Here is a 124,798-nt window from a genome sequence, read left to right as displayed (position 1 = left end):
CCCTGAAAAGTGGTTTATTTCATTATCGGGATTTGATCGATTCAGTCCAAAAACATTTGTAAAGTCTACAAGAGCCACATGATTAAATCATTTTATGTTAGCCGAAGTCTCTGGGACACTGGTGCATGTATATCTGGTAGTAAGGTCTCCTTTATACACGCCTTGTGAGTAATTTAGTAAAACAAAAAAGATAAATCAACAGAATAGAAGCTTTAACCAGACTATGATTTCCAACTCCAGTGAATAATTTATTCCCCTGTCAGATTTAGAGGTAGCTAAAAACAAAATGCTAAAGAAGGTTGAAATATGACAAAAAATGAATTACACGCCACCGCCTGATTAACTTTGCATCCACAACACACAGAGGAGATCGCCATCATTCATTGTTTACCTCTAATCAATATTCCCCCTCTGTCCCTGTCCGTCTGATTGAGAGGGATGAGAAGGTTTCGTGTGATTGCGTCAGTTAATCAGTATCATTACAACCAGTCCGGCTGCTGCGTATCAACCTCTCCTCCACTATCACAGCCTCCACTTGCCAGTCTACCATTTGCTTAAATTTACATACCTCTACTTTCCCTCTTTACCATACCTGTCTCAGTCCACCTTGGGCACTCTCTTTTCTTCACTGACACTGACCTTACACTTCGCCCTCGAGTGTAAGAAGACATCAAAATCAAACCTTTTTAATGTCATCTTGAGTCTTTAATCTTGATTTAAAGGATCTAGTTTGTAATATATCGAGGGATCTATTGGCAGAAATTCAACATAATTTTCATAATTATGTTTTCATGAGTGTATAATCAAAATAAGAATTGTTGTGTTTTTCTTACCTTAAAATATATCTACAGACGCCATAGGTCACCTTCCATTGGAGGCCCCAACGCAAGATCAGACATAACATGATGTAATATCAGTGGCGGATTAAAGAAGTGAACGCATGCAGCTTTGAAATGACCAGTTACAGCAAGATGCACTGCACTCTGGACACCTAAATTAAATGAAAATAGATACCCGTGTTATAGAAGATGATTCGTAATAGTCGTAATACCAAGGCTAAGACATCGATAGACTAGCCTGTTTGACCAAGCCGGTGTCAGAGCACCATAATAGATAAAAACACACCTTCACACATATAAAAATGATTTGTATGTATCAAGTGTGAGACGGAGGCACCCTGTAGTAAGTCAGCGACCTTAGCTCTGTAGAACTCTGTAGAACAATAAACTACCAGCAGCAGCCTGGTGCTTTCTTTAATAATAAGAGGATCAACCTCAATCAAATAAGACAGATTAAACACATATTACTTGCTGCTTTTAGGTTTCGATAAGAGACTCTAGACATTAGTTTTTACTGCTGCACCTTTGGATGTGTTTTCTCATTGAAAAGTTCATAATAATTTAAAAGAAGAACTTGAACTTGGGTGTGTCGTGCATAAAGAGAAGTTGACCTTTGTGTTCGCGCAGAGTTGCACGTCTGTATAAAGATCCAGCTCTAAATGCCATGTTGTAATTTGAAGACTGGCGACGTCTTCATTCCTTGCGTCTTTTTCCTGCTTCATCCCCAATGCGCCAAGCAAACCGTCTTTTTCCCATCATGTGGTTAAACGCTGGGTGTCAACAAGCAAATTCTTCCTCGTGCAAATTCTTCCTTGTGCAAATTCTTCCACGTGCAAATTCTTCCTCGTGCAAATTCTTCCTTGTGTATTGATCTGATTTCATTACAGCAGGCTGCTGTTTGGCATGAGGAGCCAAAGAGCTGCTGCTGTTGTCTGAAGCATGAATCCAAGTGACAGCAAGTAGAATACAAATGTACCTGGTCAGATAAACACTTACCCTCATGTGGCAGAGGAAGATAAAAGTGGCTAATACATGCTCAAAAACTACCTGTATAGTCCTCACATACACACACACACACACACACATACATATATATTTATATTTCTTACATATCCCTGTGAAATAATTTCTGTTATTTATTTCTACATTATGCCACTACCTGCTTCTGTAACCTGTGCAATGTTATAATTTAACTTTGAGTCACACATCTGTATAAACATGCTGTATATAGTTTGTACATACAACCCAAATTTTTATTTTTTTTTGTCTTGATATCTTGTATTTTTTCTATTTTATTTTGTTAATTAATGTGTTTTTGCTGTCTGCAGTGTTACACATCTGGAGCTGCTGTAACAAGTGAGGGATCAATAAAGTGTTATCTTAAAAAGCATCATATTTTTCATGCTTTTTTGTACTTACTTTGTACTATACATATAAAAATGTGTTACTTGCATTTGTGTCATGCACAATATTTGAGAAATGTTTAGTATCTGTGGAAGATAATGCACGGACCACCAGAGAGAACAAAGATAAAAAATCAAGCTTGGGCTTTGATATATTGTATCAGACACTGGACATCATGTAAAATCCTTTCATAAAAACATGAATGAACATAAGTTGAGAGCTCCTCTCCTCTTGTTCTTCAGGGCACTCACAGCATGAGGAATATGCTGCCAACAACTGCTGCTTTTTCACACTAAATTAAATATTGATTTTAACTGTGTCACATTGCATGATTGAGTGCCAGGCACTAGTCCTAAAGCTTTGAATAGGTGTATTTGAAATGTGTTTAGAAGATATGTGGGTGTGTTTGCCCTCTCTCTCTCTCTCTCTCTTTAAGGTACAGGGGGCAGAAAGATGAGATTCTTGGCCGACACGTCCTTGTGCAATCCAGTAAACAAGTGACGTCATGCACCTGCTCACATGGCTGGAGGGTGACACGTAAGGTATTGAGAAAAAACATTTAAAAGCCTTGTCTTGTTCTAGTGTGATTGGTTTTGAAGACTTTCTTGTGACTTTTGGGAAACTCTGGGTGACTTTATGTTTGACTAAGCTGGCTTTCTTTCACAATTATAAAATATTGAGGTGTTTCCACTTATTCTGGTGGATTATACTTACAGAAGTCAATCTCTCCAACGGTCTAGAGTCAAAAACGAGGTCCAGGTGTAAAAACTGGATTAAGTTGAAACAGTTAACAATTAAACATCCTGTATTATTAGTTACCACCAATGTAAGTGACTAAATGTCATTCCAGGAAACAAATATTTGTATACTTGTACCAAAATCTGCATACAAAATAAGTGGTTTTTCCCAATAAAAGATTTTAAGGAGTGGCTTTGTGATTTGTCTGAGCATTATAAGGTCACTGTGCTAGATAAACTTGTAAGATATGAGGCCTGTGGGACTGAAATCTCAAAGAAAACAGCCATGTACAATGTCTGATTCAGTTCTTTTAAAGCAGGAAAGAGGAAATACAGATCAACACAAGACAAACATGTTTGACTTGATGCTCATCCGGAGCTTCTTAAACCTTGAGTTATGGTAGGTGGAGAGGTCGGTCAAAGGCAGAAGTAATTATGATGGTTTAATGGAAGGAATTTAACTCTGGGTGGAGCTAAGTACTGAGAAATAAGGTATTTAAACTTGAGAACGAAGTGAACGAGGCGCAGGTTAAAATGGCTCTCTACCAGTTTCTGTGTGGTTTAACTGTGGTGATCATTCTTTCATCCAAAGGTAAGATAACAAATGTTTCTTATTACTTGGCTCATATCGAAGGTGGAGGAAGCACAAGACGGACAAAAAAGGGTCAAAGCAATCCTCCCGACTGGGTTGAAACAGCAGAAATTGTAGGGTTATCTTTATTTTCTTACCTTTTTAAATCACAGAGCAAATATTTCATCTTTTAGAAAAATTATAATGCAATCAAAAACGCTTGTGCGTGTAAAAGCTAATCAATTAATGTCACTAAAGAGTGCCTGTAATCAGTTGCTTCATGTGAAATACCCTCTTTTTTTTTTACCAATAATTTAGATTCCTGTCTTCTCTATTTTAAACAAAAATTAATTAAGGACAATAATTTACAAAGACGGGAACTTCCTCCTCGCCCTCAAAGCACACTGGGTGTCCAACAGGTTCTTAACTATTTATGTACTGATCACAAAAAGGGATAGTTCATGTTGGAGTGAAAGCATATTTGCACAAAAGGTTGCTCAGTTCTACCGAAATAAAACCAGTTGAGGCAGTTTTCGTGTCAACTTTGGACTACAGGGATGTGATTTATACACAATGTCCTCAACTCTTAAACTTCTAGATTCACTTATTTCCGCTGATGTCTGCTCTACACATTGTGTTTTATATGATAGGGGTTTGATTGGGTGGTCTTATCTCCAAAAGAGATATAATAGAATTGCTTCGTCACTCAGATCAGACCTGCTCTGCTCACTGACTCTTGCTTCCACTAGATAGGTCTGAAAGTGGAAAGACTGCTTTTAATTTTAGTACAGGTGACTTGTAATTGTTTACAATTTAATTATCTTAATTTATTAAATTATCTCCCCTAATTGGAAACTTTTAAACTTTTAACTTATTATTGGTTTATTGTGGTATAGTCTTTTGTTACTGCCGTTTTTTTTAATTTACTCAATGTCTGTAAATGAGGATCACCCCTCATTGATCTCTGGAGTATAAATATTTACTTACTTACTTGTCTTATTTGGATCCCCATTGGCCACTAGGCTACCAAGGTAACAACTAGTCTTCCAGGGGTCAAAATAAAGGTTGAATGAATGTATTTTACTTTTTCTCATAGTGTCCGTTTGTGTAATTGTCCTATTTTTTCATGAAAGTGTTGAATTCTTTTGTTTTATTTGCTGAGAACAATTAGAAGTGAGGTATTTTATGAGACATACAGAGGTGAAGATGTAACATTAAAAGTGAAACAGAAGTGGATCTGAGTGGGGTTTAATGGAGATTTTAGGACGTAAACTCTATAATTAACTTCAGCCTTTTAAGTTTGGTTCTGTGTGCTATCAAATGTTTGTTATCACCTGAAGATGTTCTGTGCTCTACATTTCAGATTGTCACTCACAGCAGCCAAGTAAGAACCCAAGTTTTTCAACTTTTGCTCCCTTCTGTCATCTATAAAAAGAGTTTATATATATATATATATATATATATATATATATATATATATAGAGAGAGAGAGAGAGAGAGAGAGAGAGAGAGAGAGAGAGAGATAGTACTGACCTCATGCATTTCAGCAACAAGGAAGCACTCCTGTCTGTCATCTGTCACCACAGACCTCGGCACATACAGTACAATGCAATAATAAATCTGCATTTAGGTGAAAACATTTGATGTTGAATTCACTTCTACCAGCTGAAATTATAAAACTGACAAACTGTTGTATGGTAAAGAATTCCTATTTTCTAGTAATATAAAAACTCCCATACATGCATATTTTTATATTTATAGAGCAAAATGTAAAGTTCAAGGTGTGCTCAGCTCCAAAACTGACTTTGAAGACTGTCTGACTGGAAAAACTGAGAAAAGTTTGTTCAAACGTTTGATGACTGGAGGGCACATCATCCTGACAAGCAAACTCTCTAAAGGAGGAAGTAGTGTGACGTTCTTGTGCTGCATTCCCGTCATATGGGAGTTAACTTAATGACCAGTTTCCTTGTAGACACCGTTCACATCAACATCAAAGTCGTACAGTCCAACTGGGAAACTGGGCATCATCTGAAACCTCCAATACGTCCGAGCTAAAAACCAACATCAAACTTGCTATTTTGTCAATGGACAGTTTTTTTAACCCCAAAACACAACCAACTCTGAAGTGAACAGTAAACAATCACGATGGGCTTTTCTCTAATCTTAAGCAAGTCATTTTCACATCTTAACTACAATTTTAAAAGGCAGACGTGACATATTTGGTCGTTTTATGTATTTTGTGGCATATTCTCCATCTTTAACCCTCCTTTCTTCTGCTAGAATGTGGCGTTGCTTCGAGTAACACCAGAATTGTGGGAGGTCAAGATGCACCTCCAGGAAGTTGGCCCTGGCAAGTCAGTTTAGACTCTGGTCAATGCGGAGGATCCCTAATTACCGACCAGTGGGTGCTGACAGCTGCTCACTGCATAACAGAGTAAGTACTTTCACCTACTTTTAAAGGAAGGATTTCACCTCCTCCCATCCTCGATGATCAAAAATGTGTCATTCGTGTTTACTCACTTTGGACCCACTTATTACAGCAGGTCTGATTTAATTTCAACAAACTGATCAAAATGATAAAGAAATAACTAACTAAAAAGTCTGAATTCATACTTTGTCAGGTCTGTCCGCGAGACAACAAGCTTACAACTTTTAAAATGCTTGTTTTCTTGTCTGATTATCCGGATAAATATGTTACTACCAGGTGAAAATGGGGGTCAAAAACTCACTCATTTGTAAATCAGTGTATTCTGTGGAAGTTCTCTGGACATTGAAAATTTAACTATTTCACTTCTTTCTCATCAAAAAGTGACAACATAGAGGTTCATCTGGGACGCCAAAGCCAGTCAGGTCCAAACCCCAATGAAGTGTCTCTGGAAGTCGTTCAGACCACGTGCCATCCTGCATACGATTTACTGAGCAGCAACAACGACATATGTCTTCTGAAGTTGTCGGCCCCTGTGAACTTAACCGACAACATATATCCGATCTGCTTGGCCTCAGCAAACAGCACCTTCCACACCGGGGTCAACAGCTGGGTCACTGGTTGGGGTCAAACTGGTAACGGTAAGCTCAAAGATGATCAAAGCAAGAGTTTGTAGTAGTAGTACCTTGATGAAATACAATTAATACAGATTGAAATATCTCCAATTAGGTTCCTTGTCTGACATCCTTCAGGAGGTGAATGTACCGATAGTGGGAAACAATGAGTGCGAATGCGCCTATTATGATATCACAGAGAACATGATCTGTGCCGGGCTCAGAGCTGGAGGGAAGGATGCATGTCAGGTGACCCTCCACTTTTTGTATGTTTGTTATGTAATGCCTTGTTGACTCCCCGGGGGAGAAATGTACTTTACGAGGAGGTGTGAGAGGTAAGCGGCAGAAGAGTGTCCTAGGAGTGTGTACTTATATGTCTTCCAGTTTCAGTTACATGGCAGATTTTATGTCGAGAGGGCTGGTTGCCGAAGATAAGACAAAATGAAAAAATCTTACTTCACATCCCAGAAATGTGCCTGCAGATGATGCACAAAATGTTTACTAGCTTGTCTTTGTCTCCCAGAAACCATTGTCAATTTTGGCATCACTAGTTTTAGTCACAGTTGAGTTATTCCTAGTTTCAGATAGTTATCTTAATATTAACTTACCTTAGTTTTCATGGTTTCTCCCAGTTGTTTTGCTGCTGGTTCTTTGTTTAAAAAACTGTTAAAATTACATTAAAAAATTCTGGAAGTGATTGATGCAACAGATCAACTGAGCTAAATCAACTTCTGAAGAATATATATTTTTGGGATTCTGTTTTACAAATCAACATATGAAGGTTGTTAAATAAGACAGTAATTGGTTCATATGTTCCTTTATGCTTGAGCAGGGTGGATGCTTCCTCTAAAAGATATATCTTGTCCTATCCCAACAACTATCATCTGTTTCTCGCCACAGGGAGACTCAGGAGGGCCGCTGGTGACCAAGAACGGTCCTATCTGGGTCCAGAGTGGAGTTGTGAGTTTTGGTGAGGGCTGTGCCAAACCCATGACTCCAGGAGTTTACACCCGTGTGTCCCAGTACCAGGACTGGATCAGCAACATCACTGGCAGCAGCAAACCCGGCTTTGTTACCTTCACCTCCACAGGAGTCGACAGCGACCTAAACTTTACCTGTCCAACATCGCCACCCAGAACCACCACAACTACCAGCACCCAATCATCTCCGTCGACAACTCCCATCACTGTCGTCACTGTCACAGACGACGACGGCAGTATCTTCGGCAGTGGTGAAAGCGTGATCCACTTCTCCTACTTCACTCACTTCGTCTCACTCTGCGTTCTTGTTCTTTCGCTCTATGTGCTGGTTGGTGACGCGTAACTGTTGTCTCTCCCGAAGAGTGTCGTTCCCTGTGTTTTCTTTTAATGTAGAAAACAAAGTAAAAATACCGAATTTGAAAAAACTGGGATTGTCAACGACAAAACAAATCCTTTTTATGATTTTATATTAGGGGTGTTGAGTTACTCTTTAAATATTATGTTGAATCGTGGAAAGTTAATTTTTTAGATGGTTGGGTTGACACACTAAGATAATTGTTAATAATCTACAATAAACTTTGATTCAAATTTGGTATTGTCTTGTGAAGAAATGTTGTAATGTTTTATAATGAAAATTCAATTTTATTCAATGAACATAGGTATTTATTTTCCTAATTTTTGGCCTCTTGGGGGCAGCAGGCTGAAAGGACAACAAGCTGTAAATGCACTGACGAACTGTGTCCTAATGAAGATGTAACAAACCCATTAGAAACAATTGCCTATTTACACACTGAGCAGAGCAAGATTAACTTCTGTAGTTACTAGTTATATTACAGATTGTCCATTAAAAAGAAAATATAATATTAAAAGTTACAGTTCAAAACCTTTTTGGCTTGTGACTCTGTGACTATGAGAAGTTAGCATTTCCACCAAAGAGATTTCCTTTCTAAACTACCCATAGTTTCATTTAAACTTAGATTAACTGATATGTTTTGGGATTTTTTAGGCCACTTGGGAGCAGCGGAAACAAGTTGTGAACATTGACATGTGGCAAAGTTGCTTACTTACATATCCAGCAGTTACAGAACAACATTATCATTCATTTGGAGTCGTGTTTCTGGCCTTCACCTGATGAATGTAAGTCTAATATTCTCTCTTTTTAGCTCTTTTTGGTCTTACCAACTCAGTAAGGGTACATTTTCACTAGCTTGTCTTTAATTTTGTCTGTCTGCTGTTTGGTGTTGGTACAGTTGCTTCATTAGAGCTTTATTAAGCTTTAAACAGCTGTATCTGGTTGTGTGGTTGTTGACAGCAATGAGACCAAAACAGTTAATTTGAAGGCTATCAAAATCAAAACAATGAGCTGAAAGATGCTAAAACGCTCTGTAGTGCTGAGGGGAACTGCAGAGTCGCTGCTAAATTTCTGTGGGTTCATCACATCAAGAAACTCCTTTTATTTATTACTGCAGCTTTGAACTAAGATTTAAAGAAATGAACGCTTGATAACTTACATTTTGCCAAAAGGTGTGCAGCACTACACAGAAAATGTGGCACGATCTCTATGATAGTTTGAAAATTCCCACATAAACTGGCTGCCTATATCTGGTTTGTTTTCCTACTCTATTATTTCCCCTGGAGTTCCTCAGAGGATTGTACGCGGTCTCAAACACACACACACACACACACACATATACCTGTTAACCTGGCAGAGAAGTGCAACTCATCTCCCCGGGCCAGCAGGATCAATCAGGTGAGAAATTACATGCACTGATTCCAAGTGTGTTTGGTGTGTGCATATGTATTGTCCCCCGCTCTGATTGTGTGTGTAGACATGTGACTTTGGGTATTTGTAGATCAGATTGCACTTAAATGCCTTTTAAGGTTCACAAACTTCCTCTGAAATTAAGCTTAATTGGTTCAAATGTACCATTATTTTTCATTTCCTTTCACTGTTTTAATTTTAATTTTCAAATATCCACACATGAATGCAACCACTGTCCCCAACAGGCCACTGTACATAATTTGTGACAAACCTGCACTCCAATATGTTCTGGGTGGCTGATCAGAAAACTAACTAGCAAGCAGCCTGAAGCAACAGAAACAGTCTCATTGTTATTCTGTGGCTGTGATGGTGTATTATTATTTTAGTCTCAGTGGGGTAAATTGTGTGTTTATGGACTTTTCTCACACTGTAGCTCACTGAGAACAACACAAAGATGACAAAAAGCAAATCTGACTCAGGGGAGATAAATATCCTCCTGAAAATAAATTTGATTTCTTGCTCTGATGTACTCCCTTTTGCTTCTTTCTTCATGAGCAATATTACTCATTTTCATGACACTGAAACTTCTTTTTTACCAGTATCTTTTTCTATCTGTCCAGAGGCTTTGCAGTGAAACATTACAATTGTGTCCCTGTTGTCCATTTTCATTGCTTTTGAGTGCTCCTTTTTAAATGCTTTCTTACATAATGGGCCTCTTTTGAAAATTAAAGAGAAAAACGAAGCTCAAAGAAGAGAAAATTGGACAAAAAAAGAATATGTACCTGCAATATATCTTAAACAAAGCTTGTTGAACATTTTCTTTTCATCACATTAGTGCAAAGAGCAGAGCCAGAAGAAGAAAAGAAGAAAAACAATGACCCTGTAAGAAAGTCAGGCACGAAAAGCCAATTAAGAGAGAGAACACTGTGCCTCTTAAGTGGCATTTATCAAGAAAAATACAGTGAAATGTTTTACTACTGACATTACTTGACATAATGCATCTGACAAAAACATTGGATATAATTTGATCAAACAAGAGAAGGATGGATAATGGAGAACTGTAGGAGTTTGGTACCTCTTAAGTTCATCTTTTTTATGAAAAATTAGCATAAATGTCTGGACATAATTACATACTGTCCATCCTACGTTCGCCACAGTAGAAAATACCCACACAATTAACCTGTGCAGCGTTTATATTGCTCAAATCAGAATGTCAGGAACTTGTGAAAAGATCCTTTAATGGAAGAAGTCCAAAATATAGAATAAGAGAGAAGTAGTGTTTCAAATAACAAAAACAAATGAAGTATGTGGAAAATCACTGCAGCAGTGAATGACATCAGTTCAGAGGTTGCATAAAATAGTGGTCACACCAGGAAAATTAGGCAGATTTGTGCACACAAAGACTAAAACACCAGTGAACAATTAATTAAAGCCAGGGTTAAAACAGCTAACAAATATTAAACCAAAACAGAGCTAAAACACCAGTAAACATTCCCTAAAGCAGGAGTAAAGATACAGTGAGCAGTGGACCAAACCAGCATTGAATATTGCACAAAAACACCAGTGAATATTGGGGCAAAAATGGGGCAAAGACATAAGTGAATAATGGTCTAAAACTGGACTGAAACATCACTGAAAATTGGACCGAAACAGGGCTGAAACAGCAATACAACCGCAGAACACCGGACTATAACGAAACGTGAATAATAGACTGAAAGAGGACTGAAGCATTGGTGAATTTTACACCAAACCAGAGCTAAAACACCAGTAAACATAGCCTAAAACAGGGTTAAAGAGAGTGAATAACTGGACTAAAACATGACTGAAACATTGGTGAATATTAAACTGAACCAGGGCTAAAACACCGGTAAACATTGGACTTATAACTGTCCAATTACCATTGCAAAAGCAGGATAAACAGACACCAATGACACCTCACTTTTACAACACTATAAACAGCAGCACACTGCGGAGCTTGTTGCAGTTCTGTATCAGTGCTGACTCACTGTTTATGTGTAATGACTCATGGTGAAGTTAAGATGCTGCCATTGTTAGTGAGCTTCTGTTGCACCTCTGCACCTCATTGCTGTTACACAACCTAATGTCAGTCTTTGTGGATTGTTACACTTAAATAGGTATAAATGGCGTTATGATTTCCAGGAGTTGTAATAATAGTAATGGTAGTAGGAAACCCTGAAATATTCTGTTGAGTAATATAAAAATAATTTGATGATGCAGAGTTATCCTTTATGAGGATAAAAATAGGGCTTAATGGCTGCTCAATGCACATTTTCATTGAAATTTCTTACATATTTTACTTGAAATTGTGAACATTTAGTAGTAGAAGTAGTTGTAGTAGTAGTAGAAGGTGCCATTGTTCTATAGCAGCCATTACACTGTGCAATCAAGACTTACTTCATGATAAGTAATAGGAAAAGATTGGTCTTTCATACTTTGGTTTACCTTCGCAGCTCTTGTGTTGGAAGATCCCGAGTCAGAGCAGGTAACTATTAACAGTGACGGGTGCAGCAGTTGTATAACTTGCACTTGCGGGACTATTAGTCTTAGTAGTAGCTGTAACAGCCACAGTAGTGACTGAATCATACAGTTCACTTCCTATTCCCTAAACTCATCCTCCAGAAACGTCTCATGAACTCTGAATATAATGTAGGCAGCTGTGTTGTCGCGGTTTCCTACATTTCCTCTGGGTAGAAAATCCTCAGAGCCGTATCTGACTCAGCACTTAGTCACTATCCATTGGATGTGTGTGTGTGTGTGTGTGCGTGTGTTTGCACTTATAAATGTGGAAGGGAGTTTGTATGTGTGAGATTCAACTGGCTGTCTTCCTTCTTTTCACCCTCCCACCTAAACTTTATTCTCCATCTTTGGTTGCCTTCTTTTATTTCTCTATAAGCGTGGACAGTGTGGTCTTGTTTATCTGTATTTGTGGGGTCCTGACCTCAGGGGACACTCACGGCGTTTAGGGTCCAACAACTTTGTGGGGACCAGCACTTTGGTGAAACACTTAATGGCTGTTGAAGCAAAAAAAAAGCCAGTTAAGGACTGTAGCTGAGGCAGCAAAGAGGAAGATTAAAACAATTTACTCTTGTGTCTCTCAAACACAACTCCACACACATTTTACACCATCCAAAGCCTTAAATTAACTCCAGTACATTGAGAACTCTGCTGCTCGTCTGCTCACACACACCCGCACCCATGACCACATCACCCCTGTCCTCCAGAACCTCCACTGGCTCCCGGTCCCACAACGAACTGGTTTGATGTTGATTGGTTAGCTAGTTTTTTGCTAACATTAGTTAACTTAAGATGTGGAATAAATATATATGTGGTTCTCCTTTCAACACGAGTCTGGCAAGTACAGTGTGTACAGGAAATCAGGTTTCTGATTGAGGCTTGCTCGACTCTTATTGGACCACATAACAAAAAAGGGGCGGGACTTTGGTTTATGACCAAATACCTGCACAACAACTGACATTCCCATCAGCTTCAGCTGGACTTAACTAGTGATAATTAGTGCCATTTTTAGCATACTAACATTTAAATAAGTTGTGACCTTCATATAAGAAGGGATCATTTGAAGCTTCCCTTCTGCTCAGCTAGATATTGATAAGGTCTGTCATAAGGGAAGGAAGGGAAGGGTGGAGGAAAATGTAAAATAAATATATTTTGAAATTATATGTTTTTGCCCTTGAAGGAAGTTGGAGGAGAGTTAGTGTGAAAGTAGAATAAATCCTCTGTGGGTTTTTTTCCTCTTCCTTTAATCTGGTAATCTTTCTCTTTTTTTTTTTTTTTTGGTTTCTCTTGCAATCATTTTTTGATATTTCAAACCTCATTTTATTCTCTCACCCACTTTTCCTTTATTCTTAATTCCTCCTCTACTCTTTATCATTTTATCTTACTATCAAATTTCCCTCCTCCCACAAATTTAATTTTTTTTAAATCTTGGCTCTATTTCTTTCCCATATTTCTCATTCCTTAGCTTTACTTTATCACTTCTACCCCGGTTCGGTTAAAACAATTTGACACTACGTGGGTCATCCAAGTGGGAATTGGATTATCTTCACTGTAAAATGAAGCTGCATCAGTTGGGGGAAAGGAAACCTCCCAGAGGGTCGGTTTCAATTTAGCACGAACAAAGCTGAGATGAGTATCATTTATTCCAGATTTATGTGGAATTTGTGTCATGTTCCTAAATTGTATTTCATGTGAGATAAGACTGCTAGAGGGAGGCTTCAGAAGAAATTGGCTTATGTGGATATTTCATCCAAATCTGATCTGTAAAACAGTCCACAATGCAGATAAGTGGCTGCAACAGTGGATGTTCTTTGAACCCCACGTGGTTCCCATTGAGTAGACTGATAGGAGGTTTCACTGCATTAACAGAGAGAGAGAGGCTGATATAGACTGTACGGTAGGTGTGACTTCCCTTATGATGAACAGACGCCCCAAACAAACATTTACATTCACCTCAATTCAGAAAGTCGTCCTCATTTTGTATCAGAAACCATATACTGTATTTTTATATGTCCAGGTTTTAACACATTGATGTTAATGTGTTGTCCACCTTTAATGTTTATGTTATGTTCTTGATTAAATTTGTTTTCCTATTTAAAAAGCTACAAAAACAGTATCTTATTGCTTTTTGTGACACACATTTGTGCGCTTGTAAACTATGTACAATACAAACACACAAGTTTTTATTGTTGTTTTATAGGGTTGAATTTAAAACATTTGTTGTTATTAAAGTTTTCAAACTGTTTTTTATAAATGTTTTACCCTTTGGCCACTTGGGGGCAGCAGAACAAGCTGTGAACTTTATTCCAGCAGTGTGACTCCCAGCAGACACCTGACAACACTACTCTACCATATTGCTATATAGATAATGTTTCGATTAATTGTGCAGCCCTATTTAATTTGTACAAAAATGAAAGTGTAAGAAAGACACTTTGCAGATTTATGAATAATTATGAGCTGGAATATTTCCTGGAGGGGAGCAGTGACTTTCTGGAGTGTAGTTTTAGACTTTGTTTTTGCTGGTAGGCAGATTTGTTAACTTTGGACTGAGTGTTTTTCCTTGTTTGCAGTCTTTGTGCCAAGCTAATTGGCTGACAGTGGTATAACTTCTCATCTCTTGGAACTATTCCTTTAGGTATCCAAAAATATTGTTGTTGTTGAAGCTTCCAAAGAAGGAAAAAGACACAAACAAAAACTATTCAAACAGTGGAAGGAGAGTGTTTTCAGTGATTCATTTTATGTTGTGTAGTTTCCTTTTAGGTTGTATGAATATCTGCATAAAAAACATTTCTTATTTTAACATAATACATAGTACAATGCCAGAAGTCTGAATTATATTAAAAGTTTTTTTTCATTTCAATGAATCTTATGCATGACCAAAATTAGTTCAGGATATCAGTTTTGTTTACCTAAAAATGTATATCTGTTAAGAAATGACCCCATTTATTCTCTATATATTATTTATGTATGTTTGCCCTTTTAGTAAATGTTACCCGTAGATGAAAAACTTATATTTTCTCTAAAAGAGAGACAAATATGATGGATGTAATGACAATGTGCTGTGATGAATAGCAAATGTTTGTACAAAGAAGGGTTTTATTTGTCCAAGCAGTGAGAACATTTGCTTTAGCCTCTACTTTGCATCAAAAGTGGCTTGTGTTTATTGGCATTAGAGTGAAAAGTATCAAAATATTGTACGTATTTTAAATCTCTTTTAAGACAACCATTCCTGTTTTGATATCTTATTCATTCTGTATTGTTGTGTTGTATTCATAAACTCTCATTTGTTAACATGTTATGCTCTTTTTCTCATCTATACTTGTTGTATGATGGTGTACTTACATTTGACACTGTTTTGTTTTGTCCATTTTGCCCGCTTTGGGTTGTTTCCAATTCAACATCGACCATCTCTAAATTATTGAGGATACTATTTTTCTTTGCACCACATGCAGGAAACCTCTCTTAAATGTGGTTTTAACATTGGTTGGGACCACGGTTTGGTTAGTTTAGCAATATCTTGGTTTGGTCTTTGTCAGTGTCGCCAATATTTCACCAATGTACCATGTACACCGATCAGCCATGACATTATGAGGGCTGACAGGTGAAGGGAATGACACTGATTATCTGGTTATCATAGCTCCTTTCACTGGGTCGGATATATAAGGCAGCAAATGAACATTATGTAACCAAAGTTGAAGCAGGAAAAATGGGCAGCGTGAAGATTTGAGCAACTTTGACAAGTCCCAAACTGTGATGGTTAGACGACTGGGTCAGAACATCTCCAAACCTGCAGCTCTTGTGGGGTGTTCCCAGTCTGCCGTTGTCAGTACCTATCAAAGGTGGTCCAAGGAAGGAACAACGGTGAACCATAGACAGGGTCATGGGGGGCCAAGGCTCACTGATGCACACTGGGAGTGAAGGCTGGCCCGTGTGGTCCGATCCAACAGACAAGCAACTGTAGCTCAAACTGCTGAAACAGTTCATGTTGGTTCTCCAATGTCACCAATAACAAAAAAAGGAAACAGATATTGTGGTTTGGGTTAAAGTTATTTCTTTGTTAAGTTTAGGGGACATTTGTCATCATGGTTACAATAATAACCACTTGGTTAAAGGCAGGAGAAAGACTGGTCATGCTTAAATTAAATGAACATTGACTCATTGAAATGTGAAACTAACATTAGTCTATTGTGTTAAAGTACAATGTTTTGTTAAAAAAACATCCACCTTGACCTCCTCCCTATGCAGACTGTCACCTGAATTCCTCCTTTGTTTCTGATAGACAAGAGTCATAACTACTTTAATAGAGTTTGTCAATTGAAGGTTAATATAACAGACCTGATGCTGATTGCAGTGCTGTTAGCCCGAACAATGTTTCTACTTCAACAGTTTCAAAATCAGTTCTAGTCTAGTGCAGAAATACCAGATGACACAATATTCAGATACTCAGTAGATCTTTATTGTTTGCAAGCAAGAGCCATCATCAGAATCACACAGATATGACTGAGGAGAGGCAGTCTCCCCTCAGTTTTTATACTACTTAGACATAACACATATAGCCAACTACAGGATGTACATTATTTCACTCAAGATGTTATTCAACCTTACTTTACTTGTTCTTGACATTTTCTTGGCTTTAAGCACATATATCTATGTATTTAGTTTCCCAACAACATAAAACATTGTAATGTAATGGTGGACTATGCTAGCGAAAGCAGAACAATTTTGGAAAAACTTGATTATAAGAATTTCCCTCACACACAGTCGATGGCATCTGAGATCAGTGAAGTGGAGTCATTGAATTCTCACATTCCACTGACTAGAAAACCACTGAAGGTGGTTGTGCAGCCGGACGCCCACATACGATTTTCTGGACTCAGGCGCACAAACACCTGATCGTTTTCCTTCAGCTGCAGGAATGCTGCATTTCCTGCGTTATCAGCACTGCCTGGGTTCTTATCAAAGGCCTCGACAATGCAGCTGTCACTCTTCATCAGTTTCAGGGCTGATTTAGAATTTGCTCCAGCGTGGTAAAAGAAGGTAAAATAATAATAACCTGCAACAGGAGCTTTGAAGATACCTGAGGAAACAAAAGAGTATTGATCACATTCAAAGGTTTCTGGAAAGCTTTGAGAAAACTAGTGGGGAAAAAAACTTATTTTACCTTTTACCAAGGTTTGAGTGGATCGAATTGAAAGTACAAAGTTAGGGGTGTAACTGAATAGAAATACTATTATTATTGTAAGCATTGGGACAGACATAGATAATGTACTCTGAACAGATAAGAAAAAGTAATATTTTATCAGGTACATGGTTTAAATATTAGATTATTTTGTTACCAATAGGGTGTTGTACCGTTCCTTAGACCTCACTCTTACCATTTGAATTACATGAATCGCTACTCGGTATAAAAATAATAAGGTGGAAGTTCATTAACCAACCCTAGTTTGCAGTTGAACTTGAACGGTTTAATAAATGTTATAGATAGTGAGAAGTTACACCCCTAAAACACAGACCACAGAGAATACTCTCAAACATGTTAAATGAACTGAAATTAAATGGAATAAAATTTAAATTAAAATACATTCAAATCTGCATTTAAGATTGAGACGATTCTCCTGATTGTTTAAACAACAGGTAAGTAAAAGGCAAACAATATAAAGTCATAAAGACATAAATACTAAATATAATTAGAAAATATTGGTTATTGGAGTTTTATTGCTCTGGTATTGAACTGGTAATCAATAGGTAGATTACTGATATGATTTATGGTACACAGATACAGTATATTTATTTAGTATGTAAAATGTGTCAACATAACTCAAACCAAACAGATAGATGATTGTAAGTGTGGCTGCAGGTGATGTATTTACCTGAAGTGCCGTCGTAGGCATTACCAATGTTGGTAATCACTTTGTTGTAAACCACAGTTGTGTCTGCTTCAAAGGGTCCGAAGTTACCACCTTTATCTGCCACTGCAGTGAACATGATCTTTTTACCTATATTTAAAAAAAAGAAAACTTTATATTATGTAATATCTATCAGCAGATAATCAAACAACAGGAGACATTGGAGAGGATGTAGTTTTGAGCTTTAATTCACTTTTTGCAGCCTTTGAGTTTACAGCACAGATCAATAAATACTTATTTGTCTGAATCTTAGTATCAAATGTGTCTCTCTCAACAATCAAAATTTATTAAAAAGTGAAATCAGAGTTTAAATCTCCATTAACTGCAGCTGTTTGATTATCAGCTGAAAGAGATTCAACATCATACCTGTAGAGTTGGCAGAAGTACACACATTCCTTATTTAAGTAGAAGTACAGATAGTTGTGTAAAAAAAGACTTTGGTGAAGTAGAAGTACTCAAAGTATAAAAGAAAAAAGTAGTGTTTGTGTGAAGGACATTTCTATCGGCTGTTTCTGTGCAAAGCAAACTGAAACTTCAAATAGGGAGTCTCTTTCTCTTTCTTTTGTCTGTTTCGACGTGTTACGTCGTTTTCAACATTTTCATTGTGACATCTGTCGTGCGCGATATGCACCGGTCTTTGTGATGTAAAGGCGTGTAATAATGAAAACAAACAAAATGAAAACATTTCGTAGTTCGCCTCATATGTCAGTTAAGTGAGGCCACCAACCTAAAAGTGAATCTGTAATTAATTCTTCATTTGTCTTTAAAGATAAAGTTTCACTCTACCTGCCATCTCTGTTGGTTGGTCACTTCTGTTGGGATGGTCGACAGACTGTTTCTCTCTCGTCCTTGCTGCTTCTCTGAAGCTGTGAATCATAAGATCGCTGATGCTGCTTTTATGCTGTTTTCAAGCACCTCCTTTACCCAGTTCCAGAGAATCTGTAGTGTTGGGAAATGCTTATGGATATATAGATTTCTAACGTATTTAAAACGTGCACCTACTTGTTTGCTGATTTGCAGAAGTTTCACAAGACTATTACTATTATACCATGCATCAACATGAAGTGGAATGATGGAAATATCTTGGTCCACTATCGTTATCCTTCAAATAAACTTGTGTATAAGGTTTTTTTTTTACAGTTTCTGTTTTTGCTGAAATACTGACCCAACTATGAAAAGTAAAAGTATTCATTCTGCAGTAAGATGGTTCTCTGTCACTGTTATACACACCAGACACTGACAGTCAAATACACGACTCAAAACAGGTTTAAGAGGTAAATCAGTTATTTTTCACTGAAGCAAGGTTCGATGTGTAATCTACAAAAAGGCAAACAAGTCCATAAGGGGAAAGGAAAAAAGGCTAATCAAAAGACAGGCAAAAATACAGACAACCAAAGTACATTAACAGGAGAAATACTGCTGTTACTAATAATTAATTTTTAAGATTATATTATTAATAATAATTAATAGTCTGTGGCACACATAGATTTACTTGGGCGGGCCACCGGTATATTAACAGTCAGGGACCCGTTTCAGCATTTTGCAAAGAAACAGAGAGAGAAGTGTTATCTGGTGGATTTGTTTTACAAGCACGGAGCAGGTAAAGCAACAGTTTCGTTAATGCACGGCTCACCTGCCCATTTTTCCTGCTTCTAACACATCAGCTGTGAAGACAAAATGTTCACCTGCTGCCTGATATATCCCACCCACTGACAGGAGACATGATAACCAGATAATCAGTGTTATTCACTTCAGTCAGTGCTCATAATGTAATTGCTAATCGGTGTACATTATTTATGTGTGTTTGCCCTTTTAGAAAGTGTTACTGGGAGATGAAAAAAGTATATTTTCTCTAAAAGAGAGACAAATATGATGGATGTAATGACAATGTGCTGTGATGAATAGCAAATGTTTGTACAAAGAGAGGTTTTATTTGTCCAAGCAGTGAGAACATTTGCTTTAGCTTCAACTTTGCATCCAGATCAATGATAGAAAATAATGGAATAATTCAAATAAAGTTAAAATCAAAGATGAGGCTGTTCTTGGGGAGAAGATGAATTCATTTGAAACTGACCAAAAATAATTCAACAAATCTTAACATCTGATTGGACCTCTGGATTGTGGCTTGTGTTTATTGGCATTAGAGTCAAAAGTATCAAATTATTGTACATATTTTAAGTCTCTTTTAAGAAAACCATTCCTGTTTTGATATCTTATTAATTCTGAACTGAGAAATATTTGAAGATATTACTCAATGTCTGGTGGCACATCTGCAAACCGGTGAACAAGTTAGTGCAGCCCCCATCTCCTTGAGAAATGTATTCTTGTCAGGAATACATTTCTCATTTCTTATGTCATTTGCTGGTGTCACACCTAAATGGAGCCCAGCCTATGGCAACTGCCCCGACTCACTAACGCCTACAATTGCTCGTTGCTGTGGAGTAATCCACCGGTTTATTGTGTGTGACATAATCTGATATATTGGAATATAATATTCATAAGCATGTTTTCATTAGTAATAATAATCCAAACACATCCCCCCCCGAAAAATGTATATAACAGTGACAGAGAACCATTTTTCAGCACAATGAATACTTTACTTTTCATAGTTGGGTCAGTATTTCAGCAAAAACAAAGACAGGGAAAAAAAACATATCAATCAGTACACTTAATGTTGATGCACTTTAAAAAAAGCTACGTAAAATGACTGCCTTATTCCTCAAAAAGCTGTTTGCTGCTGTTGATTTTTAAAATAGTCTGGCGAAACTTCTGTTTCAGCAAACAAGTAGGTGTGCGTTTAAAATACGTTAGAAATCTATTCAGCCATTGAGATTTTCCACACCACAGATTCTCTGGAACTGGGTAAATGAGGCATGTGACAATACAGTATAAGATTCAGACTGATATGTCTTTATTTAACTGTTCTTAACAACATTGTATATCAAGTGTTAAAACTCAAACAATTAACGAATCATGAATTGACAAGTTTACATATTGGCCGGCACCATTTGCAACATATTCCCCTTCTCTACCTTATTTTTGTTGTTTTAGTGTTTAGTCACACAATACTTGCTCTTTTTTTCCACCATGTGTCAAACAGACTGTATGTGTCTGATCTGTTACTTTGTTGATCAGCAGTACGTTTTTTGTTGTTTTTTTAAAGTTTTTTGGGGGGCTTTTATTGCGTTTATGATACTGACAGCTGAAGACAGACAGGAAAGGGGGGCAGAGAGAGGGGATGACACGCAGCAAAGGGCCATAGGTTGGATTCTAACCCTGGGCCGCTGCAGCAAGGACTCAGCCTCAGTACACGGGTCGCCAGCTCTACCCACTGAGCTAACCGGGCGCCACCAGCAGTATGTTTTATAAATTCACCCAAGAATTTTTTCAGGTGAGCCGTGCTTTAACGAAACTGTTGCTTTACCTGCTCCGTGCTTGTAAAACAAATCCACCAGATAACACCTCTCTCTCTGGTTCTTTGCAAAATGCTGAAACGGGTCCCTGACTGTTAATATACCGGCGGCCCGCCCAAGTAAATCTATGTGTGTCACAGACTATTAATTATTATTAAAAATATAATCTTAATAATTAATTATTATTAACAGCAGTATTTCTCCTGTTAATGTACTTTGGTTGTCTGTATTTTTGCCTGTCTTTTGATTAGCCTTTTTTCCTTTCCCCTTATGGACTTGTTTGCCTTTTTGTAGATTACACATGTATCGAACCTTGCTTCAGTGAGAAAGAACTGATTTACCACTAAAACCTGTTTTGAGTCGTGTATTTGACTGTCAGTGTCTGGTGTGTATAACAGTGACAGAGAACCATCTTACCGCAGAATGAATACTTTTACTTTTCATAGGTGGGTCAGTATTTCAGCAAAAACAGAAACTGTAAAAAAAAAACTTATACACAAGTTTATTTGAAGGATAACGATAGTGGCCCAAGATATTTCCATCATTCCACTTAATGTTGATGCATAGCATAATAGTAATAGTCTTGTGAAACTTCTGCATGTCAGCAAACAAGTAGGTGCACGTTTAAAATATGTTAGAAATCTATATAGCCATAAACATTTCCCAACACCACAGATTCTCTGGAACTGGGTAAAGGAGGTGATTGACAACAGCATAAAAGCAATCACCGATCACTGATGTAACAGTTTGAAACTATACAAACAGCTTGTGACACTTTAAATAAAACCATTAAATAAAAAGATGATCTCTTCTGAAGCGTTGATATCAGTTATATTCTTTCTTAACAGCAGATTTTTGTCTCATTACAAGCTGCTCACATCATCCCACGTTACAAAGGCTTGACATTTACGCTTCATTTACGGGAAACGGCTGGTATCTGCGTGAATGTGTCTATATAAATACCGGTTTAAGTGGGAAATTTAATTTTGGCTTAGGGATTTAGTCCTTTCTTCCCCTTTCTTTCATCCCTCGTCTTCTTCCTTTAATCTTCTCCCTCTTCTAAAGGACCAGATTCCTGAAATCCTCCTGTTCCTCTCCAGCAAAGGTTGTTCTTCCCAGCAGATTTAGCTCTTCATCAGAACTGTCAATCTCTCTCTTCAGTGTCTTTGTCTGCTATCAGTGTTAATGCCAGAAAGTGGAGGCTTCCTCTCATGAAGTCTTTTTCTTTAATTGTAAGGACTTAAATAACAAGAACATTCAATTAGAGAGACTTTTCTTGACAATCCCTCAATTATTCACTAAAATATCTGCATATTTTTCCTCAGTTATGCTTCTTAAACCCTAAAATTAAAGGATTTCTTCCTCTGGTCACAATTGCAGGGACACAAACAGAATAAAATATCAGTTGCACATGAATAGCAAAGCAGATAAATTCATAGTACAATAGAATAACTACAGATACCAACATACAGTAGTACACTGTGCGTACTGTACTCTCTGACAAACTCATTCATTAGTTTAACTGTCTGCGGTTACTCTCAAACATTTTCTCAGAAGTCAGCATGGTGGCGTCAGCAGAACACCGGGCCCTTGTCGGTTCTGTGGTTGGTTTCCTCGCAGCTCTTCACACGTTTAATCACACTAATCATAGTTTCTGTGTTTGTCTGTGGCTCATTAGACAAAGCCGAGCACTTGATTGTTTCTGTGTCTTTTTCCTCCGTGAGCATCTGTGAGTTGTGTGTGTGTGTGTGTGTGTGTGTGTGTGTGTGTGTGTGTGTGTGTGTTCAGGCTAATGTACGCACGTTGTTTAACGTTCGCATTGCTTCTTGCATCATTTGTCTCGCTGATTGTCATTCTTTCTGCCACTTGAATAAACAAAAACACACTGAGGTAAAAACATCTTCAGAATGGCTGCAGTTTGGGATCAGGCTAATCGGAGGGGAGTAAATGTGCAGGAAAACATGATAAAGTGCCCTTTAGGGTGCCCTTCTAGTGGAGAAAACATGACAATGTGCTTTATGGGGTGTCCTTAACTTCAAATTCTTGAGCTAATTTTAATTTTAGATCCCCAGTTTTACAACATTGCACCCGCATGCAGTAACATATCAAAAATAAAACAATGGATAAGAAATCCTGCTGTTAGAAACAGACCAACTATGACTTATTTATAACTCTTCATTGTTGATACAGCTCCCAAGCTTTGAGACCAGCTCAGGTAGAAAAAGCCAGAAGAGGATGAAATAAGTCAAGCTGACGTGGTTGGAGAAAAACAAAAAAACAAACAGCAGGGAATCGAAATTTCATGGTGAGAAAGAAAGAGAATAGGTTGAGGTTAGAGAACACTCTCCTGTTATCAGATTTTGTTTTCTTGTCTCACCCACATGCAAATATAAGCAATTTGCATCACCTCTTTCTGTATTTCATCATTGCTTTGTTCAGTCACTGAGTGTGGAAACAAAATAAAAAGGGAAAAGTGCTCCGGCTGCAGCATGTAAATATATAAATGTAATACCTAATGTTGTTTTTTATTTGTCCACAGTGCTTCTTGTTACCTGACAGGCTGAAATCCACTCACTTCAGTGTCTAAACCAAATGTCAAAGACAGTACAGAGAATAGATTGTGTTTGTTGGTTAAAGATGTAAAGTATTATATATATATATCATCCAACACATCCGTCAAGCCGCTCTTACAGAGACTAAACAGGTTGGACTCATCAGTCAGGAAGCCCGATATCAAACTTGCTTTGGCTTTTCATGTCCAAATCCAGGCAAATCTGACAGCTGGCCGTGATGGAAACGACTGAGGAAGACAGATCGAATAAACAAGAGGATGGAGAGTGGAAGCAGGAGGGCTTGATTTTGGAATAAAGCAGAGGATAGGTGAGGGTAAGAGAATAAAGAATAAAGAACAAAGATAAAAGCAAATACCAATAACAATGTACGGTATTTAAAACCATAAGATTGCACAACTAATTACAAAATCATAATGGTCCAGTGTGCAACATATACACGTGTGAAGCCTCCAGTGCACACTGAGAATGGACTTTACATTGAAGTAGGCAGGAAAACTTTATAAATGAACTTAATTCAGCATATTTATAGATTCTACCATTTTTAATGATGTAGTAGGAACAGATGCATATTTAAGGGTATTAATGTGGAAATTGTACTTTGTTTGCAGAAAATAAACATAGCAAACACACATTATTCTCCAAAGATTGTTTGTGTATGTGTTACTACGTGTCTGGAGGGGATCTTTAACATTTACCATGAAAATATTAATCATGCTTTAACTGCCTCGAGTGGATTTTGTGAGAAAAACAATGTCTGAAATGTCTTTGAAAGTTCTGAAAACAGATTTTTCATTTGTCGCATTAGGATTTCCCTAACCCTGAAAAGGTTCCTCCACAGATGCAATAGCTCTTCTACTTCTAATATTGTAGTCCACTGGAGGGACAAATAAAGCCAGAAAAAAGCCAAAATTTGGGTGTAAGTTAGAGCCAAAAACTATGTTTGACTTGTATCTCTGGAGAGAATTTATCATTTTTGTTCCATTCAGATTCAATACAGCCAACATTAGTTTGGAATCAGCATCTTTAACTGCTTTTTGAACTGCAAGTTATTGGGAGAAAAACCCCCAAAAAACACATCTTTCTCACTGTAATGAAGGTTCAGTATCACTGTGGCAACTTTTACCCCTCCTGTTTGTCCCGTGCACCCTGAGAGCTGAAAGTCCCTCCAGGGTTTCTTGGATATCTGCCCAGTGGTCTCCCTTTACCTTCTAATAATCGTTACCAAGCGGCCCTGAGTCACCTCTAGTGGCTCCTCTCGACGTGGAGGAGCAGCAGAGGTGGTCAAGAATCGGTGAGCCCTTCGCCCCAGCACGGAGAGCGTGGCCAGCCGCCCAGAGAAACCTAATTTCAGCTCATTCTTGTATCTGCAATCTCATTCTTTCATCGACCAGAGTCAGAATGAAGACGGAGCTCTGTGGTTCAACTCTAACCTAAAGGACATTTAATGGATATGGGTAGCTATTTGGCACATGACCCTGCTGCCTATTAATGCATGGAAATTAAGAGTTTTACTAATTGGCTCTTGTTTTTCTTGAAAAGGCTAAAAAAGTCACTCTGAAACATACACAGGAATCCCATTAATTTAAGGGTTTTATCACCTTTATCATGCATATTGTCATCAACTCGTACAAAACCAGAGAAAATGCATTCTTATGTTTATAGGAGACGACTTCTTCACCACCCGAGAGTCTGTTGTCTTTACGAGCCCATCACTAACGGGCCGAATGTAGACATCGGAGGTAATAGCTTCAGTATCATCCCCTCAGTTTCATTCAGCCACATTCACACGGGGTTGATATTCATCACAGTGGAGGCAGAGACACCAATCTTCTCCACCCACAGCGGCAGAAAATAGACCAGAATGCAATTCAGCGTCAGGCAGGGACACAGCTGCAATCACACCAATGACCAAATGATCATGAACTGGTAGGCTTTATTACTCGGCCATACGACAAAGCTTGATTGAAAACAATACTTTTTATGTCATTACTTTGTGGGTTGATGAAAAGCATCGTGGGACATGTAGTAAAAGATACATCATTCTTATTTTCACATTAAAAACACAGAAAATACAGGAATTTAGGACGTTTATCTTATTAAAAACATGAAATTATAACACAAATATCTGTATAATGTAATAAATAATGTCTAATACAACAAAGTTATTAATGTATTAGTTAATAATATGTTTTCCTCCCATTACTTTTCTGGTTATTATCATTTAAAACTCACCTTCTTTCACCTTAAGTGGATTGAAAGACTCCTGCAGGGCGTTATCCCCTCTGTGTGGATCCCTAACAAATAAAGGAAAAGTGCACAAGCACCAAACAATCCTTTATATTTATGTTCAGTTTATGAAAATAAAGCAGTTAACTAATGTAGCTAATCCTTTCTAGAGGAGAAAACATGACAATGTGCACTGTGGGGTGTCCTTCCCATGGCGAAAACTAATCTGGGCTAAGTCGAGCATGCTAGCTGTGCGGCTTTACAGTGGTGACCTGACCTTATAATTGTATTATTTCCATGTAAGATAAAGATAAATGTTGTATTCAGAAGCTTTATGACAATTATAGTTATGTTGTTTACAGTAATTCTAATGTGAAGCCAGTAAATAACAACAAGGAAGCCTGTATTCATCTGAGACTGTCCTTTTTCTGTATTTGTTGTATGTTAAAACTCATCTGGCCCCTGAATGGAAGTTGTTTGTGACATAAACACTGTATTTTACTGTTTGTTTGGGGTTTTTTGGGGGGTGGCAGGGCTTATATATACATAACCTAGTGCATGATCAGGACACTTTTCTCCTTCACTTTCCTAACATACACATTTTCTGAACTCCTAATGTCAATAAAATCAGTTTAAAGGGATCTTTACACAAATAAAATGAAGTAAGATCACCTTGAAAACCTGAAAAAACAACTAATTAAAGAGCCAAAAACATAATAATGTAAGACAATCCAAGAGAAGAGTTTTATCTGGTTGCCCTGTTTGATGTAGAAATTACAGCCAAAATAAAAGCCAACAGAAACTCTTACAAACCTTATTTTACATTTCTGAAGTACGATCAATCTCCGCTTTCGAGTCGCCTCACACACCCACATCACGTAACATTTGTTAAATCTGTTTTGGGTCAGATTTGAGCTTTTACCGCTGAGTGTTGAGCCCACTTCCTCAGAGGGAAAATTCCCCTTTTTGTTATTCCCCCCGGAGGTTTCAGACATCAGTGACGCTGACCTCTGGGCGTCAATTGTTCCACAAAGATGTGCCTGCTGAGGTTCACCGTGTGTGTGTTCATATGTCAGTGTCTTCGGCAGTGTGTCAGTGTGCTCGTTTCCTACACTTTTCTTCCCAGAGGCTGTTCTCTCTCACCCACACACACCACAGCACACCACACAGGAGTTTATGGAAATGTCTGACAAAGAAGTCAGAACCAGTGACATTTTACCATAAAATTCCTACAGAAGGAGGGAGAGACGTTTGGGGTCGTCAGACATTCAGCTGCAGTCTAAAACATTTGAGCAGGCTTCAGGAAAGTGACCCAGTTTACCAGATTATCAGGACTTCAGCAGCACAGAGGCACTTATTCTGATAAAATGTCATTTATTATCCAATATTGGCATGGGAATTGATGTTTACATTGCCAAAGCAAGTGTGAAATATATTTATATACAGATTAGCTTGAAAAATGCACATTACGCACACGCTTCTAATATTCTATGTTATTGTATATAGTATATATTTTATTAATATATTTATATTTTATTGGATTTTATTCTGTTTTATTATATTTTCTTTACTCTTTGCACTACCTTTCCCTCTGTGCTGCTGTGCCAACTTGAATTTCTACTACAGGGGATCAATAAAGGAACATCTCATCTTAACTGTTGATGGTCTAAACTCCTTAAATGAGGGGAGGTCCACTGGAAATGGAGAATTAAACGGAAGTATTCAGATCCTTTATGTTCCTAAAGTAGTTTTACTGCTGGGATTGTAATGTTTATTTGAGGAATTGAAGGTTAATTGGTCACCAAAGACGTGGTAGTAATTTTAAATCATGTGAACTTAAGTAACCTGAGTAGGATTATTGATTGCTGGAAGTATTTGCAGAACTAATATTAGGCAGGAACAGCACCAGAAGGTGAGGCAGATGGATTGGTATTTAAAAGGCCGTCTGTGGGAAGCGTTTTTAGGAGTTTCTTGGGTAAAGTAAGGCATCGGTTAATATTGATGGGGACTTCAGAATCTGTTGCCAAGAAAGGAGGAAATTTTATGTAGAAGGCATAGAGAGGCAGGCATAAATGTGACTAAATCTCATCCCTTTCTGTATATGAAGCACAGAAAGCAAAAAAAAAGTGTAAACTCTGTGCCAGACTTTATAGGAAATGTGTGATCAGAGGCAATGAGTCTCTCCTGTACTGAAGAGTGAAGATGTGGCTGCAAAACCTAACAAAGAAAACTGAGAAATGACAGTAAAGGAATTTGTTTTCGGCTGCACAGCTGAAATAACCTTTCAGGAGGAGTTAGTACGGAGGCGAGGAATGAGGAGGAAGTACCCTGGTTTGGTAAAGAGGAGTGACAACAACAGATGACTTGATTAATATCCAATTTACTTCAGAGGGATGAAAAGAGCTCAAAGTCCAGAGTAGTCTCTGTCTCTCTCCCGGGAAGGACCTGATGGTCTGTGTCTTGTTCGAACACCTTGAGAGATTAAGTGTATTTAATAAAGCACTAAAATGACCAGAATCAGAGGGAAGATTAAAGAAAAATCCAATTACATCTTAATAAATCTTCTTCGCCATCAGTCGCTAACAGGCTCTCGGTATCAGCGTCCAGGCTTCCAGCTGGAGGGACTTGATTTCAAAAGTGTCCACGGCCATGTAGATTTTTAGAGGAACAAACTTGAGATCAACGGAAATCAACGAGGAGCTGAAAGCCTCTAAAACATCTGCTGCCATAGCAACTAGGTGTGAAATTACTTTAATCTGTTCTGTACTTTGTCTTAATTAGTCAAAACATGTAATGTGGTAAGACCTTTTAACTAATTAATGACGTTTAAGGTAACAGCTTAGCTTAGTAAAATTTAATACCGTACCAACTCTCAGGGGAGAATAAACACAAATGTAACTCTGACATGTTGTGGCAGTTGAGGTAACTGTAAACACCGAAAGGAGTTGAAATGTCATCTTAAGAATTAAAGAATGAATGAAATTGAAATGTAAACACAGAAGACAGCTGAAGTTGTATTAAGCAGCTGAAAGCAGTGAAAGTTTAAGTGTAAGTTAGTGTCACAAGCAGTGTGAAGTCTATATGAGCGTCTAAAACAGCTAGGATATCAGTCGAAGTGGAGGCACTCAAAGGAGTTGAAGTGGCAAGGAAAAGAAGTAGAAATGTAGGTTTAAGTATCAATGAATGAAAGAAATTATTCAAAACAAGCATTTGTTGGAAGTTGTGTAAAACAGCTGAAAGCAGTTCAAGTGTCACAGGCAGTTTAAAGTTTAATTTCAAGTCTATATGTCTAATAAAAGCTAGAATATCAGTCAAAGTGAAGGCAGTTAAAAGGAGTTGAAGTGTAAACACTCAATTTATTTTTTATTCAAAAGCAGTAGAAGTGTCAGTTTAGTTCTGAAAGCAGCTAAAGTGTCACCTGAAGAGCTTTTACAGTTTACAACGTAAGATCAAGTGTATAAAAGCGCCTAAAACAACATCAGTCGAAGCGAAAGCACTGAACAGAGTTGAAGTGCCAGTTGAAGTGTAAACAAACGAGTTACAATAGAAGTTGAAGTGGTACTTTCAAGTTGTTGTAGCCTGTTATCAGTTTCTCTTCCTACACTAAAGAACAGACGACATTGTGACAAAACAAAGCAATAAACACGTTTTAAAACATCAATGAAAACCTAACAAAAAAAATATTTTCCTTTTTCATTACAGCCTCAAGATCTGGGTTGCAAAGGTCAGAAAATAAGACACTTTCACTGTTATTATTCCAGTCCTTTAATGAAACGCGCTCACACAGCGGCGTCTCAGATGATGTATCCACTTGGCTCTGCTGCCCCGACCGCGGCATCCATATTCATGACGCTTGTTTCGATTCTCAAATGTTTGGCGTGTGCACAAACACACACACACAAGAACACAATCACTGGGAGCAGCAACAGCCAAATCCAAGAAGCTCTGTTGTTTTGGCTCATCTCGCCTTCCCCCAGCTCCGTCTTTCCTATCTCAATCCCTCTTTTTCTCGGACAGGGTCGAGGTTGCCCTTTTCGTCTTCGTCCAGCTTGGGGAATGCTAATGGCAACACGGCGAGGCCAAGACAATTAGCCAGACGCACACTACACCCAAGTGTGTATCAGTGAGCTACAACACACACACACATACGAGTATATATATACGAATTGAAACACCAAACACAATGAGAGGCAATTGCTAGTGTCTGGTGTTTTGTTTTTGTAAACCTGCAGTTCAGTCCAAGAAACAGAGAAAGCAAAATAGAGAGTGAGAGAGAGAGGGACTGAGTCACTCTAGACACACTCCAGACACACTCCAGACATCGGGTATTGAATGGAAATATTGATTTAAGAATGCAACACCACCCTCTATGTATTTAATCCCCGAATTCAAAGCTTAAAAGAGCACTGCACAGTTTTAACAATGCAACCCTGTGGCAGCGTCGGACTCATGATGGACAGTTTTAATGAGACACAGAAGATATATTTGCTTTTTTTTTTTCCACGTTATTCTTAGCGACTAATGTAGCCTTTAGCCGTTAACCACAAGCAGAGATGAGGAGCGGGCTCTTCAGAGTTGTAGCTCCAACTGGCGCCGACTCAAGTGACATCATATGAGGCACTCAAGCTCCCTCTACAGGCTAAAAAATCACATTAGTAGTACTTTTAAAGTCCCGTAAACTGACTTCAGCCACGTTTTCACCCAAAGTACCCGGAAATTTTAGCCCCAAATGTACATACAGCGGCGTACGTACGTTCAAAACGCTACTCCACAAACCGATGGGTGACATCATGATAGGTTCACACTTGGTTGCAGCCAGTTGTGTTTCGTGGTCAGCCAAGCAGCTTCATATTGATCCACTGGCAGCTAAAATCCTCCACCATGTGTCTTTTTATTTGGCCAATTCAACTCTTAAAACAAATGTGTCTCAGAGGACTTTAGAGACAAAGAGTCCGCCAAGATCTAACTAATCAATCACCAAATAGAACAAAGCGGGCCAAGTGAGAGACGGAAGCTACACAGAGAAAGCATGAAAGCAATTATCAAAATTTGAGCCACTTGGGTTCAATAAAAGTGGAAAAGTCTTGAACTGTATTAGTAAAATGATTATATTCACAGCATTTAACAGGCCAAAAAACATCCTATAACATAATAGATCCACATTGCTGTGGGCAATTAAACTTAATCTCTAAGCCAATTCAAGTTTCTACCACTGTGTATCGACTTACCATGTGTGTCACTACTTTGTGGTCATTTTTCTGACTGGTTTCTTCAACAGAAAGCAGAAACGGCCGTCAGTGGGCGAATCGTCAGAACTATTTGACTCCCTGAACAAAACCGTTGAGTGGCTTGTGATTCTGAAAGCAGGCTGTGACGCTCTGAGCTGAGAAGGGAATTTATTCACAGCCAAGCGAACTCATGATTCTGCACGCAGTCTGAATGATAATGGTTGCTTATCTTAGCTCAATTCAGCCTTCAAAAAACTGCAGTGCAGAGACTTAAAGTCCTTCCAGATTTAATGTGACTGTGGATAATAACAGAAAACCCTCCCCCAAACCAAACCACCCCTTTATTCTCCAGCTCAGACGTCTTGAACAGCAGCTGCACCTCAGAAGTGAAAAACTAAAGAGCGCAAAGCTGCCAACTCTCAACCAGCTCCTTCTGATTGTGCAAAGCTAACAGAGTGAAAGCCCGTTTCCCAGCTCTCCACCGATCAATAGCTCATATGCAGGTTTGGCAGCGCCAGTTTAGATGTGTATCTGCCCGGGCGAATGGGCACTATCTTCCACGAGCACACTTTAATCAGACTGAGTTATTGGGATGTGTGGCTCCGAGTGGACTGGGGGAATGAACGCACACACACACACACATTCACAATACACCCAATCAATCACTTTAATTGATCGAGTGAATAACAGAGGAAGAATGGGCTCAGAAGTCTCCAGGCTCAGATGAGTGTTTGTGCGAGATGATGGGCAGTGAATTGAATTGGCAGGGATCCATATACTCTGTGTGTGTGTGTGTGTGTGTGTGTATTTAATGTGCTAACAACAGTGAGTTTATGACTGAGGCAGGTCTATTCTCAGAGGCAGGGTCGCTACCTTTCCCCCAGCCACCTGTGATTATCCTTTTTTTTCTCATCATCATCATCATCAATCTGTTTCTATGATTAACTTTTAAAAAGGAAAATTCACTAAAGGTTGGGAGAAGTGGTCCAGATGGTGCTGGTTTGATGAAAATCTGTGCTGGTAAGTAAGAAAATACAGTAGACTAAACCATCTTCCCTCAACCACAGCTATTACGGTGTCCTTGAGGGAGGTACTTCAAGAGAAGAAAAATACCTACAAGTCCTCAAATAGTGCTAGAAAACAGCCAGATGAGCCTGTATGTCTCAGTTCTTACCTTAAGGTAGAACTGCAGATGGATTTAAATCGTCATAGCAACTTTAAAGACTTAAAGTTTAACAGTCATAAAGAGGCAGATCTATCCGTGTCTGAGCTGGCTGCAGCCTCGGGGTGGACCATGACGCAACGTCAAAACGTTGTTGCACAAGGACAAAGACTTGCTTGTTTGTCCACTGGAAAAAAACGCTCTGCCGTAGTCGCTTAAGACATAAAATCCATAGCTGAATCAAGGGCCAAGCTCGCTGTTGAAAGTCGTTTAAAGCAGAAAAAGAAGAGACGGCAGGTTGCTGGAGAATCTGAGTGGATACCCTGGCGGCTAGAAGAAGAGAATAACATGTGGATGTTAGTAAATGCAGTCGAATGTAGTATTAAGCAGGTTCTTCTCTGTGGATTGAAGAGCTCAGCAAGAGAAAGTTTTCAAAGGTACGCTTTGTCATGGTGAGAAGTGAAACTCTGAGCTTAGAGCTGTCTGTCCCAGTTCCATCTGAGGAAACAAAATCAATTTCCACTCCCACGGCCGACTGTCGCTTATAGCCACAGCAGGTTTCTGTAGAATGAGGCAGCAAAAAAAAGGGGGAGAGTTACAGGATCTGAGGTGTCATCTGGTCAACTTATTGATCTGTACAAATCTCTAAAGACCAGGAGCTAGCCAACTGCTACGCCGCCGATCATCTGAGGATTTTGAAGGGGAAAGTCTCATGAGACAGACTAATCGTAGTAGTTTCTGTGATCGTGGTTCTGCTTCAAGCCCCAAGACTTAAATATAGCAGCAGTGTAAAAATACTGAAAAATGCATCAAATGTTGTTTCACACTGGAGCGTACTGACGTCTTCTCACTTTTATTCATTCTGTCCGGTCTCAAATGTGACCTGGCAAGACGTAAAAAGAGAGCAATGTGACTTTAAATGATTTAGAAGTACCACTTATAGTTGGTGGAACCAAAAGAAAACTAACACATTTAAGTTATTGCACACAGACGGACGTTCACCTCTCAGCTAAAATTTGAATATTGAGTTGTTAACCATAAGATATCAGAGCAAAGAGAGTTTATTTATTTAGTGTTTTATGTCAAACACAAAAGGTCCATATACGGTGAATTGACAGAAAACAATTAAGAAACTTTTTAAGATTCACTATGGGAGCAACGTTCCTAAAATTAGGTTTTTTGGTTGATTCTGGCGGCCCCTGTGAACAAAGCGGTAATGTTTACACCGTCTCATTTCATTGATTTGAAGGGGACTCTGACCCGGTGGCTGGCATTAAGAAACAATATAGAAATAAATTAAGACATAACCAGGTAAAAACTCCTTGTGGTAGGTTTAATTACAACGTGACACTGTGAGCATCTACTGTGACCTACAACTCAACACATCCTGTGTCGACAGAGCGAGGCTCTCTAGTTTTTCACTTTTTAAAATTCTTAACTCAAGGTCGCATTCAGTACAGTATTTATAACACTGAAGAGCTGGAAAATGGTCCTTTAGTTGAGAACTTTATGTGTGACTACTATTTAAAAAGGTCAAGAATGAACATTCAAGTTCCAAATTATGAGATTATGGAATCAAGCTGTCCAAAATGGCTTCAGTGGGCCTGTTGAGCAAATAATTCTTCATTAATTCTCCGGTGTAACGAGTTTCAAGAGCAACCGAGCTGCACTCACGTCATAAATATTTAAATCTGGGCTCAAGAGCAGCAGCAGGCCGCCACTGCAGAGAAATACCTGAGTCTGGAGGAACACTACTGCCCTCTGGTGGCCGTATGACACAACCACATGTCCTGAGTTACAACCAGACAAGGAAGACATGATCAAACTGAATGAAACTTTATCAAAAACACATTTTTTTAAAAAAGAAAAACATCTTTAAGAGTACACGTGACAGCCATTTAAAAATAGCACAGCATCATCTGGTCGTCTTTTATACAAATAATTAGCAAAGTGATATAAACATGATAAACACTGTACAACGTATGGAAATACACGCATGAATACCGGCTAACTTCAGCAATATATGAAAACCTATAAAACTTGCATATTCATTAGTAAAACTGAGCATTTTATCAACTTATCTTATTTGCTTCAAACGAAACCTTTTTTTAAATTACACACACAGACACGCACACACACACACACACACACACCCCCTAATGAATTTCTCTTTTACCTTCTTATACAAATGAATGCCAAAACAAAAAGTGTACTCAAATGCAACACTAAAGAGTAATTATGGACAACCTTTAACATAATACACTGGCAACAACTCCTTTATAACAACATGCCCACATTAAAACTCTTTTTCCGTCACAAAAACAGGAATAAAAGGTTTATTTCCAATTTCCAATATATATAAAAAAGACATACTACATGTATAAATATTAAACATATTAACAAGTTATATACATGTTTGTAACTTAGACTGGCAGGATTTAAAATTGTACTGCGGAGGCGACGTCTCACTGAGATAAAGCTTTCTCCAAAATGTCGACGTTGACCAACGGCAGCGACGCGACTTCGAAAAACACCCTGAAAGAAATAAAAAAAGAATCCATCAACACACTCGTCTGCATCAACCACCTCATTATAAGTCGTGTTATGCGTCTTTTAAAACTTACTTGTGTGAGTATTTGTTCCTGATGGCTCTTAGTTTGTCGTCCGGAGGGGCTAAAAGCATCGTGTGCAGTTTCCTGACGACGGGCGCCAAGTCGGACATCTGATAGCCGGAGTGGAACTGGAGGATGGGAGACTGCAGCGAGTAGAGGAACAGAAGGAGAGAGGGAGGAACATTTACATACAAAACATGAAGCTACAAAAGCTGTAATTTGCTCAGGTTTCAGTATGTTACACAAACATTATCATTTCTAAATTGGACTTCTGAAGTCCAGGGTCGTAATAAAAATCACTTTTCGTCCTCTTGTATGACGGCTGCAATGATAACTCGAATTTGCAGAGAAAAACAATTTACATTTAAATTGAAAGGAAATTGCAGAGCAGACAAATAGCTTTTTACAAAACAATGGGAGCGCAAGGAACCGCATCAGTGAGGAGAGGTTAATTCACACTGAAATAAAATAACAGAGCAGAGCTGCAACGATCAGTCAATTATCCAGTTGATTAAATTAACTGACAACTATTTTGATCAAGGTTTTGAGTCATATTTTAAGAAAATAAATGCTCAAATTCTCTGATTTCAGCTTCTCAATAGGAGTATTTCCTGGTTTCTTTAGTCTGCTGTGACAAAATTTCACAATTTTCTGACATTTCATGGAACAAACAACCAATCAATTAAATAATAGTTTAAATAAAGAAATAACTGTTGGTTGCAGGCCCAGAACAGAGCAAATTATAATCTTTTCCTTTTGTGCAGCTGGTGTATGAATCACTGTTGAACATCTGGCGAACATAAAAACCTGTCGCAATAAGGCAACTTACCCGCTGACATTCAACAGGAATACTAATTTGGACATCAGAATCCAGATGTGTCGAGTCAAAAAGATCTGGCACGGTTCTAAAAGTGAAAGTAACTCTGCAGTGTAAAGCAGTGATGAAGGAGAATAAAACCTACCCATCCTCCGAGGTCTTTGGTGACCAGCGCCATCAGCAGGCAGGCTGAGGCGAGTAGCGAACCCCTCTCCGACACCAGCTCCATCTCCATGAGACTCATCTCGCAGTAGTACCGGGCCAGCGTCAGCGTGTCCATGCCCGCGCTCACACACTGCAGAGACAGCACAGCAAACAGAACTGATGAGACCTTGCAGGACTGAACAGGGTAAAAACCCCCTACAAACACAAGGCTCTGCAGCGAGAAGAGGATGCGAGGAAGACACAGACACACAGACACACACCTTGGCATAGCGTCTGAGGAACCGATAGGGGATGGGGATGTTGATGTCGAAGGACAGCTTCTGCAGGATGCTGGCCTCCGTGGAGATGAGCTCCTCCCTCTTGTACGCGTCGTCGCAGATATAGAGGAAGTCGTCGACACAAGGCGGACTGCGCTCCTGCGGGGGGCGGCGGAGTAAGAGGTGAAAGCAGCGTTAAGGACTGTGACACCTCGACCTCGTCACCGGCCATGCTGAGTGCAGTTTAAGGTCCAGTTAAGACCAATGATTTGCTATTTGGAGACGGTTTCGTGTCCAGAGACACAAAGGAAACACACTCAAAAGGACTTATTTTTGTGACCTTACAGGGAGAAACTACCCTTTCACTCATGCTACACCTTATCACAGACAATATTTTCATTCTAAATGTAAAACTTTTGAGCCAGTTTTTTAAGAAAGGACTTGGATTTAAACTATGATTTAATCTTTATTGCATGCTTTTGTGGCATTACCTCAAATTTGGAGGCTATGAGCATGGCGGTCGAGCCGACGAGCTGCAGCATCTCCCTGTGGACGGGAGTCTGGGACAGGTAGTGGTCGGTCATCTTTACAGCGAGGTACAGGGTCTCGTGGTACAGCTCAAAGTTCTCCTGAACAAAAACACGCAGAACAAAATCCAAAGTCAACATGCTGCACAAACAGAGAAAGAAGAAACTGGAGAGGCACCTGGGAAATTAGGGAAGCTCAGTTTCTGCCGTCCAACTGAGCAGCAACAAATTTTAAGTTTATTAGAAGCCCCTGAGGTTTTAATTTAAAATAATCTCATATCTTCAAAATATCTTATTAAGTTCACATCAGGCTACCAGGAAAGCTCACCTGTACTTCCACGAGCCAGTCGATCAGGATTGCCCTCATCTCGGGGTTGAGGCTGGGCTGCTGGGGCATGTAGTCACAGAGGACAAACTTCTCCTGCGGACAATAAAAACAGGGGAGAGAGACGAGATGAAAACAGAAAGATGACCTTTGCATTCACATTTCCGTCCCTGAAAACAGCCCCCTTTCAAAAAAAACTTTTAGTTTGTTTGGCTCACCTCTCTCTGCTTGAGGTAGTCGAAGATTTCCTTGGCGTACTCCGGACACATGTAACAGTCCTCCGAGTTCTCAGAATCGATGTCAAACTCCTCTGGGATCTACAAGGATGGAGAGAACGTGAGTGAGGAGGAAGAGGAGGAAGCATTTGAACAGGTCAGGAGCTCATTTCAGGGCACACCATTCTCCTTACAGCTTGTTTCTGAAGGTGTGCTGGCACTTCAACAGCAGCAGGGGGCGCAGCAACCACCAGCTCTTCTACTGGAGTTGCTACATCCCGCTGCGCCTCCTCTTCCTCCTCCTCTGTGTCAGTCTTTTCTCTCTCTGCGCTCGTCCCCTCCGAGCTCACAGACGAAGACCTGCGGAGGGACGGAGGCCGCAAATTAAAAAAGACAACGGAGACAGAGACCATGATCCATAAAGAGGAGGGAACACGGAGGAAGAATGACAAGGTTGTATTTACTTTTTCAGGTTGGCCTGATTCTTCGCCGACACCGAGGTGGAGCTTGTTTTCTTCGCCTGCTTCTTCGACGTTTCCTTCTTCCTCCCTGGAAGGCTGATCTGAACCTTATGAGCCTGGGAACAAAGTCAAATCACAAACACTGTCAGACATCGCCCCATCGTTCACCGATTATCATATTCCCAATAAAGATTAACTTGGAGTATTCATCTTTATTGGGAACGTGACAGCTTTGGTATCACAGTCTCCAACCTCTCTGCCACCTTGTTGGTTTCACGGCTTCGGCGATCGTGAGAACAAACGCACGTGGCGCTCGTTTCTCACCGAGGTGAGGAGGCACAGTCACACCACAGTGGAGAACGACTGCGAGTTTTCACACCAGCGACGACGGGTTGCAGCGTGCCAGTACACACACACATACAGCTTGAGTGTCACTCATTAATTGATGTATCTTTTCATCACGGAGTCACATGTCACACCTCCTCAGTGCCATGTTGTGTAGTGAAGCGTGTGAAAAATTCAAACGAAAGGTGATTCGGTTTAATTTTTAAAACCTGTTGACACACTCAAGTGAAGGTTTCCCACGTTTTATGCGGATGTCCAATCAGTGCTGATGGTAAATGTAGTCAATTAAAGCAATAAATCCCTCAGTGTGCTATATCGAACGAGTAATCGCTCACAGTACCTCCATGTACCAGGATGCATTGCGTGTAAGCTTCTGATGCTCCTCCAGTTTGACCATTTTCTTTTTGTTACCTTCAAGCTCCAGGCATGAAACAGCCCGTAGTTCTTCCTTAACACCGACCTCCTCACTGTACGGGTCAAATGACAGCGCTGCCGCCGGAAGAAGAGATCTCAATCATCGTCACTATAGCACACACTGAGCTTCAGTTACTACATTTACCATCAACACTAACTGGACATCCACATAAGACACATTTCCTCGTTTGATTACAGGCAGCGTGTACAACAGCCAGCGGGGACACTAATTACTAGAATTCAACAACGCATCTCTGCATTGAAGTAATTTTCATAAATTAAACAGCATTTTTAAACATATCCTGACGGCGGAGGAATTAGTCCAAAGCTTTCGATTGTTCTCTTAAATGATCACAGACTGGTGGACGGTGACAAGTCGTGTCACCAAAGGCTTAAGCACACCTCATACATCAGCCTGGGACACAATAACGGAGGCGGTGGGCTGTTTTTTTCCTGTGATAATTATATGGCTTTACGCTGGTGTATTAAATTCAAACACGGTGCTGCTTCTCTCAGTATCCCCACCAAACAGTTTCCCACTCACTGTCCCGGAGCCGATGTCACTGTTGGGCCGACAGCTTGTCATCAAAGAGGGGCGAGCGGGTTAAGCCCAATATAACGCACCGTGGGAGATCATCCAGAGCTCGACGTGGTTCGTTCTGAATTCACTCTCAGATCTTGACCTTGTGATGAAAACATATTTCTACTCTCTCTCAAGTTTTCTGTGCATCACGTGACATAAACAAACAAAAAACAAAACAGTCCAATCAGAGGAGACTCAAACTTAATGTGATATCAGGAAGCCTTTAGAGTCAGCTACTGTTAGTGTCTACAGTATCTGAGGCTTCTTTAAGTAGCATTTCACACCAACTAATTATCAGTGATATTCCTTCATGCATTTGCAGACAGGGTGAAATTCCTGACACATCCTGAAGAATTAGAAACCATTGTTCCCCCTAAAAAGGTATTTGGTATCCTCCCCATTGAGGGCCAAGCATATTTGCATGATACAGTACCGTCATGATCTTCTTCCAATCAAAACTAAAGTAAAACTACTCAATCATGTCATCATAAATACTTAAAAACCACTATAAAAAAAAAAGTAGCCAGGAAGCCAATTTTATGACTAAAATGGTAGAAAATATCTGCTCCAGCCTGACAAATAATGTCTTCAAAAGGCAGCTCTTGTGTAACCAAATAAAATTAAATTCTTATCGTAAAACCTGAAGCAATAATAACCACGCGGGGAGGATATTAATATGAGCAAATCGCTGGCAACTCGAAAACTCTTACTTTAAAAGCGACTACAAAGGAGACCTTTTGTCTGCAGACAAAGTGTCTCCATCCTTGAATCCAACCGCCTCATCCATTATGTTTATTTGGCTTTGACCCCGTAATACAAGACTCACATTGGTTATGTCGATGAAAGCGGTCCTCTTCTTAGGGGCTCCATGAGGAGGGGAGGAGGACCTCTTCACCTGTGGGCCTTCCTCCTGCAACACAACAACAGGGGGGAAACACACAAATCACATGCATGCACAAGGCTGCACGAACAAAAGGAATTGCTTGCATTTTTTTTGCAGAATTCTTATTATTATCTTTAAAGTCATGAACTTCTGAGGAACAGCTGCTGCAATGGTTACTTTGTTTACAGCTTTTCCACTGTTGCAAGCTGGTTTTTCAGAGTAAAATGCATTGGTTTTTTTGTACCTGGTTCTCGGTGGTTGTTGCAGTTTGTAGCTTGGGTATCTTGCTCCCAGCGGTGACTGTGGGTTTCTTTCCCCTCGGAAAAGGCATGGCTGTCTCCTTTATCCTCAGACAACAAAACTCCGCAGCGGTTGCACGGTGGTCTGCTTTGCAAACAAAACAAATAAAAAAAAAAAATATCGGTTATTAAAAGTGCTGTATTTTAGCAAAAAGCTGGATATCAAAGCCAGATTCACTATTATGCCTCTTTGTGTTAGCGAGGATGGGGTTTCCTCTCACGTGAACCGCCCCTGCAGTGGAAATAAAGAGCAAAAACAATCGCTCAAACTTGTTTTTCTCTTACCTTCCTCAACAGTTCCTGCTGGTTCGACTTTAAGACCGAGAAACACCGCAAGCAGCGCGTTTTTAAGCGTTGTAAACAGTCCAGTTTCTAGCTGTGTTGCTTCGTAGACGAGAGCTCAAACAAAAGTGTTTCAGCTTCGCAATCCAAATCTGCTGCGCCTCGCTCCCATTGGCTGGGATTTGAGCCGGCGGACCAATCAGGGAGTCGCTAAGGATGCCGTTGCTAGGGAGCGTTGGTTTCGGTGTAACGGCTGCGCCCAAGTGCGTAGCTATCGTAGATGGCGATTACCAAAAAAAATAACTCATTACACGCCAAAAAAGTTATTAAATAAGTTGTTATAAACTCGTTTATGTTACGTACTTGAGTAAGTGTGTTATTATTGTGAAGCGAATAATGAAATATTTACGGCGAGCTATTACACAAATAAGTTCCGCCCACGTCGCTGCAGGGGTGGAGAAATCCAACGAACCCCGGAGGAGGAGCGTGTGGAACTTTCAAACATCCTGGCAACCGGCAGCAGTTTAAACGTTGTATTTAACTGACGGTGATGGACACGTGATATAGATTAGTCCCTCATACATTCCCTGTTGTTTTTATTTATAATCGGTATTTATGTGTTTGTTTACATTAGTTTTTTTACCATTATATGATCTGTGTCTTCTCTATAATGTATGAAAAATAGAAATATAGAGAAATAAATAGACCCAGGTCCTCATTTTCATTATGTAATTCAAACTGAACCATGAAAGCCAGAATTACTTAATTAATTTAAGTATGAATTACAAGATTTTGATGAGAAACGGCTGAAAACTCCACAAAAAGAGACAGTAAGTGGACCTTGAGTAACTAATATTTGTTTAAAGATGTTTTAATCTGTAATCTGCAACAAAGAACACCACAATCTTTAAAAAAAACCATTTTTATTTGTTTAATATAGCACATACTGTGGAATACATTTACTTTGTATATATTAGCATATATTGTGTATATATTTTCCAGTTTATATTTATTTTTTACTTATATTCATATAATATATACATTTCTACTCTATATATTGTGTTAGGTGTTGTAATATAAGTATTATTTCTATTCTTTAACATTGTGTGTGTAGAACAACTGTAACAAACTAATTTCCCCCCAGTCATCAATAAAGTATTTCTGATTCTGATTCAGATTTTTTAAATAAAAACATTTAAAATCAGGCGTTACCATACGTATCCTGACACAGGGGTTACGATTCAATATATTGCGATTTAATAACAATCAATACAATAAATGTCTGTCAAAGACCCTAAAAGGACTTTTTATTTTGTGTTGATTCTTTTGCCCCCTGTGGACACAGGCAGTAGTGTTCCCACCACCTCCTCTCATTGATTTCAAGGGGAATGCGACTGAAATTACCTCTATATAGAACTTTACAGAAGCAGCCAATATTATCGCCGATGGTCCTGTTTGCTCATGTAGGTCATATAGAGGCATCAGTGTTAAAAAATAAGACATAATGTGGAATAAAAGCCTCACAAAAGGAAGAATAGCAGGTTTTGTAAGGCAGATTTTCAACTCGCTTGCGTAACGAAGGCCCTTGGCGTGTCACGATGTCCCCTCAGGCAGTCGTACAGGACTGAAAAACCCTTAAAATCTCTTTCAAATGATCACGTTGAGCAATGAGCTCACCGACACACTGATGAGTATTTCCTGAAGTGGAGCAGAGAGAGCGCAGAGGGCCTTCTGGGGCCCACAACACGGAGTTACTGCAGTAACAGTTTGAATAATAGCGGGTCATAAAATCACACTTGTGCACTCGGAGGGCAGGCTTGGGACGGACGCCGGCCGGGGGAAGCTGGCAGCTAACATCCATCTAGCTGCCATGAGTTTTGGGAGGGTCATCATTGAGTGTGAATAACGGGAACAGACGCCGTAAAGTGCATCTCGGTCTTGTTAAGAGACTTCATTTTAAATCCTCTCCTGACCTGATGCACACTATCAGTGCCACATAGCGCTGTGTAATCTCTGAATACACCCTGTTATAAAGTCTCTCCGGACACGCCGTCAACCACCATAAAAAATGAGTTTGCGTTCGCTGTATTTGAACAGGATACTGTAACGCTGCTTCAAGGCCCTGCGGTTCATGCAAGTGCAATCTGGCGTCTAATGAAGTCTGCAGAGAGATATCATCTCACAGCACTGCTTTTATTTCATCCACCAACTTCTCCTCCATCCCCTCCTCCTCCGTTGTTCTCATCCAAGATTATAAAAAAGAGTGTGTCTACATCAAGAGCTGGGAGGACGAGTTTTATTATTCTTAGGATTTTGGTTGCAGGTTTCAGACTCTAAATTCAGGGTCATGGAAGTTAAATTACACAGTTTTGTGGGATTGTCCTGTGACGGGATGTAAATAAGTACATTCACTCTACTTGTATTCTTCTTCACTATGTTCTTATGTTACTTATGCTGGTTAAAATTGATTTTTACTTCACTACGAGTACTTAACAGCTTTAGTTACTGTACAAATTAAGATTTTCTTTCATATAAAACACATGAAGAGCTTATAAAATATGTTTTAAATTAAACTACCTGACATATATGTTGATATCACGGTTGCAGCTTCTCAAATGGGAATATTTGCTGCTTTTCCTTTTAATTATTTATAATGTATTGTTAATAATAATTCACATTTATCATAAAATAACACATGAATGGATAAATAACCAACTATAACTTAGTAGTTAGTATTGCACGAGTAATCTAAAATAAATAATAGTTAAACACTCATTGAGTACTTTTATTTTTAATATTTTAAGTACATTTCCCTGATTATACTTAAAAACCTTTACTTAAATCAACATTTTCAGGACTTAAAGCAGATTATTTTTTACTATTTTACTAAAGTAAAGGAACAAATACTTCCTCCACCTCTGGAACTTATATTTAAAATACTATTTCTGGTCTGATTCTGACTCTTCCTCCTCCCCCATCCTCTCCTCCTCCTCTTCTTCTTCTTCCTCTCACGACCATCTCTTCCTCATCTTGACCCCATGAACAAAAGGGAAAGAATGATTCTTCTATAAACCCAGAGGGGGATTATATCATGTGTATGTCATGTTGTCAGTGAGTTAGACTACTGCAAATACACCACACACACACACACACACACACACACACACACACACACACACACAGGAAGTGAGTGAAACTTTTGAGGCCATTTGTCAAACCATTTCCGTGTAAACTCACTCGCTCCGGAGACACCAAAAAGCGAACCATCGCCCCTGTTACTGACTGGTAAGTGGGTCCCCAGGCGCTTTATATACGCCACCTGATGCTTTCTGTGTCTTGTTCTCGTATTTTATAGCACATTTATGTAACTTTTGGCTTTAGTTTTACCCAATTTGCTTAAAAAAATTGCCTTTTGAGTTAGTAGTTACCCTCTTTTTTTGATCTGCCATACTTCATAAATCTTAAAATGCAGGTTTACTAGCCTCTTTTTGGTTAGAAAATCTACTTTTGTTGTGTTAAATCTCTGCATTTCTTTGTGTTTTTTGTGGGATAACAGAGTTTTTTTTTTGCAATATAGCAAAAAAAAGATGATAGTTTTGGTAATTCACAACAAAAGCGGATTGTAAAACCTAAAATACTCCCTTGACTAAGAAACACTGACAAAGGGTGTGGCAGAAACACAGATTTTAATAAAAGGTCAACAGAGGGATTGCATTTCCAACATGTTTGTGCCGGTCACTGCGAGCACCGCACAGAGACGTGTGGCGAGGTGTTGTTAAAAAGAAGTAAGTGGCATTTGTTTAGACAGCGGTTGCGTAACACAAGAACACCCAGGAATAAAGTAGTAGAAGAAGCATCCTCAGATCATAAACATTTTTTGCCCGCCAGGATGTCTAAAGCCTGGACTGCCAAGAGAAAACATTCTTTGTTTCAGCTGTAATTTGTTCCACATCTGCGCTTCATTTTCTATCTTGTCCTCCTCCCTGGGCTGTGTCCATTTTGAACTCACACCAAGAGACTACAAAACGTTTGCTCAAGTTACTTCCAAAAGTTACTTTGGCTGCAAGAAGAATGAGCTCAGACAGAAACTGTATGAGTAAAGTGTGTGTGTGTGTGTGTGTGTGTGTGTGTGCCACCACATGAGTATGTTGGATTTGAACCTGAAGTTCTTATACAGTAGTAATAGTAAAAGAAAAGTACAGTAGTTGAACCCAAGAAGAAGACGAGGAAGTGTGAAGTTCAGTTTCACATTACTTTCTCATCTACTTCATTAAGTTCCTCAATCGGGAAACGTCCTAAAACTCAACCTACTTAGCATAAACTGTATTTTGAGTTGTTTAAATAAGTATATTTGATGATATTTTAATTGCATTTTGTCTGCTAGCTAGACAAAGATTCACAAACCTTGAGACAGAAAGGTCAACAAATAGGAACGTTAAGCAAGGGTTCATTTCAATTAGCCAACTTCTGCTACAGCTAGCATGCAAAATGTCAAACTGAAAATGTATTTTATTGCTTTGAAATTACAACTAATCAATAAATAACCAATTTGAGCATCATTTTAAAAGCTTGAAGAAATAGTTTGACATTTATTTACTGTCTTACCAAGCTGTTAAACGCTTCGTGTCAGGCACAAAATCCCCCATAAAACCACAATGTGTCATCTTTACACTTCAGTTTTTGTGCGACTTAAACAGATATTATTAGCTTTATTCAGAGCCAGGCTAACTGTTTCCACTGGTTTCCATTCTTTGTGCTAAGCTAAGCTACGTGGCCTTGAGCTTTCTCATCTAACTGTTGCACTTATGTGGAAATCATTTCAAGAATCCCCGAGCAAAATAAAGTCTGTACTTTATTCATAAGACTGACAAACAGCAAACAAACATATCAGCACGACTTTGTGACTCTAAGCCCCGAGAGAGCAATGATAGCTTGTATGAGTTTCCATGTTGTCTCACATAAATAAGTCATTGCACTAACACACACTCGCAGGATATGAAAACCAACACTTGTTTTCTGAATCAGAAAACTTTGGCGAAACAAAGCCCCTTTCAAACATTCATGTGTCCATCCAAAGCTTTCTTTTTTTTCCACCCATCCTATTGAAATGGACACAGATGTCTCGTTTTCCGTTTGCATCACAGATCAATAACATATTACTGTTCGTGTAATATTATAATAGTTATCAAAACAAAAAAAGCTCCACCTCAATCAACTACAGATGCTTATAAAGAAACGACAGGTTGCTGCCGTGGACGCCAGCAGAGTTCCTTTGTGTTAATCTAATACCGAACTGAACTTCCTGCTTGTCACATCCTGGCGAGCTGACAGCTCATATGGTGACAGTCTGCGGTCGAGGCCTCAATCTTACTTTCCATCTGAGGGCTTTTCGGAGGGGACTTTTTCTTCTTTGTGTCCCTGTGTTTTCTTTCTCTTACATGTACACCATACTCCCGATTACTTACGCTCTCTTTTGTTTTCTTGTACATACAGAAAAACGTTCTTTTCAATTTGCAGCTTATCTATTTCGGCTCTAATCTGAAACAGGCGAGGAATGTAGAAATATTTGTAGAGGAGAGACTAAAAGGGAAACACTGCGCCATTTAGGGGAAATATTTATGTTTGCTTGGCTTAAACTGAACATGCTGGCAAGCGACATTCTAATAAAAATGCATAAAAAAACGAGCTAATTATAGGAACAAGGCAGCACTTAAAACCATTTTTGGACTATTTTCTGTGCCTGTGCCTTGTTTTTGGCCTTCACCATCTTCTTGCTGCAGAAAAAAAAACAGATTTTTCCTTCACTATGACTAAGATTATTGCTTTTATCCTCACAGGCTCCGATGCAGGCAGTGAGAGTAGATCCGAGGGTGCCAGAGCCCACTCCAGAAAACGTTTCTGAAGGCCTCAAGAGAAGCCACCTGAACAATGGGGTTCTTGAGACGTTTGCCCAAAATATGACAGAGAACATTATCCAGTCGTTTGTAAGCCAAATGGAAATGGTGGAACCTGAGGTGGACTGCAGCGTGTCCAGGTTTACTCAGAACCGGGAGATGTTAGCCGAGGGGTTAGCCTCAGCTGTGATTGAGGCTGCTTTGAGGGAGGCGTGTAGAGGTCAAAATGTGGAGGATCTCCGAGAAGGTCTCCAGAGTTCAAGATCAGCCTGGGTGAAGATGAAAGGTGGACGGGTTAAAAGTTCGATGGACGACTTCGAGAGTGAAAGAGACTTTTCGGAGATGGACACAGAGATGGATCCAGGCAAAGACATCCAGACTTCCAAAGACACCCAAACCTTCCACCCACCTCTGTCCCAGTCGGGGCTCCCTGTCGTGGGATCCCTCGACTACCCCGACGCCCCTCCAACCACGCCGCTCCTCCCAGAACTTGAAAGGAGCAGACACAGTTTCGCCAGGAAGCTAAAAGGAGGCTTGGCAAAGGTTTTCCTGCCTTCACCTCCTCCGCCAACGCCCAAGGACATAGAGGGCGACTCGGATGATGCCGTCGATGACGCCCGGGTGGAGCTGATGGAGCATCTGATGCACTCGCTGCCCACAGATGACTCGGCGAGAGACTACTTTGAAGTAGGAACTTACCACGAAGCCCACGTGGAGGCTTTCGCAGAGGCTGTTTCGTGCGACATCATCGACTGGGTCTTGAGCGGTAAAACCAGAGAGCAGGTAGCCGACGACAGCGATCTTCACCTACTGGCGCGCCAGATGGCTGAAACCATCATCGCCTCCTCTCTTGATGAAGCTAAAATCCTTTTCTAGTGTTTTCATGTGACTAATATATTTGTGATGACTGGCGTGTAGACTCGCTTGATATCCACCCACACAATAATATTGTTCTATAATCTCAGTGCTTTGACTAAATTTATTTCTCTATAAAGTTCAGCTGAAGTTCTTCCAGATGAAGAGTTTAATGTATAAATATCACCTATTTAACGCAGGAACTGACCAGATGATCCAACAAAGAGATGGCTGACGTAGTTAAAACAAACCGCGGAACTCGCAGTGACACATGGATCGCGGAGGTTGTATATTTTAGATACCGGATGATGAACCTGAGGTCGTTGTTTTTGGTGGAGAAGAAGGACTTTGGCAGGGACACTCTTATGGTTTTGAATGCAGTTTTGACTGAGATCCAACTGCAGTAACTATAAATGTCCTTTAGATGGCAACACAGGAGCAATGTGTGTGTGCAATGGGTATTTTCAGCATAAGGTCAGACATCAATTGGATTTAATTTAATTGTTTTTATATTAATATGCAAGTCAGATTATTGAAGCTCTATTGTTTATAACTTGTTTTTTATTTGTGTTTTTTGATCAGATCTATTCAAATAAAGCCTTTATTTTTTAATATTAACTGTACTTTTCTTGCACTTTTCTACACCGTTTCATAATCGAGTGAGATGTTTGGAAGTTATTTGCCCTTGTTATCGGCCTGAAAGATCTTTATGGATTCAGTGTGATTCATTCATCCCCTGGACCGAGCTGAATGTTTGGCATTTAGGATGTTCTGGCTCGAAGAAAACAAATTTTCATACTCACTTACCGAGGTCAGATCCGGAAGAAGAAGGAGCCACGGTGCTTAACCAAATAGTGATGTGATCCTGTAGAGGAATTTTAAAAAAAATAAAAAGAGAGAGAGAGAGAGAGAGAGAGAGAGAGAGAGACTTGTTTTTCTTTCCTTTCTTTAAATCGTTAGCCACTAAAATAACACAGTGAGAGAATGCCAGATTCAATGAAAGAGGAGCTTAAGTGAACCTTGAAAGAGCAGTCTTTAATAAAGAGTTGTATTGTTCTTAGTCATCTGTTATTGAACACAACGCACACATTTCGCCGACTGAAGAGAGAATGGTTTTGCAGGACGGGTCACAAACACACAGTTTGCACGTGTGCAGAAACAGATCTGAAAAACAATACAAAGAACTTTTCCTCTCTCTCTCTCTCTCTCTCTCTCTCTCTCTCTCTCTCTCTCTTTTAAACACAGATGGGGTGAGTGGGAAAAACAAAGTCACTGGGTGCACATCATTAGGAGTGTGTGTTATCGCTGACAACTTAATCTGGGTGTGACGAAAATGGATCAACAAGGAGTTTTGGCACAAGCTAATAGCAGATAAATAAGGGCTCCATTCCATTTTGGATTAGCACGCTTAAATCCTCAAAACCTATCAAACTGGCATGAAATTTTATGTAAGCATTCATGCTCCCGAGAGGATGGACGCTATTGATTTTTTCTTCTAGCACCACCACGAGGTTCACACTTGTGGTTTTAAGTGAAATGTCTAAACAACGGTTGGATGGATTGCCGGGAAGTCTGATGCAGGCATTAATGTCCCTTTTATGATTTGTAATAACTTTGGTAATCCCTTCACTTTTTAATCTCCATCATCAGGTCATAGTGTTTACTTGTCCAATACTTTGAAATGTTATGAGTGATGAAATATGGAATTTGGAAAGGAATTTGAAAGCTTCTCAGATGTCAAAACACTTCCACAGGGGTTCATAATAATAGGATTTTACAACACTGGAAACTTATGACTTCTTCTGCAGCAGTTGCACCAGGAATGTGCCCTTGCATGTGCTCAACTTCTTTGCATCGACTCCACCGCTACAACCACTGGACTGACCTTCAAATGAATGACAGGGTTGGGTTTCTTCGCAGTTGACCAACGTGGTAAAAGTAATCTGTTCAACTTCAGCGTGTTAACATTGTGATTGTGAGCATTTAGCATGCTGATGTTTGCAAAAGTACAGCCGTTGACAGATATAAGAAACATTCAACTCTCCAAAAGTGAAGCCAAAACCAATTTTAACGCCCTCTGGTGGCTGACTGCATGTATAGGTCTTAAAGTCTGCTGCCTTTTCTGATAAATTTGGGTTTTAATTAGTTATTTGAAGCTATAAAAAGGGAGTTTCACATCCTGCTTGTGACTGAGTCGGCCGGGCTTGACTTCGATACTGCGGCGCCAACCGGATCACTACTGCGCCGACTCTGGCACCGAATGCTACGCAGCGTTACTGTGGGAGGATCTAAATTTAGCATCAACACTACATTTAATTGTTTATTACAAGTACAATTAGCTAAAGGAATATTTCACTCTAAATATAAGACATTTTAACTGCTGTTTTCTTAAAGATTTTTTGGGCCAAATGCTGCTAAACGTAGCTGTTAATTTGAGCCACGTAAGCACACAAACGTCGATCTGGCTGTGGTGTGCAATGGTCCCTTGGGTCTGATACATGATATGTCATGGGATGCTTAGTCTGAACTTTTTAACTCCCCCTGCTGATCACCATTATGTTTTCTCACCGCAGGACACTGACTGACACGCTCACACTCGTGCACACATGCACATAGATAAACTGCAGGGCTGGGTGGACAGCTGTGGTGTCAGAGGGGAGACGCACACACACACATGAACACACACATCTGGAGAAATGCTTGTTGTGTTGTCAGGTGGTTGGCTGCCAGAAAGAGAGGGAGGCGATGGAAAAGAGGAAAAAAGAGCGATGACACACAGAGGATGTATAGCAGCAGGGTTCCTGCATACTATAATGGGAATAAATGGCAGAAGTACTTAATCTGTGTTTCTGCTTTAGTGGATGGTGAACTCACCTAAAGTCAATTTATTCACCCTTTTTTGTACGTGACACAGTGCTTATCCATCCAGATGTGAAAGGGTATATCTAAATTAACAACATACATCAACATGAGAAGTATTTGGGGAGAACTTAAGATATACAGCAATTATAAATCCTCTATTTGTGTATGTCATAAGTCATTTTTATAAGGAGGTTTCACTCAGCTATGGTGCATAAATACGATCTACATACAATCTCTGATATATGAAGTTACCAGTTTATTTGCATGGAATAACAAGATGAGATCCTAAAATATTAAGTACTTTGAAAAGTTTAATCCATGCCTCATATACAATCAAGCCTCATATACTGTAGACATTTATATATATTTGATATTTAATTCATATTTTCACCTCTTATATATTGAATTTTATATTTCCAGAAGACATCATCGTAGCATCATTAGCATTAACAGTGCTGTTATTGGCCAATTAATGAACATTAGTCTAATTTTTTACTCATTTTCTTGTATCTCCATTTTGGTCTCCAGCTCTTGAGGAAAACATCTGGTTCCTCAGCTGCTCACCAGCTAGTCGCTAACTGTTTGGTGCTGGCCTGGTTATGTAAAACGGGGTTTATCAGAACGTTTTTGCTGTAAACAGCCAAAAACAACATTGTGCATGTCTTGGGAGGGAAACTAAAATGCTCAACAGAGAAACTCCAGGTTTGTCACATGAGTCATGTTGATTAGAGCAGCTTTACTTTTTTATTGCAAAACACTTTTTGGTTTGCAGGAAATTTACTTTCACAATAAAAGGTATTTCTTGCATCACTAAAGTTTTGGCAATTAGTTTCCTCTCTTCGCTCCTGAGGGCACTGCAGATTGCTTTTTACCTATACTCCAGTTTATCTTGTTTGACTGCATCTCTGAGCTGTGCCAGGATCACATAGCTCAGATAATGTGGTGCTACTCCTTTTTTCTGGATCTCTTAGGTCTTCAGTCCCCGGGTTAAAACACTGGAAACAACCTGTAGCATTTGTTTCCATTTCCAAGATGAGTTTTGATCGACCCCATCAGACAGTTCAAGTAGTGTCGGGTCAGATTAAACTCATGTTCAAAATACTAAACCTCTGAACATTTGAAATTATTCAGAGTATTGTGTTGGTCTGATCTCAGAGGAGCTGTAACCTTAAGGCAAAAAGAAATTGGCCTGTAACTGCAGGACTGCTGGTTCCAGTGCTCTGAATGTCTGGGAAAGTGGTGTCCTTCTTTCAGCTTGCATTGAGTTGCCCTTTAGCAATGTGTAAAACCAATAAATGTTCTGTTTGCAGCGTCCAGTTTTGAAGTGAGGGAGCCATTTCAGAAAAGAAACGTTGTGCAGTTGACTGAATTGTCTTATCTAATAAACTAGTTTTCTCCGTTTCTGGACAAACTATTCGACCCAGCGTCAGTGTAGATGCCTACAAGAGCAGAATGCAGGCTCAACTGTTTAAGGAATGTGCCTCTACTTTGAAGAAGAATGATTAAATGTTGTTATACTTCTACAGTATGTGTAACCCTGGAAAAGTGACTGAGATTTGGAAATGTACAACAAACATATTGTCTTTATCATTATTGGAAAGCCTCAGTTTGTGCCTCTCATGTTTTATAACAATTACATACAAGTCACAGAGCTAAGCATCCAATTTTTCCTAAAAATAAATATGTCAATCTTTGAAAAACCCAGAGGGTCGTTTAAGACTTTTACTGCTGTTTCGAAAGTATTTCCAGAATCCTCAAAGACTCTTATAAACATCTGGATGATAAAAATTTAACTTGGCTGTACTCCGGGTTGAGCAGTGCTTTCAGCTAAATGCTAAAGTCAACATGGTCCAAATGACGACAATAATATTGTTTACCATCTTAATTCAGCGTGTGAGCATGCTAACGTTTGCTTATTAGCACTAAACAGAAAGTGCAACCGATGCCGATTCAAATCTTATTAGTTTTGTTTGATATTTGGTCACAAAAGTACTGGGCAAATAAAGATTCATGTGTATGTCTAATATCTAATCTCCATGTTTCACACAAAAACAAAAACGTCAAATCTCTTGGTGCTGCAGTAAAAGTCAGTTGGATAAATCCTCTGGGAACCATGAATGTTTGTACAAAATGTCATCACAATCTTTCAAATAGTTGTTGAGATTTTCAGTCCGGATGTTGTGTTTTCTTCTATTGGAATTCATAATTGCAACCTCTGTGAATCCAGACTAACCACAGGCGTTGTTTCACACTCAAAAGATCGTTTTTTTTAAATTGGTACCTCTGTTGTGGAGGAATTCCTCAAGGATTTTAGACTTTAGTTACTGGAAACTTTCTCCACAGACTACAAGTCGGTTGACAATAATAATAACCTGGGAAAAGAGACAAAAATTTCATTAAGTCAGCCACAGTATTACCAAATAGGATCATTTGCTTCTTTGCAAATCTCAGTGGGATACTTGTCCATGCAGGTATTTGACCAGAGGCATCAGTGCAGGTGCAAAGTTTGGCCGTTTCAGGGGTCAAACTTATGACCTCGCAGACAAAGACACCTTCCACTGGAAGAATCTGCCCTCAAGGAGTCAATTCATCTACAACTTCATCTCTTTCATCTCGACTGCAGGCAGCAGCGTCCACTTCCTGGCCACCAAGACTTGTACTAGATGTATGTGCGTGTCAATTCCCAGTTGGGGGAACAGATGGCTTTAATATCTGGGGTCAGGCCCCTGGAATTCACCAGAGTTTGCTTGAGGAGAACTTGACTTGGGACCATTTTTTTTAGCCCTACACCTGGATCCGACAGCTTTTCATGGATCCAAAAAAAAAGGGATTCTCAGGGCGAGTTGGCTCGAGTTCAGAAAGAGCGCACGGGATCGGGATGCCAAGGAGTTTTTACACTTACTCTAAACAGCACCAAATGAAAAGAGAAAGGAGCAGGGTGCATTAGGGAGTGTCTGTGTTGAATTGGGATGGATTTTCTCACAGTCTCACTTTTGACTTGCTTTCAACCCACTTTGAACCTGGTCCTTTTTAACCAGCGTCCAAAAAGTCCCGTGGCACTATGTTAATTCAAAGCTGTGGGACTGGCAGCGAACCCCGGCTCGCCTGCCTCCCATCTTTGATAAACAGCTATGACTGCTGGGCACACACAGACCGCTTTCCAGCTGTTTGCGGTGATGGAAAGGAAACAAAGGAAAGGACGGGCCAGGAGCACCACAACATTTATCATTTCGATGTTCATTTATTGTGTGTTTTTAATAATATATATGTTAAATGTTCAGGCTCAGGAGATTTTAAGGAGCTCAGCAGTCAGAAAAATAGAGAGGACTGAATCTGAGCCAAACAAGAAAATTAAAATCAGACTGAACACAAGTCAGCTGCAAGCTTAACGGACATGTTCTGACACCTATACATCACTGTAAATGTTTATCTGTGGATCTTAAGAGCACCTGCTGGCTTTTATTTTAAGTGATTGAGAATGGGCAATGCTAAGCTCGTGTACATACATGCATGCTACTTTGAGAGTTTTGGGAACCACCGTTTTTTTTTAAGCTGAACTGTAAACACAGTGTCTGTCTGGAAATATACGAGCTGCATCAAGATTCTGTGTCCGAAGACGACCCAAGATGATAAAGCCGATGCTCGCTGCTCTCTTTGAAGGTGATTTAAGGCAGGATGGAGGCTTTTTCTTACGGACAGCAGTGCAATCTAGATGTTCTGCTTATCTCTCCATGAAGTCTTTTTATGCTAACAATGAACTCAGAGGGGCCTGTCTGCGGCTTTTATGATGGTTTTGGAAAGTGAAGTTCAAATATTTAATTGAGCTACACTTGTTTCACAGAGATAAACTGGAGGGCGACGGGCAAATATTTGCTCTCAAACAGTGTAAAGCTGGACCACTGACGCACAAACAAACAGTGAGGGCAGCAGCTCGGAGAACAAAAAGGAGTGAGAGAGGCGGAAAAATAAGCACTTTGTTTGATTTTGTGCTGAAACAATAGTTTTCAATCTGCCTATTATATAATATTTCAATAATAAATGTTGTTCTTTTTCGACCCATCTTCCCAACCCCAAAGGTATTCTCTTAATTGTTATTATTGAGGACTGAGAAAACTAGCAAATATTCACATTTAAGACACCAGAAATGTTGCTGGTTACTTTTAAGTAGATCAGTTTTCTTCCACTTCTGCTCTGAACTGCTAAGAAAGTCCTGAAGGGACAAAGAGAGAGCGCCCTCTGCCATCTCATCCTGAAACTGAGGCACAGGACGAGAATCAATCAAACCCAAAGTGTCTCAGGAGAAACTAAATAAAAAACATATGACATATGGGTAAGAAATGATGAGCATTTAACCATAAAAGAGACTATATAAATACTATAGAAGCAGGTTGACACTGACATTGATTAGTTTCTGACATATTCGGAAATAAAGAAAGATGCGTTATATAGCCTATATATATTCTTCAAATAGTTGTCCAAAAATATATAAATTGTGGGATATTAGCTCTTAATATTGAGGGTTAAAAGTGAACTTTTAAAAATACATGTTTTACACGCTTTTCTTGTGTGTCGGATTTGGCATGCCTGGAAAGCGCCACTGAAACTGAAAGAGAGAGAGAGAGAGAGAGAGAGAGAGAGAGAGAGAGAGAGAGAGAGAGCATTCCTCCACAGCTCCAGGGTGATGAAGAGGTTAAGCCAGCCCCTCTTTTACTCCTCTCCCTCGGTTGCAGCTCATCAGTCCTGAGCTGCAGCCTCCAGCAGCTCCAATCTCGCCTTTACGCAGCGGACGCTGAACAGACATGGGCAGATCCAAACTTTAACTAACAGCTCGTCTTTCTCTTTCTCTGCAACTCTCTCTCTCTCTCTCTTCCTCCTCTTCTCCTCCCCCTCTCGCCTTCCTCCCGCTGAGCTCAGAATGAAAAGCACTATTGGCAGCGGACGCATGGAGATCTAATTTTGCTCCAATTTTCGGTCAGGTCCGTGGAGGTTGTTGTTGGCTGTTGTTGTTTTGCTGTTCCCTTGGTTTTATGGTCTGCTCATGCAGACGGGAATGCAATGGCCACTCCGAGCGCACAGCAGCAGCACCAGGATTATTTCAGATCGGTGAGCAGCGAGTCCACCACCTACATGATGGTCCCGGCCGGCGGGCCGAGCGGGACGAGGCGCCGGGAAGCGCCGTCCAAGATGTGGGTGGCGATGGTGGTGATAGTGGTGGTGGTGCTGCAGATTGCCTCCACCACGGGGCTCTTTCTCTACCTGAACATGTCCATATCGCAGGTAAGAGCTGGTTTCCACTCACTTTGAGAGCTGATACGCTGTACTTTCTGTACTTTTGTGGGAGTTTGTGCAGGAAAAAGTCGCTCTTGCGCACTGAAATGTGCCAAACGTGCACATTATTCTGCTTCAGTGTACATGCATGACTATTATACAGCTGCTGCAAGTCACAACAGAAACATTACAGACTTGAAAAAGTGAAACTTTTATGTTGGGCGGGGGGGTCAAAGATTTCTGGAAGAGGTTTGTCGAACTTCGCCCCCGCTTATCAGGAGCTTGGAAAACAGCTTTTGCCTGACTGGACTTGTTAAACAATGCAGTCCGAAATTTACAAGGAATCGAAGCGGAGGAAATAAGCAAGAAGTCTGTCTGTCTGTCTGTCTATCTGCCCGGCAGCGATTATCTAACTAAAGAACACATTGCAGCCATTTGCGGAAAGTAGTCCGCAAGATTGCTTTCAAGTAGGTTACAGATGTTGTGTGCAGAGGTGAAATATGCAGGTCGGTGATGGAGGTGCATGGGCTATCGTCTGGAGTTTTATTTAAGCCACTTTGCTCACATAACAGGTAATAACATACTATTGTAAGTAGCCTACATGCAATGTGCCATTCAGAGAAGACCTTAATATGTAAAAGGTATTTTAAAATGTTCCTACAACCTTTAGAGAGGTTTGACCCCTCACTAGAAATCAATTAGCAGAGCTCCCTGTCACTGCTACAGTTAGAGAGAGTGAACACAAGGTGGGTCCTCATCTATCTTTTATTAATGTGCAGTGTAGGGAGGCCGAAATATGGGAGAGGTATAAGCTTATCAGCCAGATGGAAGGTCATATTGTTGTGAGTGCAGCAGACGGGGTCCCTTATTACATCTCTGTTCTCTTTTTCCTCGAGGAATTCAATACTGTGCAGCAGGTTTTAATATATATGATCTACAGCAAGGTGTTACATATGGTTTCTGACACACTTCTTTGGGAATTGTATATATTGGGCTTTTAGAAAACATCTGCAGGGGTGAAGTAGGAAACTGACAACGTATGAATCCCAGCAAGGGGCCTGTTTAAAATGTAAAGCTACTCCGAGAGAGAGAAAGAGGAATGGTTTCAGAGGAGAACTCCCCTGAATCATCTCCACATGACAGTAGACATCTGTAAGAAAGAAGGTAAATGTGTCACGCTCCCCCCCGGTGGTGGGAGATCGCTGTGCAAACCCGAGGCGATGAGTTACACAGGTGCGCACTGTTGAAGACCTCCATCAAGAGACGCGTATCCTGCACCAGAAATGTGGATAATTTAATGCTGACACACAAAACATTTCCTCTTCAAGATAAGGAAGAAGAAAACTGATATCTTAATGCTTTTCCAGACAGTTTTCCATCAGAACCGGTTCAACATTAAGCTTTTGGAGCCGTGTCACTGTTGCCTGTGACTTACATCAGTGAGACGGACAAACGTTTGTACTGAGAGGATCAAATAGGTGACTTTTTCGCTGAGCTGAGCTGATATCTTAAATGAAGTGAGCAACAGGTGGAAACGTCAGCCCAGGTATCTATTGCTAATTTGCTAGTTGCAGATGTTGTTATTGTGCATGAAGCCCTAGAGGAATCCCCAGATACTTCTACAATACACTGCCTTAAATAGTTAAATATTGCATGAAATACATGTTCTTTCCTGTACTAAGGAGATTATTACTGTCTGTAATGACTGTATTTGGCACTGCTTTTTGAAGTTGAGCAATAGCCGGGTAACGTCTGTCTAGGAGAGCCATGATCAGGGCAAACAGACACGTGGGGAAATATGTTGATGATCTGTGCGTAGCTGAACTTTAGGCAACTTCTGGCCTCCCTGTCTTGAGAGGAACATCATAAAAAAGGACAAACGTATCAGAGCTTGACTTTGTCTGCTTCCAATTGGCTTATTGGCATAAAGGCAACAATCCTATCAGCAGCATTGATGAGGTATTATAAACACTTTTAAAAGCGAATTAAAAAGTTAATTTTCGTCCTTGACATATCCGAAGGTGGCAGGAAATCACATAAGGAATAGTTTAGAGACGATACTGGACAGAGGCGAAATGAAAAACACGGAGCTATGTCTCTTGCATGTGGGGAATCCCCTGGTTCTCATGCGAAGGCCAGCTATTTTTAATCTGGAAACAGGCCCTTCTTTGAATCGCAGTAGAAACACACCCCGAATGCCAGCCTGGTTAAGACAAAAAGATACTTGGAAACAATGAAGAGCGCACAATGAGGAATGCTCCAGTGTTGCCTCAGTGCTGTGGCATTCACACACATACACACACACACACACACACACACACACAAACAAATACAAGCATGTAAATACAGAAGCTCCCGGACTCGTGTGTGTGTGTGTGTGTGTGTGTGTGTGTGTGTGTGTGTGTGTGTGTATTACTGCTGGATGAGGCACTTTATACAAAATGGATGTTCACTTTATGCATGAATGTACTTTGAATGTTTTGTGCACATTGTTAGGACAGATCGGAGTTTGAAACGCACAAGCGTGTCTCAGAGGCAGAAATAAATCCATTGAAGTCCATTAAAAAAATAACAGATAAGAGCAGGAACAGAAAAATAATAGACAAGTATTGAGATCGACTAATTATTTGAGTCATTTTCAAGCAAAAAAGCAAAGTTTTTCCTGCACGGAGCTTCTCGATTGTGAGGATTTGCTGCTTTTCTCTGTTCCGTGTGATGATAACCTGAATATCTTTGGCAAAACAAAAGACCTTGGGGCGTTTAGGAAGTTATGACGGGTGATTTTGCTCTTTTTTCTGACATTTTATAGACCAAACAATAAAAAACAACAACTAATACCTAAGATTAACTGATAAAGTTAGGACTTCTCTTAGGTTTATCTGTTCGTTTGTTTGGGCCTTCGCAGTTAAAACGTTCTCATTCTAGTCAATATGCATTCAAGAAGGTTCTCGTTGTTTAAGCCGATGTCATGCTTTGCTCATTTGTTTATGAAATAATAGTTTTTTATATCAGGAAGCTTCTCCTCAGTGGGTTAAAATAAGATCTATAATGTATGAGCACGGTGTTACAGGGTACATCGTATAAGCTCAACGCTACATCCGATATGTTTCTCGTACTGTAGATCAAACGCGTCCTTTAATATATTTCTGAAGAGGTTCTTCTTTACATGCTGATATCTTTCTCATCTCTGTGGATGTAAAAACTGGACTGAAGGGATGAAACTGTATTAGCCATGTTTCAGCTGCAGTTCCAGTCAGTTTTATATCAGCATCAAAAACTTGATTAAAACTTGCACGTTTTATGACTTCCTTCGTCTGGGTCACGAGCTTCCAGTAACAGTTACAGTATTATAGTTTATATTAATCTGTAGTCTGTGTGAGCCTTTGATGTTGGGTTTTGCGATATACAGCGGTCGTACGTGTGCACGTCTTCGGCGTGACGGTCAGAAGATTTAAGTCTCACGAGCCGTTTGTGTTGATCGGTGTGAAATTTGGGGGGTTTTCTGTGTTATCTGAGTGTGTGTGTGTGTGTGATTGGCATTCCAATCCTTACAGTTCACTGGTCCACTTTATTATTGTTTGGGTTCACTGATAGGCTCTGACTCACCCTTACATGCAACAATACACCCCGTGTATGTGTGTGTGTGTGTGTGTGTGTGTGTGTGTGTGTGTGTGTGTGTGTGTGTGTGTGTGTGTGGTCTGAATCACAGAGACGTTTGAGCTTAAAGTGAATGTTTGTTAGGGTGTGTGTGTGTATGTGTGTAAGATATGTGTGTGTGGTCTGCTTAGCCCCTCAAAAAAATTTAAATTTTTTGTGTTTGGGGGATTTAATGAGTATGATCTTGTGAATTTTAATCTGTGTGATGACAAGATGACCTTCAGGCACCAAAAAGATAAAGAAAATCCTCCAAAATATTGACAATTTTCTGGTCGACAAAGAAACCGACATAAGTAGTTTTTGGCTTACGTTCAGGATCACAGTCAAATTTTAGGTTGGATTAGATGTTCGGGTTTGGCTACAGTAGGTTAACTCTTAAAGTTACACAACTTTGAAGTAGATAGTGTAATCTGGGTTATATCAGAGGACCTCAGACAACCATATAATTAAATGTTTTACAGTCAACAGGACTTAACTCACATGGATAATTTCTGCAGTTCTTCAGTGCGAACTGATAAATTCACGAGTTATCTACTCAGTTTTGTGTTTAAGGTGAGTTCAGTACAGGCAACAATAGATACATGCAGCGATTACCTGATTAATTTATTAACCGATCAACAGAAAGTGAATGAGCAGCTATTTTGATAATCAAATAGTTCAAAATTGTTGGAAGATTTTGTAGTAAAGTGAATATCTTTGGGTTTTGGACTGTTGGTCAGACAAAACAAGACATTTAGGGATTTGACACTTTCTAGACAAATGATTGAGATAATCAAGATAAAGGTGATTTTCAACCATATATACAGGAGTATAGATCATTTGTGAGACGATTAACTGTATTGTTGGGGTTGTTTCAGTTTGAACTACCCCGCAGACACTTCACAAATCCACTTACCTTTCCAGACTCCCCTGGAAGTTCAGGTGATATCCTTATGTCGTCCTAGTGATCTAAGAGGCATACCTTGTATGTATTTGATAGCTGAAGCAGAAAAACAATCTGTGTAGTGTTATTAGATAGTGACTGAGGAGAGAGAGGAGGGGGTTTGACATTCAACAGAGGTCCCACAGCTAGAAACGAACCAGGGACGTTGCGGTTGTATGCTTCACGCCTTAACCGCTACACCACATACTGCTTGAATTTCAGAGTTGGCGTTACACGACCTCAGCTGTTTTGGTTACTGCCTACGTGTTTCCTGCGGCTCTCGCTGACAGTGAGTGCATCTGAGTCGGCCACTGAATCCACTGACACAACATCTGGTCGCAGGAACATGTGGCACTTCAGGAGAGTGGAAGTGAGCCACGAGATCTGGCCGGCACCTGCTAAAAAGCTCCCTGCTAAACTCAACTAAAGCTGTGTTTCAACTAAATGCTCGGCTCGCCCTCGACGCGACGCCCTTTTGGTACCAGGTTGCTAATCGTCATAGCTACACCACGTGACTCACATGATCGTCAGTGTGACACAAACACACAGGAACAATGGAGGAGATCCTTTTGAGGTCCTTTCTTCTGCAACCAAACATACGACGTCTGCAATCGGCCACTACTGCAGCGTGGTTTTTTGGGCTGCCATTTCTTAAAATCTGGGTCGAGTTATTTAAAAAGAGCAGTCGCAATTTGTCGTTGTGCGATTCTCTCTGACCAATCAGCGGTCTGCAGGGTTTTCACTTCCACCATTTTGTATTGGCTCCAGAGCTGTCATACTCTAGTCCGGTCTTGGACTCTGTACGTTTTTTCTATTGTCTCGTACTCGTTGGTATTTGCACTCAGACTTGTCTCGGACTCGGGCCATTGGTCTATAAATCTATCTAGTTGGTCTCGAACGAGTCCAGCAATATACTGTATGTTTCTTTATTCCTGAAGTAACTTCCTCTTTCAAAATAAGATGGGTTAACCACAGTTGCCAGGCTGATCAATCTCTGTTTCTGTCATCTGGATTCAGTCTTGACTCGTCTCGACTAGTCTTGGTCTCAACAAAGGTGGTCTTGGCGTCAGCACTGATCTACCTTAAGTACTGAAGTTCCAGATACGAGGTACTACCAAAGAAAGAGTTGGCAAAAAATAACCAACACTGACTGACTGCACACAGGCTAACAGTAAATAGTGTTAGTAATGGATTAATATCAGTCCTTTTCATCCATCACACGCAGAGCCATTTCTCAAACCAGTCTCCCTGTGTGGCCTCAGCTGTTGTTGCCAAGACATTTCTGACACAACCTCCTATAGCGCACTATAGCGCAGAAGAGGTCAGTTGCTCCATTGCTGTATATTTATCCCCGAGTTTCGCACCGGATCAGGTTTTATCGGTGAAGGTCAAAGTTAAAAGTTCCCATTAGAGAATCAATGGATGCCCTAATAACAAAGTATGTGTGTGTGAGTGATGGGTCATGCAACACATGTGCATTACAGTGGGGGGGTGGGGGGAGTGTTTGGTGTCATTGAGTAGGCAAGTATGGACCAGAGTGTGTGTTTCTGTGCGAAAAATATGACCTTTAACCTCCCCTCCTCCACACACAAAAGCAAAAAAACACACACAGGTGAACGCACAGATGCTGTTCATCACCAGTAACCAATTTAGAGTCAAATCCTTCACTGCAAATATTTTGATTTAATTCAAAGCTACTAATATAAACCTCCCACACAAGACTCTTCTTCCAAAATACACATTTCTGCCTCCCACTCCCCCCCCCTCCTCTCTCTCTCTCTCTCTCTCTCTCTCTCTCTTTATCACACCTTATGTCTCTCTCTCCCTCTCTGTCTTTTCACCTCCTGCCTCCCTGCAGGCTCTGTGTGTTATGCTTCAAGTCCACATCGGAGAATCAAGTTACAGTCAGTTTTAGGGCTCGAGGGGGATGAAATTTTTCAGAAGTGACACAAGCTTTTGGACGTGTGTGTGGGTGTGTGTGTGTGTGTGTGTGTGTGTGTGTGTGTGTGTGTGCGCGCGCTCAGTGCATCTAAACACGCCTTGGGCACGTCTCCAAAGTTACGTAAGGTGTTTATATGGGTGTAACACGCGAAAAAGAACAAGAAAGGAAAAACAAGAGGCTTGTAAATGTGCATGTATGTATGCAAACACACATATGGTTAATGGAAGGAGATATATGTGGCCTTGATTTATTATTTTTTTTGCCCCCTGTCTTCAGGACTAAATGAACATGTCAAGGCCAAAATTACGTCAACTATGTAATCTCTGTATAACAGACATGTTGGCTGGTACGCTTAGAAAAATGCCACGCACAATCTCATTCACTTCATGTATGCTTTGATGGCCAGGTTGTGTTCACAGAAGTACTCACACCTGTGCTGGGAGACTCCAGGAGACACATTTCATGTTGTGTTTTTGCACAGACCTGCATGCAGGCTGTGGTGTTTTCATAGCCTGGTCATTTGGATGAGGATGAAAAGGAAAGCACGGATCACAGGAAAGAGAGAGAGAGGGGAGAGGAGAAAGTGGGCATGACAGCTGAAAGAGATAAGGTGAAAGGGGAACGATGATGAGGAGGAGGAGGATACATGGACATAAAAGAGATTTTAGTATCACCAAATACGTCATGTACAATTTTGAGAAACTCATCTAGAATGTTTTCATTTGGAGAAGTGGTACAGCTTTTAGTGTCTTGGGTTTGAATAGTATTTGAAGGGAAGTGCATTTATAAAACATTAAAATTCATAAAGTGCGCTTTAAGGGGTCAGTTAGAGAGCTGTAGCAGTGCTGGTAGGTGGATTTTGTCACCTTTGGACTAAGACTGGCAAGATGTAATCCCCTCATTTCCACTGTGCATGCTAAGCTAAGCTAACTGGCTGCTGGTGGTGGTTTCATATTTACCGTACAGATATGAAAGTGCCATCAATCTTCTCATCAAGAGGGCAAAAAAAAGCTTCTTTCCCCAACTATTTGTGTAATATGACTTAAAACAGTTATGTAAAATGACAAAAGTCAGTAATTTTAAATGCAGCTGCACAGAAAACCAAACCACAAAGTAGAAATGTATCATCACAAACAACTCAGACATTCAGAGGTAAACAAAAACCTAAATTTTTAATGGAAAATATAATTCAAAGTGTGCTCTAAAAACCAGGTTCTGTTGTGGGTTTTGTAGCTCATTTGTCATCTTTGATCAGCTTCACTACAACTCCTCATATTACAAAAATGTTATGTCACGTGAATCGTTGGAACTAAGGATGGAGTGAAGCTGAAAGAGATAAAAGGCTGAGAGCTGCAACCAAAGCAGGAGTCTTCTGCTATACATCAGTACGGACCCACCACACAGACACACACACGCGTCCTTGGTTTAACAGCTTGACACGTGAAAACAGGATATTTGCGTTCCCACGTTGGAATGCTCATTAGGATGTGGCTACAGCTGTGTGTCTGTGTGTGTGTGTGTGTGTGTGTGTGTGTGTGTGCCAACAGCTGGTGCTGTGTGTTATCACTTTGTTTGCTCAGTCAACATGGCTATAAAGGGCTGATAGATGCTGTTCGTATGATTTGGGGGGTTAAAAGCTCCTAATAAACTTCTGCTACAGCTGGTAACTGATATCAGTGCTGCTAAACTTTCTGTGCACCTGATAGCAATGTAATGCTTTCTTTATATCGTTATTCCATATTGACCGCAGAGTCGGCTGAATTTCTTTTTAGATTTCTTTATGGAGACAAATGATAGTACAGGAAATTCAATTATACATTAATATAACGGTAACTTCCTCATGTAATCCATCAGTTACTCGGTCCATAAAATGACGGGGAATTGTGAAAAATGGCCATCTTCCAAGTTCTCAGAGCCCAAGAGACGTCTTTAAATGCCTTTTTTGGCTGAAATTAAATTTACTGTCAAAGAAAACTAAAAGAACCACACAAAATACTAATATTTGAGAAGCTGAAAAGTACATTTTTGCTTATAAAATTACTTAATTGATTACTTTTTTTGTTATTTAACATGGGTTACAAATAACATACACAAACAAATACCCAACAACCCATTTTGGCAACCCAATCCACATTACAATCGGCCTTACCGGTTTAAAACGGAGAAAATAGAGGATTTAAAAGTGCACATATGGGAGAGATGATTACTTGAGTCTATAAATGTTTGAGGATTCATTTTCTGGCGATCAATGAAACAATTAATCGACTACTGTCAGCTCTAGAAAGAAGTTACAGGGTTCGAAAATCAAGAAATTGCATCCCAGTTATTGATTAAAAGACATAAAAAGGAAGAAATAAAACAAACAAAATGACACAAAAGAATAAGTGTGCAGTAAGCTTGAGCAGTGTTGAGCCGAAAAGATCGGTCAGTATATGCCCAAAACAAATGTTGGATCAGCCTTCAACTTCTATCAGTCCAACAATTAATTAAGATAAAAAACAGCTGATATAATACTTCCTCCATTCATTTACAGGAGTTTGACTTGAACTACTTATATGATGGGGTTAATGGACACCCTGTAGCCAATAAGAATCAATTATTCAACCAGACCGACCATGGTATAATCACATATAAATGTCTGATAATCAGAAAATGATGCCTGCTCCAGAGACTATTTTACAATTTACGGTGTTACTAGGAAACAGATGGTTACAGATGTAATGTATATAAAGTGTAAAATGGAAGTTCACCTCCGCATTGACCTCCTACAGCGAAAAGTCCTTCCCTCTCGTCCATCCATCTTCCCTCATTTCCGATTCCCCACCGTAAGAGCCCCATATGGCTCCCATCATATGGAAACCAAATCCTTCCCTTACTCTCTGTGCTTGTATCATATCAAAGGCAGAAAAGAAGCTACTTTTTGCCCTGTTGGAGCACGTCCAATGAAACCACAGCAAAACCTCGAGTTTGGTTTGGGGGGTGACAAACGAGGGAAAGGGGGGGATATTTGAAAAGGAAAGTACAGTAAATGGGTTTTCAGGGTTTTTTTTATGTGTATGTGTCCTGAATATGCTTTATGAGGGGTTTTGAGGACTAAAAGCGAAGTTTGTGAAGTCGCTGATATAGTTTCAGATGCTATATCCACTCCAGTGTCTTAAAATGTGACGTTTCTTGACAAATAAATGACCATTTATGCTTTACAAACATAATGGGGATCTAAAACTCTCCACCAAATTCGGTTGAGATTCCTTCAGGTTTAGCAGCTCTACGGTAACACGCCTATTCAATATTAGAGAAAGTCAACTAAACATGCTCTTCACAAACATCATTGATCGTAAACTCCACAAATTAAATCTCCACTGTCACCACTTCAGCTGAAAAAGAGAAATAAATTAATTATTTAGGATTATTTTGCCTTCATTATTTTTTCTGTGATAGCAAATTGAACAAAACAATGACATCTAATTGGGTTTAAGGAACCCATAACGCACATTTTTCCCTATTTTTGACATTGTATAGTTTAAACTATTAACCGATTTATTGAGAAACAAACTTTTGAAGATAGATTGTTAATGAGAATACAGGAATTGTTAGTTGCAGGTGGCAAGCTGAACTCTTATGTTTTGAACATCATAGAAATGGAGGAGCTCTTGAATGCACCACCTAAGCAAAAAGGCACACTGTGTCTACTATTATGGCTATTTAATAAAAAGTAAAGTGATTTCTTATAACCCAACATAAATGGGTGGATATTTCATAATAAGGTCAGTACTATCTCGTTATATTGGCAAACCAACCCCTGTATGTACTGTAGGTGTGTACATTGTGTCTCATATGTATGATTATGTGTGTCTACAAGTCAAATCCATTGACTTACAGTGAGTTTTATGTTATCATATGCTCCAAAAAGAGTTGTGTGTGTGTACGCGTGGATTTGTGTGATTAACCAGTGTTTGGTTGATTGGATGGAAAGTTCTCAGTTGGTCTAACATGACCTAACCCTGGGAATGGCCAGACATCTCTGTCCTGGCATGAGAAGGAGAGCTTGTTAGTGTTAGCCGAAAAGTCTGTCTACTCCAATGTTTTCCTCCCTCAAACACACACACACACACACACACACACACACACACACACACACACACACACACACAGACACACTCTTGTTCTCGCTCTGATATCAGCATTTATACTCAGTAACAAGACCCTTCAGTCCCTCTGTCAGCTCTCATTTCTGTACCAATTAAACAACCGGTGAATTATCTTTTCTATCGTTCCACCCACTCTCGTCCGACTTCCATAACAGTTGCCTCCTCCATAAACCTTAGTGTTGGCCGTCCCTTTGTCTCGCTCATGTCTCAGTGACCGTGAAGAACACTGTGGTTTTGGCCTCTAACGGAAAAAGCCCATCGCAACCCATCATCATTGCTTTCGTAGATCAAAAAACCACAAAAACATTATCACTGATGTTCCACTTCCTTGGGTCCACAAGACTGCTGCTAATTTTTTTTGGCTTAGTGTCTCACAACATAACAGTACCTCATTAGAAGCTTGTAAGGTTCTTGGATTTGTGCGATCGCAGGTCAACCATGAATCGATGAATCAACCGCTTAACACGGATCTGGCTTTGTCCGCAGCTGCTGAATGGAAAACCGTAATAAGGAAAGCTCTGGGAGAAGAGGTGAAATCATGAACCTGTCAGGCAGGCAGTCAAAGCTTCCCTTCAGGCCGTGACTCTTAAATAATGTTGTCGTTTTTTGGTAGAAGTTTTGTCTGCTAAAAGTTGGAGGCGAGCAATGGTTAAGAGAGCAGATGTTGGCTCGATTGCTAGATTACGGCACCATAACACATTCATCATTTGAGCTCTCTAGGAAATTAAACTTTGGATGAACAAATCCAGATCAAGAACTCATTCCTTGGCTCTTGTCTGTCTTCATATCTTAGATGAATATATGAATAGAAATGCTAACACTTGTTGTTGAAATGTTGCACTTGTTTGGACAAAAAAAGACAGAAATAGCTACTTGAATGTCTTGGCCTTCAGTAGAGGAGATAAAAATCTTGCACGAATGTTATGAAAACATGTGTCCAATGTAGGATTGTGTTTCTTTGCTGACTGGGGGAAAAAAAAGATCTCAGGCCTTGCTGCTTTCAAAATATTATGAATTGGAAAGAACAGCCGAGAAACCTTTAGATTGTGACTGATAGAGGTTTCAGTGGTTGAAAAGGGTATTTTTAGATTGAAATCACAAAGGCTTATTTTTTTAATTTCTTTCCATTTCATAATTGTATCCCTGAAGTTTCACCATTTTAGTGTGTCCCCTTATGTTTCACCAGAGACATCAGAACAAAATGTGCTCTTCAAAGATATGTTTTAACAAGACTAAGAGTCTACAGCCACGCTTGCGGCTGTTGTACTTTCTTGACCTAAATGCTAAAGTCAACATGCTAACATGCCAATGTTAAGCAGGTGTAATGTTTCCCATGTCCCATGATCTTGGTTTAGTGTATTAGCATGCTAACATTAGCTGATTGCCATTACACACAAAGTACAGCTGAGGTTGATGGGAGTGTCGTTCGTTTTTCAAGTATTCTGTAATAAAGCAAAGTTTTGAACAGATTTGACCTGATGATGGCGCTAAATGAAAATTCAGGGCATCACCAAAGTTATTACAATTCATCCTGAGGGGGACGTGAATGTCGGTACCAGATTTCATGGCCATCCAACCAACAGCAGCTCACTCAACACCACATAGGCATCTGAAGCGTTAATCTGCTTCAATTAAAGGGATTTGAAGTCATGTGATCAATGATAACCTCATGATAACCTTTGACCTTGACGTCACGAAATGTCATGAGATCATCAAAGTCACTAGGGTTCAGGGTGTGGAAACCATGGATGTCTGTGTACGGCTTTGTGCCAATCAATCCAGTAGATGTTGAGATATTTCACACTAGTTGGTAGCACTAGAGGAAGTCATGGGATCAACAAAGTCATCAGGGTTTATCTTCTGGGAACCAGAGTACAGAATTTCATTACAATCCATCTGATAATTGTTTAGATATTTTAGTCTCCACCAAAGTCATGGACCAACCCTGCCATTGCAATCTCTAGAGCCATACCACCAGTATAATTTGAGAACAGGATGAGAACAAAATATCATCTAAAGTTACATAAAGACCTTTCCTGTTGGACAAATGTCTACAAAATGTTCCTCAGCCATGAACTCAAAACATAACGTTGACCTTCTCATATGAAGGAAGGAGTTAAGTTGTCAGTAAGAACTGGAATAACTTCACCGACCTGTTTTAGATTCTCAGAAAGGTAAAAGTATTTGGAAACAACATAATAGCAGCAAAAATCCCATCAGTTTAGATCTCAAACAGGTTCTTTGGCCTTTAACACTTGGCAAACGTGTGAGCTGGCAGCGAAGGCAGCATTCAACGCTTCTCATGAGATGTTCAAGATGTTTCTCAACATGCTGCTCAAATGCGTGATGATGGCTTCAATTGAAAGTGAAACTTAAGCACTTCAACAAATAGCAGCCACACAAAACAAAAAGGCCTCTAGCAGTGTCATAGTGGTGTGGCTTTGAATTGCAATTCATGGAGTGTATCTCGCCCCAAAAAAGACTGGATTGATCCAAGTCATGGCTTAAATGAGAAACACATTGCAAATAAAAATGTTGAATTCTGAAGAAAACGTATGGGATCTGTCCTCTTGAGAATTTCCTGCCTTCAAGAAATGCTAATGAATGCTAACCAACTGCACACCACACTTAATCACCCATTTACTGACTTTGTCTCTTTAGTTTCAGTATTGCCAGTAAACACATCAAAGCCAATCAGAAATGTTCGCACTCCCCGCCGTCGCCCAATCATTAAACTTCCATCAAAAAACTAAAAGCTCAGTTCTCAGTAATATATCTGAAGTGTTAATCTGCTTCCATTGGAGGGATTTGAAGCCTTGCGATCAATCACAGCGGTAGCGACGGCTCATGATAACCTTTGACCTTGACGTCAAGCTAAGAAAATAATAATTGTAATACTAAGCAGAGGGTCTGGTTGACGTTTTGCTTGATAAAGTTCACATCTGTTAATTTTTAGTGTTATCTTCAATATTGGCATAGCTGATAAATGTGTTTAACGTTGTTTTCATTACGGTGGAGTTTACCGTGGTAGTGTTTATTTCCAGTGTCAAGGCTTTACTTAAAAAAAAATAAAAAATGACATTTATCCAAGCAAGTGTGTTAAAGAAAATCAGATAAAAGTCTACAAAGTTATATTCAAATCCTAATGTCTTCTTTACAGGATACATGACTCTTTATTTAACCCTTTAATTTAGATTTATATGCAGGAAAACTCCAATTAATATGACATTTTATGCATATAATGTGTGTGAATTTACATACAAAATCATAAATTCCCAGTAAATTAAGTGTTTTTTGCCAGAGAACTGTGTAATTTTGAAAAAATTGTTTGTTTCTGAGCAAATATTGGGCTTTATTTTAGTACAGTGGCTGTTTTACACTGTTTATTTGCACATTATATGACCGCTAAAATCATAAGAAACCAAAATAGATTTCACACCCAACCCAGATTCTCTCTAATATTAAATATTATCTGAAAAAATAAAGAATTTCTCGACAATTAGATCATACAGCTCTCAAATCTGAGGTCTTATATATTCACCACACATTACAAGACAATGCAAAGACACACACACACACACACACACACACACACACAAACACAGAAAGTTGTGCTTGGTATGAGAAAGTGTAGCGAGAACATTCCCAGAAGTCAACAGTGTGTTTATTGTGTTAGGTTTTGACACCATCAGATACTCATCTGCCAGAATAGTAGCTACACAGGCAGAAACATGCATTCATTACCACACACACACACACACACACACACACACACACACACACACACACACACACACAGGAGCACCTTCAGCATTGTCAGTATGCTAATCCCTCAGTTTAAAGAAGTAGTTACTCATTACAAAAAGCTGTGTAGTAGCTTTTGTTCTTCCCTGTTCAGCATTATATAAAAAGTAAAAGCAGTGGTTAGCATTCCCCCTATCTTGCTCAGCCAATAACCCTAAAAATAATTCCAACCTTTGTCTTTTCAAAATAACCTTTTTCTGCCATTCAAAGTGCCCACTTGACTTGTTTTTCTTTCTCATGGGGACGTCTGGACCCCACCAGAGAAAACAGAGATCAGCTAAAATGTGTGCCTGTGCAATAACACTCGTAAAGGCCCCTCTTGACTCATACTCGCTCGCCACCTCCACACACAGAGACACACTTGCCCACCCATGCTGGACCTGCCCACCCACAGGCACCCAAAGCAGCATGCTGACCTAAACTTTGCTCCATTTATCAACTCCATTGTGTGTGTTTTAGTCGCGCATTGCCCTCCATAATGTAATCATCCACTAGTGTAACATATCATCTTGAATTTAGGCTTAATTGCATGATGCAGACTCGCTAAGCGGCTCATTGGATGAAGCTAAAACCAGTTGTTTAGCCTCTCAGAACTACAGCTAAATACAGGTTTACACGTTACGTCAGGTGAAAGTATACACCAGGTCCTCAAATGGAGTACAGCTGTTTGCCTTATTTAGATTGGTTGTCACATAGCAACCATTAGGTTAATTTGGCAGTTTGCTATTTGCATCCCAATTGGGGAAAGGCCTAGAAGTCCGCATGTCTAGATAGATTACATCAGTGACGCCTCAGTGGTCCCAAACGGGCCAGGAAATTCAGCGGACACTCCCATAATCCCATAATCCAACATGTTTTTTGGGAGGGTTGACAAGGATATATGATCATATATATGTTCACTTCATATTTACCAAGTATTTGAGCTCATGTTATCATTTCATTGGTAAATATTTCACATGGACTAGACCAGAGAAAACACTGCCAATATCTAAGAATGGAGACATTGCATATAAATATAAATAGATTTACTGTCGACCTGGTGCACTGTTTACCAGCTGGTATTGAAACTCTTGGATCCATTTGAGGGCAACTTCCTGGTGATAAACTTGGAAATGATTGACTTCTGTGATCTTCTTATTTTGGAACAGTTCAGAAGATCCCGCCTCTGGACACACAGCTCATTCCTCTTCCTTTTTTTTAAACCTCTTTCTCTGTCTCATCAAGTCAGCTCAGTCCCCTCGAGCGTTTCCTGTCAGTATGTGTGCACAGGTGACTGAGTTGAACTGGAAAGTCCTGACCTCTTCTTGCTCTTCTCTCCACCATCCCTCTCTTCTTTCTTTCTTCAGATGACACGAACCAGAAACTTAAACCCTTGGAACGAGAGCACAAGTTTATGGCGAGTTCTCAACACCACTGACTTAAGATAACACAGACGACACTCCCATAAACAGAGTTACAATAAAAGTCAGCGTCTTTATCGCAACTGATCTTAACTGCTCTTTTTTTTTAAAACCTAAAAAGCAATATTGTCGATTGTTTTAAGGAACAAGGAAGTTAAAAAGAAAGAAAAAAAATTACCGGAATATCAGCAGGCAGGTCCGCCCTGCTTTTGTATGTCTTTAAACTCTATTTAAACTGGAGGGAATCCAAAGCAGCAAAAACTGACAAAAGAGAGGTCAGAGGTCCACACGCAAAGGCTGGGAGTGGTATTCTGCTTTCTTGCTGTGGAGCTGACACACCATCACAAACACTGGCACTTGCAAACATGTGCACATATACCAACATGCATGGATTCTACACTGTAGCTTAGCAGGTAAAACAATAACCCCCGTGATCACCAGAGTGCCCAGCACGCTATAGATCACTTCCAGCGTTCCTCCTCACAAAGGAGAACACACAAACAAACACCGAACAGGACGAGAGGGGAAGTCAATGTCATTAATGCCTCTAAGCCGAAGCAGACTCTTATCTGGACTGGATTTTTTAAATGGATTGGGTGAGAAATGCAGCATGTGTGGACCATATGTTTTCAAGTCAAAATTTTTTGTGAATAAGAACCACTACCTGAAGCCCATCATCCAGTATTTTCTCATGTGTAATCGCGTCTGGTTTGTTTGCTGTGATTTGAAGTCTACAAACGGAAGCTTTGGAGACTTTATTAACCAGAAAAATCATAGCGAGTCAAATCGTGACATCTTCAGACTTACATGTAGTCTTGGTAGGGGATGGTTTTTTTAATGTGTTTATAAGCGTTTTTTTTTTTTGCTTCAGTTGGTCTGACACAAGAATTAATTTGGTCAAATGTGATAAAGCCAAAGCGTCTCACAGCAGCAGCTCTTTTCTCTAAAAAAAACCTCATTTTTAGGTTTTTGTAAGATTCCCCGAATACACATGTTGTCTTTCGCGGTATCCTTCCAACCTGAGCTTGAATTTAATTAGATTTTGAGATATAAATCAGGTCCTGAATGGTTGTATTTTCAGGGAATAAAGAATATCTGTTTTTGTCCTTCTCTAGCATCCCAAAAATAACTCAACCCAACCTGGACTTTAACTCCCACTACAGCTGCAGCCGCTGCTTTAAAATGTGCCGATTGTTAAATGCAGAAACATGTGGAGTCTGTGTCCTTTCTACTTTATATGCAGGACTGTTTGTGTGCTGTTACAGTCATGTGATATAAATCTCTTCACTAATAAAGTCATTTTTTTAAAAATTAGATTGTGTGCGGCGATCAAAATCCCAGTTTTCTCAAGAAAGGACCTCCCTCCTCATTTTTAAAAACGAGCTGCAATCAGTGAAGCTTTTTCAAGGTTGTGTTTGAGCTATCGGCTTAAGTACGCACTGATTGATCTCAAAAGAGCAGAAATCAAAGTTCAAAGAGAGGGAAATTTAAGGGTGACGTCATTGTGAGAGAAAGGCGGCCCCGAATCTGTGAGTTTTCTGGCAATGGTGTGATTGAAATTTAATGGCAGAGTAGGGATTTCTGGCACAACCTCACCTTTTCTTCCAAGGTGCACGGAGAAAGGGAAAAAGTAAGGGTCACAAGCCGAAACATGCTGTTTTTTTAAAATACTAGTGTTGCTGAAGTTGTGGCCTCTTCTGAGTCAGCTACAAAGCGGTGACTAAGAAAGAAATGTGCACATAAAAACAGAAACGAACGACCCACACATCCTCCGAAGGCTCTTTCGCTGTTGCACCCTGGGAGCGAGGGGCCACTAAATGCTTAAAACGTGGTGTGAAACAGAAATACTCACTTATCTTCGCACACGAGTCAGGATCTTTTGTTACTTTCACTTTTTATTCAACTCATCAGAAAATTGTTTTTTAAGACAGTCTCGACCTTGACGAAGCCAACTCATCTCTACATTTTAAGGCACCTGCTGCTGTTATCTGGGGGGAAAAAGTACAAAGACCAAACATACATTCCCAGATGACTGGCGTTTCAAGGAAAGACAAGTGAGCCATTGAAGAAAGGGGGAAGAGGAGGTAGAGTTCGGAAGTTGAGGATCAGTTTTGGTGGGTTTTTTTAATTACCTTTAGGCCTGGGGCCCGAGACTTCCTCATGTATCATGATGAACAGTGATTTGTGGATACGTTTCCAAAGCCTTTTTATTCACAGTAATCATTTATTTTATACATCTATGTCTACCATCCGCAGCAGCAGAATAAGCCTCATGTCTCAGGCAATCAACAGTGAGGAGTATAAAGAGTTACTGTTCCATTTTTTCATTTGATATCTTTACTTAAAATGTCTTTATCTTCAGTTTGGTTCCTCTGCTGAAGCAAACTGAGGCTGGCATGTGAGGCGAGGCCAGGACGCGTGTGGTTGCATGAACCCACGTTAAAAACAGTGGTTTCTATTCCCCAAACTCCCTAATCATTGTGCCTTTTTGGCTCAGATTTTGAGGAAAACTCCCCTGAAAGCTGCCCTGTGTGTGTGTGTGTGTGTGTGTGTGTGTGTGTGTGTGTGTGTTGGGCACTGGCGGGCCTTTTGTGGGGGAGAGTCTGTCTTTTCTCTGCGGACAAAAAGTTGGCCTGCGCTGTGTGGTGAGGTAGAAACTCATATAGTTTATCCGCTGTTTATAATTGAAATGGCATTTGTGTTTTCCTCGTAAATACCTTTGTATATGGTTGGTGATAAAAAAAAAAAAAAGAACAGTCGTATCAGTCGTATCAGTCGTATCGTGCCCGGCCTGATTGCTCTTTAACTTGATTGATTGCTGAGAAAGCTGTTGGTCATTTAACAAATAGCAGGGGGGGGGACAGATTTGACGAATAAATCAACGTTTGCACCACGCTGGCCGTCTGCCAGACACACACACACACACACACATTCGTTTACATTAAATACTATAACAAATCATGCATATAAACCCTTGCACACACACGCTTAAAAGCAAGTACATAAACACACACATGCGCTGTCAAATAAAATCTTAAAACTGACACGTTCTCACCCTCGCACACATACCGCACTGAATTACCAGGAGCTTGTATCTTCATGTAAACATATACGAGTCTCCAGGTTTAGGTGGGGGGGGGGATTTTTTTAAAAACTACATGCAGTGCAGGTTTTAACGATTGCTTTGGGGCCACTTTTTACAAAAAGAGAGTCAGAGCGTAAACGTCTGAGTGCAGATGAAGAGCCAGACGGACTTGCCAAGATCTCATCTTAACAGTCAAATAGTTGTTGCGTAAGTGCAAGCGAGGTCATAAATCACAAGCACACCCACCTCATAATAAATACAATGTACTAGTGTTTATGATGACATAAGACCTTCACTAAATCAGCTCAGTATTCATTTGTTTTCCACCAGGTCTCATTACAAAAACTGCTAATGGCAACCCTGCAGCATTAAAGGCAGTGACAGCATTTAATTAAATTTGTGCGCTGATTCAGAGATCTGGAACCAGGCTACAATAGGACATAACAAGGCTATGAAAACCAGTACCGCTGACAATGACAGCTAATTTACAAAACAAAGCTTTTCTAAGGCATTTTCTGCACTTTTTGTCTCATGGACGAAATCATTTTAATGTACGTAGGAAACTTTCACCAACTTGGATCAATGCCTCCCTGATTCTAGTGTCCACTGCCCCCCACTACAAGTACTATAGTGTAAATAAGAGCGTACATACAAGTATTTTCCCCACTGGTTTTCTCCCTCTCTACCTTTCTGTTGCCTCTATTCTTTCCTGCCAGAAGACAAATCACACATCATCTCGACAGTAATTTAATTTACATACACAGCCTTGTGTATCGCTGCCAGTTCCACCCAAAACCAGCTTGAACACTTTCCACCTTCAGACACTTTAAACCACGGGCTGCGAGCTTACACGGCCCCGGGGGCGTAACTCAACATGATGAAGCTGGCTCCGCCGTGTTGTACACTCAGTATGTTTTATTTCACTCCTGATCTTGTGTATGTCCCTGCCTCTGTGTTTAAGTTGAAGTTATTTATGTGAAGTGCCACCGCGAGCGAGGTCTCAGCTGTTATTTCACCCCGCTTAGCCCCCCGCTCTCCGTCTTGTCTATTTCATGACAAAGTAAGAGAAAGTATACTGAAACAACGGCCAGCTTTCTCCCTCTCTTTCCCCTCTTTGGTCGCTGTTCATCCCCCCCACCAACACACAGTCATGGTCCGGACCTCTGGCCTGCTGGATTTGAGTTACGTGGCCACCTTCTCCTCTTCCTAATCCCTTCAAATGAGAGTTTTGGACTGCCAAGGAACTCCCAGACCAGCACGCACACACACACACACACACACACACACACACACACACACACACACATATACACAAAATTGTAGCCTGGTTTCCAAGTGGCCCTCTGAGATATTCTTTTCAGGGTTTTGGTGTCCAGCGAGAGCCAGCCAAACACACACACTGTACTGCTGCATACACACACAGCGGCAGGCCACACACACTGATACACACACACACACACACACACACACACACACGTAATGTACATGCACACACATAGACTCGCAACAGGGGAGGGAACAGTGAAGCATTGTTCGCTGCTTCCTGAGAGAGCCGGCATCAGGATCACAGGAGCTCCGTCAGCCCGGACCCTTCCTCTCTCTGGAGCCCAGTCATCCAGTTCAGTACGGAGAGCCATGAGAGACCACATGTCATCTGGCTAAGAAGGGATAAAAAAGCACATAGATTACTCAAATGTGTGTGTGTGTGTGTGTGTGTGTGTGTGTGTGTGTGTGTGTGTTCCTGATGATCTCCAAAAGAAAGCAGACCAACGGGGGACGATCCAAGTTTAGCTATTCTATTTGGAGAGCAGCTATAAATCATTAAAAGGTTCAAAGTCCTAAAATAACATTCGGACAGTTTTGAGAAACGTTTTCTAATTTTTCTTCTCTTTTTGGTCTTAGTAGCTCTGAAGTTTGAGCCCAAAGAACAATCTTGCAAGAAAGAAACTGATTTGTCATGAAGTAAATGTCAGAACTGATACCGATATCATACTACTTGAGGAGTGTATATACTGCAATGCTATTTTAATAATATTAAAATAAATGGTGTCACTATTCAAGGAGCCATCTCAAATTAGCAAAGTTATTATTTAAGTCTTGAAAAAACAGATCAAAGAATAAGTAAATAAGACTAAGAATTTAGAAAAAAACAAGTGTCTGTACTTTAATACTCAATAATTTGACATTCAAAATCACATTTTTAGGGTTAAATTCCTAGTCCTATTGAAGGTTACACAACCAGGGGACAGATAATTGTCTTGTCTTTGGTCCTATCTTCTGGTTATGTAATCCTTAATATTAAAAACATGTCTAACTGTCCCTTTTGTCTTTAATGTCCCCTTGAAGATTATTTAATTAAATAAGAAAGAATAGACCGTATCTAACCTTAACTAGATGGTCTAGCTAATGTTTTGCTAACCAGACTAGCCTGTTAGCTTACTAGGCATTTATCAAACAAGTTTGTTTGTGGTTATCCCACAAAAATCTAGGTTGTTTGTTCCAAGTTTTTAATGTACCTGAAACACGACTTCTTGTGTATTAGCAGGATAAAAAGTCTTCAAATGGAGGTTCGATGTGGTTGGATGACTTCGATAATGAGACCACAGTTAACATCATATCCGCTAACAACAGTCAGGGCTGGTTTCTTTCTTTCTTTCTTTCCTCAGACTTAACAAATCAGAACACTTATAAGCGGCATATGAAGTATAGGTTTGGAAGGGTCGTATGGTTATTGTGGGAAGTAATGAAGCATATTTTGTTGTTTAGGTATGAGGACTTGTTGGATCAGTTCGATGCATCTGGTATCAATTCTCCGTCAGATGTGCACAGAAATTAAATTTGCCTCCTCAAACCTGCCAAGACCATACATCTAGTTAGCTGTTCAACCTCAAAGACCACCAACACGGCCAAGAAATGACTGATTGAAAATTAAAATTCAATTCAATTCTTCGTGTAAAATCCTCGTTGACAGGATGTGGAGGTGATGTGACCGAACATCTGTCACTAAAGAACAAAAAGATCATATTTCCTCTTTCTTCTCACATCAGTGCCAGAATCATACATAGGCATTCAGCTTAGTTTAACAACACCGCGGAGAGTTACATCAGATCTTGTGCGTTTGCTGAATGTTTTTAGCATGTGTAAGTCTGCGCTTGGCTCGGCGGACTCATTGCCTCCAGAGCCAAGGAAAGGACAAGACATTAGTGTCAACACGTTGAGAAAATACTCGGGGGGGACAGGGACGAGAATTTAAGAGTGTATCTACGCTCGCTTGGATGAGTTGTTTCGAAACAGGGCTCTTCTCCCCCACTGCCAAAGATTGGCTCGTGTTGGCATGTGTGAGCCATCGGCGATCAAACAAACGCGTCCAGTCGAACCCTGTAGCAGTTCGCCCGTGGTGTGAAAGCAAATCAGTATTTTGTGATGGTACATATATGATTTTAGCACAATTTCAAAAGCTAAACTACCGATTAATCTTATCTGCTACAATGGAAACTCGAATGTGATCCCACAATATAAACCCCCGAATCATTACTGTACAGGAGTTGCATACTTTTAGTCATTATTCATAACATGCTGCGGTTTGCAATCAGTTGTTTTCTTTGTGAGCTCTTTGCGTCAGTAAAAAACATAAATATACACATCAGATGCATTAAAGTGTTGCATAAACTCTTGATTTCCCCAAGTGGATCTTGACAATGCAAGAAACTGTCACCAAAACCATCCAATCAACGACTTATCCGTCAGTCTGTATAACTTCATGTTTACTCCTCTTGGTTTGTTTGTGTGAACAGGAACCGGACCAGAGTTAGTGTGAAAGCACCGAAACAGTTACTATAGATTATATATTCCATTTTGTGAGGAATGATGTTGTTTTAAAGGTCCAATGTGTGTGTTATATTCACTTTCTACCAATAGATTATCCTAAATGTTACACACTGGACCTTGAAGAGAAAAACAGCACAACTACAAAGCAGTTAATGGACTACTAGTGAGATTATGATTCCTCTTAAGACCTTTGTTTGGGAATTCAAAGTAATTAATCAAGTGTTTGAAAGAAGTCATTTGTATTAAACAGCTGAGGCTGACCTGCTGTCAGCTTATTGATTTGTTAATGTTGAATCATCGGGGTGTAACTTGTTCCTGAAATGATATCTAATGGGGCCAGTTTTATAACGTTGGGATTTTGGCTAAGCGGAGTCAGGACTTGGCAGAGATGAACTGCTGTCAGAGGAGCACCCAGAGGAGACAGTGGGAGGAGGGTCTTCTTCTAAGTGTTCATGTTTAAAACCTGTGGAGCAGTTCCAGTTGCATGCTTCCAGGGCATGGTAATGATGTAGAGGCTGAGTCCCCCCCCCCCCACAATCTCCGGAGGCTTGCATGTCTCTACTGGCCTACAGAATATCTCACATTTTCCTCGTTGCTTTCCAACAGTTCTCCTAAACCAAAACCACAAGGAGTAAGGCGAGCAATGGATCGAATCAAATTAGTTGTTTGGCCTCAGAAGGAAGCGTAAGGCCATCGCTATGATGCAAAATCAACGACAGGACGATGTGAGGAGGAGTCATGTGAGAGGAATGGGAGACAGAAAAGCAAGCCGACAGAGCTGCCGAGTTTGGCTGTAGCGGGATCAAAAAAGTAGAGGGAGAAATGAAGGGAAAGATCCTGCAGGGAGACCAAACTTGGAAGGAGGAAGAACCAGCTTGGCTCTGTGATGGTGCTGACTTCCAGTTACAGCCAGACACCAGACGGCTCCACGTGGCAGAGAGCCATTACATTACTATTGAATTTAGAAACAACTGCTGAGACACATTTGAAAATGAGCGTAGATAAATTTTGACATAAAACATGTTTCTATGAGCCTGAACTCTCTCACTAATATGTTCAGTGTGATGAAACTCAAACAGTCCTGAATCCTGGTGAGTTGTTACACCGGGAAGAGACTTTTTCCAGCCTCTAGGGAGGGCGATGTCTGTCCAGATATTGGTTGGTATGCTGTTAAATTCGGCACACATGTCCATGGTGCCCAGAGGGTGACTCCTAATGATCTTGGCGATCCTCTTTCATTTAATTATTGCTTATTTGAAGTGACATAAACACACACAACGAAATTTATAGCCAAAGCACGACATACAATTTACAAAACAAAAGGCAGTACACAACAAACTCAACAGTAAATGATAAAAAATAAGTGTTTTGCCATTAAAATTTAGTACATTTATGTCCCTCTCAGGATGAACTCTAATAAATAAAGTGACGAAATTATCTCTGACTTCCTATACTTAGGGAGCTGTTTCTTTATGCAGCTTAAACCCAGAGAAATAAAGTATTTAACTTGATGAGAATAAGGCGTTTTTAGACCAAACTGTTTGCATTGGCACCCCCAATAAAAAAGCTGGAGTGACGTAAGCTGACCGGTGGTTGGTAAAGCAACTTCACATCTGCATGACCTACAACATCTAAAGCCCTGGACTCCACTGTCAGTCCATTTGTCCGTATTTCGTTCCATTTTTAAGCCCAGTGTTACGAGCTAAATTTACACATTAAAAATGGTGGTTGCTGGTGCTGCATCGGCTCATGTGTCCGACCGTACAGTTAACTTCACTCAAGGTTCCTCTTGTGCTCTGAAAGAACCTACTTCTTGCAGTGCGGACACCATAAAAAGCGAGGGGGTCCCTTTAACTGTTCCTCCGGTCTGAAATCTAATGTTTCTCTACATAGCTTGGTTTAGCCTCTGGCCTCGTCTCCATACACTAATGGAGCAGAGAGTTTTCTCCTAATCTTGTTTTTAGCTCAGTGCAGTGATGTGTACAGGCTTTATCTTCTCACTAACATGGAAGAGACACTCCCTGCAGGCCCTGTCAAAACCTTAATGGACACACATGCACAGAAAAAGCACAGACATGCATGCACACACACACACACACAACACATATACGCACGGCGCTGTTAAGTCTTAACCTTTTATTCACGGATACAGAAAGACACTCCTCAATAACAATAAATCCTTCAACCAGAACCACCAAAGCAGGGAGTGTGTTTTGGCAGAGGCGCAGGAAGAAAGGAAGCCTACTTTCACTCCATTTGTGAGCTCACTCGCTCATGCATGTGTGAACCTCCCCAACACTTCTGCCAGTAGTCACACACCCCCCCACTCCCTTGTCTTTGTCCAGACCTCCACTGTCAGCAGTTTTTGTTGAGATGTGTCCCGACTGCATGCAGATGATCTATGACGACCGACTGTGCTTCCTCTTCTCTCACTTACAGACAGAGGAGGAGTTGGATGGATATGGTTTTTAAGCTAAGCCACATCATTTCAGAGAGAAATTATGTACTTTTTACTCACACACCACATTAATATAACAATTAAAAATGTGCATCTAAAGCCTGATAAGCTTTTAAATGCATTATAATAGATTCAATTACCCAATAGTATATAAACTGGCTCCAGCTCAACCCAGGTACATTAAAATGCTGCTTAAATATTAAAGTGTCAGTAAAAGTAGTCCAATATAATATGTTAAATAACAATATAACAATGAGTTCTGTTGATACTTTGAATGCGGGACATATGCTAAACTTTATAATAATGTGGTACAACTTCCAAATCGGGCTATAATAGGGAAGATTGTTCCAGCTTTAGATTTGTGATGTTGTCCCAATTAAATTATAACCCCAGGTGCAGAAATTCCTCTGCCAAAATGAAGAAATAAAACAAAAGGAGACCCAAAGCCAAAAGAAAAACGGCACCTTTTGTTAATAAAAAGGATCAAATACAGCGTTGCTTTTGTGCTTGAGCATGTTGTGTGTAGTTTACTGACATTTCTAGATTTTGGGGGGCATGTAAAGTTCAGACATGTTTCTCAGCTTCATGCACTTTGTCTATTTGACCCTTATTTGATATTACAAGCCTCCCAAAGTTGGCCTGTAACAGGAATGTGCACCGACTGGACTAACGACATGTGCATCTAATTAGACTCATTAGACCGAATAGACATGTGAATCCATTAAAATACGTGAGTCATCCTTTTCAGGGCTGCGAATTGTGTTGAGACTGTTGATATGTGGCCTCATTCTAGTCTAAAGAAACCTTTTTGCTTTTCCCGTAAGTGCCCTGTGTCTCTTCCCCGCTTGGTCTGAATTAATTTACACACAAGCTTAGACACAGACACTGCTATCTTCATGAGGAACAGGGAAGTCCGCTCATGCATCAACATGAACACTATCGCTGAGGGGGGGGGGACTGAAAGCAAAGTGACAAAGAAAGGATAAAGAGTGAGAAACAAGAGGAAGAGGATAAAAGGAGTGGGTTTCATTAGAAAACGGACGTCGAGCGGAAAGAAATTAATAAAAATAAAGAACAAGGGGTGAAGGAGTGCAGCTCTGTAATCTCTCTCTCCTCATCAGCGCTTGTTATAGAGTCATTAGCCGGGTTTTCAGACCATGACGCTTACAACCTCCCTGAAGGGTACACACACACACACACACACCCACACACACACACACACACACACACACAAACTCCACCACAGCCTGCGAGCTACACAACCCTCTCTCCACATTTTAGTTCCCAAAGATGTCTTATTCGACCCGTGCTGCCCAAAATTACATGAAAACATTTCTTTAATTCAGATGGAGGTCGCTACCAAACGGGAGGCGTAGCGAAAGGGGAAAGAAATTATTTCCCCTTCGCCCCCCCCAGAGGAATTGTTGACTTAATTATTTCTTATTAGATGTCTTGATAGGGATGCACTATGAGTGTGTGCGTGTGTTCAGTTCGGTTCACCCCAGGAGAAACTCTTCAGGGTCGTTACATAAGGAGTTGTGTTTCAGCTGCCTGATCCTGGCGGCCTCCGTGTGCCAGGACATTGTCTCATTCCCAATTTCAGAACGGTTCATATAACATCCAGGATGTTATTTTATTTTCTTTGACGGTCTACAATTCACTGTAAAACAAATAGGCCGTGTCAGTCAAGGACAGTTACACTTACACATGAGTGGAAGCATCTTTAGGGGAAATGTGCACAAAATCCAGAAAGTAAACGGAAAAGCTGCAAAATAAGATTGCAAAAACAAACTAATATTAAACTAATGCGAGAGGAAAACAGACATTTAAAGTGCAGAGAGAGTGATGGCTCTCTAGACAACAGTTAATTTGATTTAGCAGCAGAATAAATGACGTGTGAATGTCCAAAGAGGCAATAAAAAATAGATAAAAGTAATGTTTATATAAATTTATAGGAGCAAAATCAACACTTAAATTGTTGTTGTAGAGCTCTGTTGTAAGAAAAATCTCTTCCTTACCAAATTACCTGGATGGCAAAGAGGTTTTTGTGGTGGAGTTTATGGTCTGATTCATCTAAATGTCGTAAATAAATATACTAGCAGGGATTAAGGACACGTTCTGTGCTGTGATTGTCCTTGAAAGATGCAAAAGCTCTTATAATATCTGTGAATGCTCTGTAATTGGGGGGCGCCAGCAGTTTTTAGAGATGCACTTTATATCGAGACTGCTCGGTTCCACTTGTTAACATACATTAGGGCACACACAGGCAGCATTGTAGTTGATGGGAAAGGGTATATAGAGCGCTTTTTATTCATTTACTGTACATATTATCTTCTGCCAGTGAGAGATTTGAACCGCCGTAATTGGGTTTGGAGCCTGCGGTCCAAAAACAGCTAGAAAACATAAAGGCGGCATTTAATAATTACACTACGGGTATTGACCAACATCCTGCAGAGATATGGTGTATATCTAATATCTGACCCCCCTGTGTTAATGCTTTGTTCTGTTTGTTCTGTAGGTGCGGAGCCAGGGTGTCACAGAGGAGCTCAAGTGTCTGAGTTTACTGAACGCTCTGGATAAGGACCAGGACATCCCTGACCAGCTGGCCCAGCTCTTCGGAGAGCCGTGCATCAAACTGGCCGAAGGCATCAAAGCATACATCTCCAAGGTAAGAGAGAAGAATTTCACTTTATATTTGTTCTGGAGGAAGAAAATCCAGTTTTTATCAGCACTGATTTATCATGAAATCCCCTAAAAGATTATTGTTTTGTAGAAAAAATTGGCGTTTATTGGTATATAACCTCCATGGTATTAGAATATTTGTAATATTTGGCTTTGTCAAGTCATTTTTGGACCAGAAATTCTCTCACACACTCAAATAAAGGAAAAGTTCTCACTAAAAGGAGCTTTAGAAGCTTTTTTTCTGAACTTTAGTTTGGATTAAATCAATTTAGATTTGTTTTAGTTGAAGTGTTTTGTAAAATAGGGCCAATATTTCCTCACAAAATGATTAAAAATATATAAAATGTTAATAGAAAACAGGTAAATTGCATCCATTGGTGCCAAGTGAATACCACTCCTTTACTCTACTTCATATATCAACTGATAAATCCGAACTATAATTTAAAATCCATACATTATATATTTAGGATATTAGTGAAAAGTGTGTGTGTGTGTGTGTGTGTGTGTGTGTGTGTGTGTGTGTGTGCGGCCAGCTCCTCTGACCCCGGTTAAAGAACAGATGGAGGATGGTTTCAACGTGAAGGAATCTGCTCAGTTACAGCGAGCTGAGAAACATCTGTGGGGTACTTGGTGCAGAACTGAACCTCTGGGTGGGACTAATTGGGCGCATTTGTCATCGTAATGGAAAAAATAAAAACCCTCCTCAGCTCTTGGGAGAGAGCAACACTCATCAAATATATACTTAAAGCATGTGTGTTGAATTAAAACAACCCCAGATGGACAGTTGACAAGACACAGGCTCCGGGTCGTCAAGTGACAACACCTCTTTGCTGAATGCTTTTACAGTTTACCTCAGACGCGTTCGACAGATGGATGAAATTATTGGGTGATGAGTTTCAGGTCCTTGAACTCATCACATGGGTCGTTTTTTGGGGCTAAACATTTTTCAAGGATTCCCTCAGTGGCTTTTACCATTTTATGATTAAAAGCAGCAGGTGTGCTGTTTTTAATAATAATAATAACAATAATATGTATATATACGCTTCCAATATTAACTTTATGGCCTATTTCATCTGCTCAATCACTGAACTTAAGTGTACCCTTTAACCAACGATAAAACACTTAATAAGACAGTGAGTATTAATCATATACATGTACATACATTTTCTTGGCAACTGGAACATACTGTATGATGGATTGGGTGGTAGACAGCCGTTAGCAGTGCTGGAAAATAAGTGAGACACCTCATTTTTCTCAGTTTGTACCTGACACTGTTGACGCTGCAGCTCTGGCTGTTCAACGTCTTTTCTAAAGACTTTACTGTCTGAGTAACGGGGACTTAGAGGAGGTTTGTATGCGTTATTTTCTTTATTCTTAGCATCTGTGGAGAGGTATTTGTTGGTGCGGAGATGAATTAAAGTGTTTGTGGCTCTGTGGCCGAGGCTTTGACCTCCCTTACAAACATGACTTTCTGACTCACGCCATCTGCAGTACATCACAAAAACCACCACTGAGCTGCTGCTATTAAAGTCTACATTCATGTGCTCCAACTTGTGCGTACATGAGTCTGTACTTGAGAGAGCTGTGAACCCAGGGGTGTTTTAAGGCACACGTTAGTACACACACACACACACACACACACAGACAGGTGTGTTTTTATTAGCTTTATCTGTAAAACCGATGCTTGATGGCCTCGGGCCAGACTTCAGTCAGATACTGTGTAAGTAAATGTGGGCGCTTGTTTACAGATTAGCAGGATTGATTGCAAACTCAAGTTAAGTGTTCCAGTAAATGTGTCCTATTCTTATCAAACATACTTGAACCTTGAAATAAGCCCTTTTAGTTATTTCTGCTGTAATTTCTAATGAAATTTCCAAGCAGATGTTTATTTGTGATGAATTATCAGAAATCATGTTTGTGGGTTCAGATTCGACTGAATTATGACGCATATTGCAGGGTTTTTATTTAACTTAAGACACTTTTTGTCAGATTTGTGTCCATAGTAGTGCCTTTACTTCTTACTGCCACCTCTGGTGAGGATGGCTGTACCCACCACTGAGGTCACCAAGGTCTGGACCTTTTTCCAGTTAGTAATTACTCCACTCTACTCTACCTCCCCAGGCAAGTTCAGTTTTTTTTGTACCTCTGTGTTTCTAAAGCCGTGTGTATAGCAATGCTGGTACGTCTCAGCTAACTTAATGCTAAGAAAACAGCATGAAAATATCCTTGTTAGAAAGGATTTAAAGAATTAGGGTAATGGCATCTACAACCTACAAACTCAGCATCTTTGCAGCTGTAGCTCATGTGTTGGCAAAATATAACATCTTCAGCCTCAGGGTGACCCTACATCTGTTTGAACTGAGTTCAGGTTTACACACACCTGGTATTACTTGGCATCGATGAGTTGGATCTGATCGAACAGATTGTCTTTGTTTTGCACCAAGACAGGACCTTGTATATCCAATATTGCATATAAAGCTCACAGATACGAACTACAAACTAAAAGCACAAGTAGGTCACATTAACTGTTAACCATACACTCCCGCAGTAAGCGAACAGATAAGGTCGGACTCCCCTTCAGTTTATATGTTGAATCAGCATGAAAATAGCGATGACTCCAAGATGCTGCGGTTCGAGAATCCCCTCCCGCCGCTCTCTCACACCCACACACCCACACACACACAGAGTCATTCATAAGCCCACTGAGTCACTCAATGGATATAAGTCATCTTCTTGCAGACATAGCCAAGAGGTCTTTTCCCATTTAAGTCTGAATGTCTGGACGCTTACAGCTGTAAATCTTCAGCCCCCTCATTTCCTACCGCCTCCGCACACACACACACACACACAAAACCACTGACTCTCGTTGTCCTTTTTTATTTAAGTCAATCTCTGTTTTTGAACTACTTTCTCTCCCAATCTGCTTCTTCTTTTCTTTCACCTTCTCCCCTCTTCATCCCTCTCTCTCTCCCTTTCTCCGCTCTACTTGTATGATACAATCGGACAGAGTGCTGCTCCATGCCCCTGTGGTCCTCACTGGACGGGAACAGGAATGTCTAGATTTTCCTCCAGTGTAAATGGGCAACGCATCCAAACAAATTTACATCCCATTATTCTTTTCACACATTCAGACACACGTATTATTGAGCTCATCCAAATCCCATTAATTTCCACGTCAGCACTGTTTTTTTTTTCCAACTCATGCATTTTAACCCCCTTCTGCTCCAGTAGAGCATCACAGTGGCGGTGCAACACAGGTGTCCACTTTTAGTGACTCCTCCAAGCTGATTTTTTTTTCAAACACAGTGTTTGTGTTCTTCGTCAGATGGTGTCAATGGATTAAAGTTTAAAAAAAAGAAGCTGTTGAGTCGAAAAAGCCAAAATAGTGGTTAAATCGAGCTGGCAGACCAAGTAGGCGCCGTCTCTTTCCTTATAAAATGCTTCAGTGGAAGAACTCGAGATCCAGATTTTAAACCATGGCAACAATCTATATAGCCTTTTACATTTCACACAGATGAATACTGAGGCTGGAAGGCAGTTTTATAATGTTTAACGATGCATGACCTATATAGCAATCAGGGCCTGACTTAACTACGTTTTAGGACACGGAAGTTTCCATTTATCTGACAAATATGGAGGTGACTGAGCATGTGCAGTTAAGCCTTTAAGCCATAACAAGACAGAAGTAGCCGAGAGGTCTGAGAAGGAGCTAAAGATCTCTGTGGTGCAGGACTAATAGTCCTAAAAAAGTACTATAAAATCAGACCACTAAGAGGCCGTTGAGGTTTATTATATGTCTTTTACTGAAGCTGGCAACTGATGGATCCCCTGATAAGCGGCTTTTCCTTATTACTCTAATATTACTTCTTGGTAAATGATTGCTTTGCTGAGCCTTTTGGTTCACATAGTCTGGTTCGCTGGATTGGGCTACTGACTTGGCTTTTAACTGGCATTCCTTGGCTGGTTCCTTACGCTCCCTGGTTGGCATCTGAACATCGTGGGAGAGTAACGTTGCTCAAAGGGAACGCTCCCGTTGTTGCACCACCACAGGGCCAACAGGTCACAGCTCTGCATTCACATATTTGATGGCGTTTAAAGGAACAGGTTTACATTTTGGGGAATATGATCATGTGCTTTCTTTCTGAAAAGGTACATGAGAAGATACCACTCTCGTATCAATCTGTTTAGTATATAAAGTTGCAGCCAGGAGATGATTAACTTAGCTTAGTGTAGAGGCTGCTAGCCTGGTGCTGTCTATAGGTATAAAAGATCCACCTACCAGCACCTGTAAAGCTCACTAACATGTTATATCTCATTTATTAATCCTTAAATGATCCAAGAGAGGTTTTGGTTTTACCTTTGGAGAGAGAATAACCATTTTATTCTAAGCTAAGCTAACCATCTCCTAGCCCCCAGCTTCTCTCTCTATTATAAATATATATATCTCTAACAGATAATCAATCAGTGATGTTTGAAACACTGTTTAAAAACCCTCAAAGACTCTTCTGACCATCTGGTTTCCAAAAGCTGTGACGCTGTTTCTTATCCAGGTACAGGCTGCCGATTTGATTTGGAAACAGATTCTGGACTCTTAAGTGACCTTCTGGGTTTTTCAAACATCAAGAAACCTGAATGTATGCTAATACACGAGAGGCACAAACTGACGTTGATCATCTTCTGGCTCCAGCTTCAAACAGATAGATCAACAGATAAATATATTCCCCCAAAATCCACATTCCCTTTATCCGTCAGTGGTGACGCTCAGTGACCAGAAGTTAATGTCGACCCGCTGTGGTTGTACGGTAGTGTACAGAGGAGGTAACAGTAACAACATTCCCAGGGGGCAAATGTAGGTCAAGTCTGAGCTAAGCCACTTTTAGAGGCCCGTTGCTGCAGCTTGTTGGTGTCTGTAAGGCGTCTCAGCTGTTGCAGCTAACAGGTGCTCGGAAGAAGTGCTGATCACGGCTCCTTACTGCAAATTAGCAACTTAATAAAGCCATTTGATCCAGTGCTCTTTTGTAACAAGTTGAAATACTTTCTGAATTCTGTACTTGGATGGAAACGCTAAGCCCTCAGTGCTGGCAGGATTATGAAACAGTGAACCGTAGCCGTTCGAGTTCAGAGGGAGAAGAAACAAATGGTATGAAGGCTGGTTTTCAAAATGGATGCATCATCGGGTTTTGGATTTAGATATTAGATATCTGACAAGGTCAAGAGTAAATTTCAACTATCTACATAAATCTAACTCTTCAGTAATAAGTTTGAGAACTCACACTCACAAAGGCACCCACTGTCTTTGTGCCTTTTACCACTGGCACAAAACCGAAACTCCAACAAGTCCAAAACAGATGCTTGGATTCGGTTCACTGATAAGCTATGCGGTTTGGATGCACGTTCAGCCTGGCCCACTCATGTCGGTTATGTAAAAAAAAAAAAACAGAGAATGACAAGCGGTGAGTGTGAGAGGAGCAGAGTGAAAAGAATGTACAACTAATAAAAATAGAAGATGATAAAGAGGAGCATTTGCCAAGTTTTGGCTGCAGCGTATCTCCTGGAAATCATTATAAGATATCTTGGCTTTTGCGCGTAGATTCCTCTGTGGGGCGCGTGTGCATATAACTGTTTGTAATGGGACGAGTGAGTGATGACGATGATGATGTGACAAATATGTGTGTGTGAGAGGGATGGTGGAGGAAGATCATGATGATAGTGGTTCTGGCGTGAGATGATGATGAGGATGGTGATGAATTTAGACCCGAGTGATTGATGGGAGCGTACCGACAGACGTTCTGGTCAGAAGTTGGCGCAGAACGAGGGCCAAACTATGGAGGAATAATGGATACAGTGTACGTAAGAAGAAGAAAAAAAAGGAGGGAGGAAGGGAGAAGGAAAGGAGCTATTAACAACCCAGCTGGACCGGAACAAATAAAAAAAGAAGGGAGATGAGAGACGTGGAGGAAAAGAGGGGAAAATAAAGGTGCTGCAGGAGAAAGAGGGCGAGATGAGAGCTGGTGAGCAAGAAAGCAATAAAAAAATATCACAATGAGGTTTTAATTATACAACATGTGGGGGGGGGAAGACAAACATGGTTGAGTTAAAACTCAGCGGGTACAAACAACGCTTGTTTAACGCCCCGAATAATAATCTAAAAGTTCAAATTAAATAATAAATGAATAACGCAGAAGGACCACGCTGGTGGTTTTGTGCATTTTAGCTCAACAAATCACAACAACGCATCAAATTTATATATTTATAATATTTTCAAAACAATATAAGCACTTTTTCACCCTTTATGAAGCCATTAGGTTCAGACCATTTTATTAAATGTATGAAAATCAACTTCCAGACACTAAACACGCCCCTGGGTTACACTTAATCCATCACAGTGAGCAGTTAGTCTACTTATTTCTATGCTTGTGAGGTATGTACATGTCGCCGAACCGTATAAACTTAATAACGAAACAACAAACAGAACAAATTTTAACCCTTTCTATACTTTCCTCTACTTTTAACTGCAAGGAAGCTGTTGAACATGTGCTGTTGGCGTAGAAAGAAAAAAATTGAAGGACAGGGCGGTAGATATGGGAAGACATAGGAGCATCAGAGGTGTGTTAATCTGCAGATGCTCTGGTTCAAAATGAGACCAAACTTTTTTCTAACGGTCTTTAAGCCTAGCAGCTGTTGATCACTTGTGGCCCTTAGAGGAAGAGTCAATAAAGCAGGTTTTTGAAGGTTTTTAAAATAATTATCAATCACCGCAAACACAAGAGGTTGGAAAAGACCATAAAAGGCTGATGGATACACACACTAACGCATGACCCCTTCCAGGCTTATCTCTGGAGGTATAATAAATCAATTTTTCATGCCTGACTCGTGTGGACTGAAACGCTTAGCTTCCTATCAGGTAGATTATCAATTTAAGAAACATGTGATATATTGTTGAATGGTCTGCAATAATATGAAGAATAGACCATTTAAAGTTAACAGGGTGCACTCTGGAAACCGGTAGGGGCTTAAGGGAAAAGAAAGAGACTGCAAGGGGAAGGATGTAAAGCTCTCCTGGAGTTTCCTTCTTTATTCGGTCTTGACGATCTCCCCGTCTGGACAGTTTGGGTACTCAGGCCTTTGACTGTCTGCTATGACATGTGCACTGATTGTAAGTGACTGGTTTAAATTGAGACAAGGAAGCGCAAAAAAAAAGGCTGGAAACAAAGGCAGTGGAGAGGAAGGGAGTAGAGAAACAGCACAGGGGGATTTAGGATGGCATGCGTACTAAAGCTCAGGTATTCAGCCCCACTTGAGACCGGAGTAACTTTCCTCCACTCTCATCTCCTGCTGTTTTCAGTTTAATGCACAGCGCTGTAACATCTGCACCTGCTGAGATGAATTGGCAACACATCGGTTCTCAGCTTCCAGTTACAGTGATGGATAAAGCTCGGAGACAAGGGCCGAGGTTAACGCATACACGACAGGATTATTATCACTCACTCAAATGTAGTCCCCCGGGTCTCAGCGGTGGCGTAGCTTCACCATTACTCTTACTAAAAGATCATAGTTGTGAGTAATGGCTGCACATCTGACTCATTTTCTTTGATTACTTTGCAAATGTGCAGATGTAGAGATGCTACATTGGCTGAACCGCTTAGTTATTTGGTTTGAATAAGAATGTTTTTTTTTGTCTTCCTCCGGTTCAAAGGGTGAAAACTGGTTCCCCCAGCACAGAAAAAGGGATATACCTTCCCTTTCAAGCAGGCCGGGGCTTAGACGAGGCTTAGAAATAGTAACTGAAACCCAAGACGCGCCCCCTCCTTCGATCTGTGGATTTACTACTCGCCCCTTGTTGCAAAAAATCAGGATTTTGTCTGCAAGGTGCTGAGATTTGGGTCTTATTGTTATAATGATGGGTAAGAAACAGCTTAATGTCATATAATATATTTTAAAAAAGGAGTTTATTTTGGACTACAATCTCACCTCGGGGTAAATTTTTTGGGCTGTTCAGGAGCTTTTGACCTTATCACGTGAGCTTCTTCATGGTTTAATGTGGATGAGAAGCGTTTAAAGTTCTCAAAAATCTACATTCGTGTGGACAAAAACTACATCTCCTGATGAAGATCATGTGCTGTGATCAAAGTGCTGTCTCCCCTTCCAGCTACTCAATGGACCTTGAGGTGAAATTATTTAGTAAACCATGGAGACCGCCCCAAGCTCCCTCGTGGACACTGTACAAGAAGAAGCTGGTTTTCGTTGGTGCTCCTGATTGGTAACCCTTCGCGCTCCAGCAAGCTATTTCTAACCTAAGGTCACTTTGAAACAAAGCTCCACTGGCCTCTCTTTGTCTAACACAGATGTATTGTGGGCGCCGTATCTCTAAATCTGCTCCCGAGTCAAAGCAGTGATGTCATGGCAAATACTTGGCTTTTGACTGCAGATGCAAAACAGCTGTTTTGACGTCACTGTTCGGGGTGTGGACAGGCAGGCAAGCAGGGCTTCAAAGTCCTAACCTTTCAGAAAGCAGTGCACCATGCGACCTGGTGTTAAATTGCTGTTTGAAGCTCAATTATGCCCTCTGAGCTCTGCATTGAAGCGAGGCATTTGGATCTGCTCATGGAAGGTTTTGTGCCACAGTGCATTTTTTTTAATTATTAATGAATAACAGGAGAAATATGAGTCTTTGGTTCCTTATCTTATTTTGACATCACACAGTAATAATCTGAGTGGAGTTTTTGTTCCTTAAACCTCTCTGTGTGCTTGTCTCTTGTTTGCTATATGAAAGACTTTTGTGTTTAAAAACAGTTCTAAAATGGTTCTTTTATTGAGGAACAACTCAAAGAATCATTTACACATACAGGAAAGTAAATGGATTTTACCGGAATTACCCGTACACACAAAGCACCGATAGAAGTCGAAGAAACACATGACTCTCGTCATTTATCATCATTTTGATTCATCATTCAAGAGATTTTACTCGCAATTTCAGTAGGCGATGCTAAAAATTATCCTTGTATGAGTTTTCCAACATTAAATCAATGCGATCATGCAAGAGTCATCCGCGGTTAGTGTAGTCTTTTTAAATCAATGAACAATTGGCAATGCTTATTTTTAGCTTAAAACAGTTACTTGTCTTTCCAAAATCGCTGACACTAGTTTGACTATCTGATGCACGCAAAGACAAGTGTCCCTCTTCATTCCTTCTCCATGTAGAAAGGAGTGGCAAATTTTCAGATTTCCTGCTCAAACTTATGGCCCCATTTTTCATTCTGGTTGGTCTACTAAAGGACAACACACACAGGTCACGTATGACATCCAAACAACCACTTAAGAGGTGTCTCAACGCCCATCAACGCATCAGGATACACTGATATACACACAATGCCACAGCCATGGAAACACTGGGTCTCCTGCTTTAGTATGCATCATATTTTAATCTTTGGAGTGAAAACATCAGATTTCCACACAGTTATAAGATCCATTCACCGAGTGTCTCTCCTGCCGGCCTGCTGCAGCTGCTGTCGATTGCAATGGACGGTGGTTAGATAGTTGTACCGCCAGGTGGTTCAAAAGTGGTTTAGCTGACTTCACTGACAGTCAGAACTGCCTCAAGCTGTCCTCCATTAACTATCTCCTCTGCTTCCATCACGGTTAGCTTTGTGGTTCGTGGTCATTTTGACCATCAGTGCAAAGATGTGCCCTGGAAGAGGTCACCTGGTCCTGAGTCCTTGCTGCAGCGGCCTAGGGTTTGAACCCAATCTGCAGCCCTTTGTTGCCTCTCTCTCTCCCCCACTTTACGGTCTTATCTTGAGCTGTCACTATCCATTAAAGGCAATAAAAGCCCCTCAGTAAAAAAGCCCAGAAGTGCATAGATTCTGGGTCTTCTTGACTGACTTTTCAGGGGATCCCATTTGCTCTCACAGTACCTTGACAATTTCCTTCCATCTATACAATGCTACAAGCTTATAGGTGCAACTGCCTCATCATAACTGATCAAAAGTAGGTCATCTCGCTGCAGATGTAGGGTGGAATGACCTAACCATTTGTTATCCAGAGTGACAAGCAGTCGGTCTGATCTGTTTGTTTCATGGCAAAGAAAGAAGTCGCCTTCTGAGCGGCACCTCCTTATCTTATTCTTGCTCTACAGTTGGCTATTCAAAAGAAATGTCAGTCACTGACATGCTCTGTATACACACACACACACACACACACACACACACACACACACACACAGCAAGGGAGGGGTGGAGGGCTGCAGTGTTGTTAGTGATTTCCAGCTGATACACAAACACAATAGACCTCTGTGTCTGGCTTCGACCACCCTCCCTCTCCTCATTCATTCCTCAGGCCTAGTTCCTGTCCAGCGACCCCTCGAAAATCCCTCCTTCATCTTTACATTCCCGACTCCTTCACCGTGATACTGAAGTTTCTTTAGTTTCTTTAGCATCAGATTAATTAAAAAAACAAGAAGCTTCAGTGCTGTCACAATATATGTATTCAATGCTAAATGCCTCATACTGTAAACTTCCTCAAAAGCATAAGGCTCAACTGTCTCAACTGTCTCAAAAGTCTTATATATATATATATATATATATATATATATATATATTCAGCACATTCCCAGGGTATTTCCAAACTCATATACCAAAGCTCACAGTCAGCATTACTACAGCACTTGTGCAACTGTGGTAAAGCAACAGCAAAATACAAGTTAGCAACGTTTTAAAAATCAATTTCCCGCCTACAAACCGTCATTTACAGCCAAACATTGAACGTCATTTACTGAAATACAGAAATAATCTTTTGATTCTTTGGAACTCGGAAACTGTTAACCATTAACCTGCTGAACACAACTACATTTCCCCCCAGCTGTGCCAAATTTTTCCTACATGGGATCAATAAACGAACATCTTATAAGATATGATAAGATTTTATAGACTTTATTGATCCCACATTGGGGAAATTCACTTGTTAGAGCAGCTCCAGATAGAAAACACAGATAAGAACATTAAATACCAGTATAAATTAGAAAAATACAAGATATAATGAAAGAAAATAGCACTGGAGAGAGATGGAAATGTACCAACAGAAGCCTGCCACTGCCAGTTATAAGATTTATTAGTTTCTCTCAAGTTTGGCTTTGATGCTTTCATCTTTAACTCTACAAAACATTTGAAAGCTTTCCATTAATACACAATTGTGTCTGTGTTTTCGTTTGAGCTTCTTTACTCCTAAGCCGCAGTTTGAACTGGCTTTCAAAACTAATATTCCCAAATTAAAACTTTGAGTCAGTGATCAGTCAAAACAACTCGTAAAAAGTTGAGTCAGCCAAAGACAATCTGATCTATTGACTGCTGGTGGTTTGTGTTATTTACAGAATAGGACTGACCACATAATTATTTAATTGAGGAAACTCCTTTTTGATACACAAAAGATGTTATTTCCAATCTTGTGTCCCGGCTGTGAGTGATAACAACATTTCATATGGGAAAACTAGAGGTGCAGGGTTAAAGAGTGGGTAAACCGCAACCACAGAGGGAAGAAAAACTGGATTGGAAAACAGGAAGAAAAAAAGAGGAGACAAGATTTAAATCGCTCTTGATGAAAGCTGACGATAAATGTTTGAATAACAAACTCCAGCAGATTGCAACACCCTCAGCTCACACCTTCTCAGTTTGATTATGATCTGAATGACAAAATATACAAAACTTTGATGAAAATCATAGTTTTTGCATCAAAATCAGTTCATTACAGTCAAATCGCCACATATTAATTTTTTGCATTGAGTCCAACTTTGATGAACTTTTGCACACACTTTATACACCATTGACCAACAGCATAATGTCTTAATACCGCTGACCTTTGAGGGAAGGGAGAGCCAAAGTTATTGTAGCTTATTAGTTGTGTTGCACCACAAAAACTTTTATCTAACTGCTCCACAAAAGGAGAATTTAATTATCCCATCAGGAAACAAGCTAATGAGTTTGCTAACTGACAGTTTAAGCTTTTATCCCCCTCAAGTAACTTTTTTATGGAATAAAATTATCAATCCCGAGAAACAAAATGCTAGAGAGGAAAAAGAATATGTTGCATGTTTGCAGTTAGCTTACCAGCTACAATAGTTTACTAACTACGCCACCATATTTCACTTTCTGGTGTGACAGGGCCTTAAAAGAGTGTATTTTATTGTTACTTTTATTATTTTAATAATAATAATAATAAACTTTATTTAAACAGCAATTTTCAAAATAAAGTTACAAAGTGTCTTACATGGCGGGAACCCGGATTAAAAACATTACAGTTGGTAAAAAGGCCAAATAAAGTCAGAAGTAAGTAGAAATAAAAGAATAAAAGACCTGACGGTAAAACAGATAAAAGATATTGCAAAACAAACCGCATGGGGGCAAATAATATTACAATTAAGAGATACAAAATACCCATCACTAATATATGATAAAACCAACAATACCAATATAATAAGACACGATGGAAAGTTAAAGTAATAAAAGTTAAAGATATCACTGATATTTAATGACTTAGAAATGTTAAGCTTGTAGGCTTTTTCCCCCCATCACTATCTATTTTACTGTCCTTATTTGTCATATGATCAATGGTTTTATCATTTCACAAACATAAAAAATAGTTTTTTCCCCCACAGAATCTTCAATTTTCTGGGTTAAAACCGGCAGCACTGCTCCATTAAACCCTTATAAGGACGTAAAACCTCAGGGAAACATTGTCCTCGACATCTACATATTTGTCCATGGAGCATTTACAGTCCAAACATTGTTATAACATCACTACTTGTACAATTGGCTTCCAGCTTCAGTTTAAAAAAAATAAAACCCTCAACAGTAGGTCTATTGGCACAAACAGGCCCTAACATTGTTGCCTTTAAAACACACCGCAGGCGTTGTGGCAACCTTGAAAATGTGACATTTTCGTCATGTCTGATGAAGCCATGGTTTTCATTACCACAATCAAGGATGTTTTTTGTTGATTAGGTTTTATTGAGTTTCCTTCTGGGGTAAAAAATAAAGCTCTGACAGTATGCTCCCAGCCACGGGAAGAGCTTCTGTGAATCCCTAAATTGTTGTGTTCATGTCTAATATCATCTCTTGACCACACTGTCTCCTTGGTTCAGCCTTTTTATCTATCTTCTTCTTATTATTCATAGCCATTCCCTGCATGTGCACCGACTTCCTGGACCGCAGTCTGCCTCTGCAGTCAGCATGAAAAAAAATGGAAAAGTTGGCATAAACACGACTTGGAGATAAAAAAGAATAAACACGCAACTCCTATGAAGTCATCTGAAGTCTGAAACCCTGCTGTACGTGTGATAAATGGGCTCATTTTGACAGTATAAACAGCAAACGTTTGAGGCTCACCACCTTGCAACGGCTTTAGAGTCACCAGATTAGTTGTTTTTAATAAAATGTATTTCTTAAGGGCTTCAGTTTTGTTTGTTTTTTTTACTATTTATTCAAAGAAAGCTGTGGTCTTTAGAGATGATTTAGTGTAAACCACAGACAGGCGAGTCTGAGCCAAACTGAATCTTTAGCGTTTGTTTTGACCTGCCAGATTCAACACATGGGTGTGGTCATTGGACCGCTTATGAAGGATATTTAGCAGATGAATCAGTGTTTTTTTATTGTGTTGGATCACTTTTATCTCGTACGTTTGCCACAGTCAATAAAAATAGGATTCAAAAACAACATTTAAGCAAACACTATGTCATCCACATGCAAAATAGCTGATTAGGATGGAAATATAATGCCTTAAAATACTATTTAAACTACAGCTGAAACTAAATAAAAGCAAAGATATGAAGAAACTAACCTACAAATACTGTTTGTAAATCCTTTGCACTGTCTCTTGTGTCAGACAGCTGATCAGTCATATTTTAGACGAGTCTCTGTGCGTCATGTGAAACACACCAGACACATCGTGTGACGCTGCGACTTACAGACAGGGGGTTAAGTTGCCAGCATGTACCGACCCGAGAGCCGACTGTAATAAAACGTCTGCTATTCTGGAGTGTTGAAGGTTGAGTGTTGACACTGGCACGACCAAGACAGTGTCGGTGCGTCGAACCGAGACTGAAAATAAACTGTAATTATTAAAGAAGTAAACATGACTTAATGAACTCGTACTCTGATTACCGCAACTGATTGTGGTCGATACGATGGCCCCCTTCCCCATATCACAATTACATGTAGTTTTGACTTGTGTTCTATTTAATAAAATTAAACTTTCTTGTGAATTAAACAAGTGCAAGTGGCAGGAAAAATGCTGAATGAGGGTTTATTTTGAGTTGTGTTCTCTTCTGTATTTCATGCTATTAAAAAGGTCCAGTGTGGAACATTTAGGACGCTCTATTGGCAGAAATAAAATATCACCTGAATATAAGAATCGTTATGTGTTTGTTACCTTAGAAACACTGACTGTAGATGGGGAAGTTTGCTTTTTTTCGTGCATTTTGAGGCCACTGTAGTTGCTCCTTCGCTCTTGGAAAGGGACGGAGACTACACCGCTAGATAAATCCTAGTACACGGTCAAAAGCATGTTTTTAATAAATTTGCACACTTTTCTACATTTTAGTTAGCACCATTTTCATAAATTATACAAATATATATATACCTTTATTCTGGCACACAAGGAAATAATGACTAAATATGACTATTATTTTACTTAACTGGCTCTTACAGAAAGCCCAGGTTTACTTTGCGTTTACTCTACTTTGAGTTATTTCTCCACCTAACCTTCCCTTTACGTGCAGTGAGTGTGTTATTTCTGCACTAAAGACTCAATCCTGTAACCGCTGTGTGTCTCGTGGTTTGTCGGCAACAACTGATAAGGGTCAAAGTTCTTCCTCATATCAGTCAGTGATTGTATTTACATATACAAGTATCGCTGAGGCAAGCATCTTATCATCTTGTCGAGATGAGATCAGGACATTAACATTTTAAAAAAAGAGATCTTAGCTCAATTACAACTTCATCTGATGTAAAATGCAGAACTTATTTCAGTTTAGCCCAAATTTTGTAGCTTTAACGTGATGTGAGGGATAAAAACATGGCATTTACTCTACATATCCATATCCAGCACATCACTGCATGTGTTTATTATGACGTACTCGTACAGGTATGTGTATTGATTGTTACTATTTGCTGCTCGTGTGAAACGAAACTTTAAACACTGAGAGTGCAAAGAACAGAAAACTGAAGCTGTAAAACAACCCCGCCCCTGGCCTAGTTTCATGCTGTTTGTGTCCTTAGGAGTGAAAACCATGTTGTGAAAGAGATTAAGGGTGACAGACAGACAGAGAGACGGACATAAAGAGACCCAGGGAGAGAAAAGAAAGAGAATTAGTGCAATATAATCAGCTCTGTAGAAACTACTTCCTCCACCACATTTGTTAGCGTGTTACTGAGGGAACCAGGGAGAACAATAACTAAAAGAAAACACAAACAAACACATATAGGAAGGGTTAAATACAAAAGGTACAAAGTGAGAACAGACTCACTAACGCACTGTTTGTTGTGTATAAACATCTTCATCCTGTTTTTGTTCCTCGGCTGTGAAACCGTACGCTGAAATCGATAAAAGAGCGAGAGGAAGAGAGCCGAGCTAATAACCCAAAGTCTCATCTGTGCGACTGGACTCAATAAAAAAGGGTGATATCAATCTCTTTTCTTTCTCATGTGCGAGACGTCGACTGGCTTCCTCGGCTGTACACAACATTTGTCAGGGCAGGAAACTCCCATACCAAACAGGTCGGTTATCAGGGGCTGGCATCGGGTCGGCCACTGGTGCATTACCTGTTGTAAAAACCTTTACCCCGCTGCTTCTCTACGATAAACCTCTAATGAGCGATTCCTGTTTGGTCGCACGGTGAGTAAATCACAGTCAGATGCACACAGTGGCCTCGCAGTACCGCTCTAAGCTTAATATGAGGCCATATGGGTAAAGGGGGAGGAAATACAAGCAGTTTAAGGCACGCTGGAAAAACTGGTGCAACAAATATTCCTTATATAGTATGGTTTATATTTGCATTGTAGAGTATGATATGATATTTTAAGGGGGTGTAAGACAACTTTCAATAATACACAGAGTAGTTTCCTTCATTTCTGTGAGGAAAACTAACTTTTTTTAAAGTTTAGATTATTATTTACACAGGTTACATTCACAGAGCCTTCACTCTCAGGTTAACAGCCTCGTCCCGCGTTAGAAATGTACACAGCTTAGTCTGTATGAGTGTTAAAAGTAAAACAACACACAATAAAGATAGAGGATTGTGTAAAAATATCCTAATAATGTTTTAAAAGATGTCAAAAATTCATCCAAATCGCTAATTTTACATAAACTTCCTGCAGTTATTGTGTTCACTATTTGGGTTCATTGTACAGTTTATCAGTTGTTCTGTCCTGTTATTGTTATTACATTGAATATAATATGAAATATCCATAAAATATGTCACTTAGTCAGTGGTCTAAGCATTTATGGTGACGACAAGTTGAACTAATTCCAATAAATTCTTAGGACGAGGTCTATTTACTGTAAATCTTCTGGAGATTTCAGCTACACCTCATGGCTTTCATCAGCTCATTAGATTTCCAGTAAGTGGTCCCCAATCTAAGAAACTACTATTTTAAAGATCAATAAAGGTCAATAAAGAGTTCGGTCTAGACCTACTCTATTTGAAAAGTGTCCTGAGATAACTTCTGTTATGAATTGGCGCTATACAAATAAAATTGAATTGAAAAAATTGAATTGAATAATGAATCTTCATGATAAATTAATTAGTTTTAATGTGATTTCAGTTCTTTGAAATCGATCAGTCAGACTCAACTTTAATACTCAGTGTAGAGATCTTAATACCTCTTTTAGCCAATGGGCCGTTGCTTGTAGGATCCTCCACATAAACAGATGTACTGCTCATAAAGGCTAACGTATATAGACGAGCCAAGTGTCTTATTTGCTGTTGTCCAGGCTGAATGTGCCCCATAACACAAAGACGTACAGTATCTGAAACTATCAGATGTGAGGAGAAACGTGAGTTACAAAAGATGCCATGAAAGAAACCCCCAACCAGACAGATTTCTTTCTTCATAAACTGCTCTTCTTGCCTCTCTCGTCTGCACTCACGTCTGATCATGTGAAGGAACCCGGTGAAGATTTATATCATTACTGTCTGGGCACGCTGCAGGACCGGGGCTGTACTGGCTTCGGTACAACATATGCAATGAAGGATAATATTTTCCTTCTGCACCCAGATTTACTCAGCTGGTCTCAAACCAACAGTCGTATCGTGAGCTGACCCCGCTAACCTTTCAACCACCGTTTCCCCCGTGGAGATACTGGAAAGATCCCGAACACGACTTGGCTTCAAAACCACGTGTACGTCAGAATCACCAGAGTGCGTGGCGGATTAATTAGAATAGTACGGTTCATTTTGAGGATCTGAATGTTGAGCCGTACATGCCGAGCTCTCAGTGGTTTTAGGGTACCAATTATTTGTTTTAACATCAATTATGTGTGAGTTTAAGTGTGCTGTAGAATTGGTGACATATTATATTAAACTTAATAGTCCATTAAAGTACGACTGGGAGTCTGTATAACGCTATCTGGTTATTTAGTCAATGTTTATAATTGATTAACATTTACAAACTATTGTTCGCTTAAAGGGAACGACGCTGATTTTACACTTTAAAGTCTGTGTACAGGTCGCGAGTAACACTGCAAATGTGAAAAAACATTATATAAAGTATTTTGTTTCTGCAGAGTCGGCGCAAACTCTTGTTAATTGCCTCAAGTGATGTCACTTGAGTCAACGTCAATTGAGGCTGAACAGTGAAGTTTGAAAAATGAACAAAATCCGGGGTTTGTAGAGACGGTAGCACATCTCCTGCACGAGGCTCGAGGCTACATTAGCTACTAGCAAACTGTCAGTGGTGGTGTTGCATTGTGGGTAATGTAGGCGCCAGGTGATAAGAAAGAAGAATGTGTAGAACAGGAAAAAAAAGACTATTTCTAAATAAAAATATGTCTGTCGTGAGTTTGAGTGTGAGTGCAATGATAAGTAGTAGTTTTTTTTTAACTGTGAACAGTAAATTAATCAACAGCAATTAATTATTTAAGCAAAAACACAAACATCTGCTAGTTCTGGCTTCTCAAATGTGGAGATTTGTTGCTTTTCTCTCTTTTATATCGCTTCAAATGAAATATCTTTGGGTTGTGGACAGTTGATCAGCAATCTTAAGGTGTCAACCAATCACTCAGTATTCCCACCTCCACTTTAAACCTTCCCTGTGGAGCCTTCGGGTCTCGCTTTAAGGCCAAAGTGGACAATGCTTTTACTGACTTTGACATGAAAAACCGTATCAGCAGACGTGTGCGTGGAGAATCACCTGAAGTAAAATTTTCCACGGGGCTTACCCTGTCAGGCATCAATTACTGGTTTTGGCGTCGGGTGGAAATTTTGGAAATGAAAGAGGTTGTGAAAAAGAAAAGAAAGACATTTCAGAAGCAGACAGATTGTTTGACGCAGAGGTGTTTGGTTTAAAGTAAGCCAAATGCACAAGGAAACCTTTAAAACACTTGATCGTAACATTACAATTTGTGGTGTACTATGACGGATGTCGTTTTTATTAGTTTTAAACAGAACTGCTCCCTTTGAGTAGACTTTACCAGGAAGAACGCTCCAGATCTACATACCAGTCTGGGTTTAAACAAAGTCTGAGTTACTTATTAATCACTGACCCAGCTTTAGGAGACATTATTAGCCGTTATACATACAAACACTCTGGTATTTTGTCTCCATCTTTGGTACACACACACACACTCGACCGGCAACCCTCCTAGAAATCACATTTGCGTGCACACACACACACACACACACACACACACACACACACACACACATACACATACACAGACATAGTGAGGAATGAGTAGCCTCTTAGACCAGATTAGGGCTGATAAGAGTTTGTCGCTGCAGCTCAAAGATCTACACACTGCTGACACACACACACACACACACACACACACACACACACACACACACACACACACACACACACACACACACACACACACACACACACACACATTGCCGGTCCGGGCCTGTCGGGGTCGAGCAGCATATTAAAGTATTGGGTTGCAGCTCCTGCTAATCTGCAGAAGAAACGCTCCTTCATGTGCATACTTGTCCTTCTTTTCCTCTCTCAATCTTCTCTTTCAGTCCACACTTGTCCACTCTGACTCTCCTCTGTGCTTCCCCAACTTATCCCCATTCCTCCTCTTCTACTCTTGTTTCCCATAATTGTCCATCATCTTGCTCTCTCTGGTTTTCTCCCCCCCACCAACTTCTGATTTTTGGCTCTGCAGTCTCACTTACTCTGCCTGCTTGGACTCACTTTTACTCTTTTCAAATGACTCTTCTTAGTTGACAGTGCAACTTCTACAGTTTTGTTTGATATTTTAAAGTTTGACCTGCGTGCTCTAAGGGACGGTACTGTCGGTCAAACTGTCCCCCAGTCTGATCTGAAACAAAATATCTCAAAAATCTTTGATATTCATGGTCCCCAGAAGGTGTAGCCGACTGACTTTGGCTGATTTCCTTTTCTGTAGCGCCACCATGAGGTTAACTTTTGGAGTTTTAAGTGAAATTGGGTGGGAAAGTATGTTATAGGTTTTAAGTCTTTTATAAATGAGTCTAATGTTGGGAGTCTCAAGTCTCCTGACATTATGAAGTGTAATACTACATTTGTGGAGTTTATAAAAGGTAAAACACCTGCTGTAACATCAGTATGTTGGATTGTGGCCACAACCGCATGTAGTGGATAGGAGAGACCTGCCAAAAAGACATTTTTAAAGGATTTACTCATCCCCCTGTACAGTAACCTTTCATGTTCTCCCTCCATGTGTCTTATTAATGCGTTCTTTTTTTAGCTTTTGGCCAGACAAAGAATGACGTGAAGAAATCAGACTATTTTTGTCTCCTTCTGTTGTTTCAAACGGGGTGAAAGAGGACAGTTCAGAGCTTTATTTGCTGTTGTTGTTGTTGCAGCTGGAAAGGTTTTTAGAGCCCAACACACACACACACACACACACACACACACACACACACACACACACAGATACTGACAATGCCATGGTGTCGGTTGAGCACACACACACGCACACACGCACACGCACACATGCACACACATAAGGTCACGCTGGCAGTGAACTTCAGCTTTGAGGCTTGTCACATCAGAGGCTAGAAACTGATTTACTGGAAACAAGAGCAGCAGAAGCGCAGTCTTTTCCCAGTAAACCACAATGTGAACAGCTGAAACCCTCGTTAGGGGCAAAGCCCACAAACACATAAACATGTCTTACTTCCTGGTGGCAGAAAGCAGGCCCAGAAGCCTTTTGCTCCACATGGGGCCAAGGAGGCTGTGATTAACCTTCTTATAAGGTCAGATGCACAATATTTATTGCTTTAAAATAAAGCATTTTAACTGAGTGGTAAAGTTCTGGTTGTTGTTTAACGGTTAGGGTTAGGGTTATAAAGTTCAGGTTAAGGTTGCAATGACACTTTCCTGCAAGATCATGCTTGGTGTCATCGTGCTAGACCTTTCCCAAACAGCATCTGCACCTCAAATCATCCATGTCTACGAATAATGAAGCACATCATGGGAAAATAAAGCTGCAGGGGCACCTAAGTTATGTTATTACAGGCCATCTTTGTGCCCCATAGGCTCTCTCTCTCTCTGAAAAATACCTCAGAAATAACCCCTCAGACTAAGTAAAACCCTTTAAACAAGAGGCGAATGTAATAACAGAGGGGGGTAGCTTGAACTAGAAGCAGGAGGATGATTTCAGAGCTCTAGCATCGGAGAGGAATTCACTTCTAATCGCACACACGCATATACCGACGATGCGAGTTGTTACGTAACTTTTTTGGAGTGAGATATCTGACTCACTTGACAGAACATATGCGTCCCAACTGCCCGGGGAGCCAATTTTGGCCCAGGCAAGACTGGAAAATGATGGATTTCCTAAAAACTCCCGCTTCCTTTGTTGTAGCCAACTCCTGCATATTGGCTCACTGCGGCCAAGAATGAAACAATAATGACCTGAGTAATAAAAAAATCCAACAAACATAGCAGTGTAGTTATTGGAATTGAGAAAGGCGAGGCCGCAAAATGATGAACATGGCTAACGACGAGTTTCATCTTACTGCAGATTATAGTAGGAACTAATGACACGTTGAGTAATTGCTGCCAGAAGTTATTGTTCGGGATGAACGCCTCTTGTTCCCATGGACCAGAAACACATTCAGTGTAACCTTTTTATGGAGCTATAAGGGTACAAATAACCCATTCTGTTTAAAAGGAATTAGATATCTGGAAGCTTATGGTGTTGACATTGGTTTTATTCAATGCATGCTGCTGTAATTAGCAAACTAGTTAAAAACCCTTATTACATGAGATTATCCCAAGATGTTAGCCGTAATTGACCTTTCGTTTAAAAAGGGCAGAATAATGACTTCAAGACCCCCGAAACAAGGCAAGAAGTTAAAAAGTCCCAGCAGGTTCCTTTGATATCAAACTGAAACCACCTGTAGAACAAAGAGTGGACTGTTTCTGTGTAGTTGTGATCCGATCATACCTGATGGAAAAGTGTCCATCCATTAGCTTTACCCATGGGGGGGGGGACAGCCTGGACAAATCACCAGTCAATCACAGGACAGACAACCATTCACACGCCTACGGGGAATTTAGAGTCGCCAATTAACCTTTTTAGGAAATAATTTCTCAAAAATAAACCTAAATTGCCACATTTATGCCTTTTAATTGAATGTCTTTTGCGATTAATTCGAAGCAAGTTGGACACTTTCACCCTAACTGCATTAATATCTAACCTCGTACAACGTGCTCTAAATACAAGCCAGATGCGAGAACACTCCTGTGAGTAAGAAAACACTATAAGGAACTATAACTCTACGTGACAGTGGCGTTTTCACCTTTAAAACACGCAGCTGACTAAGAAAACGTCCACCGCTGCGAGCATAAATTATGCATGCAGCCTCTACAGCTGATTTCACTCTTCAGCCATCCAGTAGTTTCCCATGTGAGCTTTTAAGCGTTAAAGACAGCAGAAGTGTTGAACTCGTATATTAAAAACATGCCGTTCTGGAGTCGCCCTGACGGAGGACTGAAAGCTCGCAGTGGGGGCCATGCGTCAGAAAAATACCCCCACATTTCTTGTTTTTGTCTTTTTTTTATACTTTTCTTGTCGCAGAAAATCTGTTGGCAATTTTCTCTCTTTCTTTAAAGTGTGGGTGTGCGTGCGAGTAATTTTCTGCTTTCAGGACTTGAGGAACGTGAGGCCGAGACAGGCACGCTACGCCTAGCGAGACGAGCTAGCGCGGCCCGGGGTCAAAGCTCTGTACTTCACTGTATTGGGTTCCCCTTAGAGTATATAGGGTATACACAAGTGGGGGGTATGCGCACAGACACACACACTTACACACACACACACACGCCAAACCCCAGAGCGATCACGTCCAATTTGCAGGTTGGGTTTAGTGTCGGGTGCAGGAGAAACCAGGCCCGCTGCCAAGAAAAACACCACGGTTGGAGCTGGATGCCCATTAAAAACAGCGGTGAAATTAATCATATTCGAGATTTTGTGGCATTTCAGCAAATTAATCAGGGAGATTTATTCCGCAGGGGGCTCGGTGCCTTGCTTCGGGGCACTTGAGACAAGCCACATGACTAGCAACAGGTGATTTAACATGTGACCTTTTGGTTAAAGAGTGAAGAGACGTAGAGAGGAGTAGAAAATAGAAAGGAGGAGGAGACATGATGTGGAAAAATGTCAGAAAAGGAGGGAATAAGACAGAGGTGGAAGGATGAGATAAGAGAGGATGTTAGAAAAGAGACAAATATATCAGAAACTACATGAAAAATGGCGCCTGAAGCTTGATTTACAAAGTGGGAAAGACAAAGACGAGGCGTGACAGTCGGTACAGAAACCATTAGCATGTGTGTGAGAGTGTGAGAGAGAGTGAGAAGAAAATGCATCTGTGTGCGAGTGTGTGTACACATATATATATTTCCACGGCCGTGCTGCGTCTACATCTGGGGAAGATGAAACGGAGGCCGCTCGTTGGGGGGGCGAGGGATGACATAGAGGAGCAGGAGAAGTAAAACAGAGACAGGACGGAGAGGGGAGAGGAGAGGAAAGAGGGAACGTTTATACTTTATTACTGTGGTGATGGAAGGAGGCAGGAGAGGAGAAGGAAGACGTGTCTTCCAACTTTAGACCAAACTTAAACTTAATTTTAACCTTGTGAGTGTGAGATATGTGGTTAAAATAAGCCGCCATCAGCCCAACAACCGGCGACCAGCAGTTTCAGCTGCTCTTTTAGCTTTAATAAACAAAATAAACTCACTACATAACACCTTTTTTCCTGACTAAACAGAAAAATACACCTATTAAATTCAGGTTTCTCTCTTTTACCCAACTAACATCAGCTTAATCTGCTTGTTAAGTAATCGTAGAGCACATTAAAACTCAACAAAATTGCCTTGGTTAGTCTAAGATGTGAAAATATTCTGGCTCTACACGCTGTCGCTTCCTCTCTGATGCCCGACCTCCCTCGTAACGCCCCTCCTGGCCCGTCCCCACAGTGTCTTGGTCTCCTAAATTACCTCAGTACTGTATTCCCTGTCGTCAAACTGGTAGAAATAAGCCCCAAATTCACCGACTTAAATGTGAAACTATTCTTTCTCTACAGCTGTTTGCCTGTCACTGAGCAGCAGCTCTCGTTCAACAGAGGCAGACCATTAAATTAGCTAAATAAAATGACAAAAGTCGGCCCGAAAAGTAGAAGAAAACACACACAGGAGACTTTAAAATGCCACCATTTACACTAAAGAAACTGAGTGGTGTTTCAATGCAAGGGAGGAGCTGCTCACAGCACCAAAAAAAAGCAGTTTCTTGCTCTTTATTATTGTAATTTTACTTATGTCTTCGTGTCTGTCCATCCTTCTTTTGATCCTCCTGAAGTTCCTCCTCTTCTTCCCGTTAAGGGGATTTAATGTGAAGTTTTCTCCTGATCCAAATCAAAGGTCTAAGGTTGCCTGAGGAGGGTTGCTGTAAAAAGACTGTAACAGCCCAACCATGTTTAGTTTATGATTCAGGGCTGTGTGAATAAAACCGTCTTGAGTTAACTATAAAATAAATTACAACCGTGTTTATCACGGCACGCCGGCACTCATAATGGCTGTTTAACCATCGCAGCGAAGAACTGCGAGTTAATATTTAACTTCACACTCATAAAAGTTAAATAAACACTTGAAAAACAAATCTCTAGTTGATATTTATCATAGTTGTTTTGTACTTAAAGGTCAAATATCACCCTTATTGATGGTCATTCTCACTTTCTTTCAGGTGACAGATAACATCATCTCCAAACAAACCTTCATAGGTGAGTATCTCTCACACACACACACACACACACACAGACCACAATGCAACAACCTCGTTTCTGACCTCTTTTTTTTTACGTTTCCTCTCTCCTTCAGAGGCGAGAACGATGCCTCGCGCTTTCAACAACTCGGGGTCGAAGTTCATGACCTCGGTGGCCCAGAGGCCATCTGCCCACTTGACCCTCAGAGATACCAGCTCTCAAGGTGAGGTCATCTGGGTGTCTGTGACTGTTACTGTGGGTCAAGGGTGTTTAGGAAGAGTGAAGAGGAAGATTTATGAAAACCATAAAAGTTGTCAGTGTCAGTGTGTGTATCTTTGTGTTTATGACCCCTGCAGGACACCGTTTGTGCGTGTTAAGTGATAAAAGAAAGAAACTAAACGTACCTTGCCTACGTATGTCTGTTTAACTGACGTCTGGGAAAGAACAACATTAAGACACCAACAGCTGATTTGTGGATGAAGGCGGAGAAGAACTGACTCGACTTATGGGCCAAACTCTTGTAAAGAAATTCCTAGAACTAGACTCAAAGAGTGATGCATGAAATCATACATTTTAGTGAGGATAGTAGAAGCAGCTGGCCATTTTAAGGACAAAAAAATACCTTAAAATAATCTTAAGATATATATATTTTCTTTTAAATGGCGTAAATTTAGGGAATCAGCTGCTTAAATATACCTTAAATTAATCTGGTAAATCCATTAATTGTCTATATAAGGGCACGCTGAGGAGCAACCTTAGGACTTGAACCTGCTGTATTAAGGAGGATTGTTTTATCCATTAATGTTGCACACACATTCCACCTTAATGTGTTTCCTTGTGTTTGAATTGTTCTTCAAAAAAATCTCACTTCCTTTCTGCCAGAGAGCTTTTTCCCTCCAAGAAAAACATTCATTAATTGTCTTCTGTATGAATCAGTCAATGAATACAGTAAAACAGATATTATTAGGATGGAGAGTGTGTGTGTCATTAAATGTGGAATTTAAAGTGTGTGTATGTGTGTACATATCTGTGTGTGTGTGTGTGTGTGTTATCCAGACCATCATATTGTTTCATCTGAGACTGGCGTGCAAACTGAAGGGTGTTGACAATCTGGCAAAGACTGCCTGATGTTTTTTCCATTGAGTTGACAAAGGGCGAAGATGGTGTCGTATATGCGTGTGTGTGTGTGTGTGTGTGTGTGTGTGTGTGTGTGTGTGTGTGTGTGTGTGTGTGTGTGTGTGTGTGTGTGTGTGTGTGTGTGTGTGTGTGGTTCACACATTCAGCCTTGATTTCTCATAAGGAAGTACAACATCTCTTGCTTCCTTTGATATTGTTTTCTAATAAACCATTATCGTGTAAAGCATTACACACACGTAACACACCTTTAAATCCCACATATGACTGAGAGTGAGCTACCTAACACAGTATGCAAACACGCACATAAAGTAGCGAGACGGGAAATGACGCACAGGAAAAGGTGCTTGTCGAATGTGGAAGGAAAGCTCGAGAGCTGCTGGCCGCTGGCTGAATCCCTGCCTGGCTCAGAACCAGTTGTGTATTTCTAAGGTTTGCCTTGAAGACACAGAAAATACTGATTGGCTGTTAGTTAGGACGCCTGTAACTGCTCTGTATCCTCCATTGGGTCCTAAATAAAGTAGAAAATAAAGGATGTGGACTCCTCGGGGCGTGTCACTGCCTGCTTTCCTTCTACATATTTTGCTTCAACCCTCATTTCCTTTATAATCGTTAACCCTAATCCTTCTTCTTCAACAGGGTTCCCTTCCTACCCGATCCCCACGGCGGGCCTCCATCAGTCTTGTCGCCATGTGGTCCGCTCATGGGCCAATCAGAGCTTCGGAGCTCACCTGCACAACATGACCCTGACCAATGGGAAGCTGCGAGTGCCTCAGGATGGGCGGTACTACCTGTACTCACAGGTGAGCTTACTGTACTATCAGGGATTAAAACTTATTGCTACATCTTTAGACATTAAAACCAAGAGAAAAGGATTTTGTTTATTATAGAATTTATTATTTTAGTTTTTTTTGTAGTTTGATTAAAACCAACTACTAAAACAAGAACTAGAATAAAAATACTGCTCAAATACATTTTAACTGTATTTATTTTAGCCCAACAACACCATGTACACAGATTAATGCGCTAATAATAAGTGGAAGCTGCAAATAATCCTCAGTACATCCAAGTCAGTACATTTGTGTCAGTTGTTAGTCTGTAGATTGTAAAACAGTTATAAACTCAAAGGAGTTCAGTTTATAAGACGATAACAGACCTTTTTCTTTAAATAAACTAAATAAATCAGACAATAATTTAAGGTTTGATCCAAAGTGCCTCTCAGTGTCTTTATAATATGAGCGGAACAATCCTAATAATTTGCTTTATTCTGTCCCTGCTCGGCTCTCTGCTGCCTCCAGGTGTATTTCCGTTATCCGTCCCCAGCCGCCGGTGACGGAGACCAGCGCAGCGTCAGCCACCAGCTGGTGCAGTGCGTCTACAAGAAAACCTCCTACCCAAGCCCCATACAGGTACATTACCCCTTCTCATGTGGAATAACTTTGTCGTGTTGATTGAAACACACTTTCTTACCTTGATTTTCCATTTCTGTGCAGCTCCTGAAGGGGGTGGGAACAAAGTGCTGGGCCCCGGACGCCGAGTACGCCCTCCACTCCGTCTACCAGGGAGGGCTGTTCGAGCTGAGGGCCGGCGACGAGCTCTTCGTCTCAGTCTCTTCTCCAACCATGGTCAACGCGGATGATTCCTCCAGCTACTTCGGCGCCTTCCGCCTGGACCTCTGAGGGGAAGCGATGGGAGGAAGTTTAAAAAAAAAGAGGAACAGATGGGATGATGGATAGGATACATGGGTGGGCTTGGAGACTTTTGAGTATCCGTTGATTGGAAAAAAGGGTCATTAAGACAGAGCGGTGGGATTTTGGCCTTGGATCCTGGACCCTCAATGTTTGCTTGGACGGATATATTGAAGGAGTGAAGGACTGGGGTTTGAAGGCTTCGCTTGAGTTAACGCTGCAAGAGGAAGGGGAGGAAGGGGTGAAAGGGAAAAGAAAAAAAAGAGTGGATTTGTCTTCCTTACTCTCCATTAAGCGAAACCTAACCGTCAAGAGCAAGATATACAAAAGATACATGTGCAATCACGCGAAAATAAATGTGAGGATATCGATTTTCCTGTTGATTCCCGGGGAAGGAAATTGCCTTTTGGATGTCAAAAAGAGAAGTAAACCAGAGAAAAACATTACAGAAACTTTGAGGTATTCCTGTTAGATGAGAATCGCCCAATAAATTAGGCCTCCCCGCTGCCCGTATCCCAAATTAACACATGAATCTCAGCGTGTCTCGCTCGTCAACAGCCTTTTTTTTTTTTTTGTGGGAAGCAATCGGACCCTTGGATTTGGATACCAGACCGAAGAATGTACACACAATAAAAAAAACTCAAAACCTCTGCATCGAAGATGTGAGGACGGACAGTGAAATGGTAGCGGAATAAAATGATCAAACCAAAGCAAAAAAATAAATAAAAAATATGGAATATAACTTTTTTTAAAAGCGTGCCATGAGAGTTCTGTACATATGAATGGTTGAGAATGAGATTTAGACAATGAACTGTGGTGATTTGAAAAGTAATTAATATGTATTTTACCTTGACTGGACTTTAAACCACTTGGATTTTTTTGCTAAAGACTATCGACTATCTTACACTAAAACCGTGGATTTTATGCAAGGATTGCTTCTTTGTACTGGATACAGCAATAAGACTGTGAGAAGCAACACAAAAAGAGTGCCTTTTGAACAAAGGAGTCTACAAGGAAAGAGGAATGGAAACGAGGAGGAGGGAGAAATCTCGTAAATGCCGAAGAAAACGAACCCAGCAGAAGAAGATAAAAGGAAGAGAGAGAAAGAGGCTGAGGGTGGTATGCAGCCCGACCAGTCTGCAGCGTTGAACTCGCTCGTCTCTCTCTTTCACTTTCCGTCACGATCTTTCTCCTCCCTCTTCTTCTTTTTCATGTAAAGAATTTGATTTATCTCGTCTTTCTTGTCTACCCTGTGGAGCTGCATTCAGTTTTTAGTTTAAGGATCAGCTGCAACGACCAACCAGAAAACAACAACAAACACAGTACGGGAACAAGACGACGGACACACGTGCAACTTAGGTTATTTCCAGATCAACAGACAAAGGTCTAGGTTACATAAAACGACAAAGCGATGTTCAACACTGAAATATATTCACTTAAATGTTGTTTAAACACTTTGTTTTCACTGTTGCACCAAATGTACCGACACATATTTTGTCCTGCAAAAACCAGTTGCTCTGGAGTTTCATCACTAACCAAAAAAATGAAAGTCGGCACCGATGTTAAACGTCCACTGGAGACAAAAATACCAAAATAACATCTGGATAATTAACTTGGTTGTAGCTTCACGTACAGTTATGAGAGTGGTATCAAACTACTCCCAAAATGTGGAACTATTCCTTTAATATCCAACCACCAGCAACTTAATCAGATGTGTTTTAACATTATAGAAAATAGCTGACAAGATAAAGGTTAGTTTGTAACAATAAAACTAAATGAATTTGGTGTATGAGCGCTGAAACCGCCGTGGTCAAGTTCTACTTTGAGAACCACGGGCGTCTCTGTTGAGCAAGAGATGAATAACCTCCAATATGGCTGCCAGTGAACAAGAAACACTCACAAAAACACACATGCACAACATTTGCGCAATCCTGATACTGTATGTCAACTGTAAACACACCCATACGATGAACACGTAGTACCTTTAACACAACAGTTCATCAGGCGAACACAGTACAGGTGAGTTTTAGGAACACAGAGAACAGATTTAGTAACAAGACACAGACGCACATAAAGAAAGATTTGGAAGGAGGGGATATTTGCAGACATAAACCATGCGCCGACTAGCACAGACTCAACCCCTACACGCTTTTTCTTTTTCTTTCCCCCTCTGGCACGCACATGTATGCACATTAAGGAGATACACACACACACACACACACTCCTTAACACTGCATCCAGGCCAGTCTGTGCTCCACAGACACACACATCATCCAGTGTCACATCCAGTGTAGAGACGCAAACACACTCCGACACGCACTCATTTATCCACACTGTCTAGCCTCCCTGTGCCATCTGGTAGTTGTCAATGATCAGTCGGAGGCGTGTAGGGAGAGTGTGTGTGTGTGTGTGTGCTTTACGGGACGTGTTTGTTCAAAGGGCTCGGTTCACATGGACGACTCCTTAAAAAAACGAGGTCAAGCAAACGTACACACAGATTTCTTTGCTTGTGTACGCGAGCCTTCAATTTGTTTTCCCGGAGAGAGAAAAAAGGCTGACACACGTTTAATGAGGTGACATCCAGGTTAATCTACAGGATTAAACAGAAATAACGTCACTTTATGGCCTATAAGCTCATCTTTCTGGCACTGGGGGCTCACGTATACCTGTGTATATGCACAAAATTGGAGAGAAATTTTCACTTTGTGTTTGATTGCTGTTTTAGTAGCTTTTTTTTTTTTTTTTTTTTTTGCAGGGTGGCACCCGGTCACGTTTCTGCTCGGCTCTCTCTCTCAGTCCATCATATCACACATGCCAAACTGTCTCTCCCTTCCTCTCCGTGAATGTGAGCCTAAGTCAGTTTATTATCCAGGGTAAAACTTTCTTTCTTGCACTCCAAACAAAACAAACAGTTAGCTGAAACAGGTCCAGCGGTGATGATAATGTAACATACACACTCGTATTATAATAGCATAAACCCCTTTGCCAGCTGGGAAAACTTTTCTTGCATTGAATGTCTCTGTGCTGGCGTGTTTGTACTGGACAGTTTTGTAGCTGTGAACATGTGTAGCACATTGTTGCTGAGAAAATAAACAAATATTTGGAACTTTTCTCTGTGTACGTGGAGATTTACAGTGTGGTGATGTAGTGAGTAAAAGAACATCCTACAATCAAATTAAGGTCATTTCTACTCACGCTCTGTTAGCTTTACGCTTTAAAATCTGGTGTTTGTACGCAGTGTGTAACAAGTAGATTGGCCACGCAACATCCCACATTGTGTGGGATACAAGTAGAAATTCCTTTATTCCTTTATTTCAAGGCGTAATATAATAAAAATAAGTTTGGGAGCTACTGATCTAAATAGATTTATCCAGACTTCTAGACCTGTGGTTTCCAACCTGGGGGTCAAGAGCCCCACTAGAGGTTGCCAAAGCTTCGTGGTAGGGTCATGAGGCCTTCTTGATTTTAAGGTGTGTAAGAAAACTTAAATAATATACACAGTAGGCCTATATCTCCACATTTGGTTCACTTCTGTGAAGAAAAGTTTATGTAAATTGCCTAATAGAACAACGACGAAGCATCAGGGACAAGAAAACACAAGATCTGTGAGAAAAGAAGCTTATTAAGTTTGTATGATTGTTGAAAATGTATAAAAAATTCAACAATACAGACAGAAAGTTGTATAAAAAAGTTCCCTAAACAGGAAATCATCTGCTCAGAATTCATCTAAATCTCTCGTTTTACAGCAGAGTTCACTGTTTGGGTTAATATAATATAAAAATATCCATAAATTATCTCACTTAATCAGCTTAATAAATGATAGAAAAGGGTTGGGAAACCACAGTTCTAGACATATGATCTCCATTTCCAAGTCACGGCTCACCAGGATGCATTCTCTCTGCTGGAGACAGCGAAAGCATCCACAGCCCGACCCCTGACCTTTGAGCTCCCAGTGTTTACCGGTGGGCGGAGGAGAGGAGGGAATACCTCCGGGGATCCATAAAGTACCGCACTAACTGGCGGTAGTTCTGTTGGGATTCAATCCAAAGATTATTTTGTTTTCAGCAAACACAACACATTATCTCCCGCTGGTTAATTAATTAAGTTTCTGAAGTTTCAATGTTTTTCATTTGCGGCACCCCGCAGAGCGAGCTTGCTCGTTGCTCAGGCTCTGTCACAACATTTCACTTTCTGTGTGATATTAAATAAATAAGCCACGCATGCACATGCTGCTTCAGTGCCGGGGCTCTGTTTATGCTAAAACACATGAATGCCAAAAGCCTGCCTGCGCAGTGTGGGGCCGTGTCATCCCAAATTATCTCAAGAATCGGAGACGTCTGAATCAAATCAAGCTGCATTTTGAGGTATAAAGACCGAAGCGGAATAGAGTCCAGCTCGATCGTCAAGAATCAGGAGAGTGTTGGCTCCACGTTGGTTGGGGTTTGTAATAAAACAGCGGGTAGGGGGGCGCCGATATTGGGTGGACAGTGTAGGAGTTCTTGTTAACAAACTGCAGGAAAGAGTAACGCTGGCTGCACTGAGGAGTCCCTGAAATTAGTTATAAGTCAAAGTATTTATTAGAATTACTTCATTTCAGGTTATATTTGTTGATATAGTTTGGGGTGTGTGTATAAAAATGGCAGCGGTGCCAACGGTGTTCGACTGATGTGGATGGTAACGCCTCAAATTAAAGCTTAAAGTCGCTGTTTCATTTCAAATTCAACACGCCGGAGTTCAGAGTTAACACAAAAATGAGTCACTGAAGTCTCCAGTCCACATGAAAACCCACGCAGACAAATCCAAAACCATACCAAACCTTCCCCAACCATTCAGGGTCGGGTCCAAACCCACCACTGAGCCGCTGTGGCGCCCAGAAGAAAACGTACTCAACCAAGGTGATCAAATTGGATTTTCATTCATGTGAGTCTCTAAAGTAAAACAACTAATAAGCCAATTAAAATCACATCAGCCTATAGGATTGTCACTTTATGTATGTGAGTAAGAAGGTGTGTGTTAATATGTGTGCACTGACATCTGCTGTGAATCCAATCCAACCTAATCGATCCCAGTTCAATAGTGTTGATCTTGGCAGTTCTGTTTGTACTGAATAATGCCCATAATATGCCAATTATGTCTTGTGTGTTTTGTCTTTTGTGTGGCTCTGGTTTTTGGACGAACTGTGCCTTTTGAACCAGCGTAACATTAGAAATTGCCAGACGGGGGACCGTTGTATTGCCCCTTAGACCTGAAAGATTGCGAGCAGCTGAGATCGACCTCAATAATGGCAGTTTCACAGTCTCCAGCTCTGTTCTTGTCCTGAGCTCCCATCCAAGATCCCTGCTGTGTTTATATTTTGAAAATAAGTGTGTGTGGCTTGTTGAACATAATTATATATTTCCAAGGGAAGTACATCACAAGTCTGGTTTCAGATGGACAGACCTGGTTTTCCAAAAGCAACAGTTTCTTTTAGAGGATGAGAGAACATCTCCGAGCAGCCACTGTTGGCGATGGTTGTAAAGACGTAGCGTTAGGTTTGTTTACATTCACCGTTTCTCACTGAAAATGCATCGTGTGTATCTTTGAAGACTCGTAACAGACAGTGAATTCATTTTGATTCATTCATTGTTTACGTCAGTGGGTCCCAACCTGTGGGTTCGAGACCTCCACTAGGGGTCGCCAAAGCTTTACGGGAAGGTCGCGAGGCCTTCTTGATATGAATTAAATAATATACACAGTAGGCCTTTATCTCAGCATATGATTGACTTCTGTGAAGAACAAGTTAATGTAAATTTGAAAGCAGAAGTTTGTTAAATATGATAAAAAATACAGGAAATAATCTGCTTACAATTCATCCAAATCACTCGTTTTACACAAACTTCTTGCAGTTCACTATTTGGGTTCATTGTAGTTTAATATCACATGAAATATCCATAAAATATATGTCACTTAGTCAGTTTACTAAATGATAGAAAAGGTTGGGAACCACTGCTTTACATCTACGTTAGACACGACACGCTGTGACTTCATGTTGCTGGCATTGAGACGGATCAACATATAAACCCCTCAGGACCGGATTACGGACATTGTTCCACTGACTGTAATGCGTTCCTGTCCGAGCGTGACACAATGAAAAACAATGTTTGTAGGAGTATTTTTTGGCAAACTTGAGCAAATGAGGCAACCAAAGACGAGCAAATGCAATCCAGACCTTCAAGTCCTCCAGAACTTTCTATTTCAGAGTACGTAATTGGGTTTGTACGACTATATAGGACTCTTAACCTTGAACCAAAAGCATAAATGTACCCCCTAGGAGAGGTGTGGACAGGCAAATTGTCCCCACTTAAGAGGCCTGCAATTGTGATCCCATAAACAGAAATACAATAACTCATATTCGGTTCACAACGAGAGGGAACACATGCCACAGACGCAGTTTTAAAACCACACAGGACATGCACACTAAGATCTTATTTACTGCTTTACAACTTTGAGACTCTCTGAGTCTTTGCTTAAAGGCAAAAAGAGCAAGAACTGCTTCGATTTCAGCCTCCTACATTTTCTCAACCGTAGTTATCCACCTCGAAATTCACACTTAATTTATTTTCTCACCATAGCTAGACTTGCTGTTTTTACTGTTTTGTACATTATTTCCGTTAATTTTTTTTGTCTTACACAGCTTCAGAAACACTGTCTATGAATGTAGATATTGTATCTTTTCTTTAAAAAAAAAACCTAATTTGATACCACTTGAGGAATGTACATGTAAGATTCTTCTGTTGATTGCCTAATAATGCTTATTTTGTGCTCAAATAAAGTGCCTAATGTCAGACGGGGATGTCAATGTGGAGTTGTTTATTATTATCAGAATAAAACCTAAAAGAAAATATATCACTTGTATTAGATGTTTCAGGTCAAGGTGGATAGATTGACGGGTTTTATTGGCTTCATTATATATCTCTATACCAAAATATATTCATTATGGACCCCAGCTTCTCAAAACCAATCTGGCCAGCAGCTGTGATCGACTACAGACGCCGTCTCAACCTAAACATTAGCATCATGATCACACATTTAACATTATGCGTGTTACCTACAGCTACTCCCCCTTAAGCCACTGAAATAACTCTTTTTTTTTTTAAATATCAATTTGCCTGGTTAAAAGGTTAATCCACAACTGTGTTGAGCCAAATTCACGCAGGAATTTTATTATCTGGGGAGACCCAGTAATTTGTGGTAATTGCAGAGACTGTCAGTATATTTTTTAACCCATGTAAATCTACCACGTCCGTAATTTGTCAAATAATAATTCTAGCACAAATTGCCAACCATCATTTTGTTAAGACGGAGGTCTCCTGATAATACTAATCTTATGCAAACTGATGGGATAACTGCAGCCATAGATTTGGCTTCTTGGCAGCGTTTTCTTTGTGTGTTATATGGATGCAGGATTGACACTAATGAAGGAATGTTTTTGTTTAAAAGTAGAACAAAAACATTCCTTCATTATGTCGCAAACCTTAAACGGCTGCTGCACCTTAATGTGGAGACTAAAACTATATCAAACCAATGAACACAAATACAAATCTAAGAGTTGGAGTAGAGGTGGAGAAGATTCTTGTTTTGTCTTTGTTTTTATTCTAAATGTGTCAAATTTTAGATGTTTCCTATTTGAACAAGCTGCCTGTTCAGTGGGTTATTCATCATTAATATAATATCATAAATATCCCCTATAAACAGGTCCTAAACCTTTGAACCCTGGGTTGTTTTTATGTTTTTACTCTTTATTTACTAGGTTATAAAATAGTCTCTACACGTCTTCGATAGGCATACTTTATATATTATACTTTATACTTTATAGTGGTCATTTTTCATCATTCAAAACTTAAACAAGACTAACTAGTGTCTTGTTTTCTTAACTGAAATCATCCCTTTGCTGAAAACTTCAATCTGTATTCAAAGTTTAAAATCAAATCAGCTCAAAAGAAGACCAGTAAGTAGCAGCAGAGATCGAGGGCAGGTCACCAACACATGTCCAGTGATCTTGAAAACATCAGTGAGTTCTTAGGTGTGTCACGAGCGGGTTGTGAGCGAAGCACCTTGGCAACACATCAAAAGCATCTGGGGGCGCTTTGCCACTAATCTCACTCAATAAAAAGCTGCAATCGCCTCGCAAACCGAGACAAAACGAAGGCTTCGATCGAGCTTTTGGTTTCCAGATCAGAGCAGAGGTTGCAGCTCTTACTTTTACCCTCCTGATGCCAAGTTATGGTAACTGATCCCAACCAGAAATGCACCTATTATCATCTAACATGCATCTCTCAGGGTCTTCAGATGAACTCGCTTGACCTACGTCGACAATGCTGAGAAACTCTACGGAGGGGGCCAAGGACAACATCCTGATCCTCCATTACAAATTACCTCATAAATTAAAAGTAACTTAACGAGGGAGGGAGGGAGGGAGGGAGGGGATTGGGGGGGGGCAAAGAAATTCCTGTGCCGAGACCCACCAAGATGCATTTTTTCCAGTGGTCTCTCCCACTGATTGAGGTTGCAGACGCCCTCACATGGTCTCGGTAGCAAATTTACAAAAAGCCAGGCAGCAGCAACAACAGATATCAAACCAGTGGTGTAACATCTGTTGCCTTTCATGCGCCCCCCCGTCCAATCATTTAAAAGCCAGACCAAAGTTTATTCCCCCATAATTGTACCTCAGAAGTCGGAAAAATGTGTTTACCCTACTATTTTTAACTATTCTAAGACTATAAACCTTTTTTTGCAGCAGCTATTCTAACAAAGAACTGTAAGGCAAACACAGGTGTGAAAAGGGAAAAAGACCTTTTGTGATTGGTTAAAAGAAAGCCAGAGTATACCAGAGTGACCATGGGGCACACAATGCTAACACTAAGTGTGGAGACTCAATGGCTGACTCATGATGACGTCGACCTCCCTCCCTCCTCCTACATTTCTTGCCTTCTTGAAATCCTTTCGTATACACCGGCTGGGTTAAGCGAGGACAGTAATGTCGACACGGTACATTTGAGGCGAGCTGCAGCAACATCTGAGATTCACATTTTAGTTTTATTAGCTCTGGCTTTACGTAATGCCTTACTGATGTTTGCATATTAGCATAAACAGAACCATGCACTCGCAGACAGAGAGACTACGAACAACAATGAATGAACGACAAACTAAAACAAATCACAGTAACTTCTAAACGTACAACAACTAACTGAGACTTGATCTCATGTCTACCTGCAGCACAAACCGACACCAGGATGAAGAAATCGAATTAAAAGAAAGGGTCATAAAGACGCTGTGTAAGTCGTGTAAAGTCCCTTGTGATTTGGTGGACAAAGGGACAGTGTCTGTGTGTGTCTCTGCGTAAATGAAAGGAATGTTAAGTTTCATTAACCCTGCAGAGGAGATAAGAATGTGTGCAATTTGAGCATAATATGTGCACGTATGTGTGCGTGTAGATCTGTCCGTGATAACATCAGCCCGCAAGACTAATTAAACATAATGTGGAACAGGCGAAGCACGTGTGGCATGAGGAGGAAAATGTGTGCGTGAAAGATGACATATGAATGCATTGATGTTGTTATTACTGTTTTTATATGTGAGATTTTTGTGACAGTCGATGTGAATTAAATGAAAAAGGGAGGATTAGTGCTTCACCTGTTGAGTCGATACTACAAATAAGAATCAAAATTAAGTTTGTTGCCAAGTTTTTACATACAAGAGGTTCGTCTTCGGTGCATAACAATAAACATAGTTTGAGAAAATATAGAGATAAAAGCAAGTGCTGCAAGTCAAGAAGCATATAAAAACAGTTTTGAATTGTTAGGCGGTTATTATTTAATATTATTAAATAAATAATCATGTAATTACTGCGTCAAGGAGAGCAGCAAGAAGGAAGTTTGTATTAGAATAGAATAAAAAACGCAAATATCTCAAACACAATCTAAAAGAATAAGTACTCGTGAACACAACACAACATAGTGATTGTGACTAGTTAAATTTGTCGTAAAATAATAAGATAATAAAGCCAGAAAACATTGTTTTTTTCTAGTTTAGTGATGATTTACAGCTCTAATCCTGACTCAGGTGAGTAAATGCAGCAAGATATCCGCACGTATCTATGTTACTTTACACCTGAAGGTAATTAATTAATAGAAAAAAAGAAAGAAAGAAAACACCTGAATTAATCAAATAAGCTCAATTATACTTCAAATATGCAACTTTATTTAAACACACAGCCAGAACAAAAGACTCCTGTCTACGACTTCGATTTCAGGACCCAGGCTGAGATTAATGGAGGACATTGGTCTTATTTAAGACTTTATCTGCCTTTCTCCAACCCCACTGTGTTTTTATAAGAGTGTTAACAAAAGACCTATTGCCTTTTCTTTTTTTTTTTTTTTTTTTTAACCTGCCCTCCACCACTCCCTCCCAAATACAGAACCACCCTTCCTGACACACACACACACACACACACACACACACCACCCAGTCACCTCCATACAGCAGCTATCTCCATATCAGCATTCACTTCATACTGCGCCCGCTTTCCCTCCATCCTCCCTCTCTTTTTTTTCTCACACGCACACACACACACACACACACACACACACACACACACACAACACATCCATCATAGAGCTGCCACACACCCTTTCATATCAACATTTGCTGCCGTTTTTCTCCACGTCTCCCTATATTATTACCCAGCGTACTCTCTGTTTTCCTAAGAGCCAGCCAGGAAATTAGTTTTATAAAGCTGCTAAGCGCGCGCACACACACACACACACACACACACACACACACTTATGCATGCATGCACAGCCACACAGACAGAAAAACCCAAAACATCCTGAAGAGACTAAGTGGGGCCAGACAAACTCTCAACCTGACACACACACATACTTTTTTTAGGAGAACAATACTACTGTTTCAACCCTGCTGCCCCGACTACCGGCCATTGGAAATGGGAATTTTCAGAATCAGTGGGAGTGGTGCTATCAAGAATACCTTGCAGGGCACCTAAACAATGCAGTTATTCCTGCAAGTAAAGCAACAAACATTATTAAGCCTTTGATAAGGTCTTTTAAGCAGCAGCCCATTGGCACACAAAGGATTTCTTTTTTTTTTATGTTGCAGGAAGCTGAAGGGAAACAGCCCGCGGAGAACGAGAAAACAAAAAGCCATGTGGGCTCAGAATCGTTCCTTTTTTCACACACACAGATTGTCCCAGAAATGAAATGTCATAACCGATTTGGAAACGGAGGCAGCCGACCTCACCAGAAGAAAGACGAGAACAAACCATGGAGACGAAAACAAAAAACAGTTTTTTCGTTGAATGGATCCGATCACTCGCTGATTGGGAGCAGAACCTAAATATTCCCCTCAGTAAGAAAATGTCTATTTAGGTTAACAGAGAGGTTTCTAGACGCTATACACTGATAATGTAAAACAGTGGTGCCCAGCCTGGGGGTTCAGACCCCTGCTGGGGGTCGGCAAAGTCTCACAGGGAGGTCGCGAGGCCTTCTTGATTTTAAGGGGTGTAAGAGAATGTAAAATATATACCGTAGGCCCATATCTCAGTATTTTTTCTTTGATTTCTGTGAAGAAAACTAAATTATATGTTAGTTATATTCATATATTCTCATACTGCATTAGAAAAGTACTCGGGTAAATCAACCAAACAGCTAATAGAACAATGGTTGTTTCTCAAAAAAGAAGCTTATTAAGTCGGAAGGATTGTTAAAAATGAAAATAAATACAAAATACAGACAGAAAATTGTCTTTTAGTGATTGATCACTTGTATGGATGTATCCAGTGAAGAGAGAGGAACTATTTAAAGAAACACTGTCAGGATAAAGACGAGACTAATAAATCAACCTAAATGTTATCTTATAGCTGGTATTTCTGTATCAGCCAATAGAAGAGGAAGAGGAAGAGGAATGCCAGTTTTTTTTTAATACACAGTGAAATGTGCCAGATGGTGAGCTCTGGTATTCGTGTTGAACAGCTATTCCTTAATATCCCCTTAAATGCATTAAAACTAAAGCCTGTTTTAAAACTGTAATTAGTAGAAAATACAGATATTTGAGTAAAAAATGTAGGAAATTAAAGTAAAAGTAAAGTACAGATACCTGGAAAAACTACTTAAGTACAGTAACTAAGTGTTTGTACTTTGTTACTTGTTAAATTCTATTTTTACGAGATTTCAAAGAATGTTTTAATTAAAAAAAATATCAGCTATGCATAATTTTCTACTTTTGTATTTTCAATGCGAGGTAAACATCTGTAAAACCTCACAGAAGAAAAAGAAAGGCAAGAAAGACAGTTTCAATATTGAATAATAATAATAATCATAATAAGACCAAAATCAAGTAAATGGATTTGTGGTTGAATCGTAGCAATAATACAGCAGAAAAACAGAGAGAAAGAGAAACCAAAAACAGTAACAGGAAGAACCCATCAAGAGTTTGATAAACAGACTCGGGAAGCCACAGATTACATCTAACTGAGCTATGTAATCAGTTAACTGTAATCCATTACAGTTACAGAAATAAATATGTAATCAGATTAGTTGCATTTAGTGAGTGAGCAGAGGATATATTTTTTTATGCATCATTTTTTTTTTCTGTTTCCATTTTCTTTTCGAAAGTAACATTGTTCTGTTGTCTTATAGATGTTTGCATATTTGTGTTCAAGTTACTTTACTTTAATATTGTATTAGGTTACTGACTTCATTTTCTAACTAATTACTAATTACCGTAGAAATTGTATCAAATTACAAAGAATATATAGTTAATAAGTTAAGACAGTGGTCGGGGGGTTAAAAAAGAGGACTTTTCCACCAGTTTCTCTACCAGAGAGAACTGGCAGATTTAGTTTTCCAACTGTAAAATGTAAGTCCTTGTAAATTATTTTATTTCAGCACATAATGTTATGTATTATGTGTTTTAATGTATTTAATCTATTCTTAACAGTATCTGTCTACCTAATATATTGCTTTTAATCTTATTTTTTACTGCTGCTGCTCATCCGTAATGTAATCGGATATTTCAAAGCTGAAACAATCAATATTTTCATATAAAGAATGGATTAAATTACTATGTGTGCGATGTGAAAGGGGTCGCTTTCCTGAACACACCTCTCCAGGGAGACCTTAAATTACTTTTTCTGTGCGGGTGAAAAGGAAAACAGACGGTGAGGGATTCTCCTGAAAATCAAACCTTACATGAGATGAATGTGAATAAGATGGAAACTTGGAGTCCAGATACGACTACGCAGCGCCGCAGTTAAATCCTCTATAAATCAATGACAAGTACAATAATCCTCCGTCAAATATCAACTGCACTTCAGGTTATTAAAACACACATCTGCAGAGGGTTTTTGAAAGAAGGGGCTAAATAACTTACAGACATTAGTATGTGGGGGAGCATGTAAAGCTTCTGCAGCGTGGGCGTTAGGTATGAAAATAAACTACACCGCGATGGCAATCTGGACCACGTTATGGAAAAGATATCCAACCCAGAGTAAAGCTGCGACAGGGCAGACCTTTCAGACCACGTTGGAACAAATCAAGCATTATTAAAATTCTTGTCAATACTTTGATGGGCAGTTATTACAGTATGAATGCGGGGTTGTGTGCCGAGGGCAGCGCAGAGCGGTGGAGTGGATGACTGAGTGACAGGCGTGACCGGTTCTGCTTCAGATAAAGTCCGACCGGGTTCGTTTTCTTTAACTGTAGTCCAGGTCAAAACAGTTCAAACTGTTGTAATCTGAGTAAAAAAGCAACATTATGTGACTTATAATAACAGCTTCACTGTCATTCCCATTGATAGTACATATATACAAAGTGTCTTTAAACCTGCATTCTATGTAATGGCCAGTGGGGGGGCAACTAACACGCCGATACCATGCAGTCTTATGGAGAAATGAGCCAACTTCGCAGTTGATTTATTAGCTCAGTAAACAGTTTCCTAATGAGTTTATGGTCTAAATCTTTAGTTTCAAGTCTTCTTCCATACAGAATGATGTTCATTTAGTAAATTATGGTCCAAGTTAGACTAAAATAGACGATAAAGCCGTGTGTGCTTTTGCCGGATCATATGTTATGGTAACTCAACTGACTGATGGACAGACAG

General features: G+C 40.1%; 5 protein-coding genes across 7 annotated transcripts; 3 read left to right on the top strand and 2 right to left on the bottom strand.

Annotated features, from left to right (window-relative positions):
* The first annotated feature begins 3,422 nt into the window (after positions 1–3,422).
* On the top strand, positions 3,423–9,857 carry LOC127363687 (serine protease 1). The gene is made up of 6 exons (XM_051400482.1): positions 3,423–3,572; positions 4,915–4,935; positions 5,832–5,985; positions 6,361–6,617; positions 6,706–6,839; positions 7,491–9,857. Exons 1-6 carry the CDS (start codon positions 3,515–3,517, stop codon positions 7,911–7,913), a joined length of 1,047 nt encoding a protein of 348 aa, XP_051256442.1. The 5' UTR covers positions 3,423–3,514; the 3' UTR covers positions 7,914–9,857.
* A 6,444-nt stretch (positions 9,858–16,301) lies between these two features.
* LOC127363702 (complement C1q-like protein 4) lies at positions 16,302–18,680 on the bottom strand. Its single transcript, XM_051400508.1, has 3 exons — positions 18,560–18,680; positions 17,738–17,863; positions 16,302–16,944 (listed from the first exon to the last, which is right to left on the bottom strand). The coding sequence occupies exons 1-3, from the start codon at positions 18,648–18,650 to the stop codon at positions 16,670–16,672; spliced, it is 492 nt and encodes a 163-aa protein (XP_051256468.1). The 5' UTR covers positions 18,651–18,680; the 3' UTR covers positions 16,302–16,669.
* Positions 18,681–34,195: 15,515 nt separating this feature from the next.
* On the bottom strand, positions 34,196–40,722 carry ccnb3 (cyclin B3). 2 transcript variants are annotated; one of them, XM_051400469.1, is made up of 12 exons: positions 40,564–40,722; positions 40,224–40,363; positions 39,923–40,006; positions 37,758–37,870; positions 37,488–37,653; positions 37,297–37,395; positions 37,082–37,174; positions 36,718–36,855; positions 36,230–36,385; positions 35,950–36,099; positions 35,000–35,130; positions 34,196–34,910 (listed from the first exon to the last, which is right to left on the bottom strand). In XM_051400469.1, the coding sequence occupies exons 2-12, from the start codon at positions 40,308–40,310 to the stop codon at positions 34,841–34,843; spliced, it is 1,287 nt and encodes a 428-aa protein (XP_051256429.1). In that variant the 5' UTR covers positions 40,311–40,363; positions 40,564–40,722; the 3' UTR covers positions 34,196–34,840. The 2 variants fall into 2 exon arrangements, with proteins under 2 accessions (XP_051256429.1, XP_051256430.1); XM_051400470.1 differs by having other exon boundaries at positions 40,224–40,366; positions 40,564–40,716.
* A 3,027-nt stretch (positions 40,723–43,749) lies between these two features.
* si:dkey-171c9.3 (uncharacterized) lies at positions 43,750–47,927 on the top strand. Of its 2 annotated transcripts, XM_051400495.1 has the most exons (3): positions 43,818–43,845; positions 46,398–47,237; positions 47,510–47,927. In XM_051400495.1, the coding sequence occupies exons 2-3, from the start codon at positions 46,404–46,406 to the stop codon at positions 47,522–47,524; spliced, it is 849 nt and encodes a 282-aa protein (XP_051256455.1). In that variant the 5' UTR covers positions 43,818–43,845; positions 46,398–46,403; the 3' UTR covers positions 47,525–47,927. The 2 variants fall into 2 exon arrangements, with proteins under 2 accessions (XP_051256454.1, XP_051256455.1); XM_051400494.1 differs by having other exon boundaries at positions 43,750–43,845; positions 46,398–47,927.
* A 6,920-nt stretch (positions 47,928–54,847) lies between these two features.
* On the top strand, positions 54,848–113,754 carry tnfsf10l (TNF superfamily member 10, like). Its single transcript, XM_051400487.1, has 7 exons — positions 54,848–55,448; positions 83,202–83,351; positions 107,804–107,840; positions 107,938–108,045; positions 109,596–109,759; positions 110,255–110,365; positions 110,450–113,754. The coding sequence occupies exons 1-7, from the start codon at positions 55,227–55,229 to the stop codon at positions 110,633–110,635; spliced, it is 978 nt and encodes a 325-aa protein (XP_051256447.1). The 5' UTR covers positions 54,848–55,226; the 3' UTR covers positions 110,636–113,754.
* Positions 113,755–124,798: the final 11,044 nt, after the last annotated feature.

This window comes from Dicentrarchus labrax, unplaced genomic scaffold (genome assembly GCF_905237075.1).
Source record: "Dicentrarchus labrax unplaced genomic scaffold, dlabrax2021, whole genome shotgun sequence".
In the NCBI taxonomy this organism is placed as follows: Eukaryota; Metazoa; Chordata; class Actinopteri; family Moronidae; genus Dicentrarchus; species Dicentrarchus labrax.
The sequence above is the reverse complement of the archived record's forward strand: the minus strand, read 5'-3'. Positions and strand labels throughout refer to the sequence as shown.

Excerpts from the sequence above, each read along its gene's own strand:
- tnfsf10l (XM_051400487.1), top strand. The coding sequence starts at position 55,227 with ATGGCCACTCCGAGCGCACAGCAGCAGCACCAGGATTATTTCAGATCG. Across the intron at positions 55,449-83,201 it reads TGAACATGTCCATATCGCAG|GTGCGGAGCCAGGGTGTCAC; the intron begins GTAAGAGCTGGT and ends TTTGTTCTGTAG. Across the intron at positions 107,841-107,937 it reads CTCCAAACAAACCTTCATAG|AGGCGAGAACGATGCCTCGC; the intron begins GTGAGTATCTCT and ends TCTCTCCTTCAG.
- ccnb3 (XM_051400469.1), bottom strand. The coding sequence starts at position 40,310 with ATGCCTTTTCCGAGGGGAAAGAAACCCACAGTCACCGCTGGGAGCAAG. Across the intron at positions 37,654-37,757 it reads AATCAGGCCAACCTGAAAAA|GTCTTCGTCTGTGAGCTCGG; the intron begins GTAAATACAACC and ends GTCCCTCCGCAG. Across the intron at positions 36,100-36,229 it reads TCCTCAGACGCTATGCCAAG|TGTGTGAGCGCGGGCATGGA; the intron begins GTGTGTGTCTGT and ends CTGTCTCTGCAG.
- LOC127363687 (XM_051400482.1), top strand. The coding sequence starts at position 3,515 with ATGGCTCTCTACCAGTTTCTGTGTGGTTTAACTGTGGTGATCATTCTT. Across the intron at positions 3,573-4,914 it reads GATCATTCTTTCATCCAAAG|ATTGTCACTCACAGCAGCCA; the intron begins GTAAGATAACAA and ends TCTACATTTCAG. Across the intron at positions 6,840-7,490 it reads GAGGGAAGGATGCATGTCAG|GGAGACTCAGGAGGGCCGCT; the intron begins GTGACCCTCCAC and ends TTCTCGCCACAG.
- LOC127363702 (XM_051400508.1), bottom strand. The coding sequence starts at position 18,650 with ATGATTCACAGCTTCAGAGAAGCAGCAAGGACGAGAGAGAAACAGTCT. Across the intron at positions 17,864-18,559 it reads CCAACCAACAGAGATGGCAG|GTAAAAAGATCATGTTCACT; the intron begins GTAGAGTGAAAC and ends TTTTAAATATAG. Across the intron at positions 16,945-17,737 it reads TGCCTACGACGGCACTTCAG|GTATCTTCAAAGCTCCTGTT; the intron begins GTAAATACATCA and ends TTGTTTCCTCAG.
- si:dkey-171c9.3 (XM_051400494.1), top strand. The coding sequence starts at position 46,404 with ATGCAGGCAGTGAGAGTAGATCCGAGGGTGCCAGAGCCCACTCCAGAA.